Below are 142,844 nucleotides of genomic sequence, written 5' to 3' on the forward strand. Positions count from 1 at the left end.
CATAAATAGTAGCCAATGCTCTGTGAAGATAGTTAAAAAAGTAAAAAAAAGCTAATTAGCAGCGTAAAAGAAAACCAATTTGAGCTGCTAAAAAGTAAAAAAATATTACTACCAAAATAAAAAAATCTACCAATAAAAATCCACCACGTAAATGCCCATATCCCCAAAAATAAAACTAACAAAAACCACCAAAATAATAAGCAAGTAAATCAAGCTGCAAAAATACAAGTGTCAAAAATAAATTTAAATTAAAGACATAAAAAGTTATTCCTAGCCCAAAAAGCTCATAATACTTCAAATCATCAAAGTAAAAATGCCACCTATAAGTGAGCACAAGACCAAAATGTAAATTTAACCATAAACAACATTTCTCAAGTTCTTCATGACTGTAAGATGTGTGCTACAATCAAACAAGCCAAGCAATTAAAACCCCTCTAGTACAATAAGCAATAATCCAAATACAAGTATGAAAAAACCTAACAAATTGACTACGTCACACTACCCCAAACCCGCCAAGGCAAGCGCTACATGCTCACAATAGTAAAAACCACCACAAAAGAGTTAAAAACCTACCCTGTGCCTCATACTACAACCCATAACAAGACCAAATTATACATAGTAAATAATGCAGAAAAATAAAACAACACGATGTATACCTCAAAAAGACCTAATCATTAAGTAAAAAACTACTACCATTATCTGTACATTAAACCACGCAAACATGAAATAAAAAGAAATGTGTAAGTGTTAAAAGTATGAGCAAATAAAAAATAGTGTTTTAAGTGAGTAAAATAAGAAAGTGAAAAATCCTACAGCTCTCCAGCGTAAAGCCTAAATTCAATAACTTAGTGTAAGATGTAACAAGAACATGATAAATCTATTACTTGCATTTTTTGAGTAAAACAGAAGAAAAGTTTTTATCTATGTATATGTGTGCAGTTAAAATATTAGTTTTAACAGTAAGTTGACGATATAGAGATAAAAAGTAGAATGTCCTAAGTTAATTATCATGTTAAATTGCATCCCCATTCGTCCATCTAACCCAGACACAAGTTTTGTAATCTTAAAATTTCATCTAAAAGTAAAAGTAAGTAAAAAAAACACCGAGTCTGTTATCAGAAACTGTACTTACTCCCCCGCATCCTGAAAAGAAGTTTTAACTACAACACAAACAAACAACAAGAAACAGATCGCCTTGAGTTTTACAACTAGCCAGAACAGTAAACTCTTCCTGAACGGTTTTCTTTCCCTTTTCCTTAAACAGATCAAACCTGCTCTGAACTGAAAACTCGGAAGAGCACCAAGAGCTTGCACCTGTAAACCACCGAGAGTCCAACCTGAGCAACAACATTTTCCAACGCCAAAGAAATTAAAAACAGAGCAAACGCCCACAAAAAAACCACAAACCTCTAAATTTTATCATCTCTTTAAAACAATAAAGTTTTATAATCTAATATTGTTCATTCTTGTACTGAATAGTACTGTGCCTATTAAATAAACAATTTCTTGCCACTTCTCTCAAAAAAATCTCTTCCTGAACCAGTTAAAAAGTGAGAAAAAGAAGCCACGTGAATTTACTTCCCGGGGGGGGGGCCCATTAGAAGTTTTCTCCCAAATTTACCTACCAAACCAAAACAAATACACCTATGTACTAAGTAGTCTATTTAAAGTCTTATGTCTGTGAAAAACGAAGTTCACTCCTGTAAAATTTTTAAAAATGTTTAATAAAGACAATAAGAGACATAAAGTAAAGCAAAGAGATACGGCCGGGTGCCTTGGCACGCTGCCAAGAGCACACCTGGTATCTCAGGAGTGTCCTTTTTATCCCATCCTTGCTGCGAGAGGTTAATGCATATTCAAGCATGTCCCCTCCCTGGTTCCACCTTCTTGGATCATATTTTTTTTTCAATTTTATTTTCTGTTGGTCAGCATAATTTTTGCTGGTCTAGCTGGTCAGCATTATTTCGGAGTTTTTGGTTTCCTTTCTGCTGCAGATGGTCACTTGTTGATAAGAGTCCAGGCCCCTTATACTTCCTCAGAGAGCAGATGGGCTTCATATCTTTCCCCCTTGCCAACGTCCTGGTACCGGCTTTTTGGTAACAGTTTGCTCTCCATTTCCTGCTGCTGATAATAGCCTGCTTTCCACAGCTTGATCCTCCCATTGTCTTGCCTGTTGGAGTTATCTTGCCTTCTCCAGATGAGACATATCCTTACCATTCAGAATTCCTATCTAAGCCTATAACTTGCTAAGAGAGAAAAGAATATAGTGAAAGCATATAATATATTTATCAGAATAATTGTGAAAAGCCAATATTTACAACATGAATTCACATGTCTGTTAATCCTTTGTCAATTCTATAAAGAACTAATTTTGTAATAAACCTAATCAGCCATTCTTAAGAACTTGTGCATGAGAGACATTTGGGGTGCAGGCTGCCTCAAAATGAGCTGCTGCCACAAAGCTGAGACAAAAGCAGAACTTGTCTAAACTTGTCTCCGTTTGTAACAGCAGAGCCCAAACACAGGCGGAGGAAGAAGGAGCAGGAGCTCCCAAGAGAGACTGGAAGGATGCCCTCCCTCTGGTCTCACTTGCTTGGCTTTCTGACAGGCTCTGAGGCAGGGGCTGCGATTCCTCAGTTGTGGGGCCCAGAACCAAACCCGGGATCCCGGCACTGCCTGACAGCGCTCCGGACCCCGGCACGGCTGTGTGTCCCAGTCTCGGCCACTGTGCTGCTGCTTCATTTGCTCTTAGGCACACCCACAGCTCCCTGTTAAGCCCAGATGCTTTCTGGTTCTGCCCTCTTCCTGATCCTGAGCAGGGATGGAGCATTGCTGTGCTTTCAGGAAGCTATTCTTGAAAGCCTCAGGCATTCTAAGCTCCTTTGCCCTCTGTGGATGCTTGCCACAGAATCCCTCACAGCCAGCTTCAGGGCATACTCAGCTTGGCTCTTCCAAAATCCAGGGCTCAGGGTGCTCAGCAAGACCTTTAACTCCACAATGCTGTGGAACTGGACCTTCAGCACAGGGACCTTTCCAGCCTGATCTGCGCTCGTTCCTCTGCGCCTCTGCACAAAACACAACGCAGGAGACAAAGGCGGGAGGGGCCTGTGTGTCACAGGGCTCAGGATTTGTGACCCTTCAGCTCCACAGACAGGCAGGTTAAGTGAAAAACTGTTTCTTGATGGAAGGCAAAGGAAAGCGATGAGCTGAGAGGCAAAAAAGGGGGTAGCACAGTCTGAGGGCTGCAGGGAGGGAGCTGTCAAAAGGGAGGGGAAAAAGAGGGTATGGGCAGTGTCTGAGGGCTGCAAGGAGGGAACTATCTACAGGCAGGGAGAGGGCTGAAGCCACACGACCTTCCCACAGGCTCAGCTGTGCCAGTCATTAGCTGTGCCTGGAGCTCCAGCTGGTCTCTTCTGGTATCAAGGTATTCTCATCTTCCATGGTACCTGGAGGCCTTCAATGAACACTGGTTCTTCTGAGCCGGCAGATGAGCGTACTTCTGCAGCTCTTTCACTGAATATCAGCTGAACTACTGTTTGTTTGGGAAGGGCTGTCATTCCTCCTTAGGGCTCGAATGGCTGGAAGAGAGGGGAACACAGCCACAGTCAGAGCCCGGATCTGTGGGAATCCTAGGAGAAAGTCCTGCCAGGGCCATCCCAGCTGGCTCTTGCCAGGGTCACAAGAGGGAAGGGGCCAACGGGATCAGCAGCAAGGTCCTGGTCAAAAATCCGCACCCCCCCAAACCACAGCCCTGCGTCCCTGAAATCTCCGTGGGCTCTGCCCACACCACCCCTTGTCCACACAGGTAGCGAAGCCCTCCATTGCAGGGGCAGAGATTGCAGCTCCCCGCGCCAGGCCCCGCGGACAGCCCTCACTCACCCTTACTAAAGGCCTGAAGATCTTTCTTCTGCCCCCTCATGGGCACCTCGACCATCTCTGAGAACGCAGAGCCTGTCAGGGCCCCGGCGGCACAGCTCCCTGCTAGCGGTGCTGCCAGCCCTGGGGCCACAAGCCCTCCCGCCCCGGCAGGGCTCAGCCCCAGCCCTTGCCGCATCCTGACTCAGCCCAAGGGCACGGCTGCCAGAGGCCGGCAGCAGCAGCCCCGAGGGCAGCCGGGGCTCCAGGGCGCCAGGCCCGGGTGCCGCTGCCGGGACAGCAGCAGCCGGGGCCGGGGCCGAGCTGCGGCGGGGCGGGGAGGGAGCCCGGGCTCGTGGCTCACCCATGAACCTGATGGCCGCTGCTCGCAGGGGCTCCTGTGGGTTCTGCAGGTACGGCAGGGCCTGGTGCAGGTACTCGGCCGCTCGGCTCTCGTCCTGTGCCAGCTGCAGAGAGCGGCAGGAGGGAAGGGTTGGCGCGGGCTCTGCCCCTCGGCCGGGCGCTGCCTGCGGCCAGCCCGGGCCTCCGGTGCCCGCCCAGCCCTGAGGCACCGGGCAGCAGCCGCTGGCGCCGGGCTCTGGAGGGGGCAGAGGGCCGGCTGCTGCCCGGGGAGCCGTGGTGCCGGCCTGCCCCGCAGCCCCAGTGGCTCGGGGCTCCATCAGCAGCCGGCTCGGGGCCACAGGAGCCTGGAGAAGAAGCCGTGCGGCCCAGGGAAGGGAGCGGTGTGTGGGGCGCAGGCTGGAGCCCCTGCGTGCAGCACTGGGCAGGGGCCACAGCTGCCAGCTCCGCACACTGAGCACCGGGTCCAGGGGACTTCTCTAGGTTGAGGCTGGGACTTCCAGGCTCTCCTTAGTAGGCATTCTTTGAACCTTCATGCGTGATACACCTGCAGGATCTGTGTCGTGGTCTTAAACTAATAACTAAGAAAATTACTTACTTCTTGCTGTGAGATATGGATTAGAACAAGAGCAAAACAGGCATACAACTTAAACGGGAAAAAAACAAAGAAAGTTTATTGACAAACTACAATAATAAGAACACCAGAATAAACTTCCAGAAAAACCTTTCCATCCCCTATCTACCCACTATTTCCTTATTCACATGACAACAGAGACAAAAACTCTGGAACTTTGATGGTTAAAACAGTCCCAATTCTTGCTACAGTCTTTTCACCAGTCTTTATAGAGAAACAGAAGTTTCTTCCTGTTAATTTATGGAGTTTCTCACAAGAAAACTATTTTTGTTATAGTTTTCTATTGCCCTAATGTTAGCTGCTCAGAGCTGCTATTATTAGAGTTCACTCCTCCCATTTTCACATCACTCTGAAGTGTGTATGGGCCATGAGTCTAGAGATAGCATTTTTAAGGATAAGTTATTCAAAGGCAAAAAAAAGTCTTCATCTGTTTCTGTGAGCTTCACCAGAAAACAGTTTTGTCATTGCCTCTCAAGGCTTCAAATCTCCCAGCACTTCACTATACTATAATTACTCTACTTTTTACTCAAATTTACACTTTGGACACTATTCCTCTCTAGATCTTGTATCATGAATTAAAGGAGTTCTTTTCAGGACTTCATTGTCCATCTCCATAGTTTTAACAGAAAGATATTTCAGCTTAATTAAAGCATCTTCTTAATTCTCTACCTTTCCTGAAGCTTCTTTTCTTTCCTGTCACTGGTAGCTTATAAAGTCTCTTTTCATGTTGATCACTCTCTTTTTTTCTCTCTGGATAAAAAGATTAATCCGCAAGTCTCATCTGGGTAATGAAAGAGTTAAAATCTTGCCCAGGCTTTTGTAGATAATTCGGTGATCTCTGCCGAACAGGAGCTGGAGCCGTCTGCGATGGAAGGTTCCTCATAGCTGCTCTGGAGAGTGTGGTCACTGCTCCAGCCCTCTGCAAGTCCAGGGCCTCTCTCTTTCTTCACTCGGCAGTTTCTAGTGAATATAGTTACAGCAAAACCTGCAGCCGAGCCAGAGATCGGCTCGGCCCGGCCCGGGGAAAACCTTCCCCAGGCCCCCCCATCTCCCAGCCGGGAGACGGGGCAGGCCCAACTCCATCCCCGCCCGGCCGCATGGCCTGGGCAGGGACGAGAGGCCTGGAGCTCCGCCACCTTCCACAGCCAGGAAACAAAGAGAGCCCAGAGATCTCTGCTTTTACACTTTAAGGTAGGGTTCACAAGTTGATCCCACTTATGGCCTAAACTGCTGTCAATTCTCAGCAATGACCGATAATTGGTCAGGAGAAAAGACTCCAAGCACTTCCCAGCAACTCCAACTCCCTTAAAGGTAAAGTAACTCCATGACAATCTGTTCGAGATCCCTCTTCCTCAGGAATCTGGCTGAACAATGCAGTGTTTCCCTGCGAGCCCTGGACAGCAATAGAGACCCAGAGACGGCAACCCAGTCCAGGGCACAGGACCCGTGTCTCTGTACCAAGGCCTGGAGGAGGCTGCAGCCGACAAGGGAGCAGGAGGCAGCTGAGCTCCCTCCCAGGCGGATACCAGCAGCCCAGGGGTTCTCCCCTCTGCCACACGTTGGTTCTGGTCATGGCAGTGGAGGGAGAGTGGGAGCAGGCTCTGGTGCGTGTGTCTTCAGGGCCTTTTCTCTCTCATTAATAAATGCATCATCTTCTGGAAGAAAACATGAAGGACAGCTGAACCTGTCAATCATCCTGTATGAATGGAAGGAACAAAGACCTCAACATTGGCTGCTTCAGGCCCACCTGGGATCATGCCTGAATATCCACGGGGCACCAAATGTCTGGGCAGCACCCAGTGGCCATGGCTGGGGCAAAGATTCTTAAGTTGTTATGGAATGACAGGAGTACCTCAGCCAGCTGTAGGGTGATGGGCCTGTGTATCGAGGTGCCATTATCCAGGAACAAATAGCTGAGTAGAATGATGGTTGTCCTGACCACATCACTATCATTTTCTCGCAGGAGCTCCAGCAGGCTTTCAGTCAGGCTCCACATTCTTTCAGCCTGTGCGAAACACAAGTCTGTGAAACCTCACCCTGCTGCTGCAGGGCCCAGAGGCCAAAGGCCTGTCCTAAAGCTGAGCCAGGAGGCAGGAGAGCTTGGAGCAGCTGCCTCAGCACCCAAAGCCCAAGTGACTGCGTTCCCCACCCGCATGCTGTCCACATGGCTTCAGCTGCTGCCTGATTCTCGAGGGATCATCCTTGAGCAGGAGGGAGGCCCTGTGAACCTGGTGACACATCTCTGTGCACTTTCTCTGCAAGGTTCTTTGATATGATCTCCAGGATTCTGTCATCACATTCCCTCAAATCCAGGCAATCCAGGACCTGAAAGGCACAGGGTAGTGACCGGGGACCCGGCCGGCAGGAGCCTGGAAATGCGCAGGGCTGGGCCCAGGCAGAAGCACAGGGCACGGGCTCGGTCCCAGGCAGCTGTGGCTATGAGAAGGCAGAGAGCTGGGAGCCAGCTCAGCGAGGTAGTGCTGGCCATCTGTCTCACCTCCACAAGGAATGGAAATGCCATGGCAGGGAAATCCCTGTATGGCAACTCTCTGCTGAGCAGCCCCAGCAGGTAAAATGCAATCCTGGAACACAAGCATATGGATGCATGGCACATTTCCCTGACAGGAAATAAAAGGAGCCAACACCCTGATCCAGCAGGGGCAAACCTCTCCCAGGACTGACTCATAGACATCTGATCTCCTCAGGGTGGGATGTAAGCGGTCCCGGCCATGTCTTTTGTTTCTTCATGACCTGTATTTGTGCCCCGGACAACCACTCCCTTCACAAAGTCTTCCTTTCAGATGGGAAAAAATTCCCTAAAGAACCCAAACCAAAAGAAGGGCCTCTACTTTGCTGTATTCAGACAAAAAGAAATGCTACAAAACAGCTAAAATACAGAATCCAAGAAAAATTTCTTAGCTTATAATGGCACAGCTCATGATCAAATTCAGGTATCACTAAATTTCTAGCTAAATACGATCTCACTCATTTTCAACATGTAAACAAGATGGCCAGTCCTGTCCTGCTGGGTCCCAGCAGCACCTTGCAGCAGTCCTGCACCCACGTCAGGATGCTGGCCAGCACAGGGCTGTCCTGGAAAGTAAGGCGGCCGACTTGAAGTTTGTGCAGGTAGCCAAAGGTCAAGCCCAGCGGTGTTCCCTCAGGATATAGCAGACTTGCAGAGCTGCCTGATGCTGCCCACTCCTTGTGGCACCAGTTGCTTTCCTGTGCAATGTTCTACCTGCTCCAAGAGTAAAGAGGGAGCTGGAGAAAGAGCTTGCCAGGCTGCTCTCCCTCCTTTCCCAGCAATCCTGCTTAAGGGGAGAAGTCCAAGCTGAGCTCAAATGTGTAAATGTAAGAGATGTGCACAGGAAGGGTCAGTGGGAAGGATGATCCAGGAACCATTGGCCCGGCAGCCTGAGCTTGCTACCGTGGAAGGGTTTGGAGCAGGTCCTGCTGAGTGCCATGCCATGGCATGTGCAGGGAACCAGGGGGTCTGCTGGAGGGTGGGAAAGCTCTGTGGAGGGATGGGAACAGCTGGGGGTCCTGGTGGGGTGTTGAGGAGTTCTGTGAGCATGTTTTGGGGACGTTGGTGTTGGTGGGTGTGTTGGGGAAGGAGCTGTCTGGAAGTGAGAGGTCTAGGCTGGAATTTGAGTCAGTTTCATGGCGTCATCCATGGTTTGGCACAGCTTTGGTTATGAAGGAGATAGGGAATATCTGTGACTTTTCCTGTTACTGGTCCTGGTTCTCATGCAAAAAAGAAGAGGGGTGAGCTGTACTGTACTGGCCACTTAGATATCTGTTCCAGGGGGAGGATTAGCCTTTTGCAATCTACTCAATTGTTTGGACTGCTTTTGTAACACTCATTCCTTGAGAGCTTGTCATCCTTAAGAGAATTAAGGTATTGCCATCCCTTCCTAGAAAACCCTTTGAAAACCAAAGAATGGCCACTTTTTGCCTCTGTGTAGTGTTATAATTTGTAAACTGGCTCTCAAAAGATGACATTAAGGCAAAGGACTCGCTGCTTTGAGATGGGAAGCAAACTTGCAAATCTTTCAAATTGTCAGGCCATACCAATTAATTTGGGAAGTTTGGAACTTTATGGAGCTACTTGAATTGAGCAAAGGGAAGTAAAGCTTTCCTGAATTGAGGATTCTTAAATGCCAGATGCTTCTCTTCCTTTGCTGCAAAGGTGATTTTGTGCTGCAGAAAATGATTTAAATGAGAAATAATTCCAGCAAGGAGTAAGAGCTTCTGAAAGATAGCAGGAGTTGCCAACAGTTGCTCCAGGAGCTCCAGCCAAGACCCCTGCAGGAAGGAGCCCAGCTCCCAATGCACATGGGCTTTGCCTGCCCTCTGGCACAGCAGCCCCCCAGGGGCACAGGTCTCTGGGGCAGGAGAAGGGCACCAGCACTGCCAGGGCTCGGCTGGGGTGGCAGGTCTGCCTCAGCAGGGACTCTGCCACACTTGCTGATTTCAGTGCTGCCAGGCCCCTGTACAGATTCTGTGCAAGGCCCCGTGCCCTTCCTGCTGCGGCTGCATTGGCAGCCCTGGGGGCTCCTTCTGCTGCCCTGAGCCTGCAGAGCAGGGCAGCGTTTCCTGCTGGTTTGAGGCGTTCCTAAAGATCCTGTCAGGCTGTCTTAGACACTTTGGGCAAGAGATTCCTTCCAACCTGGGCCACTTTGGGGGGGATGGGGGCGGAACCAGGAAGGTGGCAGTGTGTGCAAGGGCCGTTAGTGACACAGTGCAGCCTGGTAACTGTGGAATGGAACGGTGGAATGGACAAGAGCTGGCGGTGACAAGACCACACCAGAGTACTCAGTGCATGCGACGGGACAGGACGCACCAGAGCTGTGCTGTGAGGAGTCCCCACACAGCACACTCGTCTGTGTCTGACCCGGAGCTTTAGTGAGGAGTTATTCGTGCAGCTGACGTCGTGGCCAGACTGTGGGACTTGGTGAGCCAGAGCTTTCCCAAGTCATCTCCAATCCCTGTGGCTTGTGCCATCCATGCCAGTTTGTGGTATTTGGTCACCAGAATAATTTACTAGGAGTCTCCAGTCATTTTGGCAGGAGCCCTCGAAATCAGACGGCAGGGCTTGCTGTCCTGTAGCCTTCCTGAGGCTTCTCTGTCGCAGGTGCCTTCAAGGCACAAGTACACAATTTGTTGACCCAGAGATTTCCCATGTCATCTCTTTAGAAGGTGCCCTCAAGGCCACATTGGATCATGGCGGGCAGATTCCTCAACCTGTTCAAGGTGTTCAGCTGGAAAAGAAACACAGACGCTGGAGCTGCCCCAGCACAACACCCGGAAGAGCCAGAGCAGTTCCAGCCTCTGCAGGATGGTGAGTGGCAGAGCTGGACCACAGGGCTGATGGCTGCAGCCAGCTGGGCCCTGCCCCATCCCATCCCATCCCATCCCATCCCATCCCATCCCATCCCATCCCATCCCATCCCATCCCATCCCATCCCATCCCATCCCATCCCATCCCATCCCATCCCATCCCATCCCATCCCCTGTGGACATGGCCAAGGACAGGACAGAAGAGGGGCCAAGGCTGCCCCCCCAGCAGTGGCCGTGCTCCATCCCGTGAGCCACCCCAGGGCTGTCCCTGCCTGGGGTGTGCAGGGCTGGGCTGTGTTCTCCGGCTTCTCCCGCAGCCCCTCAGCTCTGGCTGCTCTTTGCCAGATGCAGCCATGGACAGAAGACAAGAGCAGGAGCCCACCCGTGGCCGCTTCAGCACAACGCTGAAGGGACCTGCAGCCATCCCCACCTGGGCTGGGCCTGCTGTCACTGCTGAGCCCAGCACCACGCTTGGAGCACTCCATGGAACATGCCTCTCTTCCCTGTCCTTTGTTCTCCGTACACAGAGGTTCCGGAAATTCCTGACAATTCGGCATCGAAAGATCAGCCCCATAGGAACTGAGGGCACAGCTGAGCCTGACTCCGGGCTGACCGAGCTCCAGGCAGAGCCTGATGTCAGCCCAGATTCAGCTGAGCCCTCAGAAAACTCCGATGCTGCCGTGAGTGACAACAGGGCAGAGGCTGACGTGGCGCTGACCGAGGACATGGCCATTCCAAACACCGGAGAGACTCAGGGCATCACAAATACTGACACTATGCCCCCTCCCACGGTGAGTCATGCACCCAATATGGATTTTTTTGAAAGGGAATGTTTCTTCTGACCAGCAGGTAGCCAGCCAGGCGCCAGAACTGGAGGTCTCCCACAATCATGTGCCCCTTCAAGCCACATCCACAGGGCCCCCTCAGCATTTGAGGCCAGCCCAGTGTGGTGGGAAGGGAAGCACTTCTTGGGGGAAGCTGGGGAAGTTGCTGCCTTGGACAGCACTCCAAGTCTTCCCCATTCCTATTCTAGGTGCCAGCTACTGTGAGGAACATTCACCAGAGTCTCATGTGCTATGTTACGGTGGATGCCACACTGCCCACTAACATTGTGATGCTGGCTGAACAACACCCTATGGATGTGGTGCTGACCCTCCTGCGCTGTGCCCCATCGTGTGACAGGTATGGGGCCCACGTGCCTTGAGAGCTCAGGGCTCCCCAGCCTTTAGGGCCCATTGCCCTGCACAGCCTGTCCAATGGGGTCTGCCCAACAGGAAGAGATGTCCCCTCTGTTTCCTGAGGTGCTGCCAATGCTCCCTTCCTGCCCCTCAGGGCACCGGGGCTCTGTCACCTGGGACCCCACACCTACACAGGGCATGGCACTGTGACTGAGACACCCCTGACACACAGCTCTGATCCCACAGAGCTGCTGCAGTGATGTGGAAAACCATAGCCTCATCAGGGCCAGCGATGGAGAAGGTGCTGCCAACGCTGCTCCGTGTGATGGAGAACTGGCCACTTTGCAGCATCTGCACCTCTGATGGGGACAATAAGGACGTTTTTGCTCTGGCTGTGAGTTTCTGGAACTGGCCTTGACTGTCCCCTAGGTTGCTTCTCCAGCAGCTCTCCATGCTCCCTTTGCCTCAAGCTGGGCTGAAACCTGGGCTAGGGGCAGGCTCAGGGGACACTGGGCCCACTGTTCCCCTGCATCTCCCCTTGGGCTTTGCCCCATGGACACCTCGGCACTGAGCGCTGTCTTGGTGCGCTTCTTTGCAGGCAACTCTGGTGCTCTGGGTGATTATGCAAGTGCCCCAGAGCCATGAGGTGATAATGCATGTTTGCCCATCTCTGTTTACGGCTCTGCTGTTGCACATTTTCACCACCACACAGCTGATGCCAGCAGAAGTTGATAACTTCTGGAGAGAATGCCAGGAGCAACACCACCTTCCCAGAAAACCCAACAGGTGCCAGTCCTCCTCTCCTTCCCATGCCCTTGTGGCTGACACCAATACACCCAATGTGACCTGGCCTTTGCTCTGCACACAGGTTTGCAGTGCAGGCCATGAAGGCGCTGCTCTGCTGTCTGCAGTATGACAGTGAGCTGATGGCCATGGAGCGCAAGTGTGGCTGGGAAACGCTGCTCCGTGCTGACACCCAGCACTATGCCGTGGGTCTGTTGGCCAGGTGAGACCCCTTCTCGCCACTGCCTCTGAAATGTGTGCCCTGTGCCCAGGGCTCCCCACCACAGTCCCTGTGGTCATGGCCAAAGGGCTTTGCCATTGAGGGATGGCTGAGCAGACTGGAAAAGGCTGAGAGGAGGGTGCCCAGAAGGAGCCTCTCCCAAAGCGCCCACGGTCCCTCCAGGGATGCTGGGAAAAGACCAGATCTCCATGAGTCATCCCTGGGAGAGGTTTGGCCCCCCCACTTCAAGTCTTGGTGCCATTTTCCCCCTTCCAGGGTGATGCGCCGTGGCTTGATGCCCTTGTGTTGCCATGTCGCATACCAATTTCTCCGGAGGCTCATCAGGGAGGAGGCACGTTGGGATCTGTCCACCCTGGCATTCCTTGTGGAGGTGAGCCCCATGGCCAGCACTGAGTACCTCGCTGAGCTGCCTGCCAGCCCTGTCCCCTTGCATAGCCACAGCTGCCTGGGACGGTGCCCGCGCCCTGTGCTGCTGCCTGGGCCCAGCCCTGTGCAGTTCCAGGCTCCTGCCGGCCGGGTCCCCTGTCACTGCCCGGTGCCTTTCAGGTCCTGGATTGCCTGGACTTGCGTGAATGTGGTGACAGTGTCCTGGAGATCGCGTCAAGGCACCTGCAGAGCGAGTGCAGGCAGAGGCGTCGCCTGGCGCTCAGAGGCCTCGTGGTGCTCAGCAAGGAACCCTCGATGGTGAGAATGGGGCAGCAGCTGAAGCTGTGCTGGGCAAAGCAGCTCCTTGGGCTGGCTGGGCTTCAGGAGCTGAGGCAGCTGCTCCCAGCTCTCCTGCCTCACCTGCCTGAGTGCTTTGGGACAGGCCTTTGGCCTCTGGGCCCAGCAACAGCAAGGTGGGGTTGCAGTGCCAGGGCGGTCTTGGCGCTGCAGCCGTTCAGGGCTTCCCAGCACAGCCTTGTGTTCCACACAGGCCAGACCTATACACAGCCTGTGTCGAAGCTTCCTGCAGCTGCTGAGTGATACAGACGAAGAAGTGGTCAGCATGTCCCTGTCTGTATTCACGAATATGCTCCAGAAAAAAAATCTTCTGTTATCAAGGACTGCAGCTCCCAAGATAGCTGAGCCACTTCTGATGCTTTTTGACCATGTAAGGTTTTGTGCCCTGGCCACAGGCAACTGGCTGCTGCCCACACAACCTTTTGCCCTGTGAATTTTCTGGTCTTTGCCCAGGTGGGCTGGAGAAGTTGGCGCTGAGATCTTTTCCTCCTTCCTTCCTCCAGGACAAAAGCCACGTGCAGGTGCTCTCCATTCACCTCTTCTGCAAGGTGATGGACCTGGTAGTGGATGAGGGAAAAAAGCCCCTGGAGAGACTCGTGAACCAGAGCCTGCTCCCGCTCATTTTGCACTGCCATGATGAGAACTGGCGCGTGGCAAATGTGAGGTTTTGTGTGATGCTGATGGATCTGTGGGAGGGGGCTTGGCTGCCTCCTGCCCTGCTGCCTCCCAGGCTGCGGCCTCCTCCAGGCCTTGGCACAGGGATGCAGCTCCTGCACCCTGGGCTGTGATGCCATCTCTGCATCTCTCCAGGCCTCTTGGGAAACGCTGCACTGTGCTGCCACATTCTTGAACAACACAGATCTCCAGAGGGTGCTGAAAACAGAGAATCTGTCGAAGATCACTGAATGTGTGGTAAAGAACAGCCTGGAAGCCCCAGCCTCAGCTTAGAGAAGCTCCCTGTCCCCAGTGCTCAGTGTGTGGAGCTGGCAGCTGCGGCCCAGTGCTGCACCCAAGGGCTCCAGCCTGCACCCCACACACCGCTCCCTTCCCTGGGCCACACGGGTTCTTCTCCAGGCTCCTGTGGCCCTGAGCCGGCTGCTGATGGAGCCCCGAGTCACTGGGGCTGCGGGGCGGGCCGGCACCGCGGCTCCCCGGGCAGCAGCCGGCCCTCTGCCCCCTCCAGAGCCCGGCGCCAGCGGCTGCTGCCCGGTGCCTCAGGGCTGGGCGGGCACGGGAGGCCGGGGCTGGCCGCAGGCAGCGCCCGGCCGAGGGGCAGAGCCCGCGCCAACCCTTCCCTTCTGCCGCTCTCTGCAGCTGGCACAGGACGAGAGCCGAGCGGCCGAGTACCTGCACCGGGCATTGCCATATCTGGATAGCCCACAGGAGCCCCTACGAGAGGCAGCCGTCAGGTTCATCGGTGAGCCACGAGCCCGGGCTCCCTCCCCACTCTGCCCCACCGCAGCTCGGCCCCGGCCCCAGCTGCTGCTGTCCTGGCAGCGGCACCCGGGCCCGGTGCCCTGGAGCCCCATCTACCGCTGGCAGGGAGCTGTGCCACCACGGCCCTGACAGGCTCTGTGTTCCCAGGGACGGTCAGGAAGTTCATGCACAAGGGCGCACAAGGAAGAGCTGCAGACCCTCAGTGAGGGTGAGTGAGAGCAGCGGGCTGGCACTGGGGGCTGGCAGGGGGCAGTTGCAATGCCTGGGATGGGAGCTGCAATCCCTGGCCCAGCTGCAGAGTGCTTCATTCCCTGTCTGGCTGAGGGCAGTGTGGGCGGAGAACAGAGAGATTTCAGGGACATGGGTGGGAGTTGTGGCCAGCACCTTCTGGCTGATCCTGTTGTCTGGTCCTCTCTTGTGGCCATTGCAAGAGCCAGGTGGAATGTCCTTGGCGGGAATGTCTCCTAGGATCCCTGCAGATGCATGCCCTGACCATGCCGCTCATCCTCTCTGTTCCAGCCATTCAAGCCCCAAGGACAGACACCACTCCATCCCACTGCAACCTGCACAGTCAAGCTCAGTTTGCCAGTGAACAAGTGTCCCAAGAACAGCTGCAGGACACACTGAAGAGGACACCACCTCCCAGTGCCACTGGAGATCCAGGCATAGCTGACAACTGGCACAGCTGAGCCTGTGGGATTCTCATGGGGCTTCAGCTCTCTCCCAGCCTGTAGATAGCTCCCTCCAACCCTCAGACTGTGCCCATCCCCTTTTTTCCCTCTGTTCTTCCTCCCTTTTGACAGCTCCTTACCTCCAGCCCTCAGTCCATGCCCATCCCCTTCTTTCCCTTTCCAGTTCATCCCTTTGCTTCACCTTACATTAATAAACAGTTTGCCTTTTTCGCTTAACCTGTATCTGTCTGGAGTTGAAGGGTCACCAATCTGGAGCGCTGTGACACACAGGTCGCTCCTGCCGTTCTCTCCTGCACCGTGTTTTGTGCAGAGACGCAGAGGAAGGAGCGAGGATCAGGCTGGAAAGGTCCCTGTGCTGAAGGCTCTGTTCCACAGCATTGTGGAGTTAAAGGTCTCACTGAAGGCCCGTAGTGGGACAAGGAGCCTGGGTGTGTCAGGGACCAAAGTTGTGTCTAAGGCCCTGCCATATTTGGTCCTCTGTTGTGCACGTCAACCGGATGGGGAAGAACAGACTTTGAAGGAAACCTTATGAGTTAACTGCTGGGAATTTGATCCTTTACAGGAACAATGGATTTATCAATTGATGGGAAGTTAACCTGTGAAAGAGGAACAGTAACAATGAGGCTTTTATTGGCATGGTGACCTTACCTCATGTACTGGCCAAGGGTGAGATGACATGGTAACTGGGAAAATTCCACTCCAGGGGAGAAGATAGGAGGCTTGGTTCTGCAGTGGAGAGGCAAGAAGGACAAAATGCACGCCTTTTGATGCAGGGCATGCCCTGAAGGTGCATGGCCTGTCTGCCCCTCCCATTGGAGCACCATGCTCCATCTCCTGCCGCTGCTCAGTGGCTTTGCACCAATCCAGGGGTTGGTAGGTATTTATTTGCAACAGCAACTAATAAGGTAAGACTTGCTTTGCAATTTTGTGCACGGGCATCTTCCAGAACCCATGATGTTCTTGGCAATGAGGATGGGATGCCCAGAGCACAAAAATCGATGGTGTTTTGAGCAGGTGTGAGTGAAAAATGGACGCATGTTTGAGTGTGGGTAAGAGAACAGGGACAGGGTTTGGGCAGTGGAGCGTATGGCTGTGTAATATATGTTGGTATAATTCGTGTTTTATTGTACACATATAAAATCAAGTATAAAAGCATGTTTTATGTAAAATAAAAACCACAAGCAACTTAAGATTGCAAAAGCAGCTGCTGGAAAACCAGGAATTTGCAAGAGAATGACCCAGCAATTAAGATAACACTGAGAAGAGCTGGGTCCACCAAAGCAAAATAAGCGCTCTAACAACCCGGTGATTAACGCCTGATACCGACCTGATGTGATTCTCCAGGAACATACATCTCAATGTTGGTTTCCCAAAAAAAACTACACAGACTAAAAAAAAAACACCAACTCACCACGATTCTACATCTCAAAGCCTGCTTCCCGAAAAAACACTCAAACTTCGTCTCCTTCTCAGAAAACACATCAGCAGTCCAGCAGCAGAAATATGAATATGTAACAACACAAGAAAAAGAAAAAAACTGAAACTGCATAGCCTCAAGCTGAAAAGAACGGTATAAAACACTGCTGTCCAAAAGACAAGTTGTGAACTTGGGGGGAATCAGTGTGGCAGAGGCTGATTCAGAGTTCACCCAGCGCCGATCCCTGGTTCAACGCTGACAGTGATTGTGGTTGTTTCCATGATTGGATTTTACAGATTTTTCAATAAAATCCTTATTGATAAAATTTGGCTGAATTTCATTTATAACAGTTGCACCCTGAGCGCGGGCGCGTAGCTGCAGCAAGGAAGCAGTGCCGTGGGTGCGTGTGCCAAGAGCAGGGCCTGCTGAGTGGGGCACACAGCTGCCCCAGGACAGTCTGTTCCGTGGGCAGCGGATCATGTGGTTGCAATTTCACAGCAACACAGAGCTGCACAGAGTTCTTGCCCTTGTTAGCGTTCAGGATCACACATAATCACAGAATGATTATATGAAGGTGCTTTGTTAAAGAGCTCTGGGTGTCAGGGGTACACAGACCCAAATCTGACCCAATTTGGTTGTGAGTTGAACATGTTTTATACTCTATCGTTATGCAACTTACATATTAATTATTAAACTTACATTGTTCTCTTGTATGCATTTTTTTTGCCCAAGCATGGATTTCTCGTGATCCCCCCTAGCCCCCTAACATGGTTCCTCATGTTCTTTAAACAATAATTATACCTAATCACATCTAACAATTGTATCATTTATCATCTACTGACTACACAGGTGCAGTTTGACCTGATCTTTAGCAAGCACAAGGCCTAACATTTCTCAGGGCCTACTTTTCCCAGGTCTTTCCAAACCCAACTTTCTTCCTAAGTCCCCGAATTTTCTAAGATTTTAAGACCTTTTACTATCATTCCCCACTTTGAAAGCATTTTCACTTCACTATAAGTGCAAATGTTTTCACTTGATAGAGTCCTTTGTTTCTGAGTTTATACTTGATGTTCTTCGAATCCTTGATTGATGTAAAGGTTGTCCTGGATGTTGTCACGAATTGGAGAACCAGAAGATGGTAGGGGTGGATCTCGTGTCAGTGCCTTTATTATTTTCTGGTTCCAGGACGTTTTCGTCTGTATTTCTCCTTTTACGATGCTGTAAACTAACCAAATTGCTAAGAATACAATTAGTAAGATTATCACACTCTCAATGATAGATTTAATCCATGAACTCACATTCCACCCTAACCCTTTGAAGATTTTGCCTAACCAATTCATAGTTAAATCCTTTTGCTCTTCCTGTGCTCCATGCTCTATTTGTTGCAACTGATTGATGTCATATTCTACATCTGCAGTCACATTTGGGATGTGGATGCAGCAATGATCAATATGTCCCCTTAAAAAACTCACACACTCCATGTTCTTTCAGGAGCAATAAATTATAATTGTACGTTGAGTTCTTTAAATCTTTCCCCGGTGACTCTTGCTAGTCTATCTACCTGACCTGTTTCTCCATTCTGATAGTTTGCTATCTGCTCTAGGGCCCACCCAAATTTCACTCTACTAGAAGATTCTTGCCAAGTGTTATCTTGATTCTATTCCTATCCTAATCCTTCCTAGCTATGCCTGTGTCTTGCCACTGAGTTGATTTTGCCATTGTTAGCATCCGTACTGAGATTAATTTTTGCTTTAGCAATTTTACCAATGCCTCTGCACCCCAATGACATTTGTTATGTTTAATTTGTAGAACTTCTGTCATTATCAAGGGGGTTAACACTATTTGTCTTTGTGCAGTTACATACCACTCTTCTGAATCCTTTTGTGCATTTAGTAAATGTCCCAATTTCTCATCTTCTATTGAATATCTTGGCTTTGGAGGCAAATTAAATTGAGATACATTAACTTTTAAAGGTATCAATGCCATTGTTGTTTGCACTTCTGGAGCAGCTTGTCGGGCTGTCCAGTCTGCTTTTTGATTTTCCTCACAAATTTTGGAGTTTCTTGATTGGTGTGCTTTACAGTGTATAATTGCTACTTGTTCAGGTTTTTGTACTGTTTTTATTAATTGCAGGACTGCATCTTGATGTTTAATGTGCGTACCTTGAGAAGACAGTAGTCTTCTTTCTTTCTCCAGTGTTCCATGTACATGCATTACTCTAAAAGCATCCTTTGAGCCAGTCAATATGTTTACCCTTTTCCCTTCACTTAATTCTAGTGCTCTGCTTAAGGCAACCAGTTCTGCCCTCTGGGCAGATGGATTTGCTGATAATGCTTTTGCCTCCACTATTGTACTGACTGTTGTTACCATATATCCAGCCTATCTGGTCCCCTTCTCCAGGAAGCTGCTTCCGTCTGTGAATAGCTCCTACTCTGGTAGCTCTAGTGGGATGTCTTTCAGGTCTTCTCTTGCTGAATAGGTGTACTCTAGTACCTCTAAACAATCGTGCTCTAATGGGCCTTCTTCAGTTGTGGTACCTAGGAACAAAGCTGGATTCAAGAGGTTAGTTGTCTTTAGTGTGACATCATCCTGCCCAGTCAGAATTACCTGGAATTTCATCATCCTGCTTGGAGATAGCCAATGGCCCCTCTTTTGTTCTAAAACAGCGGTCACCATGTGTGGCACATAGACATCTGTGTGTCTAACCATCATGAGTTTCCTGGCTTCTTGTATCAGCATCAGTGGCTGCAACTGCCACAGGCATGAAGGCCATCCAGCACTCACGTTGTCAAGTTGTTTGTAAAAGCAGCCTACCAGCCTTTTCCAGCTTCCCAAACATTGGGTCAGTACTCCCAGTGCTAGGCGTAGTCTTTCATGCACAAACAGATGAAAATCCTTGGATGATTCAGGCAGTCTTAACGCCGGAGCAGTTGTCAATGCCTCCTTTAGTTTGAGGAAGGCCTCCTTCTGTGGTTTGCCCCAGGTAAATGGCTGCATCTTCTGGGCTCCATACAGGGGTTTTGCAATTAGTCCATAGCCCATGATCCACAGGCACCACTCTGTCATCTCAAGGAAAACTCGCAGCTCATGCAGGTTCTGGGGTTCTGGAATAGCACAAATAGCTTGAATACAATTAGTACCCAGCTTATATTGCCCTTGTGAGATTTCACATCCCAGGTAAATCACAGTCTGCCAGGCAATTTGTGCCTTCTCTTTAGACACCTTATATCCTCCCATTCCCAGTTGATTAAAAATTTCAATTGTTACCTTTATGCAGGTTGTTTTATCCTCTGTAGCTGTCAGTATATCATCAACCTACTGTAACAGCAGGTATTGTTTTCTCGGTATTTGCCTGTTTTCAGTCCAAATCTCCAGCTCCTTTGCCAGCTGGCTTCCAAAAAGTGTTGGACTGTTCTTGTATCCTTGTGGAAGTTGTGTTCAGGGGAGCTGAGTTTTCCTTCAGTTTTCTGGATTTTCCCACTCAAAGGCAAACAGTTTCCTACTTTCTTTGTCAAGGGGTGTAGGAAAACATTTTAACAGAGTAAAAGCATGATATTTCAGTCAAAGCCTGTCTGCACAACCCAGCTTTCAATCCAAGCGACAATAGTAAAGGCAGTGTCCTTGAAATTCTCCTGGAACAGTGAGAATAAAGAAAAAGAATGGTATTGTGTACTTGGAAAAGAATGTAAAACAATATGTATTAACCAATAGTAGCTTGTTAAGCCCACGAACCGTGTTGGCCCTATAAAAGTGTGCTAAAGACAGAAATAAATGACGTTCGCTCTACCTCTATGAGGACTCAGTGCATAGTCTGAGCGGTTTCCTGTTACCTGGTGCCCAAACAGGGACCCCTTTGCGGGCAAAGGGGATCAGCTCGGCAGGTCTGTACAGCGGGGAGACGTGGAAGCGGACTGGGGCTGGCGGAGTGGATTCACACGGCGGGTCAGAGCTGGGTTGGAGGCTTCACACGGCAGTGAGATGTGGAAGTGAACCTAAGCTGGGGAAAACTGGGGCAGAGGAGCCTGGGAGGAGACTGAAGGCAAGTACGCGTCGGCGCTTAGGGTTGTTATAAATGCAAAGGCAATTTCGGGTTAAATAAAAGAGAAATTTATTATAAAACAATAATAAATTCAGACAGCGAGAAAAACCACAATAAAATGAGCAGCGCAGCGCTGGGTGGACAGGGTCTACACACAAGGTATAGGTGTTCCCAGATCCACACCTGAGAGTCCCTTGGCCTGGGTTTTTATAGGAAGTTTATGTCCTGAGGCCAAATTCCAAGCAGGCACCCTTCGCTAAAAGGTTCTTGATTGTTCGAAGAATAGATTTCCTGGCACTGGAGAATAGAGTCAATAGACGCTGGGCAGAGGCTCCTCATATGTAAAGAGGTCCAGGATGTCTTTTTGATATCATTTTGGTCCGGGCCATTAGGGTGGAGTGGTGGGAGCCATCCTGGAGCCGATGGCTTATCTCGGCTGGCTCCTCTTCCTTTGTCTAGTTTTGCCCACTTCTCCAACACAGGCGGGCAGGGCGGAGGTGCTCAGGTCCGGCGATATCTCGTCCGGGCCCGTTCTTTTGTTCGTTCGATGGCCCGTGTCCTGCCCATTCTTCCTGGGCTGATGTGCCTGCTTGTGATCGTTATCTGGGTGTTTGGCTGCAATCTGTTGCCTCTCGGAGGAGAATCACGACCAGATCCGGAGAAGGACTTTTTCCCCATTACATGTTGTATTTTATGCCATTGCAATCATACATATATTTTATTTATACCCTTTACGAATTTTTATTCATAGATTAATTTATTACAGGGTGGAGGGGTCGCTCCCCTCCCTCTGTTCACAGGGTTGTTAGCATGGATGTTGAATTTGTGGCAACATGAAAACTGCTTCAAAGCATTATCGTTAAACGAGGGGAAGCAGTCAAGAATAAGGACCGTGAAAAGCTTGTTTTATGGGCTAGAGAAAATGGAGGACTGCAGGTCCCGCTGCTGCCTTTTGCAGCAGAAGAATGGAGAGATATAGGATCAGTTGTGGGAAAAAGCTATTACGGGGAAAAGCAAAAATGCTCTATCTCTTGGTCTGATCTAGAGAGTTGTAATAAATACCTTAAAAGACATGAAAGCCGAGTCCACGGTCGCTGCCACTGCCTTGCAAGCCGTGGCTTGGTCCGAGATGGATGTGTCGCAGTCACCTCCTGCCACGTTCATCAGCCATCTGGGTGCTTTCTTTGGCATTGGGCATGTTTGGCCAGTAAAGGGGCTCACAAGGAAGCAATGTAGCTCTGTCTTGGAACATTTAAAAAACTCAGGAAAGTACCAGGGTGGGCGGGTCTACGCCAGTGGAGCCCAGGCTGGAAGTTACCCCACCGAGTACGGATGTAGAAATGACGGCATCTCTGGAAGGATACGGCGGCAGCGCCAGCCAGGCAGAGCCCTGAACATCAGCAGAAATAAGAGCCTGTCCTGGGTTGACTTTATGATACTGGTATCCCCAGTTGTCTGGTTTATGTTATATATTAAGTTCTGCACCTTTAAGACTGGCTCTGAGAGCAAGAAAGGGGGAAGAAGAAGCGCGCAGTTTGTGTTAGGGAAAAACATCACTCCCACACATCCCGCTCCTGGACTGTGGTGTCTGCAGCACGGACAGACAGCGGGACAGAGCTTCTCTCTGGTTTTTAGTTAGCTTTAGCTAGCTGAGGAAGAGGAGGTCCCTGAACCTTTGTTTTTTCCCTTTCTTTTTCTTGGATCTGTGCAAACCTGCTCTGGACTGAACACCCAGCCAAACCCCAGGAGCTCACGCCTTTGGCCCACCGGGGCCTGGGCCTCGGCACTTTCCAGCGCTGAAAGGACCGATAAGAATCTGAGTGAGACGAGCTACACCACATGAAAAAGACTTTTCCTCGTAGATTTGCCATTCCATCGAACAGCGAGAAGTTTTATTATTTAATACTATTCAATTTTTGTTAAATAAACAGCTTTTTCCACTTCTCTCCAAAGAATTTTTTTTTCCTTTCCCGGACCAGTTGGTGTGGAGGGGTCATTTCCCTGGGGAAACCCCCATTCGGAGTTTTCCTCCCTAATTTGCCCTAAACTAGGACAGAGCCCCAGATTGCAAGCCCCCATCTACTGTACGCAGGGGAAACCTGCAGGACGTCCCTCTTCCCCCAGATGGAGACGTGTCGATGCATTCAGCAGACAGGCAACCACCGGCAGGAGAAGAATCAGTAAATTATAATGATGCATCAAAAAAAGATCTATTAGGGTGGCAACAGCAAACAGGGATACTTGTGCAACAACTGCAAGCTCATATTGAGCAGTCATTAAGAAGTGGAGCTCAGTGTCATCAAGAGAAAGCAGCTCCACAGCAAATGCTGAGACAACGAACAGAATCTGTTCAGCAACAGCAGGAAGTGATGCGTCCTGAACTATCTGCTCCAGACACTTTTAACACTGCAATCTTATTCAGGTCCCAACTCCACTACTCTGGAAGAAGAGAAGCCAGATTTAGATTGGTTCCCACCTGACTCTGAGGACATGGGGGGAGCACTGGAGTGTGTGCAGAGAACAAAGGCACCCCCAAGGCAGAGGCAGTGCAGAAACAGCTCCAAGGCCATGCTGGGCAAATATCAGCAATTACAGAAACAGCTGATCAGAAACAGGTGGCTCAAACAGCTTCAAAGGGAGACAAAATAGTCAAAAAATTGCTAACTATATGATACCCAGTTTGAAATTCATCACTGTAATTAAAAAGTTGCAATGATCACTGTTGTTACCACCTGGCCCTCAGAGGCTTTTCGTGTCACATCGCCTGTTTTTGTAAAATCACGCCCTTTTCCCTCTATCTGTGAACAACAAGAGAAATATTGAGGGAAAGAACTGCATTTGTTAAACTTTGTGAGTTTTTTTTTTCTCTCAGTTTTTGCCCTCTGTGAGAGTATGTGGAGGATGATGAAGACTTCACTCAAACAGTCTAAAGATAACAGCAGCAAAGAGGGCAGTTCACCCTCCCGCTCCCTCTCTAAGAAAAAGCACTGGGAAAGTACACAGTTTGTTAAAAAGTCATGATTCATTGTTTTCTTAGAATGTCTTTATATACCCTTATAGAATTAATTTTGTGTTTTAAGTAATTATGAGTTTATGCTGTTGCAGTTTTTTAGAGTTTTACTGGAGGAATTACTATGATTCTTTAGAAAATTTTAAAAAAACCTATTTAGAAATGTTTAGAGTAAATATTAACAGAAGTAAAAAGTTACCTTGCAATATTTAGTTTTAAAACCTAATGTTAAAATATTGAATGATTTACAACTACTAAAAAAGACCTTCCAATTAATATTATCTACAGAAGATATTCATGGTTTAAAAAATAACTAGCTAGGAGAATTTCACTATAATTTCACTAAGATCCATTTGCTTGTTTCCCACAGTTTTAATAAGGTAATTTCAGTGTGAGTTCTTTTGCTATAAAAAGCACGTAGAACAGCATATATACCAATTTGGACTTCAGATTTTAATTAAAAGTTAGACTTGATGTTTTTGAAAAGAGCTACAAAAGCTGAATGGCAACTTGCAAAACCCTGTGTTGTTGTGGTTTTTCTTTAGTAAAACTGCACTTTAAAAATCCTAACCAACTTAAGCATATACCAAGCAATTCTTATTATGAATAAGTATTTTCAGTAACATCTGCAGTTATTGTGAGTTATTCTCAAAGCCAGATGACATGGAATTGTGATGTATTTATTGCATCCTTATAACCTCTATAGTGAGTCCATGTTGCTGTTGTATTATGTTCAAAAGTATATATCAAACTTTTAGTTGTTTTTTTGTAATAATAAAATAAGATTGAGTTATATTTTCATTTGATACAAATTAAGTGTTGATAAAATTAAGCAAAGTTGAGTTTCACTATGTTTAGGTCTGAATGTTTTTAAGTTATGCTTTATAATTTTTGGTATTGTTTTGAAGTTAAATTTTGTTATTTCCTTCTGTTATAATTAATTTTTACCAGGTTTGAATATTGCTTAATTTAAATTGTTTTGCGTTTTTTTGAAGACACTTGTTTAAACTGCCAAGTATAGTTATTTTCCTAGAGAGATTAAGATGACTACAACTGAAGTGGCTGTGGTGGAACACTGGTGAACACCTGCTTGTGGAGAGAGGAGGATACAGTCTGTTGCATCCTTCATTTCATCCTTCAAAAGTTGTCTCGTTATGGACCTTGGATTAGGTTCTTTTTCCCTTTGAACTGAAGATTGACGAGAGGGAGGCAGTTTTCTCTTGTTTGGTCTCAGTTGTTTATTTTTTTCTTATCAGCATTACAAGGTACAATTTGCTATGTGCACTATGATAGAAAAGGGGTAAAATGGCTAACAAAGATCTTCTTCAAGGTCTTTTATATGACCATTTACCCAATTAACAGATGCCAACTAAATTATTTTTCTTAGTGACCTAATGACCCAACACCTGTGTGCTGCACTGCGGCATTTTTTACCCAATCACCTACTACTACCCAAAAACCCCAAGGGGAAGAACATGAAGAAGAAAGAAGAAGGACAAGAGACAACGCCCTAAATCCTCCATCTTGTCTTCTTCTCTCTAAACTACCTTAAACTCTAAACTTCAGCCCATCCACCCAGTGACTCAAGAAACTTTCTAATTCACACACATTTTCAATCTTTTCCACTTAACTCTAACTGTTGTCTCCATGGTGCTATGTGAAACTCACTGCTTTCTTGGGTGTCAGAGTTAGACATTACAGGTAAAGGTATATATCTTGCATCTCTGACCCCAACATCTCCCCCTTCTGTTTGAACTAAGAGCACTTCTTTAGCAGCTTTTGTTATCATTTCCTGAATAAACTGAAGTAAACAAGGCACAAACACCAGGAGAATTACAATAACAATCAATATAAATATACTTATTCTTGTAAGCTCTCTTCGCAATGGTGTAAAATTTAACCATCCAAATAAACCATCTAACCATGACCCTTCGTCAACTTTAAATTTAGCTATTCCCTCTTTCAATTGTTGAATGCTTTTATGAATTGACTCTGAATGATCAGAGAGATTCATGCAGCACATTCCTTCAAATTCTTCACACCCATGTCCATGCGCTAGCAAAAGAAAATCAACTGCTGCTCTGTTTTGCAGAGTAGTGCGTCTCACGCTTTGAATATCAGTTAACAAATCACTCAAAGCGAGAGATATAGAATGAGATTGCTTACTTAACCAGTAGCCTAATCTATCCAGTTGCTTCAAGACTTCTGCTGAAGCTACTTTAGATGAAAGGAGAGCTGCTGCAAATCTTCGTCCAAAATTCCATGAATAAAACTCATCGTTACAATTGGACGTATATTGATCGAGAAACCTCTTCTCTCTGTGATTTTGCTCTTTTATCATTTTTATATTGGGTGCTAACAAAGAGAGTCTTCCAGTACTGCATGGACCGCCGCTAACGTTTGATGGAATGGCAGGCCAAACTCTACCTCCACAAATGAGGAAATCTTCTTTTGGTAATTGCAATGGAACATGATTAGGTGGTGTAACTAAAACTGATGTAAAGTTACACCAAGATGTCGCCTCCTTGTACAGAGCATGATTTGGAGTGACGTCTGTTATTTTACTTTTGCTTTGTTTTAATATAGAAAAATTGAATATTATACAAAATTCCATCCTTGTTGAACCAAGGATATCTAATTCTTGCAGTTCATAAGGTGCCTCAGGGAGATATTTGGTCCAGAAACTCCACCTGTCAGCAGGGTTTAGAATGGACTGTGAAAGTTTTGAAGGAATGTTTTTTGGAATTGGCCACTCACCTACTGACAAGCCCACCAAACAAGTCGAGAATGGCTTTTCTGGACTTGAGTGAGTCAAGCAGATGGTGTCTAGGCCTGATGCATTGGCTAGGGTCACCCAAACATTTTCTTTTGGTTGGCTTACAGGAAACATTGCATCACTTAAAGCAATCAGTAAAATAGTAAGACACAAGGGTAGTCCCTGATTTGATTTCATATTTAACAGCTTTATCTCTTGTGCAAGATTCTGAATTTTGACACAAGTTTTTCTACGAAAAAGCACTTTTTTACAAAACCCAAAGTTCACTGCTTTCGCATGTGGAATAAAGGCAGATCTCCATTGTCTGCAGTCTTGATGCAGTTCACGTTTGTGTGCTCGCTTCTCTACTCTTGGAGTCATTCGCTTGTTTCTGCAGCCGATAAGGTTTCACGTTCTTTGCTGGAAGCCACTTCGGCCCCGAACCTGTAGAGACACAAGCATACCCTTTGCCCCAAGTTATTAATCGAAACGGACCCTCAATCTGTCCTATTTCTGGATTCTTAATCAACACTAAAGGATTTTCCTTTAACTTTGCCTGAGTGCTATTGGAAATTTGTCTAATGATTGGCAGAGCGGGCTTTGCAAAGGAATTGTTGAGGAAATTCAAAGCATATAAAGTTTTATTCAAACGCATTTGAGGCGTGGCCTCTGCCTCCCCCCTTTTTTGTTTATCCAAAAGGGATTTTAAAGTATGATGTGTCCTCTCTATAATGGTTTGACCCGTAGGAGAATGAGGAATGCCAAAGGTGTGACGAACACCCCATTTCATTAAAAATGAGGCAAGGCTTTGTGCTATATAGGCAGGCCCATTATCTGTTTTTATTTCTTAGGGTACGCCTAATGATGCAAATGCTTGCAAGAAATGCTGGCATGCATGTTTTGCGGTTTCCCCTGTGTGCAGAGAGGCAAAGATTGCACCTGAAAAAGTGTCTACTGACACATGAATATTCTTGAATTTCCCAAAAGGCAGATATTTTGTAATATCTCTTTGCCATATTTGCAAGCTTTGCAACCCTCTTGGATTGACCGCGCCTGTAGATACAGGAGGTTTCACAAGCTGACAATTGGGGCAAACACTTATAATTGCTCTTGCTTGATCTTTAGAAATGCAAAACATTCTCATAAGTGCTTGTGCATTTTGGTGAAAAAATGCATGACTTAGCTTTGCTTGTTCAAAAATATCTGGCAAAGTATTTGCAATAGTCATTGTTAATTTATCTGCGTTTGCATTTCCTTCTGTCAAGAATCCTGGGAGTGAAGTATGTGCTCTGATATGTGAAATAAAGTATTTATCTTTTCTATGCTCTATGGCCTGTTGCATACACAGGAGATAACAATACAAATCATCATTGTCAACTTTTTTTAAAAGTGACCCTTCAATTCTCCTGACTATATTAGCTACATAAGCTGAGTCAGTTATTAAATTAAAAGGTTCTTGAAACCCTTGAAACGCTCTGACCACTGCTGTTAATTCTACAATCTGTGGGGAACCCTTTACTATTTGAATATCTGAATCCCATGTTTGTGTTTTTGGGTTTTGCCATGTGATCACTGACTTATGTGTTTTTCCTGAACCATCAGTGAACAATGTTATTGCATCTAATGGCACTTCACTCAATTTTGGCTTCTCTTTGAAGCTTAATTTCAATTGTAATAACTTATGCTTTGGGTAGTGAATTGAGCAGGTTCCCGAATAGTCTAACAATGCAATTTGCAATGATTCTGATTTTTGCATCGCCCAATCAAAATGCTCCCTCTTCAAAGGCAGATAATTGGTGACGAAGTCCTTGCCTGTCATTGTTAACAACCTTGTTCTTGCTCTAATTATGATCTGTACTAACATCTCTAATGTTGTGAAGATAGTCTTTGGAGACCTGTAAGGCAAAAAAATCCATTCAATTATTAATAATGAATCTTTTTTTGAATCATCCCATTGAAATATGAGACCATACAATTGCATATTCTCTCCTAATACTGCAAGAAAAAAAGGTTGCGATATTACACAGCAATGGGCCTGTCTTTGCTGAAGGGCTTCCATGACTTTTTCAAGTGTCTTTTGAGCCTCAGGTGTAAGAGTTCTAGGAGATTTGATGCTATTTTCTCCTCTTAATAAATCAAAAAGCGGTGCGAGCTCATCATTAGTAATTCCTAAAACTGGCCTTATCCAATTGATCTCTCCCAAGAGTCTTTGCAAGTCCTGCAGGTTGTGGACCCGTGTCCTCAATTGTATTTTTTGCGGTTTAATCATTTGCTCTGTAATCAACCATCCCAGGTATTTCCATGGTGAAGTTTTTTGAATTTTCGACGGGGAAATTTCTAATCCTGCATTATGAACTTCTGCAATTACACTGTCATGAGCTTCTTGGATCTCTTCGTGTGTTGACACTGTAATAAGCAGATCATCCGTATAGTGGATGATCATTGCCTGCGGGTGTTTCTTTCGGGCCAGAGACAACACTCGTGCTACATGCCATTGGCAAATTGTTGGTGAATTTTTCAGTCCTTGAGGAAGGACTGTCCAATGGTATCTTTGCAAAGGGTCTTTTTTGTTGATACTTGGGACAGAGAATGCAAATCGTGGAGCATCTTTTGGATGAAGCGGAATATTAAAGAAGCAATCTTTTAGATCAATAATCACAAGCGGCCAATCTCTTGGGATCATTGAGAGATTGGGCAGTCCAAGCTGGAGTGGTCCCATCTCTTCAATGACATCATTAATCTTTCTAAGATCATGAAGTAACCTCCATGAATTGGATGTTTTTTTGTGAATGACAAAAACTGGAGAGTTACAGGGACTATTTGTTGGCTTGAGGTGATTTTTCTGCAACTGTTCTTTCACTAATATTTTAAGAGCATTCAACTTCTTTTGTGTTAGGGGCCACTGGTCCACCCAGATGGGTGTGTCTGTTTTCCAAGTCAATCTCAAGGTGATGAGTGCTGCAGTGACCCCCATCAAAAATCCACTTCTATTTTGGTACCCCAATGTGACAGAATGTCTCTTCCCCAAACCGTAATGGATTTGTGTACAACAAATGGATGAATGATTGCAGTCTTCTTTTCGGGCCCTGAAACTACAATTGCATATTCACTTTGCATACATAATGTACTTCCTCCAATTCCTGAAAGAGAGTTCAAGGGTACTACTATGCTCCATTCTTTGGGCCACAGGATATGAGAGATCACTGTGACATCCGCACCTGTGTCTAGCATGCCTGTAATTGTAATTGTCATGTCGCCACGTGTTAAATCACAGGTGAGTTGAGGTCGATCATGACCTATTTGCTTTATCCAAAAAACATGGACATCCGCGTCTTCCTTGCTAGATAGAGTTTGTACATTAGCTACTGGGGTAATTTGTCATATCGCATTCGATGGCAAGGCAATGGCTTTAGCTATGGGAGTATTCTCTGGAACGATCAACGGATGGTGCAAGGGTTGAGCTAAAACTGTCAGCTCACCATTATGATTTGCTGAAATGATTGATGGATAAACAATGAGTCCTAAAGTACTGCTTCTGTCCGTGCCTATAACTAAAAACTCTTGCCGCTTCCATGACGTGCCAGTGACTCCCGTGGGAATCACTGCATGACTTTCATTCATAAAGTAGATTAACTTGGAAGCTGCCAATTCGCACTGTGCCCCTGGTGGCAGCAGCTCTGGATCACTTGGGAAGTTGCAGATGGTCCTGCAGATGGAATCTGATTGAGATTCCCTGCACAATGAGTTCTTTGAGGGATCTGGGGGTGCTGAGTTGTCACCGTCACTTGTGTCATAGCGCGCTGGCGTTCCGCGCTCTTCTGCCCGTTTCCCAGAATGGGCAGAGGTTTTCCATCCACAGTCGTCTTGGAATAACACTGACTTGCATAATGCTTTCCTCTTCTGCATCTTGGGCAGAGATCTGGTGTTTTCACGTTTTCTGAAGTCTCTGGAGAAATTTTTCTGATGTGCCCATGTTTTCCACATTTAAAACATGGCTTCTTAGACAATTCTGTGGTCAGCCCAGCTAGCTCAGTTGGTAGAGCATGGGACTCTAAATCCCAGGGTCGTGGGTTTGAGCCCCAAATTGGGTGGCATTTGTCTTGTTATGGACCTTGGATTAGGTTCTTTTTCCCTTTGAACTGAAGATTGACGAGAGGGAGGCAATTTTCTCTTGTTTGGTCTCAGTTGTTTATTTTTTTCTTATCAGCATTACAAGGTACAAGGAGCTATGTGCACTATGATAGAAAAGGGGTAAAATGGCTAACAAAGATCTTCTTCAAGGTCTTTTATATGTCCATTTCCCCAATTAACAGATGCCAACTAAATTATTTTTCTTAGCGACCCAATGACCCAACACTTGTTTGCCGCAGGTAAAGGTATATATCTTGCATCTCTGACCCCAACAAAAAGTTAAATTTATTTCTTATAATCTCTACTGGTTTTGTTTTCTATAAGTAACACAAAAGAATAGTGACTGTTGTTTACTAGGAAATTTAGAAGTTTTTAACCTTATTTCAGATTTGGTCATTAAGACATGAATATTCTAAAAATATTATCTTAATTTTTTTAGATACTGCTGACATATTCATTGTATAATGTGAATTTATGGATTTTTATGATGAACACTCTATAGAGTGTCACTGTTGTATTTATAGCCAGCTTCTTCTATATTTTAACATATCTTTTAGACACATGTCATTTGAGATCTTTTTGTTTTCTAACTACAGATGCATCTTGGTAAACGAGCTATACAACTGTTCCTATATAAGGTTTTTTCTTGTTTTTTACTCCTTTCCTTGTTTAAGAAGACTTGCTTTTGCCTAATCCAGTGCAGCTTTATTATTTTTCAGTGCTTCCAGAATTCCAAGAAAATGCATCATTACTGAAAGACAGCTGCCATGAGAGAAATTTCAGATTAAACCAACTGCTAAATGGTTTGATTAGTCTGTTGCCTAAGACTTCTGATCATTTGCTTTCTACAAATGCACTTCAACAGTTTGCTGAGCTTTAACCATCTTGTAGCTGCTATTATTAAGAACCTTGTTTTGAAAATGACTTAAGAGACATCTTTCCAGGCCCTGGCCAAGCCTTGACTTTACCTGGACAGAATGTTTGCCAGCAGATCCAGATGTTTTTTGCACCAAATCAGTATTTGAGTCACTTTTTGACTCAGCAATTTGACCCTATTAATATGACAGCTGGATCAATTTTGAAGTGGGCCTGGAGAATCATTTCCGGGGGTGGTTATCCAATCCTTCACTGATTTTGTTGTCTGTTTGCAGACTGTAAAATGCTGGCACAGTGTTTTAGTAGTTAATAGTAATTCCATATCACATATGTTATTGATAATGTTTATTATCTGACTGATTTCTGACTGCTGTAGGTTTTTCATGCATTATGTGTATAGTTTTGTGTTGATTAATGATTAATATGCATGATAAAAGTACATCTCACTTTCAAAAACAAAAGGAATTGATACCCTAAAAGTATTTGATTAATGTAGTATGTGCGTTAGAAATTTAGACCACAATTCATTTTGAATAATGAAATATTTACATCAAAAATTTAGAAAGATCATATAATCTGAATTTACAATTAAGTGTACCACAGCTAAGCCAAAATGATTCATTAACTTTAAGGGGAGAAGTGCCTATGTTTTGTTGACAGGTTCAAGAACATCACCTGTTCATCTGACCAGGCTGTCTGCTTCTGGAAACATGAGACACAGTAAACAGAGAAGTCACCACACAATCTTGGTACTCCAGACAAGATCAGAAGTGGAGCTGCCAGGACACAGTTGTGTCTCAAAACTACACAGTTTGCCAACAGAAATTTAATGTTATCTTCATGATGTTGTGTCTCTACCAATTTTCTTCAGTTATTCTCTGTTTTAAGATTTGAAAGAATGTGTTGTATGAATCTTTCTAACCACTCAGTCTCTATCCATGAACAACTAAAACAGCTGCAAAACAGGTTAAACGCCCTGAAAGAAGTCGATGACCCCATTAGAAGTTGGTTAACCAATTGAGACATTATTAAGTAGTTAAAATCTCTGTACTAGAAGAAAGATGAATTCTTGTTATAGTATTAACAGAAGTGGTTATTATAAGCTGTATGTTATCCTGTATCTGTAAAAGTCTAAAATGAATCACGTCCAAAACCTGGGTTGTGCAAAAGGAAAAAGGGGAATTGTAGTAAAACATTCTAACAGAGTAAAAGCATTTTAGTCAAAGCCTGCCTGCACAACCCAGCTATTGAAGGCGACAATAGTAAAGGCAGTGTTCTTGAAACTCTCCTGGAACAGTGAGAATAAGGAAATACAATGGCATTGTGTACTTGGAAAAGAATGTAAAACAACATGTATTAACCAATAGTAGCTTGTTAAGCCCCGTAAACCCTGTCAGACCCTATAAAAGCGTGCTTAAGATAAACGACGTTTGCTATACCTCTATGAGCACTCAGTGAATAGTCTCAGTGGTTTTCCATTAAAGGGGTATGCAGAAAAAGGCATATTTTAAATCAATTACAGTAAACCATTTATATTTCTCTTTCATGGATGCAAACAACCTGTAAGGATTAGCTACCACTGGGTAAATCTCTTCACTTATTCCATTTATTCTCTCCAATCCTGTACTAGTCTGTACTCACCATTTGATTTCTTCACTGGAAATATTGGTGTATTAAATTCTGATTCGCATTCTTCTAGAATTTGGTATTTCAAAAATCTATCAATAATCTTAGCCACGCTTCTGGCTTTATGGGATACTGTTTAACCTGTACAGCTTTTGCCCCTTCTTATAATTCCACATGTACCAGTTGTGCCAATTTGGATTTTCCTGGTATATCTGTTTCCCATACAGAGGGAATTACTGCATCCTCTACTTCCTGAGGAATAGTGGGGACTGCTTTTTCTTTTACCATTAAAATTTGTCCTGTCTTTGATTCAGGTATTTTCATTAATAGCTCCCCATTCTCAAAAGTTATTATTGCATCAAGTTTTCCTAGTAGAACTCATCCTAAAAGTGGAATTGGACACTCAGGCATATCTAAAAATTCATGTCTTAACACTTTGTTTCCAAAACACAAATCCAGGGGTTTCAGGAATGGCTGATTCTCCTCCTTCCCTGTGGCTCCAGCTATGGTTGTTTTGTCTCCAGTTTGCCCTTTTAGATCATTTAGAACAGAATATGTAGCCTCTGTGTCCACCAGAAATTTTACTTCTTTATCTCCCAATTGTATAGTTACTAAAGGTTCCTGTATTGGTTTTTGTTCCAATTCTAGTCAGCTGCTGTATTCCCCCAGCACCATTAATTTGGAAGCATCTTGATTCTGGTTGAACTGATGGCCCTGCTTAAAACGATTCGGGCATTCATTTTTCCAGTGCCCCTCTTGTCTACAAGAAGCACATTGATTTAACCCTAATCTTGGCAAAACCGATCTCCCTCATCCTGTGCCAAGTCTGCCCCTCCCTGGTCCACAACCACCTCTGCTGCTGCTAGCATTCAGGAACACATAATCGCAGAATGATTATATGAAGGTGCTTTATTAAGAGGTTTTGCAATTAGTCCATAGTCCATGATCCACAGGTAGTACCACCTGTCATGTCAAGGAAAACTCGCAGCTCATGTAGGTTCTGGGGTTCTGGAATAGCACAAATAGCTTGAATACAATTAGTACCCAGCTTATGTTGCCCTTGTGAGATTTCACATCCCAGGTAAATAACAGTCTGCCAGGCAATTTGTGCCTTCTCTTTAGACACCTTATATCCTCCCATTCCCAGTTGATTTAAAATTTCAATTGTTACCTTTATGCAGGTTGCTTTCTCCTCTGTAGCTGTCAGTATATCATCAACCTACTGTAACAGCAGGTATTGTTTTCTCGGTATTTGCCTGTTCTCAGTCCAAATCTCCAGCTCCTTTGCCAGCTGGCTTCCACAAAGTGTTGGACTGTTCTTGTATCCTTGTGGAAGTTGTGTTCAGGGGAGCTGAGTTTTCCTTCAGTTTTCTGGATTTTCCCACTCAAAGGCAAACAGTTTCCTACTTTCTTTGTCAAGGGGTATGCAGAAAAAGGCATCTTTTAAATCAATTACAGTTAACCATTTATATTTCTCTTTTACGGATGTTAACAATTTGCAAGGATTAGCTACCACTGGGTAAATATCTTTAGTTATTCCATTTATTGCTCTCAAATCCTGTACTAGTCTGTATTGGTCAACACAGAAATTTGGGCTCCAGTGTTAACTACAGAAGTAAAAGGTGCACGTTTAGGACCCACTGTTGTTAAAATCAGTATGTCTCCAGTTTTGTTATTTCTAGTGAGCATTTTAAACACAAACAACCCCTGCCTCTCTGCTCACCCATGAGAGGCAGAGTTACCAGTTTCCCTGATTCTGAAGCTGTTTGGGCTCCACTCCCAGAAGCTGAGAAGGAGACTGCTTTGGCTGACAGCCCAGAGCCTGTGGAGGTGTGCTGGGTTATACAATGGGGCATTTGATACAATGGACTTGGGACAGTGCCAATTAGAAACTACTCAACTTTTAAGTGATAAGCCATCCATTACATCTCTGGGGACCCCTTTCTTTATCTCTAGTGACCACCAATACTGGCGGTTAGAGATTTGTTTTCTCTTTTCTGGGTTTTTGTTAAGAGAACCAATGTATCTAACACCCTTTGCTTTCTCTGATTTTTCTTCTGGGATTTTTACAGGTCCATAATTTCTACTGTAATTAATTAGCTCTTTTGCAACTTTGTTCCATGTCCAAATTTTATGGTTCCTAGCAGGAGAACGCAATTGTGAACCTGTTGGCTGAGAAGGGGTGGTGAAGGGAGCAAACCCAGGATCAGTGGAACCAGATCGAACAGTGGAACAGCTGGGTTCCCAAGAAATCTGTCTAGTCTATCCACAGGGGTATAGCTGCTATGGTTTTTGAATAAAAAATTGCTATAGGTTTAAGTGATTCTGGAAGGCCTTGACTTAAAGGGGTCATCATTTCAGTTTTCACAGGTAACAACATTGGTGATTCATAACCAGCAATTAATTTTCTTTTGTGTATCATTTGCAAGCAGGAAGCTTTGTGAATATTTTCCAGTCAGGAAAGGGGTACTCACTATAGCAGTCAAGTCCCCCCTTTCCAAGGGGTTAAGCCCTGCTGCCCAATAAGCTGTGTGCTGAGTTAGGGACCATGGGTTACATCTGTCTCCTGTTGTTAAGAAGATTCCGTGTCCCCAGTACCCACTGGCTTCCCGTTCTCTCTACCAAATTTGATCTTCTCCGGTGAGAGACACTCAGAGCACGTATTCTGTCTCTGTCTCGTGTGGGAGATGCCCAAACTCCTTTTTTAACTTAGCCAATTCAGTAGCAGTGCATGGGGTTTCTTAAGTGGTTATATGTGGATCAAGATCTTCATCATTGATATAATTATATTGTTTTAATTAGAGGTTTCAAGCTAGGACTGTAGTGTTCCCCACAATTTTTATCCAAGTTAGCTCCTTTTGAGGGTAAATTTGATTAATGAGAGGGATTTCCCTCTCTTCTGTTTCTTTTAGTGAGACAGTATTTTTTGAATTTTTTTATGGAGGGCTGCTCACAACAGACTGATCTTACTCCTTTCTTCACCCCATTGTTTTTGCAAAATTTTAACTAGGTTTTGGAGGGAGTCCATTATAGGTCTTTGCTCACTTCTTTGCTTAAAGTGAGTTTCTATAGCTGCTGTAAGACAAGCTCCCAAAACTGAGCAGAGTATAGTTTTATTTTTGCCCAGTTTAAATTTTGTTTCATGTTGTAAAAAAACATACTCTATCAATCACATTTTCCAAATTAAACCAATTATTAAGCGCACACTCTTCCCCTCCCAGAGAAGGTCTGGCACTGTGTTTTGCTAACAGAGTATAAAATGCAGCTTTAACTTCTGCACTGCCATTTTCAGTCATTTTTACAAAGAGAAAACCACTACAGGGAGGTATAAACTTAAATTATGCACAAATACACAGCTTTTTGCTTCCCTGAATGGGTGAAAAGACCAAATCTGCTTGGGAGGCACTCCCTCAGTTTAAAATTCTGGTTGTCTCTTTGCTACACCAAGCAGTCAAAATTCATACACACAACGACAACAAAAAACAACAGTCCCGCCCTTTTGCACTAAGAGATCTTTTGCAAAATTCTGCAGACAGAGCCCTCAAGTGAGCGTGGGGTGCTTTTCACCTCACTGTGTGCAGTTTGCAGGAAATTCGAGTCGCCCCCCTTGCTTTCTAGACACCGCTCACTCTTTTGGGAGTGTCGGGCTGGGTGTGGCTGGAGCGAGAGGTCCTTCCCCTAATACAGACTGCACAACAAACCTGCAGCCCCTTCTGTCTGTCAGAAATCCTGTCTGTGACTCCAGTTTAAATGTCACAATTCACTAACACAAGTGGGAGTCATGAGAGGTTTGTTTGATCTCAGAGTGCAAAAAGGACACCAAGGGATTTCAGTTTAAATCACAACAGCAATAATGTACCTTTATTTTAGTGCCAACAACAAGGGTTATGTGATAGAGGAGAGGGAGAGAGAGAGGGAGAGATAAAGAAAACAAAGAAAGACAGAAGAGGTTATAGCTACCAACAGACGAGACGGGGTCACTGGGTTCTTTTTCTGTGGGGAGATCTCACCAAAATTAACTTAGCCTTACTTAATTCTTCCCCAAAGTTACCTTGTTTCCAAAATGCTAATAAGTAGCCCAAAGGAGAAGTACCTGGAACAGGAGCATTGCTGCCCAAAACCCCTTTAATCTTCTCCATAATACAACTGCAATACACCATAAATGCTGAACCTATGACGCTTTCACAGTCATCTGACTGACGGCGCCTAAACAATACCACCAGGAATTCCTTTAGCCCAACCAAGCGTAGCTTTGTCTGCATCTTATTGGCAGGCACCCAAACCAAACCAAACCAAACCAAACCAAACCAAACCAAACCAAACCAAAGTAAAAGCACCTTACCTCTTCTCCCGGAGACGTTGTGAGCAGCAGAGATGGTTGTGGCTGATGGGCTCCCCAAGAATCCCTCGGTGCCGGCTGGAGCAGGATCGGGTAGTGAGCTCGCTCAGCAGCACTCACAAGGTCCCACCTGGGTCGCCAAAATGTTAGAGTTCAGGAACACATAGTCACAGAATGATTATATGACGGTGCTTTATTAAGAGCTCTGGGTGTTAGGGGTACACATACCCAAATCTGACCTGACTTCGTTTTGAGTTGAACATGTTTTATACTCTATCGTTATACAACTTACATATTAATTATTAAACTTACATTGTTCCATTGTATGCATTGATTTTACCCAAGCATGGATTTCTTGTGATCCCCCCAAACCCCTAACATAGTTGCTCATGATTCGTTAAACAATAATTATATCTAATCCCATCTAACAATTATATCATTTATCATATACTGACTACACAGGTGCAATTTCACATGATCTTAGCAAGCACAAGGCCTAACATTTCCTAGGGCCTACTTTTAACACTTTACCCAGGGCTTGCCAAGCCTAACTTTCTTTCTAACTCCTGAATTTTCTATGATTTTGAAATCTTTCACTATCACCACATCCTCTGAAACCTGGATTCTCTCTTCCTTGTATTACTACCAAAAGATTTTGCTGCTGCTTTTTACTAGCTTCCTTTTCCCTGTTATTGTATACTTTCCAAGCCACTTCAAGTAATTTATTCAAATTCCTTAATTCCTCTCCTTCTAACCTCTGCAATTTTCTCCTAATATCATCCTGCGATTGCCCAACGAAAGTGAGAGCAAGCTGACCATTCACTTGTTCTGTTTCTAGTTGAAGATCTGTATACTTTCTCACTGCCTCCTTAAGCCTTTCCAAGAATGCAGTAGGGGATTCTTTCTTTACCTGTCTTATAAAATTTAGACCAATTCATAGTCTTAAGCATAGCATTCTGAACTCCTATCTGGACCCACTCTTGATATCTCTTCAGCCTCCATATGTGTCCAAAATTGGGACCCCACCCTGGATCCTCGGTCAGAAAGTTCTCACCTAAAGTCCCTGTCTCAGAACCCAGTTCTGAGATCTTTTTTTGCTCTCTCCTTGGCTGCTCTAAGCACCATCTCTTTCTCAGCAGAGTCCATTAAATTATCCAATATTATTGTATATCATCCTAGTCCAGATTCTGAGTTTTCATAATCATTTTTACCACCCCTGCTACTTGATCAGGATTTTCTCTATAAGTTCCAGATGATTGTTTCCAGATTATCAAGTCTGCAGGGGAGAAAGGCACTTTTACAAACACCGGCCCCTCCACTCCTACTCCTTGTCTCAAGGGGGCAATCACAGTCCGCCTTTGCCCAAATCTTTTCCCGTTCTACCCAGAACCGGAGCAAGCTGTGACCGAGTCCGATGGGATAACGGTGTCTCTGATTTATTATCATCACCCCTGCTACTGCTGTTTTCCCCCCCGCAGCATTTTTCACATTTTCTTGTATCACGGTTAGATTTTGATCACTTCCCGGAGAAGAAGAATAAGGTGTAGGCGGGAGAGGAGGGTAAAGAGGGACAGGTGAAGTAGGATTCAGTGGAATAGGGTTAGGTGAAACGGGATTGGGTGAAGTGGGGGCAGATGAAATAGAATCAGGTTCTTTTGGTTCCGCTAAAGCCATTTGTAAATCAACATCCATATCGTTCCCCCAATGCAAACTTTCTTTTAATGACAGGTACTCTAAACAACTCTTTCCTTTTACACAAACCTCACATTTATCACTCATACGTGCCTTAGCTGCCATCAATCCACACTCAGCCTGCCATTCCGGCTTGTCATGCAAATAAAAGAACAAATCAACATACAGAACTTCATCCCACTTTCCCTCTGGCTTACGGAACAACATCAACTGTAAAATGGTGTTATACTGCAAAGATCCATTTCTCGGCCTCTTTTCCCCACTGTTCAGGTCATATCCTGGCCACCATCTATTACAATAATCAGTCAACTTTGTGTAAATCTTGCCCAAAATTACCCTCTTTTCAATGTGCTAATAAGCACCCCAAAGGAGAAGTACGTGCTATAGGGGCATTGCTACCTCAAATCCCTTTAAGCTTCTCCATATTACAGTTACAATACACCACACACCACTGATGAGGAACCCTCAACGCTTTCGCACTTGTCTGACAGACGGCGCCCAGGCAATACCAGGAATTCTTCTAGCCCAACCATGCAAAGCTTTCACTGCATCTTATTGGCAAGCACCAGAGCAGACTGAAAAGCACCTTACCTCTCAGAGGGATGTCGTGAGTGGCGGAGACGGTTGCAGCCGGATGGGCTCCCTGAGAATCCCTCGGTGCCGGCTGGAGCGTGATAGGGTCATGAGCTCGCTCAGCAGCACTCACAGGGTCCCACTTGGGTCCAAATGCTAACCAAAATGTTAGCATTCATTATGATTACTTGCAGGTGCTCTTTATTGAAGCGTGCGGGAACTAGGGGTCTCAGCAACCCAAATCTAGCTGCATCATCTTTGTCCAAAGTGCACATATTTATACAATTTCAGCTGTAGCAGTAATCACTATAACAATCTTATTAATATTGCTTCATTAACATTGCTTCATTAACTTTATCAATATTGCTTCATAGAGTTAGCTCATCTTTGTACGAACATGTACGAATCTTATCTCTGAGTATCTTAGAGAGCCCAAGTACCAGTTCCCATTACCATAAACATTTTAGCTTGCTAAACTATCCCTAATAGCAAGCATTCTTGTGGCCTACTTCTACATGATTTTCAGAAACATTTAACCCCCATAGTAACACCAGTACAACCTTTATATCCCTCCTTCTGTCTGTGATAGGTCCATTCTTGATCCTCTCCCTGAGTGTCTTGTTTCTAGGGTTCTCATTGGTCCTTATCAAGGCGCATTCCAGACCAATCATTTCTCCTGGGCGTAGAGTGATTGGCTAACCCTTTCACCAATTGCTGTCCGAGGCATGGATGTCAAGCCTATGAAGTCATGTTCTGGAATGTTCCCTCGGTTTACTGAATCCTCCATGACATAAAACAGCACCCCATTTACTTTAAGTTAACCTTGATTCCATTAACGCATACCCACACCGATTACTAGACTTCACCCCCTTGCCCATAGGGCCACAAACCCACCAACAACAGATACCAACAACCAATTAGGAGCATGTATTAATTAAAAGTCAGCTTATAATTAAACATTAACTATTAACCAACTTGTTATAACCATTGATTTACCAATAACATTGTCACAGTACAGCTGGCCTGGACTGGACAAAGTAAATCTGATCGTAACACAAATCCAATTCAGTTATCCTAATTCATGCCTGAACATGTCCCTGGATAAGTTACAGGGGACCCTCAGCTGGCTCCATTCAAGATGAGAATTAAGCATACCACAGGCCAGGAAGCTGGGCAGGGAGAGAGATCTCAGACAATGGCCGTATAGCATGGGAGATTTTAATTGGATATTTAAGTTATGAATAATAAATGAGGTTGTTTGTTTCATGAGCATCTGGAGCACGAGCTGTGGAGTTTTCATCTCCCTACCCATGACCAGCACCTTATGTTATGAAGAAAAACCATTTTCAAGCAATGTATGTGTTATGATGTAATGTTGGTGTTGTAGTATAATGTTGGTTACAATGTCTACCACAAAGTTAATAATGTTGTTGCTGTTTCTACCCCGATGTTAATTGTATTGAGTTCATCTCTTACCCGAGTGCTCCAATCCCTTCCGGTCAGGTCTCTGCCACTGCTCCCTGACACGGCGTAGCACCAGCCTCAGTGTGCAAATGAGGTGAAAAGGGTTAGGAGTGCTGAGAGAGCCCCTAGATCAAGCAGACCAGATGAAAGACAGACAAAAGAGCCTCATAACCTGTAATAAATATAGTTATGAATAAAAATTCGTAAAGACCTAAATAAATATATCTGTAGTTATAATAACATGAGAGAATATAAAATATAGTGTGGCCAAAGATTCCTCCCTAGGTCCAGCCGCAAACATCCATGTTAGAGATAACAATTCTAGCCGGCACCGGGATAACGATCCTAGCCGGCGCCCATCAACCTAAAAGAATAAGCAGGACAGGGGCCATCAGGCTGGACAAAGAAAAAAGCCCAGCCGAGATATTCTTCGGCTCCAACACGGGAGCAAACCACTCCATCCTGATGGCCCAAACCAGGATGAAATCAAAGAACACCCAAGACCTTTTTACATATGAGGAGACTCTGCCCCACTGTCTGTTGATTCAGTTCGCAGGTTCCAGGAAATCCATTCAACCAACTATCAAGACGCTTTGTTGAACAGTGACTGCTCGGAGTTTTGGCCTCAGGGCACAAAACCCCTATAAAAACCCTGGACATTCTACCCTCCGTGTGGATTTGGGTAAATCTGTACCTCTGGGTATAGACCCCTGTCCACCCAGCGCTGCGCTGATCTATTTTATTGTGTTTTTTTTCTCCCGTTTGTGATTGAAATTGTTTTATAATAAATCGCTGTCTATATTAATCATATTTTGCCGTTGCATTTATAACATAACCCAACTGGCAGAGAGACCAGGATGTTCCCAGCCTCGACTCAGAGTCCGCGCCATCATCAGGGAAGAGCTTGACTGGGATGACACCCCTACACAAACAAGTCACGAGAGATCTTCCACGGATTCCTGTGAGGACGGAAGCCCCAGGCCTGTCGAGGGGCAGGACTGAAACACCTCCTTTCTGGCGACCTCGTGGGAGCAGTGGCGGCGTGCCACTCCTGAGCCCCCACCCTGGAGCTGATATCTTAATAAAGGCACAAAAAGGACTCAGGTGTCCTGCCCATTCATTTCACCTTACACCCCACTGCAAGAGGAACAAGACTCAACACCCAGGCGATCAAGCTCATGGCCTAAGGCTGAGGGGTGGGGGGCTCCAGTCCCAAAGACAGGGATGGCACTTACCCAGCCCCACAACTCCTGGGCCCACATCTCCAAAAGGCCCAGACCAGGGTTACACACTTGATTACACAGGGTCCCTCCAAACTGAGGGAAATGCTGGCACCCGAGCAGCCAGGTGTCACGGACAAGGTAGCTGCCTGAGAGCCTCTGACACCCAATTCCTCAAAGCTTCCCAGAGCCCCTCAGGGTCTCCCCCAGCGTGGCCCGGCAGCAGCGCCGCAGCCCCACAGGAGCTCCAGAGGAGCTGCATCAAGAGGCACCTGGGAGCCCTCAGCAACCCAGCCAGCACCACACGGGCACGAGGACACAGATGGCGCTTCCTGGCTGGGACAGGGCTTGTGCCTTCAGCAGAACTGCCAAAGGCCAAGGGCTTCTGGCCATTTTCCCTGCACCGCTGCACGCCTGGGCAGCTTGCCAAGCACAAGCACCCTTTCCCCCGTCTTCCCCCATGCCCTGCAGACCCTGGGCAGCGAAAGAAAGATCCTGGGAGACTGTCTATTATAACATATTATATATTTACATACTACCAAAAAAAACCCAAAATAAAAAGAAAGACAATCTTAAAGAAAAGAAAAGAAAAATCCCTGCTGGCTCTGGTGACCCCAGCAGACAGTGGCTCCAAGATCAACTCTCAACAGAACTCCAGCAGCAAAGCCAGGCACTGCTGCTGCACAGACGGGGACGTTTCTTCCATGCCTTGCAGAATTGATCTCGCAGCATCCGAAAGAAGGAGTAGGGAGCTCTCTGTACTGCCCGGAGTACAAATGCTACTTCAATTGCAAGGTTTCTGATGGCAGGGCTGCTATCATCCACCATATTCTCAAGGGCTGGAAGAAAGACAAACAGAGCCACGGGCAGTTCCCAGACCTGCCCGGGCCCACGAAGAGCCCCCTGCCAGGGCCATCCCAGCCGGCTCTTGCCATGGGCAGCAGGGAGCAGGGAGCAGCCCGAAGCTGCTGGCCACGAATGCCCCACGTGCCCCTGAAGTCTCGCTGTGCTCTGCCCACGCTGCCCCTCATCCGCACATCGAGCAGAGCCCTCCGCAGCCTGGCCAGGGATTGCAGCTCCCCCCGCCAGCCCCGCTGACAGCCCGCTGCCCTCACTCACCCTCACAGATGAATTGCAGCTCTTCCTTCTGCCCTCTCATGTGCTCCCCGGCCATCCCTGGAAACACAGAGCCTGTCAGGGCCCCGGCAGCACAGCTCCCTGCCAGCGGCGCTGCCAGCCCTGGGGCCACAAGCCCTCCCGCCCCGGCAGGGCTCAGCCCCAGCCCTTGCCGCATCCTGACTCAGCCCAAGGGCACGGCTGCCAGAGGCCGGCAGCAGCCCTGAGGGCAGCCGGGGCTCCAGGGTGCCGGGCCCGGGTGCCGCTGCCGGGACAGCAGCAGCCGGGGCCGGGTCCGAGCTGCGGCGGGGCGGGGAGGGAGCCCGGGCTCGTGGCTCACCCATGAACCTGATGGCCGCTGCTCGCAGGGACTCCTGTGGGCTGTCCAGATACAGAAGGGCCCGGCGCAGGTGCTCGGCCGCTCGGCTCTCGTCCTGTGCCAGCTGCAGAGAGCGGCAGGAGGGAAGGGTTGGCGCGGGCTCTGCCCCTCGGCCGGGCGCTGCCTGCGGCCAGCCCCGGCCTCCCGTGCCCGCCCAGCCCTGAGGCACCGGGCAGCAGCCGCTGGCGCCGGGCCCTGGAGGGGGCAGAGGGCCGGCTGCTGCCCGGGGAGCCACGGTGCCGGCCCGCTCCGCAGCCCCAGTGGCTCGGGGCTCCATCGGCAGCCGGCTCGGGGCCACAGGAGCCTGGAGAAGAAGCCGTGTGGCCCCGGCTGCGGCACTGGGCAGAGATCCAGCTGCCAGCCCTATGCACCGAGCGCCGGGAACAGGGGGGCTTCTCCAGGCTGAGGCTGGGCCTTCCAAGCCGTCCTTACCAGGCCCTCGCCGAACCTCCATGTCTGATCCACCTCCAGCATCTGTTCAATATCTCTCCTCCTCAGGAATCTGGCTGAAGAATGCAGAGTTTCCCGGGACGCCTGGAGAGCACCAGAGACCCGCAAATGGCCCCACAAGCCAGGGCACAGGAGGCGCATTCGTGTGCCAAGGCCTGCAGGAGGCTGCAGCCGGCAAGGTGCCAGGCCTGCAGGAGGCAGCCGAGCCCTCTCCCCGGGTGACAGCAGCAGCCCTGGAGTCCTCACCTCAGCCACCTGCTGGTTCTCGTCGTGGCAGTGGAAGAAGAGTGGCAGCAAGCTGTGGTGCACGTGTGACTTCAGGGCCTTTCTTCCCTCTTCCATGAATAAATCTATCATCTTTTGAAAGACAAACATGGATACCAGCTGCACCTGGCTATCATCCTGTATGAAAGGAAGGAAAAAGACTTCAGCTTTGGCTGCTTCTCACCCACTTTTGACTGGCCTGCAAATCCACAGTGCACAAAATGTCTGTGCAGCACCCAGTGCCTGTGGCTGGAGACACAGAACCTTACATTGTCAAAAAGTGCCAGGAGCACCTCAGCCAGCTGCTGGGCGATGGGGCTGGCTATCGGGGTGCTATTATACAGGAACAAATATTTGAGAAGAACTATGGTCATCCTGACCACGTCACTATCATTTTCCTGCAGGAGCTCCAGCAGGCTTTCAGTCAGGCTCCACATTTTCTTGGCCTGTGGGGAAGAGAAGTCTGTGAAACCCCACCCTGCTGCCACAGGGCCCAGAGGCCAAAGGCACTGGCTAAAGCTCATCTGCCCGAGGCTAAAGCACTCAGGCAGATGAGCTGGGAGGAAGGAGAGCTGGGAGCAGCTGCCTCGGTGCCCGAAGCCCAGCCAATCCCAACAACTGCATTCCCCATCCCTACGCTGCCCGCATGGCTTCAGCCACTGCCCCCTTCTCACCATGGACGGATTCTTGGCAAGCACTAGGAGGCCTCTGAGTGCCAAGCAATGCCTCTCTCTGCACTCGCTCTGCAGATTCTGTGACATGATGTCCAGGATGCTGTCACAGTATTCACTCAAGTCCAGGTAGTCCAGGATCTGAAAGGCACAGGGCAGTGACAGGGGAGCTGGCCAGCAGGAAGCTGTAACCGCACAGAGCTGGACCCAGGCAGCAGCACAGGGCATGGGCACCGTCCCAGACAGCTGCAGCTATGAGAAGGCAGAGAGGTGGAAGGCAGCTCGCCTTCAGGCTCACCTCTACAAGGAATGCCAGAGCAGCGAAATCCCACAATGACAACTCTTTGCTGAGCAGCCTGAGCAGGTAGAATGCTACTCCGGAACACAATTGTATGGATGAAGAGCACATTTCTCTGACAAGAGAAAAAAAGGAAGGAAAACTCTGAGCCAGCGGCTCTCCCAGGAATGACTCACAGACTGACAGAGGGCTGATCTTTCCCCACCAGCCTGCAAGGGGACGTGGGCCCTTGGGGAGGTGGCTGCTCCTGGACACCCTCCTCTCCCAGCCTTTTCCAGTCTCCTTAGCTGTCCCTCGGTGACGAGGCCCTCTGGCCCACGACAATGGGGACTATGTGGGGCAACCTCAGCACGGGGCACAAATGCCAGAGGCAATGGGGAGAAGGGGTCTCACCTGGCCAGCAGACCCACAGCATGATGGTGGGTGTCAGCGCAGAGCAACGTGTCCCAGCCACGCTTGCGTTCCATTTCCACCACTACATGCTTACACCGGAGAAGGCAGAGCAAGGACTTCAGGGTCTGCACTGCAAACCTGTGTGCACAGCAAAGCCCAGGTCACGCTGGGAGCACTGGCTCCTGCCCTGGGGATGTGGCAGGGACAGGAGGAGTGGGATGGAGCACCTGTTGGGGCTGATGGCAAGGTAGTGTTGCTCCTGGCATGCCTTCCAGAAGGTATCAACCTCCTGTGGCATCTCCAAAGTGCTGAAGAGCACTTGAAAGACCAGATGCACAAAGAGGCGAGGGAAATACACATTCAGTACACATGGGATGCAGGGCATCCGAAGGAACTTCCACATCACCACTGTCGCCTACAGAGGACAAAGAACCCAGAGACAGTGCTCAGTGCTGAGGTGTCCTGGTGGCAGGGCCTGAGTGTGGCAGTGAGCTCCAGGCCTGGTTTCAGCCCAGTGCCTGAGGTAGGGAGATGCAGTGGGGGAAGGAGGAAACGGAGCTGCTGAAGAGGCAGTCGGCCATGGGGTGAGCAAAGGCCAGTTCCAGAAACTCACAGCCAGGGCAAAGACACCCGTGTTGTCCCCATCGGAGGTGCATGTGCTGTGCTCTGGCCAGGTTCTCAGCACATCGAGGAGTTTCTGCACCACTGGCTCCATAGTCCTGCTCGAGCACATGATGGTCTTCCACATGGTCATTGCAGCTCTGTGGGGTGACAGCTCTGTCTCACAGGGGTCTCAGACAAATCCCTGTGGACTGGGCAGCAGTGGCGGGGGGAGCTGAGCTGGCTGCCAGCTCTGCCTCTGCCCGCTGCCCCTCGCTGGCAGCAGCACCCAGGCAACCCAGCCCTGCAGGGACAGGGCCCTGAGGGGGCATAGCATGGCAGCAGGCTTGGGGGCCAATGTAGGAGGGCTGGGAAAGGTCCCAGGTACACAGGACCCTGCAACTCTCTGTTGCTCAGACACCTGGGCAGGGCTGTGCAGGCTGATGGGCTGGGGAGCCCTGAGCCCTCTGGGCACGTGGGTCCCGTACCTGTCACACGTTGGGGCCACACGCAGGAGAGCAATGACCACGTCAGTGGGCTGTGCCTCGGTCAGATCCAGCAGGGTCCTGCCCAGCCTGGAGTCAGCAGACTCATTGGCCATGAGCCACTGGTGGATGTACCTCACCATGGCAGGCACCTGGAGAAGGCACAAGGGGAGACTCAGAAAGCTGCCAGAGGGAGTCAGGAATGTCCCCAGCATCTCCAGAGAAGTGCTTCCCTTGTCACCACGCTGCAATGGCCTCAAAGGCTTAGAGTGATCAGCAGGTGTGGCTTGGGAGGCCAAGCGAACCCTGGAGGGTCAAACCCTGGCCACAGGCTGCTTACTTGCTCTGGAATGGAAACACCCTCCTCCAAAATGAATTCCAGCATGGCAGCACTGGTGTCACTGGTGTAGACGTCACCATCTTCCATGGATCCAGTGCCCATGACGCTGGTCTCTTCCTGCCAAATGTGCTTGATGAATTTGCATGTTGGGTAGGAGAAGGAAGGGTGGGAAGAGAGGGATATTGAATGGAGTGTTCCAAGCATGTGCCAGCAGGCCCAGGCCAGTTGGGGATGGCTGCAGGTACCTGTGCTGTTCTGTGGAAGAGGCCACAGGCAAGGCCCTGCTCTTGTGTCTGGTCCATGGCTGCATCTGGCAAAGAGCGAGAGCGGCCAGAGCTGAGGGGCTGCAGGAGCGGCTGGAGAGCGCGGCCCAGCCCTGTGATCCCCAGACAGGGACAGCCCAGGTATGGCCCAGGGGATGGAGCACGGCCACTGCTGGGGGGGCAGCCCCCGCTCCACTTGTATCCTGTCCCTGGGTGTGTCTCCACAGGATAGGGTGGGTGGGATGAGATAAGATGGATTGCAATGGGATGCAACGGGATGGGATAATCTGGGATGGGATGGGATGGGATGGGATGGGATGGGATGGGATGGGATGGGTTGGGATGGGATGGGATGGGATGGGATGGGATGGGATGGGGCGAGATGGGATAGGATGAAGCTGGCAGAAAGCACCAGTGCTGTGGCCCAACTCTGCCACTCACCTTCCTGCATTGGCTGGAACTGCTGCACCTCTTCCATCTCCAGTTCTGGGTCAGCTCCAGGGCCTTCCTCCTCTTCCTCCTCCTCCACCCAGGCCAGCTTGGGCACTCTCGGGGGTTGCTGCTCCAGATCTTCTCCAACACTCTCCCATCCTTTCCATCAGAACAGCACCAGGGGATGGCATGGCATGCAATGGGATGGGGCTAAGCTGGCAACAGGCACTAGCCCTAAGGCCGAGCTCTGCAACTCACCCTCCTCCAGCGGCTGGAACTCCTGCACCTCTTCCGTCTCTACTTCTGGGGCAGGTCCAGGGCCTTCTTCTTCCTCATCTTCCTCCTCCTCCACCCAGGCCAGCTTGGGCACTCTCGGGGGTCGCTGCTCCAGATCTTCTCCAACACTCTCCCATCCTTTCCATCGGAACAGCACCAGGGGATGGCATGGCATGCAATGGGATGGGGCTAAGCTGGCAACAGGCACTAGCCCTAAGGCCGAGCTCTGCAACTCACCCTCCTCCAGTGGCTGGAACTCCTGCACCTCTTCCGTCTCTACTTCTGGGGCAGGTCCAGGGCCTTCTTCTTCCTCATCTTCCTCCTCCTCCACCCAGGCCAGCTTGGGCACTCTCGGGGGTCGCTGCTCCAGATCTTCTCCAACACTCTCCCATCCTTTCCATCGGAACAGCACCAGGGGATGGGATGGCATGCAATGGGATGGGGCTAAGCTGGCAACAGGCACTAGCCCTAAGGCCGAGCTCTGCAACTCACCCTCCTCCAGCGGCTGGAACTCCTGCACCTCTTCCGTCTCTACTTCTGGGGCAGGTCCAGGGCCTTCTTCTTCCTCATCTTCCTCCTCCTCCACCCAGGCCAGCTTGGGCACTCTCGGGGGTCGCTGCTCCAGATCTTCTCCAACACTCTCCCATCCTTTCCATCGGAACAGCACCAGGGGATGGCATGGCATGCAATGGGATGGGGCTAAGCTGGCAACAGGCACTAGCCCTAAGGCCGAGCTCTGCAACTCACCCTCCTGTGGCACCTGGAACTCCTGCACCTCTTCGGTCTCTACTTCTGGGGCAGCTCCAGGGCCTTCTTCTTCCTTCTCCTCCTCCAGCCAGGCCAGCTTGGGAACTCTTGGGGGTCGCTGCTCCATGGCAGTGTCTGGATTTATGGTACTTGCAAGAGAGATGCCTCAGAAAAGCTCTGAGGCAGCAAGTCCTGCAGTTGTGCCTGGAAGGCACCTGCAAGACTCAAGTTCTGTCAAGACTGCAGGACAGCAAATCCTGCACTCGGGTCTTGAGGGCTCCTGCCACAAGGACAGGAGGCTCCTCGTCAAGGATTGTGCCCTGGTCTCAAGGGCAGTGACTGCAGAGATGGGCGATGCCTCGGAAAAGCTCCAGGTCACCAGTCCCACAGTCTGCCCTCGAGGGCACCTTAAGAAAAGAAGCCTCGGCAAGGCCACAGGTCACCAAGTCCTGTGGTCTGGCCTCGAGGTCACCTGCAAGAATGACGGCTCAGAGAAGCTCCGGGTCAGACACAAACGAGTGCGCTGTGCGGGGGCTCCTCACAGCACCGCTCTGGCGCGTCCTGTCCCGTCGCGTGCACCGAGCACTGTGGCATGGACCTGTCGCTGTGGCCAGCTCCTCTGTCACCACGTGTCACAAAGGGCCCTCTGACACCCTGTTCCTTTCCATCCCACGCTGACCATGTCACAAAGGGCCCTTGCAAACACTGCCATGTGCCCTGGTTCTCCCCCTGCCCCCCATCCCCCCCCAAAGTGGTCCCAGTTGGAAGAAATCCCTTGCCCCAAATGTCTAAGACAGCCCAATGGGATCTATAGGAACGCCTCAAACCAGCAGCAAACGCTGCCCTGCTCTGCAGGCTCAGGGCAGCAGAAGGAGCCCCCAGGGCTGCCGACGCAGCCGCAGCAGGAAGGGCACGGGGCCTTGCACAGAAGCTGGCACGGCCTCCTTGGGACACGGCCCAGCTGGTGGCCATCCTAAACCTGCCCAGGGTGTGACACAGACAAGGAACGTGTGGGCCAGGCCACGAACGCTGCTCTGAGCCCCGGGCCCTGGCCAGCACTGAAATCAGCAGGTGTGGCAGGTCCCTGCTGAGGCAGACCTGCCGCCCCCCCAAACGAGCCCTGGCAGTGCTGGTGCCCTTCTCCTGCCCCAGAGACCTGTGCCCCTGGGGGGCTTCTGTGCCAGAGGGCAGGCAAAGCCCACGTGCATTGGGGGTTGGGCTCCATCTTGCAGGGGCTTCCTGGATCAACTCTTGATATCTGTCAGATGATGTTGCCCCTTCCTGGAATAATTTTTTTTCCTTAGAAGGGATTGGCAGTAGCACCAGAACACCATCAGTTTCTGGGTTTCCCTGGACAATTCAATTGTACTGAGGTTCTCCCATGTTTCCTTCTGCTTTTCTTTCTTGCATCCTGGAAAAAAAAATGGATCTACACAGCCTCTGATATTCTACATTCCTCTTGCTGCGTGTCTGGCTGTGGCAGCTCATGTCCAAACACAACTGCATCCCTGCTGAGCACGGGAAATGATGGCTACAAACAGGGAGGTCCCCAGTGAACCTCAAGGCAGACCCATGGGGAAGTGCAGACTATTGGGATAACTCTGGGCAGAGAAGATGTTCTGTGTCTCTGATTATGGTGCTGCTGCCCAGAAACTGGGCAAGGAAACCATACTCCTTAATATAAGACCTATGGAGCAGGTATTTGTTTATTCGATTCCGAGATTTAGGGGTGTTGCTTTACCCATTCATCCATTCTTCACACCGTACTACCTTTTATACATTTTTTTAGTTAATGTGCACATGATACTTTCCTAACCTTCATATTGCAGCGTATTTTCCAATGACGTGGTTATGTAAAACCTTGTAGCACATGTGCGGCTTCTGCACGAGATGGTCCTCAGCCTCCTGGTGGTTGTTTTGGATGATGGCTCATAAGTCTTCCTCAGGCTTAAACTTTTCACCCCTCCTTCCAAGGCATGCTCTATAAGATTGTCTGCTCACACAGTCAGTGGTAAGTTTTTGCAGTTCACTTGTTCTGCTAAATTTGCTGATTTCTAAAAAGTGCTTCATTTACATACCCTGTTACAACACTACTACTTACTGCACAGCTCCAGCTTTTTGTGTAGCTCAAACATTATCTCATTGCCTTTGCAACAAGTCTGCCCTTTCTTTTATCCTTTGCAAATTCTTTTGCAGCTATAGTCTTGTTGTGGTCACAAAATATTTACCTGTTTTGATCCTGAATGTCATTTTAATTTGCTTCCATTTGTGATACGTGGTGACAGCTTGGCTACAATACCATATGAAACTCTGGCTCATCATGCAGGTTCCTAAGATTATTATTCCAATTCCTAAAATTCCTACAAACAGTTGTGTTAGCCAATTCATATAAGGTAGCCAAGATGTTAGAGCTCCCCACAAATGTTTACTCCAAGACGTATCATCTTTGGTTACTTCAGGGAGCACCTTTGCACGTTGCCAAACGGTATGGAAATCCATTGCTCCTTGCCCTGACTGATCTATCCAAGTGCAACAACTGGTATTAATTAGAATACAAACTCTTCCCATTTGGGATGTTATCATCTCTAACACCACGTGGTTTTGAAAGACTGCTTCTTCTAGTGAGTTTATTTCATTTTGTAGTCTTAGTAAGTGTTGTGCTTTTAAAGCATTAGCTAAAAAAAATCACTAGAGAACTTATTCATTTCTTGCTGTGAGATATGGATTAGAAGAAGAGCAAAACAGGCTTAAAACTTTAAAGGAATAAACAAAATTTATGAACAAAACTACAAGAATAAGGAACCAGAATAAAACTTCCAGAGCTCCTTTTTCCCCACTACTCAACCATTCTCTCGTTCACATGACAACACAGAGACAAAAAACTTTGATGGTTAAAACAGTCCCAACTTTGCTATAGTCTCTTCATCAGTCTTTGTAGAGAAAAAGAACTTCTCTTCTGCTAATCTATGGAGTTGTTCACAAGAAAACCATTTTCCTATGGTTTTCTATTGCTCTGATGCCAGCCACCTGGAAAACTCTGTCATCAGTTCTCTCCTCACATTTTTGACATCACGCTGAGGTGTGTTATGGGTCATGGCTCAAGTGGTGTCATTTTAAGGATGAGTTATTCAAAGGCAAAAATGCTCTTCATCTGTCTCTGTGAGTACCTCTGGAAACAGAAGTTTTCTCTTTGCATCCCAAGGCCACAAATTTTCAACAACTCTCACTTCTCCGTTTTTGTTCCAGCATCACATAAGATCACAACTACTTCACCATTTGCTGAAATTCACACTTTGAAATACTCTATTCCCCCCAAAATACTCTTTCATGAATTAAAGGAGTTTTTCAGAACACTATTGTCCATCTCTACAGTTTTAGCAAAAGAATATTTCAGCTTATTAAAGCATCTCTTTATTTCTCTCCCCATCTGAAGCTTAATTCCTTTCTTCACTGTCTTTGATAGTTTATGTTGTCTCTTTACCTGTTGATCACTCTCTCTTTTCCCCTCTCTCTCTGAAAAAAAAAAAAGGATTAATCTGCAAGTCTCAGCTGGGTAGCGAAAGAGTTAAAATCTTGCCCAGGTTTTGTAGATGGTTCTGTGATCTCTGCCAGAGCAGCCGCTGGACCTGTCTGCGATGGAAGATTTTTTTCATGGTTGCTCTGGAAAGTGTAGTCTCTGTCTCAGCCCACTGCAAGTCAATGGCTTTCTCTCTCCTTACTCGGCAGTCTCTGATGAAACTCAGCAATGGCAAAAACTGCAGCTGAGCCAGGGACCGGCCTGGCCTGGCCAGAGCCCGGGGTGAAGCCCTGCAGGCCCCATCTCCTGGCCGGGAGCTGCAGCAGGCCCAGCCCAGCCCCTGCCCGGGCCGCATGGTCTGGGCAGGGGAACGGGAAGCCAGCTGGAGCTCTGGTACCTTTCACAGCCAGGAAACAAAGAAACAAAGAAATTCCCAGGCTTAGGTCTTAAGGTGGTGTTCACAGATTGATCTCACTTTTCAATGGTCAAAACTGCTGTCAGTTCTCAAAAATGGCCAGGAGAGAAACTCCCATCAGCCTCCAGCAGTTTTAACTTCTTTAGGTGTTTCTCTTTGTTTTCTTAAATGCCAATCTGTCACAGTAAGGCATCTGCTGTTGAGTTAGCAACCCTGTTTTGGCTGAGATGTTTGAAATTGCCTTTTCCAGTTGTGCAATTCTTAAAATTGGGAGCCCTAACAAAACTGTGAATCCTAGTGCTGCATCACACCAGTGGGCTATTGGGTGTTCTCTTAGTGAGTCTGTTTTTCCATAGTCCTTGAATAATAACTGTCATTTCATTAGTTTGATTTATAACCTGTAACTGAGGGATAAGGCATCCCATGGGTACATTGGCCAGTGCAGTCACCTGGTAATTGCTTTAATGCTACTCCATTCCCACAAAACCACCAAGATGCATCAGTAAGATCACAGCTGGTATCAATTCTCACAGACTCGTTTCTGGTTTGTCTATCAAAAAGACAGGTTTTCCACCTTGGCTGAGTGACATGGACCCACCCAGCTGTGTTACCGGAAAAGTTGCCGAGATCTGTCCCAGACTTGTTCAGCCCTGTGTATGTGACTGACTCCTTGATAGGTAGTAATTGGGAAGGGGCTTTCCCAGGGAAGATTCTGCCTGCCTACATTGAGCACTAGTATTGTGTAAGCTGTAGGGGTTCAAATCTGACCAATTGCTTGATGGTACCCCTGTTAAGGGAAGGTTCCATTGGTGCACCTCTCTGCAAAGACAGAAATCCCTGAGTCCTGTGTAATTAGCTGTGGCCCCTTTCAGTGTTACATAGGTGTCAACATTGAAGGCAGTGACAGTATAATCAATGAAAAAGACAGTGAAATACAATATTAATTTAATGGTTTATGAGTGAATCTCCATTTTAGTCTATGATCCCAAACAGGTTTGGTCATCCAGGGTTTACTTGGTGATTTCTTCACTGGGGTGTAGTTAATCAAGGTAGCCTTTCCTTTACTCAAACGGATGTAAAGGCAGTCAGGAGCACTTGGAACAGTCCCTCCCACTTTTCTTGCAGAGGATCACCTGTACAATTCTTACCATACACTCAGTCACCAGGATCAATTACATGCAATTTATGATCTGGCTGCTTAGATTGAATCTCAAACACAGTATTAAACTTCTGGAGCAATTGTTTGTTTATAGCCATTAAATAGTCATAGATATATTGATTACCAACTTGCACCAAATTTTCATTACAAGTAACATTTCATCCATAATGTCTGCCATAAAGCATTTCAAATGGGCTAACTTCTTCCTTAGATCTAGGTTTTATTCTGAGTCTGATAAGGGCAATAGGTAAAGCTTGATACCAATATAAATTCATTTCTTGACCAATTTTAGCTGTCTGTTGTTTGATCATATGATTCAGCTTTTCTACTTGACCACGAGCTTGTGGTCTATAGGGCGTGTAAAGCTGCCATTGGATTCCTAATGCTTTGCTGAGAGCTCGCACCATTTGTGCACAGAAATGTGATTCTCCATCAGAGGATATTTCTCTAGGTGCACCAAACCTAGGTATGATCTCATTCAACAATGCTTTTGTCATTTCTCTAGCTTTATTTGTCCTACAAAGGAACGCTTCTGACCACCCAGAGAAAGTATCAGTAAGTACCAGGAAATATCAAAATCACCCCCTGCTTTCTTGGGAGTTCAGAAAAGTCTATCTGCCACAAGTGTCCAGGAAATGCTCCTCCTAAAAACTCCTTTTTCTAGCCTAACTGTTGGATTTGGATTATTCTTCAAACAAGTCACACATTGTGATGTTACTTCTTCAACACTTTCCTGCAAGCTTAGGCCTGCAATTTCTTCCCTTAGTGTCATGGAGTTACTTTACCTTTAAGGGAGTTGAAGTTGCTGGGAAGTGCTTGGAGTCTTTTCTCCTGACCAATTATCGGTCATTGCTGGGAATTGACAGCAGTTTAGGTCATTGAAAAGTAAGATCAACTTGTGAACCCTACCTTAAAGTGTAAAAGCAGAGCTCTCTGGGTTCTCTTTGTTTCCTGGCTGCGAAGGGTGGCAGAACTCCCGGCTTCCCGTTCCCTGCCCAGGCCATGCGGCCGGGCGGGGACGGGAGCCAGGCCTGCCGCGTCTCCCGGCCGGGAGATGGGGGCGGGGGGGCCTGCGGAAAGTTTTCCTCGGGCCCGGGCCGGGCCGAGCTGATCTCTGGTTCGGCTGCAGGTTTTGCTGTAGCTGAATTCACTGGAAACTGCCGAGTGAAGAAAGAGAGAAGCTCAAGACCTGCAGCAAGCGGAGACAGCCACACTCTCCAGAGCAGCTATGAGGAACCTTCCATTGCAGACGGCTCCAGCTCCTGTTCGGCAGAGATCACCGAATTATCTACAAAAGCCTGGGCAAGATTTTAACTCTTTCATTACCAGGATGAGACTTGCGGATTAATCTTTTTATCCAGAGAGAGAGAGAATGATCAACATGAAAAGAGACTTTATAAGCTACCAGTGACAGGAAAGAAAAGAAGCTTCAGGAAAGGTAGAGAATTAAGAAGATGCTTTAATTAAGCTGAAATATCTCTCTGTTAAAACTATGGAGATGGACAATGAAGTCCTGAAAAGAACTCCTTTAATTCATGATACAGGATCTAGAAAAGAATAGTGTTCAAAGTGTAAATTTGAGTAAAAAGTAGAGTAATTATGGTATAGTGAAGTGCTGGGAGATTTGAAGCCTTGAGAGGCAATGAGAAAACTGTTTTCTAGTGAAGCTCACAGAAACAGATAAAGAAGACTTTTTTTTGCCTTTGAATAACTTATCCTTAAAAATGCTATCTCTAGACTCATGGCCCATACACACTTCAGAATGATGTGAAAATGGGAGGAGTGAACTCTAATAATAGCAGCTCTGAGCAGCTAACATTAGAGCAATAGAAAACTATAACAAAAATAGTTTTCTTGTGAGAAACTCCATAAATTAACAGGAAGAAACTTCTGTTTCTCTACAAAGACTGGTAAAAAGACTGTAGCAAGAATTGGGACTGTTTTAACCATCAGAGTTCCAAGGGTTTTGTCTCTGCTGTCATATGAACAAGGGAATAGTGGGTAGATAGGGGATGAAAAGGTTTTTCTGGAAGTTTATTCTGGTGTTCTTATTATTGTAGTTTGTCAATAAACTTTCTTTTTTTTCCCCTTTTAAGCTGTATGCCTGTTTTGCTCTTGTTGTAATCCATATCTCACAGCAAGAAATAAGTAATTTTCTTAGTTATTGGTTTAAAACCACGACACTTAGGTATTGGTGTAAGGGCTCTGCTCCCCAGTGAGATTTCTCTCCCCACGTTCAGACTTCACATAATGTCTCATAAACTTTTCTGGTGGTAGTAGTTGACCTGTTTCTAATTTTCCCCAACCATTTTCTCGAAGTTTTCCTTTATTTTCATTAATCCATTTATAATCAGAAGGTTGGTATTTTACAGGCTGCTTAGTTGATACTGCAGTAGGTATTAGAGCTGCCACAAGTGGTTCATTTCTTTTGGCAGTGATTCCAGCTTCAGAATCTGCAAATTTTTTGTTGCCTGCTTCCGGGAGGCTGTTACCTTTAGAGTGCCCTCAGCAATGTATAATTTCCACTTGCAATGGGAGTTCCACCGCCTCGGGGAGCCTGAGGATTTCAGCTGCATGTTTGACAATCTCCTTTGGTGAATGTAGTCAGGAGTCCCCTTTCCCTCCTTATGGCTCCGTGGACATAAACAATTCCATAAGCATATTTGGAATCAGAGCAAATAATATTTTTCTTTTCCATTGCCTTTTCTAATGCTCAAGTGAGGGTGTCCTGGTTTAGGGCAAATTTGGGAAGAAACCTCCAAATGCGGTCCCTCTTGCAAGCAAATGCAAGCGGCCCTTCCCCCAATTGGTTTGGGAAAAGATTTCTTTGGAGAAAAATGGACAAAATGTTTATTTAGCAGCCAAGTATTCACAAATATAAAAAATGAATAATATTAAACAATAAAACTTTTCACAGTTCTGAAGAGATGGTAAATTCAGAAAGTCCTTTTTGTGGAGTGTAACTCGGCTCACTCAGTCTCTTATCAGTCCCTCTGGTGCTGGAGTGCAGAGTCCCAGGCCCTGGTGGGCCACAGGCATGAGCTCCTGGTATTTCTCTGCGTTTTCAGTTCAGAGCAGGTTTAAACCATTCCAAGGAAAAGAAAAGCCACAGTCCAAGGGACTTCTCTGCCTCAGCTAGCTAAAAAAACTAACTAAAAGCAAAGGAGACCTGTCTCACTGTCCATTCATACTGCAGACAACACAGTCCAGGAGCAGGATGCAGGGGAGTGAGGGCAATTTCTGAAAACAAACTGCGTGCTTCCATTTTTCCTCTCTTTGCTCTCAGAACCAGTCTTAAACATGCGGAAATTAATATCCAGCGTCAACAGAACAGACGACTGGGGGTACAAGCATCATAAAGTCACCCCAGGACAGAGGGCTATTAGCTCAGCCTTTTGTGCTGAGGCTCCTGCTGGTCACGGGTTTGACTCGATTACCTCCAAGACTGTAGTCACAGTGTAGCCCACCCTTTGCACTCCCTGTCTCACAAAACTGCTGCCAACAGTGAACCACTTCATGGCACCTGGGAGCAGCTCCTCCTTTAGATCTGGGCAGCTGGAATACACAGCTCTGATGGTCTCTAGGCAGTCACGTACTACAGGTTCAGCTTCAGACCTTTCTTGCAGTAAAGAGGCAGGGTTAATAATATTGGTCACTTGAATTTCAGTATCATCAGATTCGGCCAGGACTGCTTGGTAGTTTTGGAACCTCGAGGAAGACAACCAATGGTTCCCTTTCTGTTCTAATACAGGTGGCACTGTGTGTGACACTAAGACAATCGTCTTTTGTCCTAGTGTAAACTTCTTTGCTTCTTCAATGTTTGTGATCACTGCTGCTGCTGCCCTAAGGCAGGCAGGCCAGCCTTTGGCCACAGTATCAAGTTTAGAAAAATAGGCTACTGCCCTTTTGTAAGGACGCAGGTGTTGTGCCAGAACTACTAAAGCTATTCCCTGTCTCTCATGGGGGAATAACCAAAATTACTTCCTTCACACAGCCCCAAAGCAGGGACCCTCATGAGTTCAACGCTTCCATTTTTCAAAGACCCTGTTTGCTTTGGGGTTCCATATCACGGCATTTTCAGAGATTTTCACCAATTCATATAAAGGTTTCTCAATCAATCCATAGCTGTACACCCACAGTTGGCACCAACCTGTCATTCCAAGGAAGAGTTCTCTTAAGGTTTGTGGTTGATGTGTCTGGCAAATTGCTTTCTTCTGGGCAATTCCCAAGGACCGTTGTCCTTTGGGGGCCTCATATTCGAGTTAGGTCACTTGTTGCTGTTCCAGCTGGGCTTTCTGCTGAGATCCTCAATAACCATTCAATCCAAGAACATTCAAACTGCCCATTCAAAACATTCTTTAGTACTTGCAGTGGCAATCAACAAATCATCTGCATACTGTGGGAGTGTTCCTTCCCCAGGCAGAGATTGCTATTGCTCTAATTCTTTAGCCAATTGATTCCTGTTATAAATGACTCAGACCATAAGCAGGAATGAGTAAATAAAATTTAGTTAGATCCTGTTCAAGTTACAAAGCAAAGTGGGGACAGGGCTGGGAGCATTGTGAGACTCTTCCTGCTCACCAGAGGCTCAGCCCACAGAATGGTGTCTCTACCTTTCATACACTCAAGGTTGCACCAGCTACATTAATATTCATAAGCAGTCCCTATATTTCCTCCCAGCACCTCCCGCAGTCAGTGGCTTTGCCCATATATGTATACTTGGCTCCTCCTAGGGTCCGTGGCCTCATCCCTAGAGGTAGATTTGGCTCCTCCCAAGGTCTGTCAGTCAGTCCTCTGTGCCTTTTGTCGGTGAAGCCCTTCTTGCATCTTGACTGGTGGTGAGCTGTTGGCCTGCCAAGCCTCCCAGCACCCAGTGTCCCCCACTCCCTGCCACCTCTTGCCAGGGACAAGAGTACGCCCACCCTGACGTGTTTTGACAGCCCTGCTGGCCAGAGCTGCCAGGCAGTAACCACAGAAAGGAAGGGGAGGATTGAGGGGACAACGGAAAAGGGTTCAAAACCAAACTGGAACAACAAGAGTACCTGTCAAAAGACCTATAAATCTTAACAGAATTTCTTCCCAACATACTTAATAACTCCTCCTCATTTGTGTGAGTCAATCACTATACCTTATTCATTGCAATTCCCAAAAACTTTGGGAATTTTTTTGGACCCTTGAGGTAATACCCTCAATGTGTCCAGGTAATGTTGGTTTTTCCTGCCTGTGCTATGATTCTCCCATGTGAAAGCAAATGTATTTTGACTTTCTTCTGCAGATGGAAAACAGAAGAAAGCATCTTGAAGATCTATCACTGAAAACCCCTTCCAGCCCTTGAAGACATGATGGATGACATCAGCCTGGCAGTCAAAAGCCTGGGAATTCAGACATTGTGCTGCTGAGGGCAGGAGACCCCACTCCGATCTCCACGTTCCAGAGGCTGCGAGATCAGCTCCTCAGGGCATGGAGACCATGACCTTGTCTGTTGGGCCTCGGCTGGCTGCGCTGCTGGAGCTCTGCAGAGCTGATCTGGCAGGCTCTGTCTGCTGGGGCCACATGAGCAGGCGAAGATTTCCCTTTTCTTCAAGATTGTTTGTTTCTTTTTGTTTTTCTTTAGTATATAAATATAGGATATATTATAGTAGACTCCCAGGAGCTTTCTTTTGCTGCCCATGGTGCACAGGGCATAGAGGAAGAGGATGAAAATGGTGCTTGTGCTCAACAAGCTGCCCAGGCGTGCAGTGGTGCAGGGAAAATGGCCAGAAGCCCTTGGCCTTTGGCGGTTTTGCTGAAGACACAAGCCCTGTCCCAGCCAGGAAGCGCCATCTGTGTCCTCGTGCCCGTGTGGTGCTGGCTGGGCTGCTGAGGGCTCCCAGGTGCCTCTTGATGCAGCTCCTCTGGAGCTCCTGTGGGGCTGCGGCACTGCTGCCAGGCCACACCAGGGGAGACCCTGAGGGGATGGGGTGGTTGGAAGCCATGAAGGGATGAGGGACTGTGGTGGCCATGACAGGACAAGGCTGTGGGAAGGCACGAGGGGGACGTGTGGAGGCTGGAGGCTCCAAGGGGACAGGAAGCTCTTGAGGAGCTGGGGCAAAAGGAAGCCCTGAGGAACTGGGTGTCAGAGGGATAAGCAGCCCCCGGACAGCTGCCTTGTTCCTGACACCCAGCAAGTCTGACGCTTCCCCAAAGTGTCTCCCAGACCTGCAGCAGAAGCCATCAAGGCTGGGCCTCACCAGGGTGACGGGGACACCCCGAGGTGCACAGGCTGGGCTGGCTGGGGACAGGGAGGGCAAGTCCCTCCTGCTGGAGTATGGCACAAGGTAGTGGGGAGTCAGATAACCTGGTATTTTACTCCCAAAATGTTCTTCCTTTCTCCTAAAATTTATCTCAGATTTTGTCACAAAATTATCTCAATGTGCTCTCTAGCTATTACCTGACTTTTCCTCAAATATAATTTTGTCTCTTCGAGGTCACCTCTAATTATCTGCCAAATGTCCACTAAATGTACTCCAGAGATTGCTTCCAATTTCATAATTCTCTCAGCCCAGTGATTACCTCAACTTTAACCCCCAAATGTTCATTCTGTGCCCTACAGGTGACACCAGATAATGCCAGCATTCCTCTGCTATGAAGTTCTCTCCCTCTGAGCCACTCCAGGTTTACCCCTCACAAACTGAAACACTCCCTAGTCCTGAGACAATCCTGCCCCATTCTCCTCTACGGGTAGCAGCGCTGGGCTGCCCCAGGGCACCTCCCACACCGCTTATGGAAGGCCGCCCAGTGCGTGGCCCGGAGGGGCGGACACAGCGGGCTCGAGTTCCCGCTCCGCGGCTGAGGGGAGCGGCGGGCCGGGGCCGCCCGCGCCTGGGCGGGAAACGCCCCCTGCGGCCGGGAGCGGCGGCGGCGGCGGCGGCGGCTGCGCAATGGGGATGCGCCCGCCCCTCCCGGGTCCCTCAGGGAGCGCCCACGTCCCCTCAGCGGCCCTCAGGTACCTTCAGCGACCAGCATGTGTGCGCAGCCAAACCCGGCATGCCCAACTCCCCCTCAAATGTGGCCCACGTTCCCTCAGTGACCCGGACATTCCCTGAGGGATTCAACAGACACCCGCCTCTGCTCAGTGACCCCCCCATGTCAACCTCAGTGGAATCCTGAGCACCTGCCCCCCTCAGTGACCCTCATGGCCCCAGAGTGGCATGCAGGGCACCTTCATGACACCTCAGCAACACACAGGGCATCCGTCTTCCCTCAGTGACTCATGAGGCACTTATGCCAGGAAAATTAGTCCACAGACACCAGAGGTTTATATCCAAAATAAAGACAGAGGCGTCTTGTTACTTTATTTGAATAAAGGGAAAGGCCATGGGGCATTCCCCTGGGGTCTCTCAAATTTTTAGAGGATGCAGCCTCCTTTTTTTCCTAATTTCCCAGCTGCATTTCCCACTCTCTTTACCCATTGGTGGAAGTATTTGAGAGGTACAGGCTTCCCAAATCGCCTAATAATGTATACCAAATTGCCCTTCTAATGTATACCCCCCCCCCCCCCCTTTTTCTTAACCTATGGATCTGGTGGTTCCACGCATTGCTTCTTCCATCTCTCAGTACCTAGCTTTACCCACAGTTTGTTTGTAAAGAGAAATCTCTCCCATTCCTTTCAACTGGATATCTATTCTGGGAACCTAGTATCAGCTCAGTGACCCGCATGTCCCCTTGACATCACTTGGGTTGAAACAGAGAAATTCAGAATCAGGAATCATTTATGAAATTGTCTTGTGTAAAAGAAGGGGCTACAAAACCCATGTGAAATGCTGACTGCTCCCATAATAGCAAGAAGAGAATAAAGACTACAGGATGATATAAGGAGCTGGAATACGTAAACAGGATGCAAGCATAAATGCGCCATAGGATGAGGGGTTCCTTGGATTCTTTTGGACCCCTAAGCCAGAAGAAATGGAAAGAGGGGGGTTCAAAAGAACTGAAGGGAGCATGCGCAAGAACACAAGGTGAAAAGTTCAGCTGAAGGAAAATTGCTGACTTCAGCCCCAAAGACCCCCAGAAGACCACCAGAGTGACCAACAAGGAACAGTGCACAGCTGCAAGTAGGCGTGGAACTAATTTTAATAGGAAGCGAGGAGAAAATGAATATGTGTTAGGCGTTCTGTGTAACCTTAGTTTATAGAGAATAAAAAGGGAGAAACAAGTCTCGAAGGAGTGCATGCCTTTGGAGGAGATATCCCCCATGCAGCTCAGTGCTGAATAAGTTCATACCTCCTCTTATGACTACTCCGTGAGTTATAGAGTTCTTTCTATCCGCATATCATTTTGGCGAGCCAGGCAGGAGGATCTCTGTCTGGCCCTGGGAGCGGCTGAGGAGAAGATTCCCTGGTGTGCCCCCAGGACCTTCCTGGGAGAGACCCCCAACCTCGGATCACTCACCGCAGGGACAGACAACAACCTGCTGGCCTTGCGGATAAAGATATGAATTAAATATCAAGGAAGGGGCTGCTGATAAGCCGTATAGAGACGTCTGATGCACAGCACAGTCCCAGTGGGCCTGCAAGCACCTGGCCAGGAGGGGCCGGAGACAGAGAGAAAGGGATCGATCCTGGCCGATAGCGCAGCTGACTGAGGGGTTCTCGCTGAGCTGATGGAGCAGCCTGCTAGCAACTCTGGGGGTGAGTCGAGAGAACCCTTGTTTTGTGTGAATGCTAAGTCCAGACACGTTGAGTCACTGAGTGTGTTTGGTGTGTGAATGAGCGAGTGAGACACACCAGAGGTGCGGAGCGAGTGTGGAGCTCTGTCCGCGGTTCCGACCTTGGGCGACTGTGGCGGCCGGAGAAAAGTGAAATGACTGGGGTCAGTGTGGAGCAAGCCCTAGTTAAATGAGGAGTGTTGTGCTTGAGTGTGAAATGGTTAATATTTGTTTTAACCGTGGGTAGATGCTGGTATTGTTGCTTTAATAACCATCGGGGCATATGCTTCACATGCCAAGTGAAAACTCTGAGGTTTGTGTGTGGAAAGTCACATTGGGTGCCCACAAATTGGAATGGTGTGTGAGAAGAATATTGGGAAGAGACAGTGAAATTGTGTGAGGAAAATTTTGGATGGAAATGGGACAGGACAAGAAGGAGGAAATAATGGGCACTAGACAAAGTAAAGAAATCCCTAAAGTGAGTCCGCTAGGTTGTATTCTTGCACATTGGAAAGGTATTGCTGGATATTGTGGGGGAACTGAGAACAAGAGGGATTTAATCAGGTTCTGTAAGGACTGGTGGCCACTATATAAATTGGCTGAGGGAGCGAGGTGGCCACCTAGTGGAACTTTGGACTATAACATGCTATTGCAACTGGTGCTCTTTCTCAGGAGGGAAGTGGACAGAGATATCATATGCTGATATGTTTTTCTCCCTTCGAAATCACCCCGAATGGCAGAGGGACTGTGGGATCAGGGCTCCCTCTGACCCTCTGGCATTGGCCCTGGAGAAGGAAAATAAGACTAAGAGGGGAAAGCTTAAGTAGTGTTGTTCAGTGTGTAGCATAGGGCAAAGATGCACAAAATCAGATAAGGTTTACCAGACTGTGGCCCAAGAACAAGATCTGGCAGACGAGTTGCTTAAGCTTCCCCACATAAGACCAGAAAGGGATGAGGATGAGGATGTGGACTCAGGGGATGTAGACACCCCTCCGATTGCACACCGGACTAGACAACAGACACACATAATACAGGCACCTCTGCATGAGGCAGTGGCACCAGAGGGAGGAGTGGTATTGGTTAAAGTTCCCTTTTCCACAATCGATTTGGAGGCATGGGAAAAGTTGCTAAAAATTACTGCAGTGATCCAGGTAACACAGCTAAACGTCTGCAATATATAATAAAACAACACAATCCAGACTGGAGTGATATGCAATTATTATTGGATGCACTGACCAAGACAGAAAAACAATTAATTATAAAAACGGCAGGGGATCTGGCAGAAGATTATTATAAAACCCAACAACTGGATGTGAAAGATTATTTCCCACTCCAAAACCCACAGTGGGATCCAAACAGATTAACAGAATTGAAAAAAACTGGAAATGTATCAGGAGTGGATTGCAAAGGGGATGGAAAGAGCCATCCCCAAAACTATAAATTGGTCAGCCTTATTTGCAATGAAGCAGGGACCCTCTGAGTCACCATCCGAATTCCTTGAAAAATTAAGAGATGCCATGCATCGTCACACATCACTGGACCCTGGGTCTGAAGTAGGGATACAGCAGTTAGTTCATTTATTCCTGGGGCAGTCTACGGGTGACATAAGAAGTAAACTCCAAAAGCTTCGGGGGGCAGATGGGAGGAACTTAGAATCTTTGTTGGATGAGGCATGGAGAGTCTTTAATAACCAGGAAGAAGGATATAAACAAGGAATGATTTAGTTTGTAGCTGTTGTAAGTGAGGGAGGGAGAGGAAAACGTGGACAGGGATCACACAGACAAGGCCCAAGACCTGAGCAGAGACCAATGTGCAATCTGTAATAAATATGGTCACTAGAAAAATCAATGCCCAGAGTGGAAATGGGGTGGCTTTCAGGAAAAGGGAGCCCGGGAAAAAGGGAAAATGATTGCATATGTGAAAGAAGACTGAAGAGGACCAGTAGATCTCACCCCAGAAGATCCACTGGTTATAAAATTGAAACAGGGGGAAAAAGGGAAAGAGGTGGAATTTCTGGTTGACACATGGGCAACATATTCAGCCTTGAATAAGACTTTAGCACCTGTGGGGAAGGATTATGTTACAGTAATAGGAGCAACTGGTCAACCTGAAAAAGCATATTTTTGCAAGCCATTAAAGTATAAGCTTGGAAAGCAATGGGGCATTCATAAATTCCCATATCTGCCCAGCTCCCCGAGACACCTTTTGGGGAGAGACTTGTTAGAACAATTACAAGTAACTATAGAGGAATGGCAGGCTAGTAAAGGTCATGTTCCCATGCAGCAGTTAGCTGAGAAAGAATTAGGCAATAGAGTACAGTTGGTGTGAGATGTTGCAAAGTCAGGAAGACCTTAGTGATAACTGTGAACTGAGAACAGGACGCTGTGATCAGAAGAATGTGAATTCAGCATAGATGAGTGATCACAGGAAAGTGGAACTAGGTGGAGTTGACCTTAAATGAAAATATCCAATAATGAGCTTGCTTTTGCACTATGTATGAGCCTAATTATTGATGCTATATAAGTGGCTTTAGAGTTACCAATAAATGAGACTTGCTGATCATTCATATTGAGTGCTGCTTTTCTCCCGCCGAACTCATCAAATGGCGCCCGAACAACAGGGACTTTTGGGACCCTAGGGACCTTTGGGACTTTTGGAACCTTTGGGACCTTTGGAACCTTTGGGACCTTCAAAAGGAGTCGGCCAAGGGAGTTGGCGACAGGGGACGGGTCCTCTGCAGCAAGGACGGCAAAACGCAACAGCTGTGCTGTGTTCCAGGCAACTCACAGGAGAGTCCTGATCACACAGCAACGGTGCCGCGCCCCAGGAGGAGAGTCCTGGCCGTAACGTGCTGCCGAAACCTTGTAGGGGCTGCAACAGCGCTGACGGTAAGATGGAAAGCAAGCAGCATACGATTTCTTTACCTGCTTTTTAGAAAAGCGACAGGTTAAAGATTTTTGATTTGTGCAAGGAGCTTCCTGGACTTCTTGCTTATGGGTATGCTCAGGGTTGTTTTCAGAATCCCCATACAGTCCATGAATTAAGTGAGTGGTGAAAATTTGGAGATAAATTGTGGGAAGCTGTTTTTAATGATGATAAAACTGCTATAAAATTGGGAAAACTATGGTGGACAGTTCATAATGCTGTCTTGCAGTATCAGGCTGAACAGGCAGCTGCCACAAAGGCATCTGCAGCTATGTCAAAAAATAGATTATTAGAGGGAGTTAATGAGTGTCCATTGCCACCCGCCATGAATACAGTAATTTTGACTCCCCCCTGCACAGTCACTGACCCCTGCCGCAGCTGCTAATCCTTTTGTGCCATCTCCAATTCCTTCACCTACTAACCTTGATTCTGGAACGGAGCCTTCGGCACCGTTACCATCCTCCCCTATGGGAAATAAATCTGTCCCTGGGATAGGGCGTGAGTTAGGTGAGGCTATTGCATGGGAAAGAAAGGAGACATGGGCTGCGTTGGCACGGAATATTTTGCAAGAGGGAGATCAGGAAATAGCAGACACTGTATTGGAAGTAGCATGTCCCGTAACCTTTACACCGATTCAAGGATTAGTGCAAGCTGCATTTGACCAGATTAAAGAGCCAGGAGGTATTCCATCTTATATGGGTATTAAACAAGGGCAAGATGAGCCATTTGGAGCATTTATTGATAAAGCGGCTGCAGCTATAGAGCGGGCAGGTGCTCCTGATTATATGAGGGGAGCATTGTTAAAACAATGTGCATTACAAAATTGTAATCCAGCAACCAGGTCAGTTTTAAATTCCCTAAATGCTAACTGGACTATTGAAGAGGCATTAGAGAGAATGTCTAATATACCAGTGAGCTCACAAGCAATGTTAGTCCAAGCAATTAAAGAACTAGGGCAAGGGTTAGAGAAGCAGGCTGCATCTGCTCGGAGTCAGGTTTTAGCAGCTCTTGCACCCCTACAAGCGGCTACAACCAACAATGGCAGGATTCCAGCTTCCCGATTCAAATGTTTTCGCTGTGGCAACCTTGGACATATTCGGAAGGAATGTTCCGTACCATCTGTTTTGTGCAGTCAGTGCTGGTCTAATACCCACACTGATAGTATTTGCCACCGGCGATCAGGAAAGGGGAAGGTCAGCACAAAAAGCCGCCATGCCATGCCACAAATAGCAGCTGCCAGAACATCAGTGCAACTTCCCTCCAGCCTGCCACAGCAGGGAGCCTGGGCCTGGACCTGGCAGCCTCAGTGACTGTGGATTTATTGACATCTCAGCCCTACAAGATTCCCACGGGAATTATTGGACCAGTGATAATAAATGGAAAAGCTATGGGTTCAATAGTGTTGGGACATTCATCTGCTTGTTTATTTTACCTGGAGTAATTGATGTGGACTATTCTGGTGAAATATATATCATTGCATATACACTGGCACCACCAGAATTGATAAAGGACAGTGAATTGCACAATTGGTGCCACTACCGCAATATACCCATCAATTGACACCATTGAAAAATCAATTACGGGGTACAGGTGGATTTGGTCCTACAAGAGGACAATGGAGCCAATGGGGGCACTACAACCTGGTTTGCCCAATCCTGCAATGTTGCCAAACGATTGGCCCTTGTTAATAATTGATTTAAAGGACTGTTTTTTCACTATCTCACTGTCTGAACAGGATACTTGCAGGTTTGCTTTTACCTTGCCTTCATTAAATCGAGCAGAACCAGACAAGAGATTTGAATGGACAGTTTTACCACAGGGTATGCGTAATTCTCCTACCTTGTGCCAGCTTTATGTTAATAATGCTTTGCAACCACTGCGGGTTCAGTGGCCTACAACTATTACTTATCATTATATGGATGATATTCTTTTTGCTCAGTCACAACCTTTTGCAGATAAACAAGTTAAAGACATTCAAACACAACTACTTCAGAATGGACTGATTGTTGCACCTGAGAAAATACAGCAGTCATCCCCATGGAAATATCTCGGGTGGACTTTAACTGAGCAGTATGTTACCCCTCAGAAACTGTCATTAAACATGTCACTTCATACTGTTCATGATGCTCAGCGATTGCTTGGAGATTTACAATGGCTCAAACCTGTTGTGGGTATTCCTAATGAACTTTTACAATCTTTACGAGCTTTCTTAAAAGGTACCAAACTTACAGCACCCATACAGGTCACCAGTGAACAACAAGAAGCTCTCAATAAAATAATGGACTGTATCCAGACAGGTGTTGTTCGTAGGCGAGATCCAGACTTGGACATTAATCTTACTATATGGTTTGGACCTCAACGTCTTATCAGTGCCTTAACACAGCAACAAAAGAAAACAGGGGAGATATGGGTATTAGAGTGGTTGTTGTGTGTTCACTGATGCTGGAAAGAAATCTCACACAGCTGCTGCTACATGGCAAGATTCACAAGGACAATGGAATCATCATATTATTCCAGCTCAAAAGGAGGACACATTACAAACTCTGGAATTAGTTGCTGTTGTTTGGGTTTTGGTGCAGTTTAAGGGTCCTGTTAATGTGGTAACTGATTCTTTATATGTTGCAGGAGTAAGTGAACGTATTGAAAATGCAGACATTAAGGAAGTAAAAAACCCTCGTTTATATGAACTGTTTTTGCAGTTTCAAAGAGCAGTAAAGTTGAGGACTGCTGCCTTTGCTATTATCCATCTTCCTAGCCACAAATGGGATGTGGGTTTAGGAGAAGGAAATGCTAGGGCAGACCAATTGGTTTCATTGTCACAAAATAGCCCTGTCCCACCACAGACATTAGCCAGAGAAGCTCATGCCATTTTTCACCAAAATGCAAAAGGTCTCCATTGGGAATTTCAGATACCTTTAGAGGAGGCTCAAAGCATGTCCTATTTGTAGTTTTCATAATCAAGGCAGTGGATTGGGTCTTGGAGTAAACCCTAGAGGATTACAGGTTAATGAGTTGTGGCAAATGGATGTTACTCATGCTACAGAGTTTGGGAGAGTTAAATATGTGCATGTCACCATCGATACTTATAGTCATTATATCTGGGCCACAGCTCAATCTGGTGAGAAAGCACGGAATGCTGAGCGACATTTAGTAAGTTGTTTTGCAGTCATGGGAGTTCCACATTCTATTAAAACAGACAATGGACCTGCTTCTTGTAGTAGTAGAATTAAGCAGGTGATGCAGTCATGGGGAATCAAACACATAACAGGGATTCCACATTCCCCCACGAGTCAGGCAATAGTAGAACGAGCAAATGGTACCTTAACACAATATCTGAATAAATTTAGGGAGATCAAAGATCCACAAGAATGATTATTGCGTTGTTTATTTGTTTTAAATTTTCTGTGTATTTTTGGAAACAGTGATTTGCCTGCAGCAATACGTCATAGTACGCCTGAAGCAGAGAAAACTCAAAGTCCAATATGAGTTCGCTATAAAGATCCAAAAACAGGACTGTGGGGAGGTCCTAGCAAGGTACTGTATTGGGGACGTGGTTATCTTTGTGTGTCTACCCCCACAGGGCCTGTCTGGGTGCCGAGCCGATGGACTAAACCTGCTGATCCCAGTGATTTACCTTCAGCTGATCCAGAAAATTTAGCAGATACTTCTCGCTCTCTACCATCAACATAGAGACGGACCTGATGAACTCTCACATGCAAATCTTGTGTATAGTACCAAATTGTGAATGTTATCCTTTTGTATGTTACTTTTGTAAAGTGTGTAAAGAAAAGTGGTGGATACATTCTAAGTGGGGTCCATCCCCAAGAGGCATTTGTACAGAGTGTTACAACTTTGAAAGAAATTTGACTGAGATTGCATTACAGGAAGGTGTGCAAACAGGACAATTTGAAAAAGGATCTGATAGATGGTGGGAGATTTTTGCTTTTGGGATAAATCCAGAAAATTATTGTTATCATCCTAATACCCCTTTACCGTATATTATTGAAATAACCACAATACGTTGTTGCAAGACACAAGTCAAGTGTGATATTCCAGGGGTAAAAAATAAAAGTTGGGAGTAATTCTTAAAGCAGCAGTCTCGAGGAAAGGGGTCTTTCCCTGAAAGTTATCCCTGCTGCTGAGAAGATGGAACACCCCATGGTTCGAAGCAACCGAATCGATGGGCGAGGCAGAGGGGTAAAAGAAAAGGGAAGCAAGATCTAACATGGGATCCAGCCAAGATGCTGACTGAACTGCCACAATCCTTTTAAAGTCCTTAAAGGACTATCTCTGATCAAGTTGTGGTTTACCATGATAAAGGGAAATGAAGGGTTTTTGACTGACATGGATGAGAGACAAAATATGTGGGTAACATGGGCTAATCAAACTGGATAGGATAATTTTTGCCTTTCAATGGCTACCCCTTCAGATTCTTTTCGAACTTGTTTAGTGGGCGCACCTTTAGATGATTCACTCAATGCCACAATGTTTAAAAACTGGACAAAGAGTTGGAAAACACCCAAGGAAGCAAACAAAACATTATGTGAAATTCCATCAGGTAAATTCATGATCAATATCTGTGACACAGGTTTAATTCCAGCAAATCCCATTGGTGCTCAGAATTGGTACATTGCTACAGGTTTAAATGTTACTGGGTCAGAACCACAAGAGTTAAGAGTGTTAGGTTCAGCCCCTAGCAATTATTGTTTAACTTTTATCAATTGGGCTAGGAACAATCATGCGAAAAAGTCTCATGGGCCAAATAGTACAAATGTTTCTCCACAAAATTTGTTATATTCACAAAATAATGATGCATACTGTGGCAATTGGTCTTACAAAGTAAATTGTAGCAATACACCTCTACAATTACCACCTGGTATTTTTCTAATTAGTGAAGATCGTGCATGGCAAGGACTGCCAGCAAACATTTATAGAGATCCTTTTTATTTTGGAAAATTGACATTATTTGCACCCACTATACAGCCATTATTAGGAGCCAATAGAACCAGGTTATGAACAAAGAGAAGTGTGTTTCAACTGGGGCCAGAATGCAAAGATCAGGTTGAACTTTGGGAACGTCCTACAGTGATTGTGTCATCTTTTTTTACTGGAGTATCTAGTGCCCAAGCCTTAACACAGTTACGACGACTGGCATGTTGGACAGGAAAACAGTTTAATATTACATCAAAGGTTTTGTCTGATTTGCTTTTGGATATGAACAGTGTTAGGCATGCTGTATTGCAGAATAGAGCTGCTATTGATTTTTTGCTATTAGCACAAGGCCATGGCTGTGAGGATTTTGATGGGATGTGTTGCATGAATCTTTCTGACCATTCAGTGTCTATTTATGCTCGTCTTCAACAACTAGAGAACAATATGAAAAAATTAACCATGGAAACAAATCCATTAGAGGAATGGTTTCAATCCCTAGGTCTCACAGGATGGTTAAAAAATTTGGCACATATGGCAATTGTTGTTATATTGATCATTGTGATTGTGTTACTGTTTATTCCTTGCATACCGCAATGCTTGCAAACCATGGCAAATAAGGCTACTTCTACAGTTTTGTTAGTACAAAAAGAAAACAGGGGAATTATAGAGGAATGGCTAGCTAGCAAAGGTCATGTTCCCATGCAGCAGTTAGCTGACAAAGAATTAGACAATAGAGTACAGTTGGTGTGAGATGTTGCAAGGTCAGGAAGACCTTAGTGATAACTGTGAACTGAGAACAGGACGCTGTGATCAGAAGAATGTGAATTCAGCATAGATGAGTGATCACAGGAATGTGGAACTAGGTGGAGTTGACCTTAAATGAAAATATCCAATAAGGAGCTTGCTTTTGCACTATGTATGAGCCTAATTATTGATGCTATATAAGTAGTTTTAGAATTACCAATAAATGAAACTTGCTGATCATTCATATTGAGTGCTGCATTTCTCCTGCCGAACTCATCATTTTAGGAGGAGCATTTCCTGGACACTTGTGGCAGATAGACTTTTCTGAACTCCCAAGAAAGCGGGGTGTGATTTTGATATTTCCTGGTACTTACTGATACTTTCTCTGGGTGGTCAGAAGCATTCCTTTGTAGGACAAATAAAGCTAGAGAAATGACAAAAGCATTGTTGAATGAGATCATACCTAGTTTTGGTGCACCTAGAGAAATATCCTCTGATGGAGAATCACATTTCTGTGCACAAATGGTGCGAGCTCTCAGCAAAGCATTAGGAATCCAATGGCAGCTTTACACGCCCTATAGACCACAAGCTCGTGGTCAAGTAGAAAAGCTGAATCATATGATCAAACAACAGACAGCTAAAATTGGTCAAGAAATGAATTTATATTGGTATCAAGCTTTACCTATTGCCCTTATCAGACTCAGAATAAAACCTAGATCTAAGGAAGAAGTTAGCCCATTTGAAATGCTTTATGGCAGACATTATGGATGAAATGTTACTTGTAATGAAAATTTGATGCAAGTTGGTAATCAATATATCTATGACTATTTAATAGCTATAAACAAACAATTGCTCCAGAAGTTTAATACTGTGTTTGAGATTCAATCTAAGCAGCCAGATCATAAATTGCATGTAATTGATCCTGGTGACTGAGTGTATGGTAAGAATTTTACAGGTGATCCTCTGCAAGAAAAGTGGGAGGGACTGTTCCAAGTGCTCCTGACTGCCTTTACATCCGTTTGAGTAAAGGAAAGGCTACCTTGATTAACTACACCCCAGTGAAGAAATCACCAAGTAAACCCTGGATGACCAAACCTGTTTGGGATCATAGACTAAAATGGAGATTCACTCATAAACCGTTAAATTAATATTGTATTTCACTGTCTTTTTCATTGATTATACTGTCACTGCCTTCAATGTTGACACCTATGTAACACTGAAAGGGGCCACAGCTAATTACACAGGACTCAGGGATTTCTGTCTTTGCAGAGAGGTGCAACAATGGAACCTTCCCTTAACAGGGATACCATCAAGCAATTAGTCAGATTTGAACCCCTACAGCTTACACAATACTAGTGCTCAATGTAGACAGGCAGGATCTTCCCTGGGAAAGCCCCTTCCCAATTACTACCTATCAAGGAGTCAGTCACATACACAGGGCTGAACAAGTCTGGGACAGATCTCGGCAACTTTTCTGGTAACACAGCTGGGTGGGTCCATGTCACTCAGCCAAGGTGGAAAACCTGTCTTTTTGATAGACAAACCAGAAATGAGTCTGTGAGAATTGATACGAGCTGTGATCTTACTGATGCATCTTGGTGGTTTTGTGGGAATGGAATAGCATTAAAGCAATTACCAGGTGACTGCACTGGCCAATGTACCCATGGGATGCCTTATCCCTCATTTGCAGGTTATAAATCAAACTAATGAAATGACAGTTATTATTCAAGGACTATGGAAGAACAGACTCACTAAGAGAACACCCAATAGCCCACTGGTGTGATGCAGCACTAGGATTCACAGTTTTGTTAGGGCTCCCAATTTTAAGAATTGCACAACTAGAAAAGGCAATTTCAAATATCTCATCCAAAATAGGATTGCTAACTCAACAGCAGATGCCTTACTGTGACAGATTGGCATTTAAGAAAACAAAGAGAAACACCTGAAGAAGTTAAAACTGCTGGAGGCTGATGGGAATTTCTCTCCTGGCCATTTTTGAGAACTGACAGCAGTTTTGACCATTGAAAAGTGAGATCAACCTGTGAACACCACCTTAAGACCTAAGCCTGGGAATTTCTTTGTTTCTTTGTTTCCTGGCTGTGAAAGGTACCAGAGCTCCAGCTGGCTTCCCGTTCCCCTGCCCAGACCATGTGGCCCGGGCAGGGGCTGGGCTGGGCCTGCTGCAGCTCCTGGCCAGGAGATGGGGCCTGCAGGGCTTCACCCCGGGCTCTGGCCAGGCCAGGCCGGTCCCTGGCTCAGCTGCAGTTTTTGCCATTGCTGAGTTTCATCAGAGACTGCCGAGTAAGGAGAGAGAAAGCCATTGACTTGCAGTGGGCTGAGACAGAGACTACACTTTCCAGAGCAACCATGAAAAAAATCTTCCATCACAGACAGGTCCAGCAGCTGCTCTGGCAGATATCACAGAACCATCTACAAAGCCTGGGCAAGATTTTAACTCTTTCGCTACCCAGCTGAGACTTGCAGATTAATCCTTTTTTTTTTTCAGAGAGAGAGAGGAAAAGAGAGAGTGATCAGCAGGTAAAGAGACAACATAAACTATCAAAGACAGTGAAGAAAGGAATTAAGCTTCAGATGGGGAGAGAAATAAAGAGATGCTTTAATAAGCTGAAATATTCTTTTGCTAAAACTGTAGAGATGGACAATAGTGTTCTGAAAAACTCCTTTAATTCATGAAAGAGTATTTTGGGGGGAATAGAGTATTTCAAAGTGTGAATTTAAGCAAAAGGTGAAGTAGTTGTGATCTTATGTGATGCTGGAACAAAAACGGAGAAGTGAGAGTTGTTGAAAATTTGTGGCCTTGGGATGCAAAGAGAAAACTTCTGTTTCCAGAGATACAGAGACAGATGAAGATAACTTTTGCCTTTGAATAACTCATCCTTAAAATGACACCACTTGAGCCATGACCCATAACACACCTCAGCATGATGTCAAAAATGTGAGGAGAGAACTGATGACAGAGTTTTCCAGGTGGCTGGCATCAGAGCAATAAAAAACCATAGGAAAATGGTTTTCTTGTGAACAACTCCATAGATTAGCAGAAGAGAAGTTCTTTTTCTCTACAAAGACTGATGAAGAGACTATAGCAAAGTTGGGACTGTTTTAACCACCAAAGTTTTTTGTCTCTGTGTTGTCATGTGAGCAAGAGAATGGTTGAGTAGTGGGGAAAAAGGAGCTCTGGAAGTTTTATTCTGGTTTCTTATTCTTGTAGTTTTGTTCATACATTTTGTTTATTCCTTTAAAGTTTTAAGCCTGTTTTGCTTTTCTTCTAATCCATATCTCACAGCAAGAAATGAATAAGTTCTCTAGTGATTTTTTAGCTAATGCTTTAAAAGCACAACACTTACTAAGACTACGAAATGAAATAAACTCACTAGAAGAAGCAGTCTTTCAAAACCACATGGTGTTAGAGATGATAACATCCCAAATGGGAAGAGTTTGTATTCTAATTAATACCAGTTGTTGCACTTGGATAGATCAGTCAGGGCAAGGAGCAATGGATTTCCATACCGTTTGGCAATGTGCAAAGGTGCTCCCTGAAGTAACCAAAGATGATACGTCTTGGAGTAAACATTTGTGGGGAGCTCTAACATCTTGGCTACCTTATATGAATTGGCTAACACAACTGTTTGTAGGAATTTTAGGAATTGGAATAATAATCTTAGGAACCTGCATGATGAGCCAGAGTTTCATATGGTATTGTAGCCAAGCTGTCACCACGTATCACAAATGGAAGCAAATTAAAATGGCATTCAGGATCAAAACAGGTAAATATTTTGTGACCACAACAAGACTATAGCTGCAAAAGAATTTGCAAAGGATAAAAGAAAGGGCAGACTTGTTGCAAAGGCAATGAGATAATGTTTGAGCTACACAAAAAGCTGGAGCTGTGCAGTAAGTAGTTGTGTTGTAACAGGGTATGTAAATGAAGCACTTTTTAGAAATCAGCAAATTTAGCAGAACAAGTGAACTGCAAAAACTTACCACTGACTGTGTGAGCAGACAGTCTTATAGAGCATGCCTTGGAAGGAGGGGTGAAAAGTTCAAGCCTGAGGAAGGCTTATGAGCCATCATCCAAAACAACCACCAGGAGGCTGAGGACCATCTCGTGCAGAAGCCGCACATGTGCTACAAGGGCTTACATAACCACGTGATTGGAAAATACGCTGCAATATGAAGGTTAGGAAAGTATCATGTGCACATTAACTAAAAAAATGTATAAAAGGTAGTACGGTGTGAAGAATGGATGAATGGGTAAAGCAACACCCCTAAATCTCGGAATCGAATAAACAAATACCTGCTCCATAGGTCTTATATTAAGGCGTACGGTTTCCTTGCCCAGTTTCTGGGCAGCAGCACCATAATCAGAGACACAGATCAGCTTCTCTGCCCAGAGTTATCCCAATAGTCTGCACTTCCCCATGGGTCTGCCTTGAGGTTCACTGGGAACCTCCCTGTTTGTAGCCATCATTTCCCGTGCTCAGCAGGGATGCAGTTGTGTTTGGACATGAGCTGCCACAGCCAGACACGCAGCAAGAGGAATGTAGAATATCAGAGGCTGTGTAGATTAAATTTTTTTTCCAGGATGCAAGAAAGAAAAGCAGAATGAAACATGGGAGAACCTCAGTACAATTGAATTGTCCAGGGAAACCCAGAAACTGATGGTGTTCTGGTGCTACTGCCAATCCCTTCTATATAAAAAAAATTCATTTCAGGAAGGAGCAACATCATCTGACAGATATCAAGAGTTGATCCAGGAAGCCCCTGCAGGATGGAGGTCAGCCCCCAGTGCACATGGGCTTTGCCTGCCCTCTGGCACAGAAGCCCCCAGGGGCACAGGTCTCTGGAGCAGGAGAAGGGCACCAGCACTGCCAGGGCTCGCTTGGGGGGGCGGCAGGTCTGCCTCGGCAGGGACTCTGCCACACCTGCTGATTTCAGTGCTGGCCAGGCCCCAGGGCTCAGAGCAGCGTTCGTGGCCTGGCCCACACGTTCCTTGTCTGTGTCACACCCTGGGCAGGTTTAGGATGGCCACCAGCCGGGCCGTGTCCCAAGGAGGCCGTGCCAGCTTCTGTGCAAGGCCCCGTGCCCTTCCTGCCGCGGCTGCGTCGGCAGCCCCGGGGGCTCCTTCTGCTGCCCTGAGCCTGCAGAGCAGGGCAGCGTTTGCTGCTGGTTTGAGGCATTCCTTAAGATCCCGTCGGGCTGTCTTAGACACTTTGGGCAAGGGATTCCTTCCAACCTGGGCCACTCTGGGGGGGATGGGGGAGGACCAGGGCAAGTGGTGAGCTTGGCCCCATCCCATCCCATCCCATCCCATCCCATCCCATCCCATCCCATCCCATCCCATCCCATCCCATCCCATCCCATCCCACGTGGTTCAAGGTCAAATTTATGGTCCACTTTGGACTTGAAGTCCAAGGTTGGATTAGGTGGGCAAAGGTTGGATTTGAAAGTCCAAAGTTGGATGTGAATGTTGAGGTTTGGTGTTGATGGGGAACACCGGGAAATCATGGAATAGTTGCTTTCCATGGGTAATTTAAACTCCTCCATCTCCCCTCCCAAAATTCCCATGGAATAACAGCATTCCAGTCATCAAGAATTTTGAATGCTCCAGTTTCATTCCCAGATTCTCATGGAACGGCATTCTGTGCACTGAGGATTTGGAATCTTCCAGCTCCCATCCCAGATTCCCTCCAAAACCACGGAATTACAGCAATCCAGGCATCAGGAATTTGGAATCCTTCAGCTCCCCTCCCAAAATTCCCATCAAATAATGTCATTCTGGATGTCATGAAGTTTGAAGCCTCCAGCTGTCCTCCCCAGTTCACACATCATTTCCATGAAATAAGAGCATTCTGTGCATTGAGAATTTAGAATCCTCCAGCTCCTCTCCAAGATTGGCCCCAAACCCATGGAATTATGGAATTCCAAGCAGTGGGAATTCGACATCCTCCGATTTCCCTCACAAATTCTTACAAAACCATGGAATTACAGCATTTCGGTCATCAGGAATTTGGAATCCTTCAGCTCCCCTCCCAAATTCCCACAAAAGCATAGAATTACAGAGTTCCAAGCATTGGAAATTGTCTCCTCCATATGTCCTCTCAAATTCCCAATTATTCCTTTGGAATAACAGCATTCCAGGCACCAGGAATTTTGAATCCTCCAGTTCCCCATCCAAATTCCTATGAATAATGGCATTCTGGGTGCTAGGAGTTTCAAATGCTCTAGCTCCCCTCTCAAATGCCCATGGAATAATGGCATTCCAGCTGTAGGTAATTTAGAATTCCCCATATGCCCTCCACAATTCCTACCACATTCCCATGGAATAACAGCATTGCAAGTGTCAGGAAATACATATTCTCCAGTTCCCCTCCCACATTCCCATGGAATAAAAGCATTTCAAGCTTCAGGAATTTCAAATCCTCCAGCTCCCCTCCCAAATTCCCATAGAATCACAGCATTCCAAATGTCATGAAATTTGAATCTGCCAGTTGTGCTCCCAGATTCCTATGGAACAATGGCATTTTGGGCATCTGGAATTTCGACTCCTCCAGTTCCCTTCCCAAATTCTCATGAAATACTGGCATTCTGGGTGAAGAGAAATTGGAATCCTCCGGCTCCCCTGCCAAATTCCCATGGAATAACAGCATTCTGGGTGTTGGGATTTTTGAATGCTGCAGGTCCCCTCTCAAATTCCCATGAAATAACAGCATTCTGGGTGTAGAGAATATGAAATCCTCCATGTCCCCATCCAAATTCCCATGAATAATGGCATTCCTGGCATCAGGAATTTCAAATCCTCTACCTCCCCTCCCAAATTCCCATGGAATAACAGCATTCCAGCTATTGGGAATTTAGAATCCTCCATATCAGCTCCCAAATTCCCATCAAATTCACATGGAATGATGGCATTCAGGAATTTGGAATTCTCAAGCTGCCCTCCCTATCTGCCATGGAATAACAACATTCCAAGTGTCAGAAATTTTGAATCCTCCAGTTCTGCTCCCAAATTCCCATGGAAGAATGGCTTTCCAGGTATCAGGTACTTTAATCCTCCAACTCCCCTTTCCAAATTCCCACCAAGTTTCCATGGGATAACGGCATTCCATGTATTGAGAATTCAGAATCCTCCAGTTCTATTGAGAAACCGCCAGACTATTCAGCCGAGTCTTCACAGAAGTATGGCGAGCGTCGTTTATTTCTATCTCTAGCACACTTTTATAGGGTCCCACAGGGTCTGCGGGCTTAGCAAGCTACTACTGGCTAATACATATGGTTTACATTCTTTCCCCAATACACAAGGCTATTGTTTTTCTTTCATTCTTGCTGCTTCAGGAGAGTTTCAAAGACACTATCTTTAATACCATGGCTTATACCAAAGGCTGGCTTGTGCAGACAGGCTTTTACTAAAATACCATGCTTTTACTCTCTTAAAATGTTTTACTACAATTCCCCATTTCTCTTTTTGCATAAGCCAGGCTTTAGACACGATTCTGTTTACACTTTTACAGAGACAAGATAACATACAACTGAAAACTACTATCCTTATTAATACTATAAGTAAAATTTGTCCTCCCTTCAGCACAAGAGACTTAAATCATCCAGCAATGCCCCAGCTGGCCAACCAACTTCCAATGGGGTCACTGTCTTCTTTCAGGGCATGGAACCCATTCTGTAGCTGCTTTAGTTGTTTGTGGAATGAAACCTAATGATCAGTAAGGTTCAAACAGCACATGCCTTCAAACTCCTCACAACTATGTCTTTGTGCTAAGAGCAAGAAATTAATTGCAGTTTGATTTTGCAATACAGCGTGGTGTACACCACTCACATCAGCTGAAAGTTTACTTAACACTGTTGATGTTAAATTCAGTTCTTTCCTGGTCTAACAAGCTAGCTCTTTTGGAGTTGACAAGCTTTTAGCAGCAGCTGCTCTTGGAGTAAAAGGGAGGCTAGCTATATTATACCACGACCCCAAAAATCTGGGTCTCTAACCTCATCACATTGTAATTCATTTAGGTTTCACTTTGACCATTTTGATGTGGTTGGATAGGGAAAGCTGATCGGAAGATCTCGCGATGTACGGGAAGATAAGGCCCCTGTTCTTCAAAGTACTCTAACCCATAATAATATGGTGATGATGTAATCATAACTCGGTCATATAAAACCATGCACACCGGAAATAAATGCTCTTCACCATCCACCACATTGGTGTTCACATGTGATTAGCCCAACAGGCCTGTAAGTTAGCCATCGTGTCACTCACGAACCGGGTCGCTGCGCCTCATCTGAGGCAACATAGTGGTGCCGAAGCCCGGGACCGCTCCCCGATGTACGGGTTCGATTGGCCGGATTTCGGGAGTCTCACCGGACGCTGAGGGATGGCTGGAGCGGCAGGACCGACTCCAGCGGGGAGGACTCTCCCGTACTGCCGAGATGGAATCCCTTGGCAAGGTAGTTTCACAGCTGCATAAGCAGTGGGGTATTGACTGCAAATCAAGGGACTTCGAATGCGCGGTTGCCAGATTACTAGAATTATGTGCTATTGATCATCCCGTAGATATACTTCACCAGATTGCTGGGATAGGTGTACTAAGGTGCTCACGGATGACATGCTGTGCTTTAAGTCCAGCAAGTGTCTTAAAAGCTGGGCGCGAGTTATGCAAGCGCTGTGAAAAGTGCTCCAAGAGCAGGAAACTTGGAAGGCAGCTCAAAGCTGTTTAAAAGTTACACCACGGGTGGGGGTTGGAGCTGCTACTCAGACCACATTTATTGATTGCCCCACTGATTCTAACTGGCCATCCAATGATGACAGGCGACCTGAGTTGCCGTCCTGCCTGCCTGGTCCTAACGCGGGTTTGGCCACGGAACATAATCTGCCACCAGCGGGTAACGATGCCGCGGAGCCGCGGGGCACGCCCAACACCGCGGGCCCTGGAGATGTCGGGGAAAGGCCTCCGCCATACGCGCCGCGAAATGGTGTGGGGGAGAGGAGCAAGGGGCGGAGCGAAGGGTGCCTAACATGCGCGGACATACGCGATCGGGAGTATAAGGGGAGGCGGGAGGACAGCGCCGATGGTGAAGGGGAGGAGAGCTCACAGTCCAATCAGAGAGCGTGCTCTAGAGTATCTCCTTGTAAGGAAAAGAACCTGCTGGAAGGAAGGTGGAGAAAGGGAGGAGAGAAAACCGCTCCTGGGGAAGGGAGAGGGCAGAGTCCCACCAAAAAGCATCGCAGCCCAGAAGCCCACTACCACTCGGCTTCCACCTCCGATTCGGAAGGGGACTGGGGCCACAGACGGCATGCATGGGAGACAGAGCAGCACACAGGTAAACATGCATCTAGCTGAAGCTCTGACTCCAACTCAGACTTTGAAAACATGCAAATAAATTTCATTAAGCCTAAAGGATCTGTGGCATCATTCCCACGAGAATCCATGCCACTCACAGACTGGAAGGAGATCCAAATGGCATGTGCTGAATGGGCTTCTCCCACAGTGCTAGCATTTCCTGTAAGGGAAGTGAATGGTCAAAAGACCTATTCCGCTGTTAACCCCAAGGACGTGCAAGCAATTGTTAAAGCCATTTCAGAGAGAGGAATAAATTCTGCTATGGTTTCTACTTTAATTGATGAAGTGTTTGGTAACGATGACGTGTTGCCTTTTGATATCAAACAAACATGCAGAATGATTTTTAATGGCGCTGGAATGATAGTATTTAGGCAAGAGTGGGAGGACAATTGCGCAAAAGAGCTAGCAAAAATAGCAGGGGACAACCGTCCACTACAGGGGTCCAGCTTACAACGACTGACAGGCAGGGATCCAACAATGGTCACACCTCAAGCTCAAGCCCAGAACTTGAGAGCCCCAGAGGTCGCAGCCACAACTCGTGCGGCCCGAGAAGCCATTCGCACCGTCTGCAGGGTAGACAAACCTGCCCCATGGTCTACAATGAGACAGAAAGAAAGCGAAAGCTTTACTCAATTTGTAGACCGGCTCCAGGCTGCCGTAGACGCTTCCAACCTGCCGGCAGAGGCCAAAGGCCCAGTCGTCGCCGACTGTCTATGCCAGCAATGCAATCTAGCCACCAAAGAAATTTTGCGCTCTCTGCTGCCTGACTCAAGTATCGTGGCGATGATTAAACATGTGGCAAAGGAGGAACGCCCAGGTTCAGTCCACGCTGCTGTAGCGGAGGTCATGGCTGTTCAGAGCCAACACAACTGCAACCAGCCAACTTCGGGCCTGTCACCCCAAGGCAAACCCAGAGGACCGTGTTGGGTCTGTGGCAAAAAAGGACACGTTGCCCAAGAATGTAGGTCTAGGAAGCAGGGAAACGGGCAGGGGAGGGGACCAATGGGCTGCGCAAGGCTCCCTCCCAGCTGGGACATCCAGCAGCCCACATATGGGAACCCCAAATGGGGCAAACACCTTCTGAACCCTATGCCTGCACGAGAAGCAACCAACTTTATGCCTCAGCCAGTGCCCATTGCACAAGGATCAACCATGCCCACAGGACAACAGAGCAATGCGGGGAAAGGAGCCCTTGGGTGGCCCTGGCAGTGGAATGCAACAGCCCCCCGGTAGTATGGGGAATCTGCCAACAGCTTATTTGCTCCACGACAGGCTCCTGGAAAAACCCATCGAACCACCTCACAATCAGTGTCCCTTTCCTGATAGACACAGGTGCTGATGTAACTGTTATCCGACAAACGTATTGGCCTCCAAGCTGGGAGGTAGAAGAAGCCCCAGCCGGAGTCGGAGGAGTCTCAGTCACCAAAAGGAGCGTAGAATTCATATCAATAACCCTGCATACTGAGGAAGGGCCTGAAAAGACTGTAAGCCTTCGTCTCTATGTCCTATCAAACGTCCCACCTCTGTTAGGATGAGATGCTCTATCCCAATTAAGAATTAGGGTGACAAATTTACCCTAAGGGCCACTGCCGCGTACTCACCAACCCCGATCAAGTTAACTTGGAAATCGTCCGACCCAGTGTGGGTCAAGCAGTGGCCCATCCCTGAGCCTCGAATGTCAATCCTTTTACAATTGCTCCAGTGAGAATTAGAAAGAGGACACATCGAACTATCCACCTCTCCATGGAACACACCAGTGTTCGTGATACCTAAGCGCAGTGGTGAAGGCTTTCGTCTACTCCATGACCTACGTGCTGTCAATAGAAAAATTCAACCTATGGGTCCTGTACAGACATGACTACCTGCTAACTCTTTTGTCCCGACGGATCAACCATGTGCAGTACTCAATATTAAAGACTGCTTCTTTTCCATTCCCCTGCATGACCAGGACAAAGAGCAATTTGCCTTTTCTGTCGTGTTCCCTAATGGTCAACAGCCCAATCTGCGCTTCCACTGGACAGTCCTTCCTCAACTCTCCAACCATATGCCAGATCATTGTGAGCCGAGCCCTAGCGCCCATTTGATCCGCGAACCCAGAAGCCACTATCATCCAATATATGGATGACATCCTTGTTGCAGCGCCGATGCTGGATCGTGTGGACAATCTTGTGTCAGCCATCTCCGAGGTTCTAAAGACCAATGGCTTTGAACTAGCAGAAGCAAAAATAAAGAAAGGTCCTTCTGTCATGTTCCTAGGAGTAAAAATTACCAGCTCTTATGTGACGCCCCCAACAGTCAAGATTCGTTGCAACCTCAAGACGCTGCACGACATACAACTGTTAGAGGGATCCTTACAATGGTTGCGAAATGTCATCCTCACCCCACCAGAAGTCATGTCTCCGCTGTATGCGCTACTTCAAGGCAAGCATCCATGGGAGCCCAAGAGCCTCTCAAGGGAAGCCATGCGCTCACTCAATTTCATCGAACAACAGTTGTCCACGACAGTCCTCTCTAGATGGAACCCAAATCTATCTTTGGACCTATAAGTACATTTTACCAGAGAGGGGGGAGTAGGAGCATTGGCACAAGGACCTCCCGATAAAGCGCAACTGGTACAATGGGTACCTCTCGGAAGAGCCTCACGTGCGTTTACCCCCGGAGTGGAATGTCTCAGAAGCCTCATCATGAAGGGCAGAAGGCTTGCCCTGAGCTGCTTAGGTCTCGAGCCTGCAAAAATATACTTGCCCTTCCAGAAGCAGATCTCGACATCATCGGTAGCAATCTCAGAACATCTTGCTTTGGCACTTTTTGGATTTGCAGGAAAGCTCTGCTATGCCGCTAAACCTCCGTGGACTCAGCTGCTAGCGATAGCAGACGTTGACCTCCCACAGAAGGTCATGGACCGGCCATTCCCTGGACCAACCGTTTTCACCAATGTATCCTCAGCCACCTCTACCACAGCAGTGGTGTGGCAGACACAAGAACAATGGCAATGAGTGAAAATGAGAGACAAGTCGCTCTCTGTCCAACTCCTGGAAGTCTCTGCTGTGGTATTGGCATGCAGGTTGTTCCAATCAGAGCACCTTAACATCGTAACAGACTCCATGTTCATTGCCAGGCTCTGTCAAGCGATGTCTGGACCAGGCATTTCAGCATCCTCCGCTGCTGCCATGATAGAAGAAGCACTTTCCTCACGTCAAGGCACCGTATCCATGATACACGTCAACAGCCATAACCCTGCTAAGGGATTCTTTCAAACCGGCAACAACAAGGCTGACGCTGCAGCGAAAGGGCTTTGGACTTTACAAGATGCACAACAACTGCATGAGTCACTCCATGTTGGAGCCAAAGCACTTGTCAAGAAATGCAACATCTCAATAGCAGACACCAGGCACATAGTGGCTACTTGTCCTCATTGTCAGAAAGCGCCCTTGTGGTCCAGTGGGATCCATCCTAGAGGCCTCAAGGCCTCCGAGATCTGGCAAACAGACTTTACCCTCTGCCAAATATTGAAGCCTCGAGCTTGGCTCGCTGTAACAGTAGACACATGAAGCGGCATGATCGTTGCAACCCAACATGCGAAGACAAATTCCAAGGCAACGATCCAGCACTGGCTAATGGCTATGGCATGGCTTAGCATTCCAAAACAAATCAAAACAGACATCGGTACAAACTTTATTGCCAAGTCAACTCTAGAGTTCGCTACTAAGTGGAACATCACCCTAAAGCAGGGCATTCTGTACAGCAGCATGGGTCAAGCATCATAGAGAGAGTGAAGCAAACCTTGAAATCTAAGTTAGAAACCTTGGCCAAAGCAGAAGGGTTTACCAATAACATCCCTCCGCCAGAACAGCCATGCTTGCTAGCCACCGCCATGCTAGCGTTGAACCAATTTCCCAGAGGAGATCAAGCACAAACCCCTTCCCAAAAGCATTGGGCCACTGAAGCACTGAAAGAAGGCCCACCAGTAAAAATTAGAAATGAATTGGGAGATTGGGAATCAGGATGGAAATTGGTCCTGACAGGTCTGGGGTATGCCGCAGTAGAGAAAGATAACATTATTAAGTGGTGTCCATTAGAATCAATAAAGCCTGTGTTGTATAACTTAACTAATGAAACCTCAGAGTTTCTCTTGACTGGTGTGTTGAGGGTTAGGTGTCCTTTTTTTTTTGTTTTATCCTTCTGGCCTGCCCGGGGAATTTTTACCCATTATGTGCTGGGACAACCTAACTACCGGTACTTAGGGGTGCTCACAACGGACAATGAGTGGCCGGGCCCAGGGTGGGAAGGGGGCAGAAAAGGAGGGTGGGGACAGTTTTTGGGCTGGCTTCTTCTTCAGTTTTCGGGGAAGGACGTTGGTGTGCTGGGTCACAGAGCTGCTGCGGTGGAGAGAAGGGAATTCGCCATCACCCAGGCGGAGCTGCTGCTTCTTCTCCTTCTCCCCTCTTTCTTGGCGGCCTCACACCCCCTGCCCTGCCGGGACGTGTGGCAGCCACCACTGCGGAGCTGCTGATACACCTCAGCCACCGGCCCAGGATCTCAGCTCATCCCTGCTGTTCCAGCCAACTGTTCCTCGGAGCCCAGGAGCACCGTGACTGCCCGCCCGAGGGGTTTGTGAAAACAAAGCCTCTCCTCCATCCCATCTCAGCTGAGAAGGCTGTCCCGGGGTCCCTGGTTCTGTGTTCTTGTTATTGCTGTAGTTATTGTTTGTTTGCCTGGTTATACTAGTAAAGAACTGTTATTCCTATCCCCAGATCTCTGCCTGAAAGCCCCTTGATTTCAAATTTATAATAATTCGGAGGGAGGGGGTCTACATTCTTTCATCCCAAGGGAGGCTCCTGCTCTCCCTAGCAGACACCTGTCTTCTAGAACCAAGACACACTGTAATCTTCCACGTCGACCTCGCTTCTCGTCCTTGACATGGACATCGGCAGTTTCACAACAGCCTCTGTGCCTTTGTGTTTTCCTGTTTCTAAGCATGCCTCGCGTTGGACAGGGAGAACTGGATGTGCATCCTTACCGACCGTGCACCTGGACACTCCGCAATCCCGTGGATGGTAGAGTAATTGCCCAAACTGTGTCTAATGCCCCTAGTTTCATTGTTCACATCAGTGAAATATTTAACACCGATGGAACAGGAATTGATCCAAGTCAGGGAAAACCTTTCACCTATGTTAATTGGGGAACATACTGGTGCCCTAGTGTCAACCCCGGTAAAAGCTATTGCACCTATCCTGGGTACAGGTTTTGTGGGTATTGGGGTTGTGAAACCATCATCACCAGTAACCAGTGGACACCAGCTAGGAGAGATAGTTTCCTAGACGTGGGTTTTTGGCCTAAAGGCTGCAAGTGGCCCATGTTCGGAAAAAGCGGTATGATCACTGCTAAAGGAAGCTGTTCCCACCTAAATGTAACAGTCCTGCAACCTCAGGACACCAGCTGGTCGCTAGGACAAAAGTGGTCAGTATTCCTTCATAGCTGGGATACAGATCCGAACACGATCGTTCAAATTATCAGAGCTTCACCACCGCACCACATTGCTCTCGGACCCAACAGAGTTGTAGCCCAACAATACAATCACATAAACAGCAATCCCACGCCTAGCCTCACTAGTGCCACATCAGCACTTCATGGTGCGCTCGAACTGACATCTCATGCCCTTTTTCATCGCATGCTAAATGCCGCATTTCTATTGTTAAATGCAACAAAGCCAGACTTTACCCATTCTTGTTGGCTTTGCTATGACGCCAACCCGCCCTTTTACGAAGGGGTAGCCCTTAACACCATGTTTAGTTACTCCAAAGCAAATAACCCCAAGAGATGCCTATGGAACACCCCTCGCAAGGGAATTACATTAGAGCAAGTTTCAGGCAAAGGTATTTGCATAGGCAACAGACAGGCAATACAACGCCATGAAGAAATTTGTGGCACTTCTGTGACTCTGGATAAGGCTGAGTCCTGGGTAATTCCAGCAACCTCGGGAATCTGGGCCTGTAGCTCCACAGGTATTACCCTGTGTATCTCCATCAAACACTTTGATGAAGCTAACAATTTTTGTGTCCAAGTGGTTGTTATCCCTAGGATCCTGTACTTTCCTGGAGATGAATTGCCTTACCACCAAGAGAGAGGTTTCCCACGCCAAAAGCGAGAACTCATTACCGCCGTCAGCCTCGTGGTGCTTTTGGGCCTATGAGCAACAGGCTCAGCGACAGGTGTCTCAGCACTAGTGACTCAAAACCAAGGTCCAGCCCAACTGCAAACTACAGTTGATGAGGACTTGCACAGAATCCAAGAGTCTATCTCCAACTTGGAACGATCCCTCAACTCCCTTGCTGAGGTCGTGCTGCAGAACAGACGAGGACTGGACATCTTACTCATGCACCAAGGAGGTCTGTGTGCTGCCTTAGATGAGAAGTGTTCCTTCTACGCCAATTATTCAGGGCCAATCAAGCAGTCCATGGCAGAGCTACAACAGAGACTTGAACAGCGTAGCTGACAACGCTCTCAACAGAACTGGTTTAACACAATGTTCAGCCAGTCCCCCTGGATTGTTACCCTCATATCCACGTTAGCAGGACCAGTTATTGTTGTTGTGCTTGTACTTATTTTGGTCCTTGTCTTCTTAATAAGTTAGCCCAGTTTATAAAAACCCATTTAGATAAAATTGACATTTTATATTTAGAACAAAGACAGTTAACCTAAGTTTGCATGATAGTTCGTACTAACACACCGCGGTTACGTTTAATGTTCATTACTAACAAGTTCACAGTTTGTTGTTAATTACATATTTAGTTATAAAGTTCTGTTCATGGAGATGATGTGGTTAGATAGGGAAAGCCGATCGGAAGGTCTTGCGATGTACGGGAAGATAGGGGCCCTGTTCTCCAAAGTTCTCTAACCCATAATAATATGGTAATGACGTAATCATAACTCGGTCATATAAAACCATGCACACTGGAAATAAACGCTCTTCACCATCCACCACATTGGTGTTCGTGTGTGATTAGCCCAACAGGCCTGTAAGTTAGCCATCGTGTCACTCACGAACCGGGTCGCTACGCCTCATCTGAGGCAACACCATTTGATGTTTTTTATTTTACCAGCTATATTCAGCAATGGGTATAAGTTTGGATGGAACAAGGTAAGTTTCCCAAGGTTACAGGGTCCTCTATGTGGGCTAGCAGGAATTCCATTCCATGCTCTATCTCCACAAATTAAGAATATTGAACTAGGTAATTGCTTTGGTGATCGTCCTGTGAGACTGCATCGTGAATAAAAAGCTTTACTTTTGATGTTAATAATGAGATCAACTACAGGGTTAACTGTAGCTCAGCGTTGCACCACTTTATTGGAGTGGCTTTTTGTTAGGGGTTCAAACATCATCCATCCACCTGAGGTATTGGTGGAGTTTAACAAATCCAATTCTTCTACCACAGGGGCCCTATGGTAACATTGAGAATTTCTATCATTTTTTCTTACCAACAGGCTTCATGTTGTCTTGACGTGAAGCCAACAGTGCGGTGGCACTCTCATAACATTGCTAATGGATTCAGTCGAGTCTCATTACTAACTAAACCTTTAAATGCTTGAGGATCCCATTCAGGGACACCTATGAGACAGGTGCAAAAAGGATCTCCAGGTGTGGCTAGGCTTAGACACATTGATTTTTGGCCTGGTAAGTGTGCCAGAGTGACCCATATGTTCTGTCGCTTTTGGATGTTAGTTAGCAGACAGTTGGAACTCTGCACAGTACGATTACCATAAGCAGTTTGTTCCATGCAAATGACACCATGCTTTCAGAATTACAGCTAAGGTTTTAAGGTTAAATGAACTTTCAAATATGCTCACTTTAACTCTTGAAGGGGGAATACTTATACTTTATACTAATATCTTTTCTAAACTTATCAATAACTTACAAAGAACAATTATCACACAAGCTAAACTCTTTATCTAAACTATTATCTAATGTGCTCTAGTATTTATGCAATCTAAGCGTGAAAGCAATTTGCTTAAAGGGTAAAATACAGTTACAATTTGCTTTTATATACATTTAGATGGAATCTCTATACTCTTCTAGATCTTCTATAAAACTCTTCTCACAAACAATGATTTAACGTGATTCAGTCTTGGAACACTCGCTGCTCTTGTGATGTCAGCTGGCAGCTGATCAGTGACTGACTGAAGGCATCAATGTTTGGATTGTTCTTCACATCCTTCTAAATCTTGAAACAGAGAACAACTGAAGAAAATTGGTACAGACACAACATCATGATAACAACATAAAATTTCTGTTGCCAAACTGTCTGTGTAGTTTTCAGACACAACTGTGTCCTGGCAGCTCCACTTCTGATCTTGTTTGGAGTACCAAGGTTGTGTGGTGACGTCTCCGTTCACTGGATCTCACATTTTCAGAGGTAGACAGCCTGGTCAGATGAATAGGTGACCTTTTTGAACTTGTTAACAAAACACAGACACTTCTTCCCTTGAAGTTAATGAATCATTTTGACTTAGCTGTGGCACACCCAATTGTAAATTTAGATTATATGATCTTTCTAAATTTCGATTTACATATTTCATTCTTGTGGTCCAAATCTCTAATGCACATATTACACTAATCAAATGCTTCTAGGGCATCAATTCCCCCCCCTTTTTTTTTAAAAAAAAAAAATGAGATGTACTTCCGTCATGTGCATCAATATTAACACAAAACCATATACACAATGACTAAAAACCTATAGCAGTTAAAAATCAATCAAATCATAAACATTATTAATAACATATGTAATATAGAACTACCATTAACCACTAAAACACTGTACCAGCATCTCATAGTCTGCAAACAAACAAAAAAAATCAGTGAAGGATTGGATAACCACCTCTGGAAATGATTCTCCAAGCCCACTTCAAAATTGATTCAGCTGTCATATTAATAGGGTCAAATTGCTGAGTCAAAAAGCGACTCAAATACTGATTTGGTACAGAAAACATCTGGATCTGTTGGCAAACATTCTATCCAGGTAAAGTCAAGGCTTGGCCAGGGCCTTAGGCTTTAAACTGGAAAGATGTCTCTTAAGTCATTTTCAAAACACGGTTCTCAATAGTAGCAGCTATGAGATGCTTACAGCACAGCAAACTGTTAAAATGCATTTGTACAGAGCAAATGATCAGAAGCCTTAGGTACCAGACCAATTAAACCATGCAGCAGTTGGTTTAATCTGAAGCCTCTCCCATGGCAGCCAGCCCTCAGCAATGATACATTTCTATTGAGAGTCCGCCAGCTATTTACCAGCCTTCACAGAAGTAAACGTGAATGCCATTTATTTCTATTATTAACACACCTTTTATAGGGTTCTACAGGGTCCACGGGCAAAGCAAGTTACTATTGGCTAACACACACAGGTTTACATTTTTTGTCCTACACACAAGGATATTGTTTTGTTTTACTCTCTCTTCTGCAAGAAGGTTTCAAGGACTTTAGCCTTTAATATCAATACTTATTTCAAAGACTGGTTTCTGCAGACAGGCCTTTACAAATATATAAAATATATCAATACATTTCCTTGAAATTCTGGAAACACTGAAAAATAATAAAGCAATAAAAAACAAAAACTGCAGAGATTGCAACAAACAATAGAACTCTTGATGAAACCAAGGGTGTCACAGACTGCATTCACTTCTATCCACAAGCAGATGTTCATCAGCATTCTGTCACAGCCGTTTCAGTTGTTGTCATCTTTATCTCTCCAGGAAAATAACTATACTTTGCAGTTTAAACAAGTGTCTCCAATAAAACATGAAACCATTTAAATTAAACAATATTTAAACCTGGTAAAAATTAATTATAACAAAAGGAAATAACAAAACCTTAAAAGAATATCCAAGTTATAAAACTTAACTTAAAAACATTCAAATTTAAACATAATACAACTTAACTTTGCTTAATTCTATTAACACAAAATCTCTATCAAATAAAAGCATGACTTAATCTTACTCTATTATTATAAAAAGGCAGCTGAAAGTTTGATATATACCTTTTGAACACAGTATAACAGTAATACGGATTCACTATAAAAAATATAAAAATGTAACAAATACATCACAATTTTATGACATCTGGCTTTGAGAATAACTGACAATAACTGACAATGTTACTAAAAGTACTTATCCATAACAGGAATTTGCCTAGTATATGCTTAAGTTGGTCAGGATTTTTAAAGTGCAGTTTTAATAGAGAAAAACCACAGCACAGGATTTGGCAAGTTGCCACTCAGCTTTTGTAGCACTTTCCAAAAACATCAAATCTAACTTTTAATTAAAATCCGAAGTTCAAATTGATATATATGCTGTTATACATGTCTTTTATATCAAAAGGACTCACATTAAAATTACCTTATTAAAATTGTAAAAAAAACAAGCAAATGGGTAATATATGGTAACCTTAACTTTGTCTTGTGCAGTAAAGATCTCCTAGCTAATTACTTTTTTTAAAACCATAAATATCTTTTGTAGATAACATTAATTGGAAGCTTGTTTCATTAGTAGCTGTAAATCATTCAATATTTTAACATTAACTTTTAAAACTAATTATTGCAAGGTAACTTTTACTTCTGTTAATATTCACCTTAAATATTTTTTAAAAAGGGGCTCTTTGAACTTTCAAAGAATCACAATAAATTCTTTAGTAAAACTCTAAAAAAACTGCAACTACATAAAGTCATAATTACTTAAAATACACTATTAACTCTGAAAGGATATATAAAAACATTTAAAAAACCAAGGAACTATGACTTTTTAACAAACTGGGTACTATCCCAGTGCCTCTTGTTGGAGAGGGAGCAGTGGGGGTGAACTTCCCACTTTGCGGCTGCTCGGCTGCTCTTATCTTTCTTCACATTCCTCCACATACTCTCGCAGAGGGGAAAAACGGAGAGAAAAAAACCAAAAAACTCACAAAGTTAACTTGAATAAATGCAGATCTTTCCCTCAGTATTTCTCTCGTTGTTCACAGATAGAGGGAAAAGGGCACGATTTTACAAAAACAGGCGATGTGACACGAAAAGCCTCGGAGGGCCAGGTGGTAACAACGGAGATCATTGCAACTTATTAACTTTTAATTACAGTGATGAATTTCAAACTAGGTATCATATAGTTAGCAATTTTTTGACTATTTTGTGTCCCTTTGAAGCTGTTTGAGCCACCTGTTTCTGATCAGCTGTTTCTGTAATTGCTGATATTTGCCCAGCGTGGCCTTGGAGCTGTTTCTGCACTGCCTCTGCCTTGGGGGTGCCTTTGTTCTCTGCGCACACTTCAACGCTTTCCTCCTACGCCTCCCTGGTTCTGGTGGGAACCAATCTAAATCTGGACTCTCTTCTTCCAGGGGAGTAAAGCTGGGACTTGAATCAGATTGTGGTGTTGAAAGTGTCTCCAAAGGTGGAGCAGATAGTTCAGGACGCATCACATCCTGCTGTCGCTGAACAGATTCTGTTCGTTGTTTCGGCGTTTGCTGCAGGGCTGCTTTCTCTTGATGACGCTGAGCTCCACTTCTTCTTAATGACTGCTCAATTGAGAATATGAGCATGTAGGTGTTGCACAAGTTTCTCTATTTGCTGTTGCCACCCTAATTGATCTTTTTTCGATGCATCATTATAATTTCCTCATTCTTCTCCTGCCGGTGGTTGCCTGTCTGCTGAATGCATTGACACGCCGTGGGGGGAGAGGGACGTCCTGCAGCTTTCCCCAGTGAACAGTAGAAGGGGACTGGCAATCTGGGGCTCTGATTTCTGATGATGTGTGAGGCACCACCTGCCTGGGGCTGGTGCCGTCTCCTTTTGGAGACGCCCCTTTTCCAGATCCGTATTTGGTGGATTAACTTCTGGCTTGGTCTCCGCTGACGTGGTCCTGCCTGCCCCGGCACACTCCTGAGCTTTTAAAAGTTCCGAGAGTGAGCCACATCGCTACTCCGTGAGCAGGCAGAACGTGCCCAACCCCAGAGAAAGCACCCAGACGGCTGATTTTCTCCATGATTGCTTTTTTCTACAACAAATCTCCTATGTCTTTCTGTTCTTCCGCTGCAAAAGGCAGCAGCGGGACCTGGGGGCGCCCGTACCTATTATCCCTAGCCCATAAAACGAGATTTCCAAGGTCCATATCCTTGACTGCTTCGTTTCATTTAACGATAATGTTTAGAAGCAGTTTGTGCTGCTGCAAACCCATCCATTCTTTGTGACCACGGGTGGGGGAAGGGTCACGACCCCTCCTCACCTCTTCTGCCCTCGGTCTCCCCCAGCAGCCTGCCTCCATTCCGCGTCTCCCTGCCCGCAGGCTCGCCTACCCGGCACCGATCCGCATCCGCGTCTTCCCACGCATGGATCCGCTCCACCGGCTCTACCACTGAATCCCCTCTGCCCACAGGGGGTCCCTGTTCGGGCACCAGGTATTGAGGAACCGCCAGACTATTCAGCCGAGTCTTCACAGAAGTATGGCGAGCGTCGTTTATTTCTATCTCTAGCACACTTTTATAGGGTCCCACAGGGTCTGCGGGCTTAGCAAGCTACTACTGGCTAATACATATGGTTTACATTCTTTCCCCAATACACAAGGCTATTGTTTTCCTTTCATTCTTGCTGCTTCAGGAGAGTTTCAAAGACACTATCTTTAATATCATCGCTTATACCAAAGGCTGGCTTGTGCAGACAGGCTTTTACTAAAATATGCTTTTACTCTGTTAAAATGTTTTACTCCGCAGCTTCCCTCCCAGATTCCCACCAAAACCATGGAATTACAGCATTATGGGCATTGAGAATATGGAATCCTCCAGTTGCCCTCCCAAATTCCCATGGAATAACAGCATTCTGGGCATTGGGAATTTCAGATCCTCCAGTACTGCTGTTCAAAATGCTCGCTCGCGGTGAGAGACTTCTCCAGGGTCAAGCTGTTCAGGTATAAGCAATTTATTGTAAGGGCAAAGAGAGGGAGAGACCCGTGTCTGCCACCAGCCTCGGCGTCCGCGTGGCCCCTGGGGGAGGGGAGAGAGTGCGGGGGGAGAGGGAGAAAAGAGGTTAGAGATGAGGAAGGAGGGAACAAGAGCAACAGAGGGAGAGCGGGGAAAAACAGGGAGGCTTAGGAGAGAGGGGAAGGACAAGAGAGGGGTAAGAGGGGGAAAGAGGGAAAAACAAGAGGGAGAGAGCAGGGAAAGCTAGAGAGGGGTAAGAGCAGGGAAGGGCTAAGAGAGGGGGAAAGGCTAAGAGGTGAGGAAAGGGGTAAGAGCTAAGAGGGAGGTAGGAGCAGGGAAAGCAAGAGCTGAGAGTAGGGGAAGGCTATGAGAGAAGAGCTAAGAGTAGGGAAGGAACTAAGAGCTGAGAGAGGGGTAGGAACTAAGAGAGGGGTAGGAACTAAAAGAGGGGTAGGAATATAAGAGAGAGGTAAGAATAAAGAGAGCGAAGTTCTTGTTACAATCCAATGTATCTTTTTCTATAGTGAATATTCTAATTCCCAGTAACCAATCACTACGAGATACACCCACTAAAGAATTTGCATACAGCCTCTGAGCATCCCCATATTAACATACAGTGTTGCATTTTAAACTCTAAAAGCTTTACAAGTTCTTTCATTGCTTCTTGACCTTTGGACACTGTTTTATCAACCAGGGATTCTCCTTTAGCTGGCTAGGCTATTGTTCTTTGGTTATACAGTAACAAGTACTCAGCTTCATGACTTAGAGCAGGCTTTCATTTCTACTTCGATTCTAGGCTTCATATTTTCAGAATCTTCTGCCAAACAATCACATTCATAAGGTTTCCCTGTTTCATCCTCCCCAACACTCCAGCTCCCCTCCAAAATTCCAATATCATAACAGCATTCCAGGCATTGGGAATTTCATATCCTCCAGTTGCTGAACCAAATTCCAATGGAATAAAAGCATTCTGGGCATCAGGAATTTGAAAAATGGCACAGTTATTGCTACAGAGCAGTCAAGTACTTGACGGCATTGGATACTACAGGTGGGAAGGAAAACTGGGAATGGCTCAAGTGGCTGTGGAATCTCTGCCAAGCTCAACATCATGTCTGGACAACTCTACAACTTAGGAACACACAAAAAACATGGAAACATCAAGGCACTCAGCCACACATTGGAAACCGTGTAACCGGGTTTTTCTGTTTATTTTTTATATTTTCAAGAGATTTTTCCCTTTTAAAATCATTTTTCCTCCTTTTTTCAGTTTTTTTTTTCTTTCCCCCTCTTTTTTTTTTTCTTTTTTAAATCTAAACCCTTTTCATTTTTAATCAGAAAAATTACAGACAACTCAAAGGCAAAAAAATGAGAACTCCAAGAAACCACAATAGTTTTCTTCTCCAGAATAACACATGGCAAAATAATATATTTTAAATAGTAAAATAAAGTACCAAAATTTAGTCCCTAGAAAAGCTATAAAGAAGAAATATTCAGAATATTGACAAGCTACTAATATTGTTGTTGATGATGCTATTATTGTTATTTCTTCCTTTTATTTTTTTTGTGGGAATATTTTTAATGGAATAAGAAAGTGAAAAATAAGCCAATTTTTTTTTACTGCCTTTTTTCTTATTTCTTTAATCTACTCAGGGTGTCCTATGATTCTGTTTGATAGCAAAAAGAGCACTAGACAAATGAAGCTTTATAACAAATAGCCAGTTCCCTATGGCAGCAGACAGAGGCAGTCAAGGTCAAGGAGCATTTTTGAGCATGGTGTCCTGGGGTGACTTTATGATACTGGTATCCCCAATCATCTGGTTTATGTTATATATTAAGTTCTGCACCTTTAAGACTGGCTTTGAGAGCAAGAGAGGGGGAAGAAGCAGCGCGCAGTGTGTTAAGGAAAACATCACTCCCACACATCCCGCTCCTGGACTGTGGTGTCTGCAGCACGGACAGACAGCGGAACAGAGCTTCTCTCTGGCTTTTAGTTAGTTTTAGCTAGCTGAGGCAGAGGAGTTCCCTGGACCTTTGGTTTTTTTTCCAATTTTCTTGGATCTGTGCAAACCTGCTCTGGACTGAACACCCAGGCAAACCCCGGGAGCTCACGCCTTTGGCCCACCGGGGCCTGGGCTTCGGCACTTTTCCAGCGCCGGAGGGACTGATAAGAACCTGAGCGAGCCAAGCTACACCACATGAAAAAAGACTTTTCTTCCTAGACTTACCATCCCATCGAACAGCAAGAGGTTTTATTATTTAATATTACTCAATTTCTGTTAAATAAACAGCTTTTTCCACTTCTCTCCACGGATTTTTTTTCCTTTTCCCGGACCCGTTGGTGGGGAGGGGCATTTCCCTGTGGAGATCCCCATTTGGAGTTTTCCTTCCTGATTTGCCCTAAACTAGGACACATGGTTTTATCCCCACAAGGAATAAAATCCTTCCTGGTTGTAACCAATCTATTTGGAACGCTGCACATGGTTCACCATCTGGGCTGGGAAAAACCAGGAAAATCCTGGATTGCACACCTGAGGGAGGGGTCTGTTAATCCTGACTCATCCCAGGAACTTCTGCTCCTCAGTCAGGGAAGGATGGATTAGGGAATTCTCCGGTCCAGGAGCACCTATGGCACCTCCCGAAAAACCGTTTCCTTGCTTTCCCAGTTCCAGAAACTGAATTATTGGATTATTTTCCATCAGGAAATTGGGTTCTTCCCAGCATCCTAGCCCTCAGCTCTGAGAAATGGAATTGTAGAAGATTCTCAAAGCCTGACTGAAAGCTCACATAGTCTTGTACATTTGTATGCAAACTCTGAGATAAGGTTTGCTGACTTAGCTAGGCCATGGAGTAGAGAAGACCTCGAAGAGAACGAGATTGAATGGGAAACGAGTTTCAAACAATGGCCTTGCAAACAGACCAGACATTTTGGAGAATCCAAACTGGGAAAGATGCATTGTATCAAGATCACATGGGGTCAAATCAGAGGTGATTGGTGTTAGAAGTATTAGCAGCATTATACAGCAAAAGATAATAGGCTGAAAAACATCAGGTATTGTAACCAGGAAGTAAGTTGGCTTCTGATGTCATGATGGCGTTGAATGGAACGTCTTAAATAACTGTCATGGAGTTACTGTACCTTTAAGGGAGTTGGAGTTGCTGGGAAGTGCTTGGAGTCTTTTCTCCTGACCAATTATCAGTCATTGCTGGGAACTGACAGCAGTTTAGGCCATTGAAAAGTGGGATCAACTTGTGAACCCTACCTTAAAGTGTAAAAGCAGAGTTCTCTGGGTTCTCTTTGTTTCCTGGCTGTGGAAGGTGGCGGAGCTCCAGGCCTCCCGTTCCCTGCCCAGGCCATGCAGCCAGGCGGGGATGGGGCCGGGCCTGCCCCGTCTCCCGGCCGGGAGATGGGGGGGCCTGGGGAAGGTTTTCCTCGGGCCCGGGCTGGGCCGGTCTCTGGTTCGACTGCAGGTTTTGCTGTAACTACATTCACTAGAAACTGCCCAGTGAAGAAAGAGAGAGGCCCTGGACTTGCAGCGGGTTAGAGCAGCGACCACACTCTCCAGAACAGCCATGAGGAACCTTCCATCGCAGACGGCTCCAGCTCCTGTTCAGCAGAGATCCTCGAACCATCTACAAAAGCCTGGGCAAGATTTTAACTCTTTCATTACCCAGATGAGACTTGCGGATTAATCTTTTTATCCAGAGAGAGAGAGAGAGAGTGATCAACATGAAAAGAGGCTTTATAAACTACCAGTGACAGGAAAGAAAAGAAGCTTCAGGAAAGGTAGAGAATTAAGAAGATGCTTTAATTAAGCTGAAATATCTCCCTGTTAAAAGTATGGAAATGGACAATGAAGTCCTGAAAAGAACTCCTTTAATTCATGATACAGGATCTAGAAAAGAATAGTGTTCAAAGTGTAAATTTGAGTAAAGAGTAATTATAGTATAGTGAAGTGCTGGGAGATTTGAAGCCTTGAGAGGCAATGAAAAAACTGTTGGGAGATTTGAAGCCTTGAGAGGCAATGAGAAAACTGTTTTCTGGTGAAGCTCACAGAAACAGATGAAGAAGACTTTTTTGCCTTTGAATAACTTATCCTTAAAAATGCTATCTCAAGACTCATGGCCCATACACACTTCAGAGTGATGTGAAAATGGGAGGAGTGAACTCTAATAATAGCAGCTCTGAGCAGCTAACATTAGGGCAATAGAAAACTATAAAAAAAATAGTTTTCTTGTGAGAAACTCCATAAATTAACAGGAAGAAACTTCTGTTTCTCTATAAAGACTGGTGAAAAGACTAGCAAGAATGGGGACTGTTTTAACCATCAAAGTTCCAGAGTTTTTGTCTCTGTTGTCATGTGAACGGGGAAGTGGTGGGTAGATAGGGGATGGAAGGGTTTTTCTGGAGGTTTATTCTGGTGTTCTTGTTGTTGTAGTTTGTCAATAAACTTTCTTTTTTTTTCCCTTTTAAGTTGTATGCCTGTTTTGCTCTTGTTCTAATCCATATCTCACAGCAAGAAGTAAGTAATTTTCTTAGTTATTGGTTTAAAACCACGACAATAACTTCCCCTTCCATGAGACTGATAATGGAATCAAATCTTTCCAAGTACCTCTCAGTTACCACATCTCTGTACAGCTGGGATCTTCCAGCCATCGGTATTCTGGTAATTCCGCTGATCCCTGTTCAGGATGTGATTGAGAAGGTTGGAATATCCTGAAAAGGGGGATTTGTGGCTTCTTCCTTGCAATCCTGAGATCTCCAGTGCTGGCGCATGCCAGCATTCTCAACCCCCTCATCTGAGGGGCCCCTGCTCCAGTCTGGAGCTTTGGGGAAGTACCAGAGAAGCTGGGTGTCAGGAACAAGGCAGATGCTGGGGGTTGCTTATGGAGCTGGATCAAGAGGCACTGTTGCACTCCTTCTCCCCGATGGGACCCCTCTGTCCCACCCCCTGTGGTGAGAGCCTGCTCTTCTCAGGGCATAGGCCGCGGAGGGGGTCCTGGAGTGAATACAACATGGACTCAAACTATCTAGACACAGAAGGCTCAAACTTGCTGGAATAATCCCGGGTTTATTGTCTGTCGTCCATCCAAGGCAAGAGAGAGACCAAAATGCTCTGGGTCTTACCTCTTATACCAAGGGGCAGGGGTGATTAGGGGATGCAGGGAGGTCACAGCCAATGGGAAGGGGGAAGGGAAAGAAGGTTTTCAGGTAGGAACTCCCATTACACAAACCAGAGGTGAGTTTTACCCTTGGGAGCTACCAAGATTTTTAGATGCACTACAACAAGGCACCTGGAAGCTCTCAGCAACGCAGGCAGCAACACACCGGAACAAGGACACAGATGGCGCTTCCTGGCTTGGGACAGAGGTTGTGCCTTCAGCACAACCACCACAGGCCAAGGGCTTGTAGCCACTTTCCCTGCACCACTGCACGCCTGGGCAGCTTGCCGAGCACAAGCACCCTTTTCACCCTCTTCCCCTATGCCCTGTACACCGTGCACAGCAAAAGAAAAGTCTTGGGAGTCTGTGTATTGTAACATATCCTATATTTCTATACTACAGAGAAATTAAAAAAGTAAAAGAACAATATCTAAGAAAAGCAAAATGCCTGCCAGCTCATGTGGCCCCAGCAGACAGATCCTGCTGGATCAGTTCCCGCCAGAGCTGCAGCAGCAGAGGCAGCTGAGGCTCGATAGACGAGGCCGTGCTCTCCATGCCCTGCGAAGCTCATCTCGCAGCCTCTGGAACATGGAGATTGGAGCGGGGTCTCCTGCCATCAGCAGGTGAAATGTCTGGAGAGCAAGGCTTCTGATCTCCAGGCTGACGTCATTCTGCATAACTGCAAGGGCTGGAAGAGAGACGAACAGAGCCACAGTCAGATCCCAGTCCTACGAGGGCCCACGGAGAGCCCCCTGCCAGGGCCATCCCAGCCGGCTCTTGCCATGGACAGCAGGGAGCAGGGAGCAGGGATCAGCCCGAAGCTGCTGGCCACGAATGCCCCACGTGCCCCTGAAGTCTCGCTGTGCTCTGCCCACGCTGCCCCTCATCCGCACATTGAGCAGAGCCCTCCGCAGCCAGGCCAGGGATTGCAGCTCCCCCCGCCAGCCCTGCTGACAGCCCGCTGCCCTCACTCACATTCGTAGACCTGCAGCTCTTCCTTCTGCCCCATCAGGAGCCGCCCGGCAATCCCTGGGAACACAGAGCCTGTCAGGGCCCCAGCAGCACAGCTCCCTGCCAGCGGCGCTGCCAGCCCTGGGGCCACAAGCCCTCCCGCCCCGGCAGGGCTCAGCCCCAGCCCTTGCCGCATCCTGACTCAGCCCAAGGGCACGGCTGCCAGAGGCCGGCGGCAGCAGCCCCGAGGGCAGCCGGGGCTCCAGGGCGCCGGGCCCGGGTGCCGCTGCCGGGACAGCAGCAGCCGGGGCCGGGGCCGAGCTGCGGCGGGGCGGGGAGGGAGCCCGGGCTCGTGGCTCACCCATGAACCTGATGGCCGCTGCTCGCAGGGGCTCCTGTGGGTTCTGCAGGTACGGCAGGGCCTGGTGCAGGTACTCGGCCGCTCGGCTCTCGTCCTGTGCCAGCTGCAGAGAGCGGCAGGAGGGAAGGGTTGGCGCGGACTCTGCCCCTCGGCCGGGCGCTGCCTGCGGCCAGCCCGGGCCTCCCATGCCCGCCCAGCCCTGAAGCACCGGGCAGCAGCCGCTGGCGCCGGGCTCTGGAGGGGGCAGAGGGCCGGCTGCTGCCCGGAGAGCCGCGGTGCCGGCCCGCCCCGCAGCCCAAGTGGCTCGGGGCTCCATCGGCAGCCGGCTCGGGGCCACAGGAGCCTGGAGAAGAAGCCGTGTGGCCCCGGCTGCGGCACTGGGCAGGGGCCCAGCTGCCAGCCCCATGCACCGAGCGCCGGGGACAGGGGGGCTTCTCCAGGCTGAGGCTGGGCCTTCCAGGCCGTCCTTACCAGGACCTCAGCGAACTTCCACAGCTGCTTATCCTTCACAGGATTTGCAAGATCTCTCCTCTTCAGGACCTTGGCCATGCTAAGCAGTGCTCTCTGAGAGGCCTGGAAAGCAGCAGAGAACCTCAGATGGCCCCACAAGCCAGGGCACAGGAGGCGCATTCGTGTGCCAAGGCCTGCAGGAGGCAGCCGAGCCCCCTCCCCGGGTGACAGCAGCAGCCCGGGAGTCCTCACCTCAGCCACCTGCTGGTTCTCATCGTGGCAGTGGAAGAAGAGTGGCAGCAGGCTCTGGTGCACGTGTGACTTCAGGGCCTCTTTTTCCTTTTCCACGCGAACAGTCACCAATGTTCGGAAGAGCAAGATGGACACCAGCTGCACCTGGCTATTATCCTATATGAAAGGAGGAGAAAAAAACCTCAGCCCTGTCGGCACGGGGCTCAGCAGAGCACAGGCCTGCAAATCCCCAGGGCATCAAGTGTCCAGGCAGCAGCCAGTGGCCTCGGCTGGGGGCACAGAGCCTTACGTAGTCAAAGAGTGGCAGGAGCGCCTCAGCCAGCTGCAGGGCAATGGGGCTGGGTATCAGCTTCTTCGTCTCCAAGACTATAAAGCTGAGCACCATGACTGTCATCCGAACTCTTTCTCCATCTGCATCCTGCAGGAGCTCCACAAGCCTTTCCGTCAGGCTCCACATTTTTTCAGTCTGTGCAGAACAGAAGTCTATGAAACGCCACCCTGCTGCTGCCACGGGGTCAAGAGGCCAAAGGTCTGTCCCAGAGCACTCAGGCAGCTGAAGCGGGAGGCAGGAGAGCTGGCAGCAGCTGCCTTTTTGCCCAAAGCCCAGCCAAACCCATGTGACTGCATTCCCCAGTGCAGCTTCTGCCACTGCCCACTTCTCACCACTGAGGGTTCGTCAGTAAGCTGAAGTAGAGCCCTGAGTGCCAGGTGACGCCTCTCTTTGCACTCGCTTTGCAGGTGCATTGACAAGATCTCCAGGAGTCTGTTAGCACCACGTTCAGTCAAGTCCAGGCGCGCCAGGACCTGAAAGGCACCGGGCAGTGACCGGGGAGCGAGCCGGCAGGAGCATGGAACCACACAGGGCTGGGCCCAGGCGGCAGCCCAGGGCATGGGCACCGTCCCAGGCAGCTGCAGCTATGAGAGGGCCGAGAGGTGGCAGACAGCTCTGCAGGGAGGCAGTTCTGGCCATGGGGCTCACCTCCACAAGGAATGCCAGGGCAGGCAGATCCCAGCGTGCCTCCTGTGTGCTGAGTAGCCGGAGCAGGTAGCGAACGATGCGGAAACACAAGCGTCTGGAGACACAGGATATCTCCCTGGCAGGTGAAAAAGTAACAAAGCCTGTGGGTAAGGGACATCTCCCAGGACTGATTCCTAGAGTTCTGGTGTTTGATCAGCATCCTGCAAGGGGACCTGAGCCCTTGGGGAGGTGGCTCCATGTGGGAGCCTTCCTCTCCCAACCTTTTCCAGTCTCCTTAGCTGTCCCTCGGTGACGAGGCCCTCTGGCCCACGACAATGGGGACTGTGTGGGGCAACCTCAGCACGGGGCACAAATGCCAGAGGCAATGGGGAGAAGGGGTCTCACCTGGCCAGGAGACCCACAGCATGATGGTGGGTGTCAGCGCAGAGCAGCGTGTCCCAGCCACACTTGCGTTCCATTGACAACACCACTTGCTCACGATGCATTCGGCAGAGTAGAGACTTCAGGGCTCGCACTGCAAACCTGTGTGCACAGCAAAGCCCAGGTCACGCTGGGAGCACTGGCTCCTGCCCTGCGGACATGGCAGGAACGGGAGGAGTGGGATGGAGCACCTGTTGGGGCTGATGGCAAGGCCGTGTTGCTCCTGGCATGCCTTCCAGAAGGTATCAACCTCCTGTGGCATCTCCAAAGTGCTGAAGAACACTTGGAAGAGCAGATGGACTAAGACGCGAGGAAAATACGCCTTCACTACCCGTGGGACACAGGGCACCTGAAGGAACTTCCACATCACCACTGTTGCCTGCAGAGGACAAAGCACCCAGGGATAGTGCCCAGTGCCAAGGTATCTGTGTGGCAGGGCCTGAGCGTGGCAGGGAAGGCCAGGGGAAAGCCTTGGGGAGCTCCATGCCTGGTGCCCCTGAAGCTGCCCCTAGGCCAGGTTTCAGCCCAGCGCCTGAGGCAGGGAGATGCAGTGGGGGAAGGAGGAAACGGAGCTGCTGAAGAGGCTGTCGGCCATGGGGTGAGCAAAGGCCTATTCCAGAAACTCACAGCCAGGGCAAAGACACCCGTGTTGTCCCCATCGGAGGTGCACGTGCTGTGCTCTGGCCAGGTTCTCAGCACATCGAGGAGTATCTGTACTACTGGCTCCACAGTCCTGCTCGAGCACATGATGGTCTTCCACATGGTCATTGCAGCTCTGTGGGGTGACAGCTCTGTCTCACGGGGGTCTCAGACACATCCCCGTGGCCTGGGCAGCAGTGGCGGGAGGAGCTGAGCTGGCTGCCAGCAGCAGCACCCAGGTGAGCCAGCCCTGCAGGGACAGGGCCCTGAGGGGGCATGGCATGGCAGCAGGCTTGGGGGCCGATGTAGCAGGGCTGGGAAAGGTCCCAGGTACACAGGACCCTGGAACTCTCTGTTGCTCAGACACCTGGGCAGGGCTGTGCAGGCTGATGGGCTGGGGAGCCCTGAGCCCTCTGGGCAAGTGGGCCCCTTACCTGTCACACGTTGGGGCCACACGCAGGAGAGCAATGACCACGTCAGTGGGCTGTGCCTCGGTCAGATCCAGCAGGGTCCTGCCCAGCCTGGAGTCAGCAGACTCATTGGCCATGAGCCACTGGTGGATGTACCTCACCACGGCAGGCACCTGGAGAAGGCACAAGGGGAGACTCGGAAAGCTGCCAGAGGGAGTCAGGAATGTCCCCAGCATCTCCAGAGAAGTGCTTCCCTTGTCACCACGCTGCAATGGCCTCAAAAGCTTAGAGTGATCAGTAGGCGTGGCTTGGGAGGCCAAGCGATCCCTGGAGAATCAACCTCTGGCCACAGGCTGCTTACTTGCTCTGGAATGGAAACACCCTCCTCCAAAATGAATTCCAGCATGGCAGCACTGGTGTCGCTGGTGTAGACGTCACCATCTTCCATGGACCCAGTGCCCATGACGCTGTTCTCTTCCTGCCAAATGTGCTTGATGAATTTGCATGTTGGGTAGGAGAAGGAAGGGTGGGAAGAGAGGGATATTGCATGGAGTGTTCCAAGCATGGTGCTGGGCTGAGCCGTGCCAGCAGGCCCAGCCCAGTTGGGGATGGCTGCAGGTACCTGTGCAGGTGTTCTGCGGAAGAGGCCACAGGCAAGGTCCTGCTCTTGTGTCTGGTCCATGGCTGAATCTGGCAAAGAGCGAGAGCGGCCAGAGCTGAGGGGCTGTAGGAGTGGCTGAAGAACGCTGCCCAGCCCTGTGATCCCCAGGCAGGGACAGCCCCAGGGAACTGAGCACAGCCACTGCTTGGAGGCAAGCCCCAGCTTCTCTCCTATCCTTTCTGAGGGCATGTCCCCAGGGGATGGGATTGGATGGGATGGGACCAAGCTGTCTGCAGGCACCAGCCCTGTGGTCCAGCTCTGCAACTCACCCTCCTCCAGTGGCTGGAACTGCTGCACCTCTTCAATCTCTACTTCTGGGGCAGCTCCAGGGCCTTCTTCCTCTTCCTCGTCCTCCTCCTCCACCCAGGCCAGCTTGGGCACTCTCGGGGGTCGCTGCTCCAGATCTCCAACACTCTCCCATCCTTTCCATCAGAACAGCACCAGGGGATGGCATGGCATGCAATGGGATGGGGCTAAGCTGGCAACAGGCACTAGCCCTAAGGCCGAGCTCTGCAACTCACCCTCCTCCAGCGGCTGGAACTCCTGCACCTCTTCCGTCTCTACATCTGGGGCAGCTCCAGGGCCTTCTTCTTCCTCCTTCTCCTCCTCCTCCACCCAGGCCAGCTTGGGAATTCTTGGGGGTCGCTGCTCCATGGCAGTGCCTGGATTTATCGTACTTGCAAGAGAGATGCCTCAGAAAAGCTCTGAGGCAGCAAGTCCTGCAGTCGTGCCTGGAAGGCACCTGCAAGCCTCAAGTCCCGGCAAGACTGCAGGACAGCAAGTCCTGCACTCGGGTCTTGAGGGCTCCTGCCACAAGGACAGGAGGCTCCTCGTCAAGGATTGTGCCCTGGTCTCAAGGGCAGTGACTGCAGGGATGGGCGATGCCTCAGAAAAGCTCTGAGGCAGCAAGACCTGCAGTCGTGCCTGGAAGGCACCTGCAAGCCTCAAGTTCTGTCAAGACTGCAGAACAGCAAGTCCTGCACTCGGGTCTTGAGGGCTCCTGCCACAAGGACAGGAGGCTCCTCGTCAAGGATTGTGCCCTGGTCTCAAGGGCAGTGACTGCAGGGATGGGCGATGCCTCGGAAAAGCACCGGCTCACCAGGTCCCACAGTCTGCCCTCGAGGGCACCTTAAGAAAAGAAGCCTCGGCAAGGCCACAGGTCACCAAGTCCTGTGGTCTGGCCTCGAGGTCACCTGCAAGAATGACGGCTCAGAGAAGCTCCGGGTCAGACACAAACGAGTGCGCTGTGCGGGGGCTCCTCACAGCACCGCTCTGGCGCGTCCTGTCCCGTCGCGTGCACCGAGCACTGTGGCGTGGACCTGTCGCTGTGGCCAGCTCCTCTGTCACCACGTGTCACAAAGGGCCCTCTGACACCCTGTCCCTTTCCATCCCACGCTGACCATGTCACAAAGGGCCCTTGCAAACACTGCCACGTGCCCTAGTTCTCCCCCCATCCCCCATCCCCCCTCAAAGTGGCCTCGGTTGGAAGGAATCTCTTGCCCAAAGTGTCAAAGACAGTGTTGCGGCAATTGTTTAAGTTTAGTTGTTGTTGGAAGTTTGTCAGTTCTATGGTTCACTCTTCTGCTCCCTCCTGTTCATCCAAAGTTGGTTTGCCCCTAGGAGTTGTATCCTCCCCTGATCTGCCCTTCATTGTAAAGCCAGCTCCTTATTCCCAAGCCTTCCCTGCCTGTCACCACAACCCTGCCCCTACCCCTTGTCCATCATTGTAAAGCCTGCCCTTTGTTCTGGATCCTTCCCTGTCAACCCCCTAAGCCTCGAGGCCTCATTGGCCTGCATGACCGGTCCTCTATTCCCCCTCATCCCTGATGGTTCCTGCATTGGAACGCCCTCCCTTCGCTACTTCCTCCTGGATTCCCCATTGGCTGTTTGTTTGTACCCGAGCACAAGGCTCAAAGCTTCTGCCTTTGGCACTGATAAACCAAGGTAGTTCCACACACCTGACGTGGCTGCTGGTGTGTTTCTCTGAGCTAGCCTGGGCTCCGGCAGAACTGCGTCAAGCGTTTGCTGCTGGTTTGAGGCGTTCCTAAATATCCCCGACGGGATATTTAGGAACGCCTCAAACCAGCAGCAAACGCTGCCCTGCTCTGCAGGCTCAGGGCAGCAGAAGGAGCCCCCAGGGCTGCCGACGCAGCCGCAGCAGGAAGGGCACGGGGCCTTGCACAGAAGCTGGCACGGCCTCCTTGGGACACGGCCCGGCTGGTGGCCATCCTAAACCTGCCCAGGGTGTGACACAGACAAGGAACGTGTGGGCCAGGCCACGAATGCTGCTCTGAGCCCTGCGCCACTGGAGTTTCCAGTGTCCTTCTTTCTTACAAGACGCACATTGCTTCAGCCCCAACTTAGTCTGAGGCTGGTTTGAACTTCCTCCGCCTCTGGTATTTTTGCCCCTGTCTCATCCATGCTCATGTCCCCTGCCCTGGTGCTGATCCAGAGCTACCCCTATGGCTGTAATGAGTTCTTTTCGTCTCTATTACTGTACACCTGCTATGCTTTTTTTCATGAATGCCTTGAAGTCCCTATTTACAGGCTCTTCTGGCTTCTGAAGTCTCTGTCCGATATCTGGGCTGGATTTCCCTAACATCAGGGATACTAACTGCTGCTTTCCCACGTCTGGTAAGGGATCTAGGGCTGTCTATTAACACACAGCTGCTCAGAGCCTGTCCACAAAGTCAGTGGCTGACTCATGCTGTCCCTGTTTAAAATTATTACTGATCAATTTATTGCTTTCAAAACGGCATTTTTTATTTTAAATTTGACCATTTCTCTGTGGCAGCAGACAGAGGTGGTCAAGGTGGCACAACCTTCCCAGGGAAGCGTCTCCTGTGGCACTTCCCCCGGGCACCCTGGCACACTTGCCTTGCCCCCATGATTCAGCTGCGAGCCCTTCAAAGGGCTTTTGGAATGGCTGCTGTTCCTTGGGTGCCACCAAGGAAAAGAGACAGGAGGTGCCGTGTGGGGTTCCAAGGAGGTCTTTATTCTTCTCTCCCAAAGGGTTCCCGAGACGAGAAGTGCCCTTGGCTCAGTAAGAGCAGGGATTATATAGGAAAAGCAGGGGGTGGGGTGAAGCTACAGGGACAATGGTCTGTGGATTCTGGGGCGGAACAAGGGGGAAGGGACAACAGGGTACAAATAATATGCATACAGGGGGAAGGACATGTTAGGCACCACTTAACATGTCCCTGTAACAGCAAAGGCTCTCCATTGAGACCTTGCCCTTTGAGGGAGAGCAGCTGGTAAAAGCCTGGAGGCTCTCCCTCCAGGGGAGAGTGGCTACAGGATCAGTCAGTTTGTCAGCCTCCAGAACTGTTTCCTCTTTTTTAATTGAAAAAAGCCTCCCCAACAGCCTTTTTGCCAAAATGTAAAAAACATGAAAACATTAGTTAAACAATAAAAATAACCAAAAGAATCCACAAAACATTATTAAGAAAAGAACCTACCCATCCCTTGATCCTCAGGTGTCCAAATTGATCTTGACACCGCTGAGGGGGCTTCTCAGCCTGGGGATCTTCAACTTTGTTTTGGATCCTCTGGATGCTAGTGTGGATGCTTTCCAAGTGGGACGATAACTTGAAACAGCGCAGCCCTTCAAAGTCCTGACAGCCATGCCCATGGGTGAGCAGCAGGAAGTCAATTGCTGCCCTGTTTTGTAAAGTTGCATGCCTGGTAACTTCTTCATCTTTAAGGAGGTCATGAAGGGCGGCATAAGTGAGGTTCATGCGCTTCACTACCAACATCCCAAGTGAGAGAGACTGTCGAGGGCCTTTGCTACTTCCACCCCCGGTGAAAACACTGATGACCCTTTTTGTCTTTGGCCAACTGAAATACTTGTCATCACAATTTACGTCAAATATGGCAGTCTCCCTCTTTAAGTGGGCCAAATGTTTCCGTTGTCTCCAATCTTCAATCAGTGTTATGTTTGGGGTCAAGATCAAGAGTTGATAGCATGCACAGACCTCCTTTAAGCTTGTGGGGGATCCATGCCCATGCCCGATCCCCACAGATGAAGAAGACACCTGGGGGGATGTTGCAGGATCATGTCCAGGGAAGCTACAGTTACTGGGACGCAGCTTAGGATAGGAATGAGACGGGCCTTTGTTCATGAAACCATTTATTCAGCCTGGGAACAAACTCATTCAGAAACAGAGAGCGCCGAACAAAGGCAGGGGTGAGGGGTTTTGAGGGACAGAACCAGGGTGGAGTTCAGGGTCAGGGACCAGTAGGAACACAACAAAGGAGAAACCCCCAGGGACTCAAACCCAATCAGAACTCCTGGGCCACCCCTCACAAAGGGGTCTTGGGTGGGACAACTTCATCCAGGGCTCACACTGCCCATCCCCCAAAGCAGGAGGTCAAAATTCACAGTAGCCGGACTTACAGGCATGCCTCTCACTTTAACAATGCTTATCTGAAATGAAATCTTTGCCTCCCTGAGGCACCTCACAGCAGGGGGAGAAGTCGATCCCGGAACTCTCCAGAGAAATCTTCTGGTGTCTTATGGGTGTAATGACACCAGTTTGTCAAATTATAAGCTTTGTTTGTGGGGGTGATGACATACGCCCATGAGGACGGCTTCTGAAAATGGAAATTCATACAATAACTCACTTTGGCCGACCCCAGTAGATCCAATTCCTGTGGATTTTGCTGGGCAAATGGAAGTATCTTCTTCCACTCATGGCAGGCAACCATCGGGTTGGGGCAGCTCCATTTTCCTAAGTTGGGGCAATCGTATGGCCCAAAAGAGATCCCCACCAGGCATGATGACAGTGGGTCACTCACACTCCTCATGGACAGGCACATGTTCTCTTGGCCAATGGCTTTGGCCAAGGTGACGCACACATTTTCTTTGGGCTGTGCTATCATCTACGCACTCACAGTTGTTGGTGTCGGGGGCATCCAGAGGATTGAGTGTGGAGGAAGCCCAGTCCCCTGACAGGCTTCCTCCTTGGAGTTCTGTCCCCTAAGATAAGACAAAACTACTTAGTCATGGCAACTAAGCTGAAGACCCCTTCCTGCTTTGGGACTCCATGTTATCTCCCTGTAAACTATTGGTCATTTTACCCTGGTCTTAGAGCATTGGTCCTTTTCCCAATTCTCCCCTTCCCTGTAAAAACCCCAGCTTTTGCCCAGTTCAGTGGATGTGACTGTCACTGGCCCCCTTCACTGAAGCCTGACAATCGAGATTCTGCGGAACGCTACACAGTCTCCTGTCTCTTGTCTACGTGTCGGCTGGGGTAACCCATGAGCGGAGCTGGGCTGATCTGAGCTGATTACTGCAAGAGCTGAAATCCCTTCTAAAAGAGCTGAACACGTGAAGTCTCAGGCTGAGCTCCTAAGGGTTACCCCTGGCTGGAAGCAGCCTGAGACTCCCTGTATGGCCGTTCCTTCCGGGAGCCGTATCTGGGATAGTTGGTGGCAGAGCTGGGGGTCGAACAGACCCCTGGAACCAGCCATCAACAATTGAGGACATCCCAAGGATCACAGAGGCAACTGCAAGGCAAGTGATTTTCATTTCTCTGAGGACGGAGCTTCTGTTGGGGTAAAAACATGCATACTTAAGTCTTTGGGGGAAGAGGAGGGCATTTCTTTGTACCCATCCAAAGTTTTGCCCTCAACTGTCTATACTCCCTTTCTGTTTAAAAAACTAAACACTTGAAGACAGGGATTTTGGGAGTTTTTGGGAAAGAGGAAAAAGGACTGAAGAGGGGCAGTAAGTGTGGGGGAGCTAAGTATAAAGGGAAGTGAGGGTTGGGTGATAACTGGGAGTAACAACAAACTTCTCTGTAGAAGCAATGGCTAGGAAGTGCCTAGCCTGTGGTGTTATAGTGGCTTCTGGAGTTCTGCATTGTCTGAGACCTGGTGACAGGGCAGTGTGGTTTTTGAAGAAGCTGCATCTTGTGGCACCTCCACCTCCAGGCAGCTGTGGTTTCATCTTGCAGCTCTGTGGTAGTGGACTTGGAAAGGGTCTTGTTTTTTTTGTCAGGGGTAGTGTTCGTCAGCCTTAAGTAAGGCTTGCTGTATTTCCTTGGGAACTATTTGGGACTAGATGGAGTTAACACACAGGCGTATCCCATCCCTAAGGTAATCAATGGGAAAGGCCCTGTTTTTGTTGAGTCTCAGGATCTTTCATCAGCACCTGTGGCCTCTCATTGAGCTTAGCTTGGGTCGAATTGGAGAAGTGCTGGAATAAAGGGGAGGGGTCGGCTCTGAGAATATGCAATTTAAGAAATTGATTACATTGGGAGCCTTACAGAGTCTCCCAATGGGAGACATAGTCTCTGTTCCACCTTGCTGCTGATTAAGGGCCTGCTTGATGGTACAATGGGTCCTTTTCATTATTTATTGACCTATGGGATTATGGGGAATGCCTGCTGTGTGCTTCACCCCCTACTAACTGAAAAAAGTTTTTTAGTTACAGGAGGTGTTAAGGCTTATTGTGTGTCTTGATTTCTTTGGGGAGTCCCAGGATGGCAAATGCCAGGAGAAGATGCTTGATGGTATGGGTTGCATCTTCTCCTGCATGGGCCAAAGCAAACACTGCACCCAAAAAGGTGTCCACTAATTGGTGTATTTATTTTAATCTCCCGAATGATGGGTAGTGGGTGACATCCGTCTGCCGTACTTAGCAACTGCTGAAGCCTCTGGCACTGACCCCAGAGCTTAGGGATGGCAGTTGATATGACTGGCAGTTTGGGCAGGTGGCCACGATAGCTCTGACTTGGTCCCTACATAGATGGAACATGTGCATGAGGGCTGGGACATTTTGGTGGAAAAAGACATGGGATATCTTTGCCTGGGCAAAGAAGTCCGGCACGTTTGGTGTCCCAGCCATCATGGCAAGTGCATCCGCCCTCCTGTTTTTCTCTGCGATGGCTCCTGGGAGCTCAGTATGTGACCTCACATGCATTATGCGAAAGGGATGCTTCCTGTGGGAGATGAGATTAATTGTTTTAGAAAACATCTTCTATAAATTGATGTTGTGGTGAGATTTTTTTTAGCTTATTAGCAGAGTTAGAAAATTTTGTGTTTATCTTTCTTTGGCTGGAGGCCTGGGGCATTCCCCACCCCTTGCCCTCCCCTGCCGTGGCAGAGCCCGCCGGGGCTTTTTTCCCTCCTGCTCGCTGCCGGCAGCTGCGTTTACCATTTTCACTGGCCCGGGTCAAATTTAGGTTGGAGACTTCTTTTAATAAAGAATGATCAGTCCTCATAGCTACTCCCGCAAGACACGCCAAATCAATAACCACATTTATAGGTTCTTGAAATCTCTCAAATGCTCCGATGATGGCTACTAATTCTTCTAGTTGTGGTGACCCTTCCACCACCTGGACATCAGACTTCCACTTCTGCATCCTGGGTTCCTTCCAAGTCATTACTGACTTGTGGGAGGACCCTGAGCTGTCAGTGAAAAGAGTCAGAACCTTGAGAGGTGCCTTACTTGGGATGAATTTGGGGATCAGATTAAAAGCTGAATTGAACAGATTATGTTTGGGATAACGGATGGAATTTTGGTCTGGGTAGCTCTCCAGGGCAAACTGAAGGCTCTCATTGAATTGGATCAAATGTTCCAAATCCTCCACGGTAGCCAGTGGTAAGTAAATGCATGTGAACTCACATTCCACGAGAGAGTGGAGGCAAGATTGGGCCTTCTTGACCAATTCTGCCATTAATTCCTGAGTGGTAGTTATCATCTTAGCCGGCTGATGGTAAGGGAACACCCACTGGAGGATAATTAGGAGGTCTTTTGAGTGAGTGTTCCATTGGAAATTGAGGCCATGAAATTGAGGGGCCTTACCTAGGATGGCAAACTGGAAAGGCAGGCTGGGCTTGTAGCAGTGGGCTTGCCATGAAGACAGGGCCTCTTGAACATTGGAGATGGGCTCCCGGGCCTCCAGCATGAGGGCACGTGGTGAATCCAGGTCCTAGCTGTAAATTTTTCATCCCTTGTAGGAGGACAAGCCAGTGGTAGCGCTTTAGAGGGGCGTGTGTGTTAGAGGAGAGGACAGAGAATGCAGAGTGAGACGGATGGAGGGGAATATTTAAAAAACAGTCTTTTATATCAATTACTGCAAGTTTCCAGTCACAGGGCAACACTGATGGTGAGGGCAAGCCGGGCTGCAGGGGACCCATGTTCTCAATGGCCTCATTTATCTTTCTGAGGTGGTGGAGGAACCTCCACCTGTCTTTGCTGGGCTTTTTCAAGACAAAGACAGGGAAGTTCCAAGGGCTGTTGGTCTCCGTGATGTGGCCCTTGGAAAGTTGCTCCTCCACAGGGGCTTCCAGCGTGCATAACTTTTGGGTAGAAAGGTCGACCCACACTGGATGGTCTTGTTTCCAGGTGAGCCGAGGGCTGGTAGGTGTTGCGTGCTCAACAGTGGTCCCAATTAAAAATCCCGACTGGGGATTGATAGTGAAGCCCCTCATGAGAAAACAGGTCCCCACCCCAGGCCCTCACCACATAAGGTTGAATGGTGGCCATTCTGCCCTCAGAACCTCCCACTACAACATTTCTCTTGCTGCAGTCACACCTCCAGTCCCTGATATCATCCCTGCCATGGGCTCTGGTTCCCAATCTGCTGGCCACTCGGAGTGGGCCACGATGGTGACATCCACTCCGGTGTCCAGCATGTCTGGGCGGCAGATCTTCTCCCTCTGACAGAACAGGCTGCGCCCCACAATGGGTTTGTTGGAGCACATAATCTGCACCCACAGAGTGGTGGGGTTGAGGGGAACCTGTTCTGGATAACGTAGAGGCACTAAAAAGGCCTGTGTGATAGGAGTCTGTTGGGATGGGTAGAATGGAGGGTCTGTACATGCCTGGGAGACTAAAATTTTGTCTCCTGGGTATACAGTATGAATTTTAGGGAGGACATAAACTTGTTCAGGAGAGTTCAATGGGTCCCTGATAATTAAGATGTCCCAAGGACGGTCCCCTGGCCCATACTTCCCAGTTGATAACTTACGGAAGCACTCATCAGTTGAGTCAATTGACAGGTCGCTTACCAGCTGGCGCCAGGTTCCTACCTGAACCGCTCAGGATGCAGGGTCTGCTCCAGATGCGCTGGCAGCTGTGGAGCTCTCGGAGCAGGTGTCAGGTTCTCCCTTTGCTCTGCAATGGCCGGCAGAGGGGGGCAGAACGGCTTCTGACTTGATGTCATAGCGCGGGGCTGGTTCACGCTCTGTGGGGAGTTTCCCAGGAGCTGCTGGTAAGGCTAGCATTGTTGTGGCCATGGATGGTCCTTGCAGGAGTCAGTTGGTGTATTTTGCCAGGGACAGTCCTTAAAAAAATGTCCAGTCTCTCCACAATAGAAACACCTATCACTGTTTCTTACTACTGACGCAAATGCTCCCAGTCCCCCTTCCACAATACCCTTGGTCACTTCCTGTGCTATGGTGTTTCCAAATGACACACGCCGGGCGCAGGCTTCTACCATCTGTTCAATTGTTGCTTCAGTGTCAAGGGGTAGGCTTCTCAAAATTGCCTTGCATTCAGGATTGGCGTTTGCCATGGCCATTTAATTAAGTACCTCTTTCCTGGCCTCTGGGATTTCTATTTGTCTTTCAAGGGTTATTTTGAGTCTGTCAACAAACTTCATAAATGTTTCATCTACCCGTTGTTTAATGTTTGCAAAACTTTGTGTTGGGATTGTGTCATGGGGGGTAGGGAGCAGAGATGTTTTTACTGCGGTGGCAATGTCGTTCACTGTGGGTTGGGTAAGCTATCTAGTTGATCTTGGGGCTTCTGGAAGTCACCTTCTCCCACTAATTATTCAACCGACAGATCGGGTGGATTGAAATATTTTGCATATGTCTCTAGTAAAGTTTTTAAATGCTTTTTCGACTGCCTTTCCCACAACATATACTCAGCTGCTAAAGGAGGCAGCTGGTAATATTTTTTATGTTATGGGGGACCAGAGTGTGCATGGAGAAAGTGATTTCCAGGAGGTTCTTGAAGAAACGAGATCTTTGCCCATGCTCTTTGGCCGCCTTACACAGTTCTTTCAATTCCCCATAGCGTATTGGCTAGCATAAAACCCCTCTCTCCTGTTTCCAGACAAGAGGGAAGGCTGAGATTTGTTGGCCAGGTCCCAATCCCTGTCCCAGGTGGCTTCCCTCTGGGTCCTGGCCCAGCAATCCTTAGAGCCGACGGTAGAGTTGGGGTCTGAGGAGTCGCTGCTCTCATGTGCCGAGGAGGATGGAGCGTGCTGGATAACTGCGCGGGGCTTCCTGGGGCAAACCGGAGCCGCTGAGTGATGGGTGGCAGGGGAGGCCAAGATGGCCTCCTTCTGGTCGCCGTCATTTCCACTTCCTGTCCCGGTGATGAGGGGACTGGAAGGGGTAGGATCACGGCAGGGGACCAACACCAGAGAGAGAGGGAGGGCTGGGATCCATGACAAAAGGGGTGTTCCCAATGGAGGGGGAGTGTCCAGTCACGGTGTTAGGAAAAAGACACAACTTGGGGGGGTTCAAATAAACTAGGGTGTTTATTAAGGAAAAAAAACAAGGGGGAGGAAGGGATAATGGGAGAGGGAGTAAAGAAGAGAGGAAAGAGAAGAACAAAACCAAAAAGGGCCTGGGTCTGAGGATTGAGGAATCCTCTGGCCAAATGGGTGATTTGGCCCCAAGGCATGAACTCAGCAGCACTGCAGTGAATGCAGCTAATCTGCACTCAAATTTATATAATTATCTCTAAAAGAGATTTAGACCATAACCTGCAGTGTCGGGTCCTCTGCTGCAGCTAATCCACTGTTAAAAGGACAGTTCTTCCAATCTCCTAGCTCCTTTTATAATCTCTGTCCCCTCAGCTTGTTGTTGGTAGTCCCACTCCTATAGTTTCTGTTGATTGGTGCTGGTAAAACCTTCTCCTCACACAGTCTGCTGTCATTGGGGTAACTGTGGCTTTTGGCAGGAAAGTTCTTCATTAGTACACACTGTTGCCGTGGTGTTAAGCTACGAGTCTTCTAGAGCAGGTTAAAAATACTTTGTACAATGCTGCATGCTGCTGGCAAGAGGATTTGCTTTGAGGCCTTTGAAAGTGATAAACTTAAAAGGGATTAGTAAATTGACAAATAATGCATCAATAGAAACAAATAAATGAGCAAAGGATCATAAAAATAGGGACAATGCCTATCACTACTGATAATCTTGTTTATAGAACCATTAAACATTTAATTGGAAGACATAAAAAAAACAACCAGTACAATTCTATAATGACTGTAATAAATGGAATTGATTCGTACTAACTGAATTGTAACTATTTGGCAAGTCATTTCTAGAAGCAATCAAAAGAATGTGTTACAAGGCAGATGTACCCCTTTACACATGTTATATGTTAAAACTGAGGTACAGGATGTAGTTTGGAAGATAAGTGATGTCCCAAGATGAAAATGGCCTTGAGATGGACAAAATTAGAACGAGTTTAGGCATTGGGCCTAAAAATCAGTAAATATCAGACTAATTAGTAGACTTATATAACAACGCTTAGTACGCACGCACAAACCTGTAAGGTTATCCAAAGGACAACGAGGAAGAGGAGAAGCCTTCACCAAAAGACTACCAAAAGAAGACTGAAGACCCCCTAACAACAAGTGAAGCATGCGCCGTGAAGAATAGTGATGTCAAATCAGAAAAATTCCAAATAGGGGGAAACTTATGGGAAACATTAATGAATATGTATTAGCATACAGTATAGAAGTTTAGCTTGAAGTGCTTTGTTTTGTACATGAGGCAGGGTGGGGAACTCCCTCCATACCCCAGTGGAAACCGGTCTGAATCTGGCTCCTCTTCAAAGGTAGAGTTAATATCTTGCCCCTGCATGTCCACGATCAATTTAAAAGCATTGGATATTTCTTCTCTCTGACTCTCCTCCCCCCTCTCTAAGGGTGTTGGAGCCAGCAACACTCGCTCTGCAGTGGGAGGTAAAGATGGCTGCTGCTGGGATGCAGGTAGATTTCAGGGTTCAGAGCCTGTGGAGATTGCTTGTTAATGATCTTAATTAACAAAAGGCATGGAAAAAGCAGCAAAGGTAGCTGACCTCCTACAGCATTCCACAGCAAGTTTCTAAAAGCAGTCTCAAGGTCTATATCAAACAAATTCCTCTGCATCCAAATGAGAAAGCTTCTTAACCCTTGATTAGTAGGATAATTATTTTTATCAATTTTTTTATTTATAAGAAACATCCCTCTATTATTTTGCAATTTGATCACTCACCCTAAATTCCCCAGTCCTCACCTGACTCATCAAGGCCAGAGATGAAAGCAAGCACATCTGCTGTTCTCGTTGAGCGAGAGACTGCATAGGCTTCTTTTCAACCTCTTCTTGGTGGTCGTTGGAGTCTTCTTCTCAGACTAAAGCTTAATTCCCAGGATAATGTTCACTGGGGCTTTCTGGATCCTAGAGATCGCCTTCACAGAGGCACCAGATTGTCGAGATGAAAAACAAGGGATGGGACTACCATGCTTTGAGATGATTTATTGCTCAAGTGAGCCAGATAAGGCATCAGTCTCAAGGCGTGAGATTTGGAGAGGAGCAACAAGTCAGCCGTAGCTCAAGGTAGTCACAAGTTTCTTCTTCACCCTGCAATATATCACATTTTGGTCCAAGAGGCGGTTGACATTGTGATAAATGTAACTTTGGAAAAAATTCGTGAAAGAAGAAATAAGTATATAACTGTATTTATAACAATGTAGACCACATAAAAATATAGCCTAAAGATTCCTCTCCAGACCCAGCAGTAACTACCTATTCAGGCCATAACGACCCTAAGCGATGCTTATCAGCCTGAGAGGAAGAGCAGAACAAGGGCAATCAGGCTAGACAATGAGAGGAGCCCAGCCGAGATGCTCACCGGCTCCACATCAAATCTGGATACCCCACCCTATAAGCCATGACCGAAAAAGCAATCTAACTAAACAATGAGAGGAGCCCAGCTGAGATACCCATCTGCTCCACACCGGACCTGGACACTTCTCCCTGAGAGTCCAACCAAAGATACAATCAGGAAGCAATCAGAACTTTTCAGATACAAAAAGACTCTGCCCCACTGTCTATTGATTCAGTTTGACGGTTCCAGGAAATCCATTCAACCAATCATCTAGACTCTTTGTGGAACAGTGACTGCTTGGAATTTAGCCTCAGGACACAAAATCCCTATAAAAACCCTAGACAGTCAACCCTCTGTGTGGATTTGGGTAAATCTGTACCTCTGGGTATAGACCCCTGTCCACCCAGCGCTGCGCTGATCTATTTTATTGTGGTTTTTTTCTCCCGTTTGTGATTGAAATTGTTTTATAATAAATCGCTGTCTATATTAATCATATTTTGCCGTTGCATTTATAACAACATGAAATTTGTTTTTTCTTAGTAACTTATCACCTTTGCTTAATTTTGCTGCACTTCAACTGTCTCTTAGCCACTAAGCTGACAGGTCACATACTCATCCACACACCTCCATTACAGCTTCTAGATCTCTCACCTACTCTCTAAATCACACTACTGCCATTCAAACTTTATACTATTTTACTTCATATTATTTCTTGCTTACTCAAAACATATTCTTACTTATAATTGTAGATTATTATTCTTACTTATAAATAATAATTGTAAATAAATAATTGTAGATTTTTATTCTTACTTATAAAATTATAATTTTTCTACTTAATGTTTGTGTACCTTTATCATTACATTAACCCAAGCTCTTTCCAAGGCTGCAGATTGAACCCTTTGGCATCTGTGGAAGTTTCTATTTTTCCATTTCCCACATGCCATGGGTACAGCTTTTGACATTAGCTTTGGCAAGAAGAAGAGCCAAACCCGAGGGAATATTCTATTATTTCCCTTTGAATTGTTTGGGATTCATGCCCTGTTGATTTTCAGTGCAGTGGGGACGTGAAGCTGTATATTTAAACCAGTATGTGGCCAAGACACTGTGTCTCATGAAACTTCTTTGACAAGAAGCCCAGTTAGCACAAATGCTGCCTTTGCACTTTTCTGTTCATATTATCCAGCCAGGAGACTTAGTGCTGGTTAAGGAGTGGACAAAGCACCACTAGTGGCCAAGTGGCATGGACCTTTCCAAGTGTCACTGACCACAGAAACAGCTGTCAAGGCAGCTGAACACAGGTGGACCCATCACACTTGGGTCAAGGTCTCTGCAGCCCCAGAAATTTGGACGTCTCGGCTGGAGGAGAAGGAGGGAGTCACAGGGAGGCTGTGACTGACACTCTGCAGGAGGGGACCAGAGCAGCAGCCAGGGCGTTGACATCGCCTACTGCTGGGGTCTTCATTTCTTCATGCAGGAACAGGAACGACACAGCACCAATACGATGATCAGATGGTTCATTTATTTTCTAAACTGGGTTACATTTATACTGTATACCAATCTGTACACATAATTATCTCCTCTACAATTGGCTGCATGTGCTGTTCACACACTTATATAAGCATATTATTGGATAACTACATTTACATATATCAGACAAGAATTTATTTAATTTTCTCTTTTTCTCATCCTGTTAGTTCTTTATGTTCTTTTATGGACCACGACTTGCTCCTTCTGTGTCTGACAACCTTGTCTTTGTTCTTAACTCTTTCTCTTCATTTTGCAATTTGTTCTAATGCAGCCCAGAGTTCTGTATCTCCCCCTCTTTTCTTAAAAATTTGAGTAACTAAATTGTGCAACATTTGTTGAAGTCATTGTAACAAACAAGGAAGAATCAGCATAAAACTTAGAAATACAACCAGTAACATTATTGCTCCTATGATCACTGTTTGCCACCAACCCCTTAAACCGAACCTAGGAAGCTGTCATGGTTTTAAAGCAGTAACTAAGAAATTACTAGACAACTTACTTATTTCTTACTGTGAGATATGGATTAGAACAAGAGCAAAACAGGCTTAAAACTTCAAAGGAATAAAGAAAGTTTATTAACAAAACTACAAGAATAAGAAAATTAAAATAAACTTCCAGAAATCCCTTTTTTCTTCCACTACCCAACCATTCCCTTGTTCACATGACAACATAGAGAGAAAAGACTTTGGAACTCTGGTGTTTAAACAGTCCCCAGTTCCTTCTAGAGTCTTTTCATCAGTCTCTGTAGAGAAACAGAAGTCTTCTTCTGCTAATCTATGGAGTTTCTCACAAGAAAACTATTTCTGTTATAGCTTTCTGTTTCTCTGATGCCAGCTGCCCGGAAATATGTCATCAGATTTTCTCCTCCCATTTCACATCTCTCCAAGGTGTGTATGGGTCACTGAGCTTAGGAATTTTATTTTTAAGGATAAGTCATTCAAAGGCAGAAGTCTTCTTCATCTGTCTCTGTGAGCCTTCCTGGAAAACAGTTTTCTCTTGGCCTCTCAAAGCTTCAAAATCTTCACTCAACTCAATTCCAGCAACTCACAGTATTACAAGTACTCTCTCTCTTTTGCTCAAAAGTTACACTTTGAATATCTTATTCCTCTCAATACTCTTATCATGAATTAAAGGAGTCTTTTTATACTATTATTGTTCATCTCCATAGCTTTAACAGAAAGATATTTCAGCTGTAAAGCATCTCCTTATTCTCTCTTTCTTATTTAAACTTAACTCTTTTTTTCACTGTTTTTGGTGGTTCTATGATGTCTTCTCTATGTTGATTGTCTCTCTCTTTCTCTGTTTTTCTGAGAAAAGGAGTAATCTGTATGTTTATCCAGGTAGTAAAAGAATTAAAAGCTTTAGGAAAACTGCAAGAGTTCATGGTGTTAAGTTTCAGTCTAGCAGCAAAAACTAAAAACCAAGCTCGGCTGACCAGCGCTGCTTCTCTTCCCCCTCCCCCCCTCCACCCCGCGGCCTTGTCGGCCTGGAGAGGGTGGGGAGGAGGCCGAGACAGAGCCTTGTTACCTCCTCAGAAGCCGGAAACCAAAGAGCATAAGAGAATTCTGTCTGTACTTCTTAAGGAGGTGTTTACAAGTTGAATTCACTTTTTAATGGTCAGATCTGCTGTCAATTCTTGGAAATGACTGATAATTGGTCAGGAGGAAAAAACTCCCATCAGCCACCAGCAGCTTCAACTTCCCCTCTTTCTAAGCTGTCTTAAAGGTAAAGCTACCTCATGACAGTAGGAAATTATTAGCTTCCTCTGGGCACATTTCTCTTTCCTCTTATGTTTGTTTTATGCATCTGCTAGTTCATCTCTCTTCAGCTTGCAGCATCTCTTCAGTAATTTGAGTATTACAAGAATTTTTTCAGGCTCTCTCTGCCCTCTAGCAACACCTTCTGTTTCTGGTCCACAAACCTTGTCTTCAACTGCTTTTAAACCATCCCTAACAGCTCGATGGGCTTTTTGGTGTGCATCCTGAATGGCCCGTTTTGAGGATCGCCTATCTAACCTTTGCATGTGATACAAAAGTTCAGACATTGCCTTTTCTTGTTTATGCAACAAATAACAAGTTGCTCAGGCTGAAGTTTAGGGTGAAGTGTTTCATCAGTTTCCACAGGAAGTGACACTTGAGATGGATTAATTTGCTGTTCTGATGGAGCAGGTGGGGCTGACTGAAAAGGTGAAGGATGTGCAGGCATACCAGGCATATCAGGCAATGATGGTACTGAGGGAAAAGACTGAGGCACCGTGGATCTGTTATAAATGAAATTAGAATTTCAGACAACTAGGTCTATTTAATTGATAGCAATTTAATAACCAAAAAAAAAAAAAAAATACAATTGAGTGAATTGAATACAAGAATACAATTTAGTAAAAGAATACAATTTAGTGAAGAACAATTTGATATAAAAGAAATACAATTTAGTAAAAGAGTACCATTTAGTAAATATATTCAGATATCTATATCTATATATCTATATGTGAATATAGCTTGCCAGTGATTGAATATGGTTAAGGCATAAGCAAAACCAGCCGGGGTATGGGGAGGGCTTCTCAACCTGTCTCACGTACAAAACAAAGCACTTCAAACTAAACTTCTATACTGTATGCTTATACATATTCATTAATGTTTCCCGTAAGTTTCCTCCTATTTCCCATTCTTTGACTTTATGTCGCTATTCCTCATGGCTCATGCCTCACTTGTTGCTAGGGGGTCTTTAGTCTTCTTTTGGTGGGCTTTTGGATGAAGGCTCACACTCATCCTCATTGTCCTCTGGATAACCTTACAGGTTGTGTGTGCGTACTAAGCGTTGTGTTATGTAAGTAAGCATTGTGTTCCACTAATTAGTCTTACATTTTATAATTTTCAGGCCCTATGCCTAAAGTCGTTCCAACTTTATCCATCTCAAGGTTGATTTCATCTTGGGACATTACTTATCTCAAAACTGTACCTTAATTTTAACATGTAACATGTGTAAAGGGGTACATCTGCCTTGGAACACTAATTCCTTTGATTGCTTCTAATAATAACTTTCCAAATAGTTACAATTTAGTTAACATGAATCAATTCCATTTATCACAGATCTATATCAATTTCCCTTCCTCCCCAAAATTCTCTCTCGGATACCAGACACACAGTTTTTGGGGTAATAATATCATTGGTTTTCAAGAAATTATTTTCTTCTTTGTAATTTTTTCTATCTTTTTCAGCTGCTACAGAAGCCTGAGCAGCAGCTGCTGCAACACAAGCCTGGCCTTTCATTGTTTCTACCATTAGCCTTAGAGTACGATGGGTAGATACCAACTTTCCAGCTTCTTTGTCCCTTGTTTGAACAGATTCCCCACGTTCTGCACCAACATTAGTCTATGTAGCTGTATCATAAAGCGGATCAGCATTTACAATGAAAGCTTGTTTTCTACACCAGAGAAGCAATGCAGCCAAATCCCCTTCCTTGATCTTCGTCTCTGTTTTTCCTGTAAGCTGCAACAAGCTTTTAATAGCAGCCTTTTCTATCCCTGATACAGCGACTCCCATGCTGTCGATATCTGATCCTTTCTTTCCGGCTTAGCGCGGATCCATTCCTGCCTCTCTCGGGCAGCCCGGCTTACCTCCGGTAACGCCGGCCGACAGCCCCCGCCTTCTCCAGCTTCTGCTCCCAACAGCGACGCTTGATTGTGTCTCGGGGTCACCAGTTTCCCGGGGCCTTCATTTCGTCATGTGGGAACAGGAACAGCACAGCACCAATACGATGATCGGATCGTTGGTTTATTTTCTAAGTTGGGTTACATTTATACTGTATACCAATCTGTACACATAATTATCTCCTCTACAAGTGGCTGCATGTATTGTTCACACGCTTTTATAAGCATATTATTGGATAACTACATTTACATATATCAGAACACAAGTTATTTAATTTTCTCTTTTTCTCATCCTGTCAGCTCTTACTTTATGTTCTTTTACTGACCCTGACTTGTTCCTTCCATGTCAGATAACCTTGTCTTTGTTCTTAACTGTTTCTCTTTATTTTCCAATTTGTTCTAACGCAGCCCAGACTCCTACAGCCTACCCACAGACTGTCTGCTGAAATTGTCTGTGTGGGCATCCCTCCTTTAGAATCTCCAGTCACTGCAGGGCTAATACTTGCTGTCATTGTTTTCTTTATGTTAAGTGGTTTCTGTGCCTTCATTCACCACAGGGGGTGTGGAAGACAACAGGAAAATTAGATTAGGAGATTATATTACACCACAAGAATGTTTTTCTTCATAATCTTACCTTTCTATTATCAGTTAATTTTGAGCCAGAATTCAGAGAATATTTTTTTAATCCTAAGAAAAGAAATAGCAAAAACCTTTAACTTTAGCAATTGTTGGGGCTGCAGAGGACCAGGGAGGTCTGAAGAGTGGCCATGGGTGGCCAGCCCAGTTGAACCTAAATGGTGAGTCAACATCCTGAGCAAAGTCCATTATAGAATGAGATTTTAGGGTGACTTTATTCTTCTGAAAGAGACATTAATTGCCTAAATAGAACAAGAGGTTTATATGTGGGAAAAAATATTTCTGACTGGACTTTATCTTTGAGTTTATCTATTAGCAGAAGAAGGGGAGTGTGTAAAAATGATTAAATTACTCAAACTGCTGCTTGCAAATAGATGACAATAAAACAGTAGTGAAACAAATAACAAAAAGAATAAGTTACCTCATGTACCAGCCCAAAAATGGAAAGAATTGGAATGGGATGTATTTTCATGGTTACCTAGTGAACTATGGGTTAAACAAATGCTTCTTCCCCTCTTGTGTGCTGTAGCAAGTCTCATCTTTTTACCACGCATGATCCCTGGCTTTGTGCAACTTACTCAACCTGTGCTCAAAGGGATGCAGGGAGGAGCCATGACTACAGATCCAGAAATGGCTACAAAAGGAGAAAAAGTTATGTCACTGCAAATAATTGCAAAACCAAAAATGATCCAGGAACAGAAAATTAAGTCAATGATAACTAAAGTTTGTAAAGACAATTATTTAGAAAATGAAAGAGGAGGGATTGAAAGGAATAAGAGAGATCTATCTTTACAATCAACCTGTGGGTCTGCTGGTAAATAAAACTAGATACTGAGAGGTAAAGAAACAATGGGAAAGATTCCACTGATTGATGAAAGGAGTGAGAGGGATTGGTCTTTACAAACAAACTGCAGGTCTGGTCATAAATAAAGTTAGATGCTGAGAGATAAGAGAAACAATGGCAAGAATTATAAATTCTATAGGAATTCCAGTGATTGACACAAGGAAAAGAAAAGGGGAGGGTATACATTAGAAGGGAGTCTTCAGTATTAGGCATTTCAGGAAGCCTGTACCTCTCAAGTACCTCAGCCAATGGGGAAAGAGAAAGGGAAATCAGGATAAAGAGGAGGCTGTGTCCTCCAAAAATTTGAGAGACCCCAGGAGAAATACCCCATGACCTCTCCTTTCATTCCAATAAAGTTATAGGACTCCTCTGTCTCCTTTTTAGACAAAAAACCTGCTGGTGTTTGGACTAATTTTCCTGACACTAGCAAGCAGAAAATATTGTAAAACCTTCCAAAAGGTGCAGGGTATTGGGCTGGGGGGGCAGAAAGAACACACACTCATCCCTCTCCCCATTCCAGACACATTAACATTAGAAAAGCTAACCCTATAATGAATTGTGGGGGACAGTGAACCAGCCAGCAATACTGCCGTCCTTCTGTAGAGGGGAGAGAACCTTTAGGAGCCACCTGCCCCCAGCAGGTTTCCTGTTTCATGTTAATTTTATGTTTGCCATTGGTTATCTCCTTGGAACCACCCTGACCTACAGAGCATAAAAGGTCACTCTCTCTGTAAGCCTCCTGGCATTCCTTCGCAGATTTCTTGGGGCAAAGAGCTGGATTTAAAGCCCTCGAGAGATCAGATAAGAAGCCCCATCTGCTCACTCCAGCATCACTCTGACAAGCTGAATTCATTCACAACAGCCTTGCCAAAGGCTAAGAGCAGAAATCACTATTGAAGCTGTGAGGTCTGGGGTCTCTGCATCCCACCACCACCCAGCGAAGCAATAATGAATAACCCTGCATTTACTGCAAACTCCGAACCTGGAGATGTCTTGTTCACTGATACCTCAGCCAAACACATTGATGGTAAAAGTATAGAGCTGCTACTCCTAAAACAGGAATGGAATTGGTAGAAGGAATCAAAAGGTACATAGGTAAGAGAGTTAGAAGACTCTTATTGGCAATAAAAGAGAAAGCAAGGATGGTGTACGGTAATTCTTACACAATCTGGGCTGGTGCCACACAGTGATTTTGTCAGTGGAAATGTTCATTGGCAAGTGAATGGAAAAGAGGTTTGGCAAAGGCAGGATTTGAATGGTTGATTTTACAGACTCAATCCTAACAAATCTATATAGGATGGGTTAAAAGCCATGTGAATGACAGATTTTACAGATATAATAGAATGAAAAAGTGGATCAGCTGATAAAAGTCAGAAAGATAAAAACTGATCCACAACAGTGATACCAATTTGATAAATGGTTACGCTGTAAATTAGGGCATATTGGAAACTCTGGGTTTTGCCACACAGAGCAGAGACAGACGATTGATCTATGTGGAAACAGTATTCTTACAGAGTCCCCAGTGCCAGCTGAGGCTTAAACAAAACCCCAAACCTGGCACAACCCCCACATATCAAAAGTAACAAAACACTCTGGTCAACTGGCCAGACAATTTCTACTGGACTTCTAAATACATCTGTTCCTAGTACACGCTAACAGGTGGAGATGATATGTGAACCGACAGTTGCCACTAAAAGCAGACATGCTGATGGAAAAACTACTGTTTCAGAACTGCTGACTGGTTTTCCAGTCTCCCTGTCCCAAACTCTGTGCAGAGTGACACTCCTGTCTCGGTACAAGTTTGGTTTCCCCCAAAACTTGAGAAGTTGTTTCTCAAGGAAGCCTCGCAAGCCGCTCCTACACTGCCCCCGTCTGGCAGCAGTGAGCATAGCGCTGTGTTTGCGACGGGAGGCCAGAGATGGAACCGCTGCCGTTAACTCGCTGTGCCAAAAACATATCCATTATTGCTGAAATCCTGTTGTCTTGGTTTCTCTAATAACCTTGAATGCTTAAGTATACCCTCACTAGAAAAAAGACTAGAAGAAAGACTTGGAGGTGAGACAAAGAACCACTCAAGCAGCAGCGAGAAGGACTGTTCACAACCTGCACGGCTGTGAATGCTACTACTGCTGCTGGACCCCTAGCAGCGAATCAAACCACAGGGATGGACACAGAGAAACCGTGCGGGACTAATAACTAATAACTAGTGATTCTGCTGTAACCAAAAATGACCATGATGGCACTCTTTATATTTTTAGGCTTACAGGCCAATGTTTGCAGTAATGCAGCATGGCTAATCAGCCATCCCAGCAAAACTAACCATGTTGTTTTTCCTAAACTCACATACAACAATTGTACCTGACCCTTGAAAGGGCATTTCATGAAAGCATTCAAATGGTGAGAACCTCATACCAAACATATTCTCCAAAAGTCTTTCCCCAGCTGAAGTGATGCTCCTTTGAGAAGGAGAGACAACTCAAATTTCCAGAAATGAACAAAGCCTGAAGATACAATCAATACCTCGAAAGAAGAATTTATCAGTCTTCCAGAAGTAATTTTAAAAAATCAATAAACTTTGGATTTCCTTTCGGCTTCCACAGCTACCAGCACCAGTTGCTGCGTATGTGTAGATCAGACTCTGCGAATACAGACTGATGTAAAAGAAATTGGAAGGAACACTAGAATCTTTCAGGAAATGCAAAGGAACCAATGAGAAAATATATTTAATGGAGTAACCTCATAAGTTCCAAATTTAAATGTGGCCATTAAGAAAACTCATCGGCGTAATAACCATAGTTCTAACATTAGTGCTCCGTACATTTTTTTCTATTACAAATTTGTAAAATTGGATTGAACAAGATGTGTAAATCTGACAATAACCATTTTGTCTCACAAGCTATCAGAAGAATGAATAACTATTCTACATAAACTTGATTACATTACATCTTAATTAATACAAGTGAAATACCAAATAATTTGATCGTTTTTATTGCTTTGTTTAACAATTGTATATGTTTTGTAGTTTTCTGCAAGTATTGCTTTAGAATACTTGGGTCTTCCCCCTGATTGTCACAGTGGGTAGAAAAAACTTCTCCTTTCATGTAACTTGAATTTCCATATGACCATGGAATCAGTTTTGCTTACCTCTTCAAAAGAAGACATAAAATTCCCAACTGAAGTAATATCCTAATCAGGTAGAAACAACTGAGTTTCATTACGTCTTTGATTCCACTGAGACAACCAGACTATTCTATAACACACATATAGATGTGCTTAAATGATTGTAAGGCTGTCTAACACTTGATATCTTAAACAAGAAGAACGCTAGACTAAGAAGTGTGAATGGAAGTGAAAAGATCATCTGATCATCTGTTAAAGTTCTTCAGTCCTTACAACAGAGAAACTACATCCACAAACTCATCTTTGTTCCTGATCTGCATGTCATCCTCCTATGATTTTAGAACTCAAGGTGTGGGGAACATCCTGACTTACATGGACTGGTAACAAAACAAGTTAAGTCACTTACTGGATTGTCTCCAACTACCATGAACACTCTGAATTTATGCTGTATTTTGTAATCTCTTGGTTTATTACTAATCTTTTTATATATATATAAATATAAACATATGAATAACTAAATCAAAATATGTATATGCTACATAATCTAATATATAAAAGACATAAACTGAAGACACAGCAAGTGCTTCTTAGCAATACCAATAAAGTGTTTACCATCTTTTAATGAAATAGTGAAGCTGAGGAGATCAATGTGTATCCAACTACTCGATGATGGTGTATGCGTAGATGAAGGTGGATGCCTTTATAACACAGAGACAAGAGGTACCTGTGCTGCCACATCATGAGGTAAAGCCAAGGCCTTCAGTCCAGGGGTGGAATCTGGCAGGACTTCCCCCCTACCACAGAAGAGCTTATCAGTTCTATCAATAGGTGCAGTAATTCCCCACATTCTGCCCCTCACGTGAACAGGTGAGTTAACCCAGGCCGGATGGAATCCACTAAAAGAGTTATTGCTGACACCAGAGAGATGGGATACAATAAACATCTCTGCTGGTAAGGAACAACTTGCCTTGAGAACAAGACATGGGAAGATAAGCTGGAATTTCTGACTGACAGACACGTCACTTTACAAACTATAGAAGCTACACAAACTTTCACAGAGGCAGAATCTTCTACACACACTGCAAACGTGTAGGATGTCTTGAAGTTCGGATGCATCTACGTAGATACTTTAAAGGAAATTGTGGGACAGAACTTTATGTGTACTCCATCATCAATTAGATGGAAGTCACATTAATTCCTGATCTATACTTTTTCCTCACTAACTGTAATGTAGGTACCTTTTATTATCCACTCTATTTTTTATCTAGCAGTGGCTCATTTTGTTTTGTCCTATTGTCCTGGGTTGATTATGATGTTAAATTGTATCCCCATTTGTCCACCTAACCCAGACACAAGTTTTGTATTCTTAAAATTTCATCTAAGAGTGAAAGTGAATGGAAAAGAAGCACCGAGTCTTTTATCAGAAACTGTACTTGCTCCCCCCACATCCTGAGAAGAAGTTTTGATTACAACACAGACAAACAGCAAGACACAGATCACCTTGACTTTTCCAACTAGCCAGAGCAGTGAGGTCTTCCTGGACTGTTTTCTTTCCTTTTTCCTTGAACCTGCTCTGAACTGGGGAGTCAGGGGAGCACCGGGAGCTTGCACCCATAGGCTACCGAGAGCCCAGCCTGGGCAGCGGCATTTTCCAGCGCCAGAGAGATTGAAAACAGAGCGAACACCCACAAGAAAGAAACCCTCTGATGAGTGGCGAGAGTTTTGTAATCTGATATTGTTCATTCTTGTGCTGGGTAGTGCTGTGCCTGTTAAATAAACAGGTTTTTATCACTTCTCTCAAAAAAATCTCTTCCCGAACCGGTTGGGAGGTGAGAGAAAGAAGCCATGTGAGTTTGCTTCCCTGGGGTGGGGCCCATTGGAGGTTTTCTCCCAAATTTGCCCTAAACCAAAAGAAATACATTCATTGGCGCCCAATGTGGGGCATGAGAGAGTGAAAAAACCCTGTACTAATTGTACTGAAGTGACAATTACTTTGTATTGAGACAAGATAAAACAATCCCTAGCCATCCAACCATGCTGTTTCAATTAATAAGGTCTTCTAAAGTGCAAACCTTCATGTGTTTCTAGTCACTAGGCTTTTTTGAAGTTTTAATACCTTTATTATCCTTTAGTTTATTTTCTTATCCAAAACTAGCCCCAGTATTATCTCTAACACATAGCTTTTACAATAGAGGAACACAAATTAAAATAGCTGAGCCTAGTGATTATAATTTCTAAAAAGTTGATTCAAGTGCTAAAATCTGTTCCAAGTATAAAAGATTCAGAAGTATGGTTATGCACCCAGTTTGTTAGAAGAAGAGCAAGAAATGAAGCTTTTCAACCTTCCCTTTCCTTCTTCTCCTCTGAATCTCTTACATCACTATTAGAGAGTGTTCAGTTTCCCCTGAATGTTAAAGAGACCATCTTTCTAGCATTTAATCTGACAAGTTTCCTCTATACAGTCTTCAACCTCTCTAGAATGAGAGCTGAAATTTCTGGAAGGACTGATAAAACCCCTGAACCAAGCATGAGAAATCCTGAGTGGTGTGAAAAATAAGAAGATATAAGCCAAATTCTGAAGCAATTTTCTAACCCTATAGTTTAAGACTTTCCACATGAACAAATTCAGAATCCAGCTGAAGTAGAAAAATACCTAAAAGAAAAGTGTCATGATGATTCCAAAGAAAAAAAAATCATTATAGTAAACTAAGCCCTAGCATATGCTTATCGTACATTGCTAAATACTGTAAAGCGGCAAACAAGACAAAAAGAACAAAGAAATAAATCAAGTTATCCCAGTTACTCAAGCTGCAGCCAACCTCCCAGTTACAAAGCTGATAGCTAAACCAAACAACAAACCTCAACCAACAGCTGTTACTACTAACACAAAAAGTAGAAAGTGCACAGACAAAACCGATCAACCAATAGATGATGATGATGATAATGCAAGAAAAAGACCCTCAGCACCCCCTGACATAAAATCAAGAGTCAAAGCAACTAGCACAAAATCAAAAGCTAATATTGAGTCCTTTTCTCTGAAAAACCTTCGTGCCCTAAGGAAGGACTACACTTGACGACCTGATGAATCTATAATTAGTTGGTTAGTCCGTCTGTAGCAGGTGAGGCTACAGTTCTGGATGGTACTGAAGTGAAGCATCTGAGATCCCTGTCACACGATCCAGTTATCGACCAGAGAATGATGAGGGGAGCTAACCCTCACAATCTCTGGGCACGGGTCCTGGAAAGTGTAGCCCAAAGATATCTGTGTGTAGATGATCTCTACATGCAGCAAACACAGTAAAAAAACATCGAACAAGAAATCCAACACCTGAAAGAAATGGCAGTAGCAGAAATTATCTTTTCAAATGACATACCAACTAAAAATCCAGATTCAGTGCCATGTACATCCATGGTGTAGTGAAAATTAGTACGACTTAAGCCACAAAAATATGCATCTGCTTTAATAATGATAAAGCGAGATGAAAAGAAGAAGAGCGTGCTAGATATAGCAAAAAAACTCCGAGCATACGCAGATGCCGTGCATAGCCCCACACATACAAAAATCACAACTATAGAAACACGTCTGCAGAAATTAAAAGATAAGATAGAAGAGAATCACAAAAAACTTAGAGATGAAATTAAAGAAGACCTTCTCTAAATTTCAGCAGTACAGATCAAAAGTCCTGGTACTCAACACAAACGTTCCCCAAATCGAGAGAGAAAGTATACCCCACGAACTGAACTGTAGTTCTTCCTGCGTAATTGCAGAAAAAACATAGAGATAAAATGAGAAATCTACTGCAGCTCTGACACAACAAGTGTGTGAATTAAAGGAAAAGTCACAAAAGAAGTTCCACAAAAAAAAAAGCAGCTCAGTTACCCGTAACCAAACTGCAAAGTATAATGATAATAACATGTCCAATCCCCTTAAAAGAACCTCCAAAACATATACCCAAAGAAAGAAAGATAACCAAGCCTAGAGGAGCCCTGCCTGCCTCTAGCCAAGTAGAAGCTAAGAAAAATTGTGGTTTTTAGACTGTGTAGATTCGTTGGCCTGGCACATCAGAACCACAAAAATACGAAGCTTTAGTTAATACTAGTGCACAGTGCACATTGATCCCATCAAAACCTGTGGGGGCAAAATCTGTTTCTATTGCTGGTGTGACACAGAGATCGCAAGATTTTACCTTCGTAGAAACAGATGTGAACCTAACTAGAAGTGAGTGGAAGAAACACCCTATTGTGACAGGCCCGGAGGCCCCATGCATTTTAAGAATAAACTACCTCCAAAATGAGTATTTCAAAAATCCAAAAAGACTCAAGTGAGCATCTGAAATAACAACTGCAGAAACAGAAAGTGTCCAACAACTGAACACCTTACCTAATCCATCTACAGTAAGACTTCTAAAAGTGAAAAAACAACAAGTACCAGTTACCACCTCGACAGTACACTGCTGACAATATAAAACAACTTGAAATGCTGTAATCCCCATCCATAAAATGATCTGAAAACTAAAAAGCCAAAGAATAGTCAGCAAAACCCACTCACCCTTCAACAGTCCCATTTGACCTGTACGTAAATCTAAAAAAAATAAAAATTGACTGTGAAGTATCTTACATTAAATAAAGTGACTCCATAGCTGAGAACTGCTGTGCCAGACATGCTGGAGCTCCAATATGAGCTAAAGTCCAAAGCAGCAAAGTAGTACACCACTATTGATATTACCAATGCATTTTTCTCCATTCCCCTGGCAGCAATATGCAAGCCTCCATTTGGCTTCACGTAGAGAAGAGTGCAGTACAACTAAAACTGACTGCCCCAAAAGTAGAAACACAAGCCCACCATTTACCATGAACTGATCCAAGCTGTCATAGAAAACAATAAAGCTCCAGAACATCTACAGTACATAGATGACATCATTGTGTGAGAAAACACAGCAGCAAAAGTGTTTAAAAAAGGAGAAAAAATAATCCAAATCCTCCTAGAAGCTGATTTTAGCATCAAAAAACAACAAAGTTAAAAGACCAACTCGTGAAATTCAATTCTTGAGAATAAAATAACAAAATAAACAGCATCAAATTCCTACTAATGTCATCAACAAATCCACAACCATGTCTCCACCAACTAATAAAAAAGAAACACAAGCTTTCTTAAGTGCCATAAAGTTTTAGAAAATACATATTCCTGAATACAGTCAAATTGTGAACCCTCTTTACCTAATCACCCAGAAAAAAAATAATTTCCACAAGAGCCCTGAGCAACAACAAACCTTTGTTCAAATCAAACAAGAAATCGCTCATGCAGTAACCCTTAGCCCAATCAAAACAAGACCAAATGTAAAAAATGTACTCTACTCTACAACCAAGAACCACAGTCTGTCCTGAAGCCTTTTACAAAAACTGTCTAGTAAAACTCAAAACCGACCATTAAGATTTTAAAGTCAAAGTTACAAAAGATCTGAAGCCAATTACACCCCAACAAAATATAAAATCTTAGCAACCTAGAAAAAAGTCCAAGCTGCCTCAAAAGTAATTAGCACTAAAGCACAATTCCTCCTAACACCCCAACTACCAATACTAAAATAAATGTTCAAAAAAAGTTTCCTCCACCCATCATACAAGCAATACCACATGAAGCAAGTAGATTGCTCTTATCACACAACATGCCCATATTAATAAACTGAATCACCCTGAAATTTTAAAAATAATTACAAACTAGCCTAAAAATGAAAATTTTAGTCCCACAGATAAAGAACAAAAAAAAATAACAAAAGCTGAAAAAACTCCACCATATAACCAGCTACCAACAAAAAAACCATGCTATGCTCTTTTCACTGATAATTCCTATCACATCATAAAAATAAACCAAAAGTAAAAAGCAACTGTATAAAACCCCACATGAAAAATCACAAAAACCACTAAAACAAAAAGGAAATCAAGTCAACTTGCAAAACTCAAAGCTGGTCAACTAGGTTTAAATATTGCTGAAAGAAAAAAGTAACCAAAGCTCTACCTCTACCCAAATTCATAAATAGTAGCCAATGCTCTGTGAAGATAGTTAAAAAAGTAAAAAAAAGCTAATTAGCAGCGTAAAAGAAAACCAATTTGAGCTGCTAAAAAGTAAAAAAATATTACTACCAAAATAAAAAAACTACCAATAAAAATCTGCCACATAAATGCCCATATCCCCAAAAATAAAACTAACAAAAACCACCAAAATAATAAGAAAGTAAATCAAGCTGCAAAAATACAAGTGTCAAAAATAAATTTAAATTAAAGACATAAAAAGTTATTCCTAGCCCAAAAAGCTCATAATACCCCAAATCATCAAAGTAAAAATGCCACCTATAAGTGAGCACAAGACCAAAATGTAAATTTAACCATAAACAACATTTCTCAAGTTCTTCATGACTGTAAGATGTGTGCTACAATCAAACAAGCCAAGCAATTAAAACCCCTCTAGTACAATAAGCAATAATCCAAATACAAGTATGAAAAAACCTAACAAATTGACTACATCACACTACCCCAAACCCGCCAAGGCAAGCGCTACATGCTCACAATAGTAAAAACCACCACAAAAGAGTTAAAAACCTACCCTGTGCCTCATACTACAACCCATAACAAGACCAAATTATACATAGTAAATAATGCAGAAAAATAAAACAACACGATGTATACCTCAAAAAGACCTAATCATTAAGTAAAAAACTACTACCATTATCTGTACATTAAACCACGCAAACATGAAATAAAAAGAAATGTGTGTTAAAAGTATGAGCAAATAAAAAATAGTGTTTTAAGTGAGTAAAATAAGAAAGTGAAAAATCCTACAGCTCTCCAGCGTAAAGCCTAAATTCAATAACTTAGTGTAAGATGTAACAAGAACATGATAAATCTATTACTTGCATTTTTTGAGTAAAACAGAAGAAAAGTTTTTATCTATGTATATGTGTGCAGTTAAAATATTAGTTTTAACAGTAAGTTGACGATATAGAGATAAAAAGTAGAATGTCCTAAGTTAATTATCATGTTAAATTGCATCCCCATTCGTCCATCTAACCCAGACACAAGTTTTGTAATCTTAAAATTTCATCTAAAAGTAAAAGTAAGTAAAAAAAACACCGAGTCTGTTATCAGAAACTGTACTTACTCCCCCGCATCCTGAAAAGAAGTTTTAACTACAACACAAACAAACAACAAGAAACAGATCGCCTTGACTTTTCCAACTAGCCAGAACAGTAAACTCTTCCTGAACGGTTTTCTTTCCCTTTTCCTTAAACAGATCAAACCTGCTCTGAACTGAAAACTCAGAAGAGCACCAAGAGCTTGCACCTGTAAACCACCGAGAGCCCAACCTCAGCAACAACATTTTCCAACGCCAAAGAAATTAAAAACAGAGCAAACGCCCACAAAAAACCCACAAACCTCTAAATTTTATCATCTCTTTAAAACAATAAAGTTTTATAATCTAATATTGTTCATTCTTGTACTGAATAGTACTGTGCCTATTAAATAAACAATTTCTTGCCACTTCTCTCAAAAAAATCTCTTCCTGAACCAGTTAAAAAGTGAGAAAAAGAAGCCACGTGAATTTACTTCCCGGGGGGGGGCCCATTAGAAGTTTTCTCCCAAATTTACCTACCAAACCAAAACAAATACACCTATGTACTAAGTAGTCTATTTAAAGTCTTATGTCTGTTAATCCTTTGTCAATTCTATAAAGAACTAATTTTGTAATAAACCTAATCAGCCATTCTTAAGAACTTGTGCATGAGAGACATTTGGGGTGCAGGCTGCCTCAAAATGAGCTGCTGCCACAAAGCTGAGACAAAAGCAGAACTTGTCTAAACTTGTCTCCGTTTGTAACAGCAGAGCCCAAACACAGGCGGAGGAAGAAGGAGCAGGAGCTCCCAAGAGAGACTGGAAGGATGCCCTCCCTCTGGTCTCACTTGCTTGGCTTTCTGACAGGCTCTGAGGCAGGGGCTGCGATTCCTCAGTTGTGGGGCCCAGAACCAAACCCGGGATCCCGGCACTGCCTGACAGCGCTCCGGACCCCGGCACGGCTGTGTGTCCCAGTCTCGGCCACTGTGCTGCTGCTTCATTTGCTCTTAGGCACACCCACAGCTGCCTGTTAAGCCCAGATGCTTTCTGGTTCTGCCCTCTTCCTGATCCTGAGCAGGGATGGAGCATTGTTGTGCTTTCAGGAAGCTATTCTTGAAAGCCTCAGGCATTCTAAGCTCCTTTGCCCTCTGTGGATGCTTGCCACAGAATCCCTCACAGCCAGCTTCAGGGCATACTCAGCTTGGCTCTTCCAAAATCCAGGGCTCAGGGTGCTCAGCAAGACCTTTAACTCCACAATGCTGTGGAACTGGACCTTCAGCACAGGGACCTTTCCAGCCTGATCTGCGCTCGTTCCTCTGCGCCTCTGCACAAAACACAACGCAGGAGACAAAGGCGGGAGGGGCCTGTGTGTCACAGGGCTCAGGATTTGTGACCCTTCAGCTCCACAGACAGGCAGCTTAAGTGAAAAACTGTTTCTTGATGGAAGGCAAAGGAAAGCGATGAGCTGAGAGGCAAAAAAGGGGGTGGCACAGTCTGAGGGCTGCAGGGAGGGAGCTGTCAAAAGGGAGGGGAGAAAGAGGATATGGGCAGTGTCTGAGGGCTGCAAGGAGGGAACTATCTACAGGCAGGGAGAGGGCTGAAGCCACACGACCTTCCCACAGGCTTAGCTGTGCCAATCATTAGCTGTGCCTGGAGCTCCAGCTGGTCTCTTCTGGTATCAAGGTATTCTCATCTTCCATGGTACCTGGAGGCCTTCAATGAACACTGGTTCTTCTGAGCCGGCAGATGAGCGTACTTCTGCAGCTCTTTCACTGAATATCAGCTGAACTACTGTTTGTTTGGGAAGGGCTGTCATTCCTCCTTAGGGCTCAAAAGGCTGGAAGAGAGGGGAACACAGCCACAGTCAGAGCCCGGATCTGTGGGAATCCTAGGAGAAAGTCCTGCCAGGGCCATCCCAGCTGGCTCTTGCCAGGGTCACAAGAGGGAAGGGGCCAACGGGATCAGCAGCAAGGTCCTGGTCAAAAATCCGCACCCCCCCAAACCACAGCCCCGCGTCCCTGAAATCTCCGTGGGCTCTGCCCACACCACCCCTTGTCCACACAGGTAGCGAAGCCCTCCATTGCAGGGGCAGAGATTGCAGCTCCCCCCGCCAGGCCCCGCGGACAGCCCTCACTCACCCTTACTGAAGGCCTGAAGATCTTTCTTCTGCCCCCTCATGGGCACCTCGACCATCTCTGAGAATGCAGAGCCTGTCAGGGCCCCGGCGGCACAGCTCCCTGCTAGCGGCGCTGCCAGCCCTGGGGCCACAAGCCCTCCCGCCCCGGCAGGGCTCAGCCCCAGCCCTTGCCGCATCCTGACTCAGCCCAAGGGCACGGCTGCCAGAGGCCGGCAGCAGCAGCCCCGAGGGCAGCTGGGGCTCCAGGGCGCCGGGCCCGGGTGCCGCTGCCGGGACAGCAGCAGCCAGGGCCGGGTCCGAGCTGCGGCGGGGCGGGGAGGGAGCCCGGGCTCGTGGCTCACCGATGAACCTGATGGCCGCTGCTCGCAGGGACTCCTGTGGGTTCTGCAGGTACGGCAGGGCCTGGTGCAGGTACTCTGCCGCTCGGCTCTCGTCCTGTGCCAGCTGCAGAGAGCGGCAGAAGGGAAGGGTTGGCGCGGGCTCTGCCCCTTGGCCGGGCGCTGCCTGCGGCCAGCCCGGGCCTCCCGTGCCCGCCCAGCCCTGAGGCACCGGGCAGCAGCCGCTGGCGCCGGGCTCTGGAGGGGGCAGAGGGCCGGCTGCTGCCCGGGGAGCCGCGGTGCCGGCCCGCCCCGCAGCCCCAGTGGCTCGGGGCTCCATCAGCAGCCGGCTCGGGGCCACAGGAGCCTGGAGAAGAAGCCGTGCGGCCCAGGGAAGGGAGCGGTGTGTGGGGCGCAGGCTGGAGCCCCTGCGTGCAGCACTGGGCAGGGGCCACAGCTGCCAGCTCCACACACTGAGCACCGGGTCCAGGGGACTTCTCTAGGTTGAGGCTGGGACTTCCAGGCTCTCCTTCGTAGGCATTCTTTGAACCTTCATGCGTGATACACCTGCAGGATCTGTGTCGTGGTTTTAAACTAATAACTAAGAAAATTACTTACTTCTTGCTGTGAGATATGGATTAGAACAAGAGCAAAACAGGCATACAACTTAAACGGGAAAAAAACAAAGAAAGTTTATCGACAAACTACAATAATAAGAACACCAGAATAAACTTCCAGAAAAACCTTTCCATCCCCTATCTACCCACTATTTCCTTATTCACATGACAACAGAGACAAAAACTCTGGAACTTTGATGGTTAAAACAGTCCCCATTCTTGCTACAGTCTTTTCACCAGTCTTTATAGAGAAACAGAAGTTTCTTCCTGTTAATTTATGGAGTTTCTCACAAGAAAACTATTGTTGTTATAGTTTTCTATTGCCCTAATGTTAGCTGCTCAGAGCTGCTATTATTAGAGTTCACTCCTCCTATTTTCACATCACTCTGAAGTGTGTATGGGCCATGAGTCTAGAGATAGCATTTTTAAGGATAAGTTATTCAAAGGCAAAAAAGTCTTCTTCATCTGTTTCTGTGAGCTTCACCAGAAAACAGTTTTCTCATTGCCTCTCAAGGCTTCAAATCTCCCAGCACTTCACTATACCATAATTACTCTACTTTTTACTCAAATTTACACTTTGGACACTATTCATCTCTAGATCTTGTATCATGAATTAAAGGAGTTCTTTTCAGGACTTCATTGTCCATCTCCATAGTTTTAACAGAAAGATATTTCAGCTTAATTAAAGCATCTTCTTAATTCTCTACCTTTCCTGAAGCTTCTTTTCTTTCCTGTCACTGGTAGCTTATAAAGTCTCTTTTCATGTTGATCACTCTCTTTTTTTCTCTCTGGATAAAAAGATTAATCCGCAAGTCTCATCTGGGTAATGAAAGAGTTAAAATCTTGCCCAGGCTTTTGTAGATAATTCGGTGATCTCTGCCGAACAGGAGCTGGAGCCGTCTGCGATGGAAGGTTCCTCATAGCTGCTCTGGAGAGTGTGGTCACTGCTCCAGCCCTCTGCAAGTCCAGGGCCTCTCTCTTTCTTCACTCGGCAGTTTCTAGTGAATATAGTTACAGCAAAACCTGCAGCCGAGCCAGAGATCGGCTCGGCCCGGCCCGGGGAAAACCTTCCCCAGGCCCCCCCATCTCCCGGCCGGGAGACGGGGCAGGCCCAACTCCATCCCCGCCCGGCTGCATGGCCTGGGCAGGGACGAGAGGCCTAGAGCTCCGCCACCTTCCACAGCCAGGAAACAAAGAGAGCCCAGAGAGCTCTGCTTTTACACTTTAAGGTAGGGTTCACAAGTTGATCCCACTTATGGCCTAAACTGCTGTCAATTCTCAGCAATGACCGATAATTGGTCAGGAGAAAAGACTCCAAGCACTTCCCAGCAACTCCAACTCCCTTAAAGGTAAAGTAACTCCATGACAATCTGTTCGAGATCCCTCTTCCTCAGGAATCTGGCTGAACAATGCAGTGTTTCCCTGCGAGCCCTGGACAGCAATAGAGACCCAGAGACGGCAACCCAGTCCAGGGCACAGGACCCGTGTCTCTGTACCAAGGCCTGGAGGAGGCTGCAGCCGACAAGGGAGCAGGAGGCAGCTGAGCTCCCTCCCAGGCGGATACCAGCAGCCCAGGGGTTCTCCCCTCTGCCACACGTTGGTTCTGGTCATGGCAGTGGAGGGAGAGTGGGAGCAGGCTCTGGTGCGTGTGTCTTCAGGGCCTTTTCTCTCTCATTAATAAATGCATCATCTTCTGGAAGAAAACATGAAGGACAGCTGAACCTGTCAATCATCCTGTATGAATGGAAGGAACAAAGACCTCAACATTGGCTGCTTCAGGCCCACCTGGGATCATGCCTGAATATTCCATGGGGCACCAAATGTCTGGGCAGCACCCAGTGGCCATGGCTGGGGCAAAGATTCTTAAGTTGTTATGGAATGGCAGGAGTACCTCAGCCAGCTGTAGGGTGATGGGCCTGTGTATCGAGGTGCCATTATCCAGGAACAAATAGCTGAGTAGAATGATGGTTATCCTGACCACATCACTATCATTTTCTCGCAGGAGCTCCAGCAGGCTTTCAGTCAGGCTCCACATTCTTTCGGCCTGTGCGAAACACAAGTCTGTGAAACCTCACCCTGCTGCTGCAGGGCCCAGAGGCCAAAGGCCTCTCCTAAAGCACTCGGGCAGCTGAGCCAGGAGGCAGGAGAGTTTGGAGCAGCTGCCTCAGCACCCAAAGCCCAAGTGACTGCGTTCCCCACCCGCATGCTGTCCACATGGCTTCAGCTGCTGCCTGATTCTCGAGGGATCATCCTTGAGCAGGAGGGAGGCCCTGTGAACCTGGTGACACATCTCTGCGCACTTTCTCTGCAAGGTTCTTTGATATGATCTCCAGGATTCTGTCATCACATTCCCTCAAATCCAGGCAATCCAGGACCTGAAAGGCACAGGGTAGTGACCGGGGACCCGGCCGTCAGGAGCCTGGAAATGCGCAGGGCTGGGCCCAGGCAGAAGCACAGGGCACGGGCTCAGTCCCAGGCAGCTGCGGCTATGAGAAAGCAGAGAGCTGGGAGCCAGCTCAGCGAGGTAGTGCTGGCCATCAGGCTCACCTCCACAAGGACTGGAAATGCCATGACAGGGAAATCCCTGTATGGCAACTCTCTGCTGAGCAGCCCCAGCAGGTAAAATGCAATCCTGGAACACAAGCATATGGATGCACGGCACATTTCCCTGACAGGAAATAAAAGGAGCCAACACCCTGATCCAGCAGGGGCAAACCTCTCCCAGGACTGACTCATAGACATCTGATCTCCTCAGGGTGGGATGTAAGCGGTCCCGGCCATGTCTTTTGTTTCTTCATGACCTGTATTTGTGCCCCGGACAACCACTCCCTTCACAAAGTCTTCCTTTCAGATGGGAAAAAAATCCCTAAAGAATCCAAACCAAAAGAAGGGCCTCTACTTTGCTGTATTCAGACAAAAAGAAATGCTACAAAACAGCTAAAATACAGAATCCAAGAAAAATTTCTTAGCTTATAATGGCACAGCTCATGATCAAATTCAGGTATCACTAAATTTCTAGCTAAATACGATCTCACTCATTTTCAACATGTAAACAAGATGGCCAGTCCTGTCCTGCTGGGTCCCAGCAGCGCCTTGCAGCAGTCCTGCACCCACGTCAGGATGCTGGCCAGCACGGGGCTGTCCTGGAAAGTAAGGCGGCCGACTTGAAGTTTGTGCAGGTAGCCAAAGGTCAAGCCCAGCGGTGTTCCCTCAGGATATAGCAGACTTGCAGAGCTGCCTGATGCTGCCCACTCCTTGTGGCACCAGTTGCTTTCCTGTGCAATGTTCTACCTGCTCCAAGAGTAAAGAGGGAGCTGGAGAAAGAGCTTGCCAGGCTGCTCTCCCTCCTTTCCCAGCAATCCTGCTTAAGGGGAGAAGTCCAAGCTGAGCTCAAATGTGTAAATGTAAGAGATGTGCACAGGAAGGGTCAGTGGGAAGGATGATCCAGGAACCATTGGCCTGGCAGCCTGAGCTTGCTACCGTGGAAGGGTTTGGAGCAGGTCCTGCTGAGTGCCATGCCATGGCATGTACAGGGAACCAGGGGGTCTGCTGGAGGGTGGGAAAGCTCTGTGGAGGGATGGGAACAGCTGGGGGTCCTGGTGGGGTGTTGAGGAGTTCTGTGAGCATGTTTTGGGGACGTTGGTGTTGGTGGGTGTGTTGGGGAAGGAGCTGTCTGGAAGTGAGAGGTCTAGGCTGGAATTTGAGTCAGTTTCATGGCATCATCCATGGTTTGGCACAGCTTTGGTTATGATGGAGATAGGGAATATCTGTGACTTTTCCTGTTACTGGTCCTGGTTCTCATGCAAAAAAGAAGAGGGGTGAGCTGTACTGTACTGGCCACTTAGATATCTGTTCCAGGGGGAGGATTAGCCTTTTGCAATCTACTCAATTGTTTGGACTGCTTTTGTAACACTCATTCCTTGAGAGCTTGTCATCCTTAAGAGAATTAAGGTATTGCCATCCCTTCCTAGAAAACCCTTTGAAAACCAAAGAATGGCCACTTTTTGCCTCTGTGTAGTGTTATGATTTGTAAACTGGCTCTCAAAAGATGACATTAAGGCAAAGGACTCGCTGCTTTGAGATGGGAAGCAAACTTGCAAATCTTTCAAATTGTCAGGCCATACCAATTAATTTGGGAAGTTTGGAACTTTATGGAGCTACTTGAATTGAGCAAAGGGAAGTAAAGCTTTCCTGAATTGAGGATTCTTAAATGCCAGATGCTTCTCTTCCTTTGCTGCAAAGGTGATTTTGTGCTGCAGAAAATGATTTAAATGAGAAAATAATTCCAGCAAGGAGTAAGAGCTTCTGAAAGATAGCAGGAGTTGCCAACAGTTGCTCCAGGAGCTCCTGCCAAGACCCCTGCAGGAAGGAGCCCAGCTCCCAATGCACATGGGCTTTGCCTGCCCTCTGGCACAGAAGCCCCCCAGGGGCACAGGTCTCTGGGGCAGGAGAAGGGCACCAGCACTGCCAGGGCTCGGCTGGGGTGGCGGCAGGTCTGCCTCAGCAGGGACTCTGCCACACCTGCTGATTTCAGTGCTGCCAGGCCCCTGTACAGATTCTGTGCAAGGCCCCGTGCCCTTCCTGCTGCGGCTGCATTGGCAGCCCTGGGGGCTCCTCCTGCTGCCCTGAGCCTGCAGAGCAGGGCAGCGTTTCCTGCTGGTTTGAGGCGTTCCTAAAGATCCTGTCAGGCTGTCTTAGACACTTTGGGCAAGAGATTCCTTCCAACCTGGGCCACTTTGGGGGGGATGGGGGCGGAACCAGGAAGGTGGCAGTGTGTGCAAGGGCCGTTAGTGACACGGTGCAGCCTGGTAACTGTGGAATGGAACGGTGGAATGGACAAGAGCTGGCGGTGACAAGACCACACCAGAGTACTCAGTGCATGCGACGGGACAGGACGCACCAGAGCTGTGCTGTGAGGAGTCCCCACACAGCACACTCGTCTGTGTCTGACCCGGAGCTTTAGTGAGGAGTTATTCGTGCAGCTGACGTCGTGGCCAGACTGTGGGACTTGGTGAGCCAGAGCTTTCCCAAGTCATCTCCAATCCCTGTGGCTTGTGCCATCCATGCCAGTTTGTGGTATTTGGTCACCAGAATAATTTACTAGGAGTCTCCAGTCATTTTGGCAGGAGCCCTCGAAATCAGACGGCAGGGCTTGCTGTCCTGTAGCCTTCCTGAGGCTTCTCTGTCGCAGGTGCCTTCAAGGCACAAGTACACAATTTGTTGACCCAGAGATTTCCCATGTCATCTCTTTCGAAGGTGCCCTCAAGGCCACATTGGATCATGGCGGGCAGATTCCTCAACCTGTTCAAGGTGTTCAGCTGGAAAAGAAACACAGACGCTGGAGCTGCCCCAGCACAACACCCGGAAGAGCCAGAGCAGTTCCAGCCTCTGCAGGATGGTGAGTGGCAGAGCTGGGCCACAGGGCTGATGGCTGCAGCCAGCTGGGCCCTGCCCCATCCCATCCCATCCCATCCCATCCCATCCCATCCCATCCCATCCCATCCCATCCCATCCCATCCCATCCCCTGTGGACATGGCCAAGGACAGGACGGAAGAGGGGCCAAGGCTGCCCCCCCAGCAGTGGCCGTGCTCCATCCCGTGAGCCACCCCAGGGCTGTCCCTGCCTGGGGAGTGCAGGGCTGGGCTGTGTTCTCCGGCTTCTCCCGCAGCCCCTCAGCTCTGGCTGCTCTTTGCCAGATGCAGCCATGGACCGAAGACAAGAGCAGGAGCCCACCCGTGGCCGCTTCAGCAGAACGCTGAAGGTACCTGCAGCCATCCCCACCTGGGCTGGGCCTGCTGTCACTGCTGAGCCCAGCACCACGCTTGGAGCACTCCATGGAACATGCCTCTCTTCCCTGTCCTTTGTTCTCCGTACACAGAGGTTCCGGAAATTCCTGACAATTCGGCATCGAAAGATCAGCCCCATAGGAACTGAGGGCACAGCTGAGCCTGACTCTGGGCTGACCGAGCTCCAGGCA

The 142,844-nt window shown here is 46.7% G+C and overlaps 3 protein-coding genes and 2 long non-coding RNA genes across 9 annotated transcripts in view; 3 read left to right on the forward strand and 2 right to left on the reverse strand.

Moving 5' to 3' along the window:
• Nucleotides 1–9,660: 9,660 nt before the first annotated feature.
• Nucleotides 9,661–10,596, forward strand: LOC147652102 (uncharacterized). Its single transcript, XR_015289627.1, has 3 exons — nucleotides 9,661–9,806; nucleotides 10,049–10,193; nucleotides 10,538–10,596. It is a non-coding gene; the product is annotated as an uncharacterized LOC147652102 (long non-coding RNA).
• A 67-nt stretch (nucleotides 10,597–10,663) lies between these two features.
• Nucleotides 10,664–15,462, forward strand: LOC111943315 (maestro heat-like repeat-containing protein family member 7). The gene is made up of 13 exons (XM_086898104.1): nucleotides 10,664–10,983; nucleotides 11,226–11,374; nucleotides 11,617–11,764; nucleotides 11,969–12,156; nucleotides 12,239–12,376; nucleotides 12,650–12,764; nucleotides 12,941–13,078; nucleotides 13,311–13,487; nucleotides 13,621–13,776; nucleotides 13,928–14,029; nucleotides 14,432–14,534; nucleotides 14,702–14,762; nucleotides 15,074–15,462. The coding sequence occupies exons 1-12, from the start codon at nucleotides 10,918–10,920 to the stop codon at nucleotides 14,758–14,760; spliced, it is 1,539 nt and encodes a 512-aa protein (XP_086754230.1). The 5' UTR covers nucleotides 10,664–10,917; the 3' UTR covers nucleotides 14,761–14,762; nucleotides 15,074–15,462.
• A 27,434-nt stretch (nucleotides 15,463–42,896) lies between these two features.
• Nucleotides 42,897–105,939, reverse strand: LOC147652103 (maestro heat-like repeat-containing protein family member 7). Of its 5 annotated transcripts, none has more exons than XM_086898918.1 (20): nucleotides 104,599–105,387; nucleotides 104,347–104,499; nucleotides 48,848–49,003; nucleotides 48,593–48,748; nucleotides 48,338–48,493; nucleotides 48,089–48,238; nucleotides 47,630–47,694; nucleotides 47,385–47,501; nucleotides 47,048–47,196; nucleotides 46,573–46,720; nucleotides 46,187–46,374; nucleotides 45,960–46,097; nucleotides 45,567–45,681; nucleotides 45,272–45,409; nucleotides 44,867–45,043; nucleotides 44,580–44,735; nucleotides 44,316–44,417; nucleotides 43,845–43,947; nucleotides 43,508–43,564; nucleotides 42,897–43,227 (listed from the first exon to the last, which is right to left on the reverse strand). In XM_086898918.1, exons 1-20 carry the CDS (start codon nucleotides 104,729–104,731, stop codon nucleotides 43,025–43,027), a joined length of 2,760 nt encoding a protein of 919 aa, XP_086755044.1. In that variant the 5' UTR covers nucleotides 104,732–105,387; the 3' UTR covers nucleotides 42,897–43,024. The 5 variants fall into 5 exon arrangements, with proteins under 5 accessions (XP_086755044.1, XP_086755043.1, XP_086755045.1 ...); XM_086898917.1 differs by having other exon boundaries at nucleotides 47,385–47,513; XM_086898919.1 differs by lacking the exons at nucleotides 104,347–104,499; nucleotides 104,599–105,387 and adding an exon at nucleotides 49,103–49,691 and having other exon boundaries at nucleotides 47,385–47,513.
• A 12,475-nt stretch (nucleotides 105,940–118,414) lies between these two features.
• Nucleotides 118,415–125,357, reverse strand: LOC147652104 (uncharacterized). The gene is made up of 2 exons (XR_015289629.1): nucleotides 122,059–125,357; nucleotides 118,415–120,702 (listed from the first exon to the last, which is right to left on the reverse strand). It is a non-coding gene; the product is annotated as an uncharacterized LOC147652104 (long non-coding RNA).
• Nucleotides 125,358–141,726: 16,369 nt separating this feature from the next.
• LOC147652105 (maestro heat-like repeat-containing protein family member 7) overlaps nucleotides 141,727–142,844 on the forward strand; it is a 5,765-nt gene continuing 4,647 nt past the window's right edge. The window contains exons 1-4 of the mRNA XM_086897848.1: nucleotides 141,727–141,877; nucleotides 142,123–142,264; nucleotides 142,564–142,628; nucleotides 142,746–142,844. The exon at nucleotides 142,746–142,844 is cut by the window's right edge and continues 165 nt beyond it. Coding sequence (XP_086753974.1) covers nucleotides 142,147–142,264; nucleotides 142,564–142,628; nucleotides 142,746–142,844 — 282 coding nt within the window. The 5' untranslated portion in view covers nucleotides 141,727–141,877; nucleotides 142,123–142,146. The remainder of the gene's footprint in view (nucleotides 141,878–142,122; nucleotides 142,265–142,563; nucleotides 142,629–142,745) is intronic.

This window comes from Cyanistes caeruleus, chromosome 7 (genome assembly GCF_971803275.1).
Source record: "Cyanistes caeruleus chromosome 7, bCyaCae1.hap1.1, whole genome shotgun sequence".
NCBI lineage: Eukaryota > Metazoa > Chordata > Aves > Passeriformes > Paridae > Cyanistes > Cyanistes caeruleus.

Bases quoted from the DNA above. Each gene is read 5' to 3' on its own strand.
- LOC111943315 (XM_086898104.1), top strand. From the start codon at position 10,918: ATGGCCATTCCAAACACCGGAGAGACTCAGGGCATCACAAATACTGAC. The intron at 13,777-13,927 runs GTGAGGTTTTGT...GCATCTCTCCAG, and splicing joins AGAACTGGCGCGTGGCAAAT to GCCTCTTGGGAAACGCTGCA. The intron at 14,030-14,431 runs GTAAAGAACAGC...CGCTCTCTGCAG, and splicing joins CGAAGATCACTGAATGTGTG to CTGGCACAGGACGAGAGCCG.
- LOC147652103 (XM_086898917.1), bottom strand. From the start codon at position 104,731: ATGGAGCAGCGACCCCCAAGAATTCCCAAGCTGGCCTGGGTGGAGGAG. The intron at 49,004-104,346 runs GTGAGTTGCAGA...TCCGATGGAAAG, and splicing joins GTTCCAGCCACTGGAGGAGG to GATGGGAGAGTGTTGGAGAA. The intron at 47,514-47,629 runs GTACCTGCAGCC...AAATTCATCAAG, and splicing joins TCTTCCACAGAACAGCACAG to CACATTTGGCAGGAAGAGAC.